Genomic DNA, 143,197 nt, shown 5'->3' with positions numbered 1-143,197 from the left:
AAAACTAAAAGCTGGTTCTTTGAGAAGATAACCAAAATTGATAAACCATCAGCCAGACTCATCAAGCAAAAGAGGGAGAGGACTCAAATCAATAAAATTAGAAAAGAAAAAGGAGAAGTTACAACAGACATCGCAGAAATATAAAGCATCCTAAGAGACTACTACAAGCAACTCTATGCCAATAAAATGGACAACCTGGAAGAAATGGAGAAATTTACTTGATCTAGAGACTGTCATACAGAGTGACATAAGTCAGAAAGAGAAAAACAAATATCTTATATTAACACATATATGTAGAACCTAGAAAAATGGTACAGATGAACTGGTTTGCAGGGCAGAAATTGAGACACAGATGTAGAGAATAAATGTATGGACACCAAGGGGGGAAAGTGGTGGGGGGATGATGGTGTGATAAATTAGGAGATTGGGATTGACATATATACACTAATATGTATAAAATGGATAACTAATAAGAACCTGCTGTATAAAAAATAAATAAAATAAAATTCAAAAAAAATAAAATAAGTAACTTCTGAAATATACTTTTGAATTGTAAAAACACTGAAGAATTTTGAAGACATGACAAAGAAAAAGAAATGACAAAAAACTCCTTCAAATGGCCTTTTCTGACTGCCCAATTTCACCTTGTTCTCTAGACACTCCTTCCCACTTCATCTTGATTCTCTGCCTGGCACTCACTTATCACAATCTGATGTTTCTATCATTTATTTGATTGTTTGCTTCTCCTGCCTAGAATACAAGTTGCTGAGAGCTGGTACTTGTCTACTGTGCTTACCACTAAGACTGCAGCACCTAAAAGACTATGACACATAGTAGGTCCTCAAACAACACTTATTAAATGATGATGGTTAAAAATCAGTTCTGTTTATCGTTACTTACATTCATACTAATCAAAAGACATATTCTTTTCTCTACATAACATTTATAATGGGTTTTGTGTATGTATTTTTAGCTTTCCATATTCTCATTTTCATGATTGCATAATAGTCCATCATGAGAAATACCAAAATTACCCATTTACCCTGTTGGTGAACTATCTCTACTTATTTGATTCTGACTATATACCTACCTACCTATCTACATATCTGTCTGTCTTTTCATTTATCAATTAAAATATGAACATTCAGTTTTATTCTTTCTATCCCTTTATTAAAGTTTACATTAGAAGTCAGTGAAATATACTGAATCTTCAGAATACACTTCAAAGGGATTCCAATAATTTATTTTCATGTGTGACAATTTTTTCTATATAGTTTTTAGTTAAGATATACAGTCCCCCTAAAAAGACAGGTGTGCCCTGTTCACTAAATTTCAAATAATTTTAATAAATTACCACTCTCTCTTTCACACCCTCCTCAATTCATTAAACACAAAATTGTGTCATCTTGATAAGTTCTTATTGCTAGTGAATAGAATAGCATTCTCATACACTAAATGAATTTCTTTTTATTTTCTGTTCATATTTGCTGCCCTCTAAAATATGATTTACCTTTGTTTACACTTTTACTAAATTAACAATATCAAATATTCAAAACACAGTAGAAATGCAAGACATACCAAACCACAAAACCCAGACAGAGTGGAAAAAAGTTGCTTTCCTTTCTTCCTTCCTTCCTCTCTCCCTTCTTTCCTTCCTTCATTTCTTTCTTTCTTTGCTTTTATTTTTTGGAGGGGGCACCTTTAGAGAAGGTGGATGCTATAATTTCTGAAGCAATGAAATAAAGTGAATCCCTTTGAACAGGTAATTTCATAAAGACAGTAGAGTTGGTGAAGACACAATGAAGTTAGATGAAGTCAGAGAAGATACAATGAGTTAAAGAGAATATGATTATAATATTATTGGAGAAAAACAAGAAGATGAACAGGCAATATTTAACAACAGTCTACAGCATTATGTAAGAGGAAGACACCAAATATGGGGAATAACCTTTCTGAGCCAAGCTACTTTCCATAATAGGAGGAATGAGAGTTGCTCTTTGTGTGATCATATGTGGATATCCAACCAAGCATAAAATTAGGGGCCCATAAGAGATTTACAGGCAATCCGAGGTTAAGATGGAAGCAAAAGGGGGACTTCCCTGGCGGTTCAGGGGTTAAGACTCCACGCTTCCACTGCAGGGGACACGGGTTCGATCCCTGGTCAAAAGGAGGTAAAATCAAAGACTAGATGAGATATCCAGAGGCAAATGACCCCACCCTGCATAGGTCTTGGTGCAAAGCAGTCCGAGTAATGAATCACTGAAGTCTATGTTTCCACCAACAGGGTGGAGAAGAGGACAAAGAACAAGGAGACAGCAATGGTAAGAAAGAGCAATGCTCTGCTCTGACCAACACTCCTCAGTATAAGGCATCTCCATGGGGAACCATGCCTACATATCAGAGGACTGAAACAAGAGGAAACTGATCGAAATTAATACAAGAAACACATTGGTTTACATAAGGGGAAGAGAAACTAAGTTTTGTTAAATATACACCATCTGACAGGCATTAGGGTAGAAGCATTATACCCAGTAAATTGTTTATTCTTCACCTCAACCTAGTTGAGGTGGGTGTGATTCCATTTTACAGATGAAAAAAAACAAAACAAAACGGAGTTTAAAGAAACATCACTTCCCAGAGTCACATGGCTAGTAAGAGGGGGGTGGGATCAAACTTCAGCCTAACCCCAAATTCCTCATCCTTTCTCCTATTGAATCTTTTAAGACTAAAAAGGAAAATCTCTGTCTTCCATCTAAAGATACACCATTTTATATCAATTCTATAATTCATTTTTTTTCACATTATAACATCTCTGAAATCTCATGGTGTCATAGGTTAAGTGGCAGCGTTCTTCTTCCTTAGTGTTATATAAAATAGTGGTGCATCCTACCAACAAAGATGTGACAGATTCAGTGAAATGCTTAGATATATGACTGGCTCTTGATAGAAGTTCTGGCAGAGATTATTTTTTTTTTTTTTTTGCGGTACGCAGACCTCTCACTGTTGTGGCCTCTCCCGTTGCGGAGCACAGGCTCCGGCTCCGGACGCGCAGGCTCAGCGGTCATGGCTCACGGGCCCAGCCGCTCCGCGGCATGTGGCGTCTTCCCGGAGCGGGGCACGAACCCGTGTCCCCTGCATCGGCAGGCGGACTCTCAACCACTGCGCCACCAGGGAAGCCCCAGAGATTTTTTTTAAAATAATAAAGTTTTTAGATTTGAATATTCACTCTTCGATGGACAGCAGGCATCTGGAATATAAAATTTCCAAGAGGTGGCTTCTTTGTTTAGCTTAAATAAATGATGGCTGTGTCTCAGAAATATTCTGCCTTCCAACACGACAAAAATCATTTTCTAAGGAAGCACTTTTGTTTTGCTTGTCTGAAAAAATATGAACATTATATGACATACTGTACCCACAAAAAGAATTTCTCATTAATAATGCAAAAGCTAAGGTGTGTTTGGGGGTGTCTTGTAAAATTAGAGAAGGATCATGGAGAAAAAAAACTCAGGGACCCCGAAAGATTAGGCCCATAATGCACCTCCTTCACCTCTTACTCCAGAAAGCAATAACTAGGGGAGAAGAGGAAGAGAACAGGATGTCCATCTGGTGATGGAGATTGGGGCAGGCCAGTCCTATGTTCCCCACTCCCCCACCTCTGCTTGCTAATGTTGGGATGGGATCAGGCTCCATTTCTCCCACTCACAACCCCCAGTGTGAATATAAAAGGTAACCAGCAAACATGACCAGGGTGCTCATCCTTTCTAATATGTGGGACCCAGATCTGGGGAAGAGTCAATGAGTGACCACGAAGACACCATTAATGGCCCATGTTTTAGTGGCCCACAGTATTGGCCAAAATTAAATTCTCATGCTGCTACTTTTTTTGAAAAATTTAAGTATAACTGACCTACAACATATATTAGTTCCAGGTGTACAACATAATAATTCAATATTTTTATACATTACAGAATGATCACACAATAAGTCTAGTTACCATCTGTCATTTTACAATGTTATTACAGTATTATTGACAATATTCCCCATGCTGTACATTTCATCCCCATGACTCATTTATTTCATAACTGGAAGTTTGTAACTCTTAATCTCTCTCACCTATTTTACTCATCCCCCCACCCAACTCCCCTCTGGCAACCACCTGTTTGTTCTCCATATCTATGATTCAATTTCTGTTTTGTTATGTTTGTTCATTTGTATTTTTAGATTCCACATATAAGCAAAATCATATGGTATTTGTCTTTCTCTGCTTGACTTATTTCACTTAGAATAATACCCTCTAGGTCCATCCATGTTGTCGCAAATGGCAAGATTTCATTCTGTTTTATGGCTAATATTCCACTGTGTATACATGCCACATCTTCTTTATCCATTCATCCATCAGTCAACACTTAGGTTCCTTCCATCTCTTGGCTACTGTAGCTAATGCTGCAATGAACATAGGGTGCACATATCTTTTCAAATTAGTGTTTTTGTTTTCTTTGGAAAAATATCCAGAAGTGGAATTGCTGGATCATATGGTAGTTCTACTTTTAATTTTTTGAGGAATCTACATACTGTTTTCCATACCGGCTGTACCAATTTACATCCCCATCAACAAAGCATGAAGATTCCCTTTTCTCCACATCTTTACTAACACTCATAACTTGTCTTCACATACTGTTTTCCATACTGGCTGTACCAATTTACATCCCCATCAACAAAGCATGAAGATTCCCTTTTGTCCACATCCTCACTAACACTCATAACTTGTCTTTTTGAGAACAGCCATTCTCAGAGGTCTGAGATATCTCGTTGTAGTTTTTATTTGTATTTCCTTGATGATTAGTGACATTAAGCACCTTTTCCTGTGTCTGTTGGCATTCTGTATGTCTTCTTTGGGAAAATGTCTCTTTAGGTCCTCGGCTCATTTTTTAATCGGGTTGTTTGTTTTCTGATGTTGAGTTGTAAGAGTTCTTTGTATATTTGGGGTATTAACCCCTTATCAGATACATTGTTTGCAAATATGTAGGCTGCCCATTTCGTAGGCTGCCTTTGTATTTTGTTGATAGTTTCCTTCACTGTGGAAAAGCTTTTTAGTCTGATGTAGTCCCATTTGTTTATTTTTTTTATTTTTTATTTTGATAACCAGTGTTGTTTTATTCATGACTCTTCTTTCTTCCACTTATTCAGTAAGTAAATTTAAGAAGGTGACCATTTCTTGGTAAGCCAAGAATCAAATTTCAGCTTCCGGGAAACACTTTTCCCTCATAATCGTGACCCTTCTACTTTAAAATCTTGTTCCAAGGATAGCTCTGTACAAACTTAATTCTCCAGTAAGAACAATAATGATTGCTAATACTTATTATATGCCAGGCTCTGTTCTAAGCTTATATATATATATACTCCTCAAAACAATCCTAAGACATAGATATTTGGGCTGTCCTCAGCCTGCAGGCTAGGAAGATGAGGCAAAGCCATATAACCCAAAGTTTCCCAGCTAGAAAGTGCTGGAACTGACAGTCAATCCTCGGCTGTCTGGTTCCAGAGTCTTTGCAATTATCCTTTAGTATAGACTGGCTATAGACCAAGACCAGACCCAGTATGTGTGATGATATGAGTCTCTCTAACAAAATGAAATGTAGTATTTTAGTAGGGACTATAGGTTAAACCACAAATACATTTATTCCTCAAAGAACAGTATGCCATCTTTTAAATTTTGAAGTTGTTATAATCAATTGTCTCTGCAGTTTGCTTGCTCTTAGTAAGCTAAGAAAAAATCCCAGAGCAGAGTGATTTACCAGCACCATCCTTAAGTTGCAAATCTACCCTTTATCACAGAGCAAAAATACACTTCAGATCAACTCAATAAAATAACTTTAAGGGTTCACAGAAGGAATACTCACATCTACTTGTCATGCATTCCAATGCCGCAAGGCCCCCTTTTCAATTTTCTAACTCCTATCCTGGTCTTTTTATAGCCTGAAAACAAGGAATCACCCAAGTGAGATACTCCTTCAGAACACGGTTAAAAATATATTAAACAGAGAGATATCCCAGATCCCTGTTCTAAATGTTAAAAATGTATTAGCATATAGAGAAACTATCTGTAGATGTATTCTATTAAGTTCCAATGAGTTTTTGCTTCCCCCTTTTTGATAATGTCTTCAATTTCTTCTGAGACCTTTCCTTTGCAGTCACTTGGTTCTATGGCGTTTAACTTCTTTTGATAGTCCAGTGGCAAACCATTCTCTTTTGCACCCAGGCAAATCACCTTTTTATACTGTGGTGATGGGGGAACACGCTCATAATCTGTCATTTGATAACTTCGACAGGTTACTTCTTTTCCTTCTTGAGTAGAAACGTTAACTGCTACTGGGACATACATTCCACTTTTAACCCCTTCTTGCTTATCTAGAGAACTTAAATTGCTTTTGTTCATTTTCCATACTACTCCCCATACGTCATCGCCAGGACTTTCAAAAATGGTGGCCGTACCTCCGTGCCAAGTTTCACTAGTTTTGCCTTGGGGATTGCCAAAGTCAAGCCTAAAATCCTGTGACAGAATAATCGTTTGCTTGATAGCTCTTTGCTGCATTCCAGTTATAAACCATCTGAACTTCTTTCCCACGTTTGGGGAATTCCCTGCCTTATGAGTTTGGGGGTAGACAGTGTTCAGAGCCTGACTCCCATTTTTGAAGTTTCAAATGCCAGAAGTTGGTTCTCCCAGCTTTTCTTGAAGTCAGGGCATGGGCACGTGGCCAAGACTTAGCCAATCAGGACACCCACCTAGGGCTCTGAATTAGAAACTAGTGACCCAGGGCAGCAAAAAGTCCACCTTGGTGGTGGCAACCATATTTGGGTTTCAGGAACTTGGAGGTGTAGTGACAGTAGCAGGCAGGGTCCAGAGCAGGTGATGCACAATGCAACGTCCATGTTTACCAAGCTTAGCGGCGATGCAACAGTGGCCTCCTGGGCTGGTTCTGTTGGTATGATACTGGCTGTTTTAGAGCTTCCCTTTTATGCCTGTTTGTTTTGTCAGCTTTGTGGTCCTACCTTCCTGGTCATTCTGTGAGCTCTTCAAACGGCCTTTCAACACAGTCTTTTCCTGCTTGAATCAGCCACTTCTGTTGCTTGCAACTAAGAACCCTGCAGGCGGGCTACGCTGCAGAACATGGCCGAGGGGTTTCGGAGGTGGATCCGCTCCGTCAGCAGGTTGCTGCCATAGGCGAAGTAGAGAAAACTCTCCCCTTCCTGGCTCCAGAAGTCCTCGCCGCCCAAGTTCGCCATGTCCCACCGGATGCCTGCACGGACCTGGGATCTGTAGCAGGAGAGTGAGGAGAGGACGAGGAGCATAGCGCGGTGGCCGACGATCCCAGTCCAGCCCATTTGTTTATTTTTGCTTTTATCTTTCTTGCCTGAGGAGACATACTCAAAAAAAATATTGATAAGACCATGTCAAAGAATATACTGCCTATCTTCTTCTAGGAGTGTTATGGTTTCAGATCTTACATTTAAGTCTTTAATCCATTTTGAGTTTATTTTTGAATGTGGTGTGAAAAGGTAATTTGATTCTTTTGCATGTAGCTGTACAGCTTCCCAACACCATTTACTGAAGGGGCAGTCTTTTCCCCATTGTATTATTTATTCTTGCCTCCCTTGTTGTAGATTAATTGACCATAAATGTGTGTGTTTATTTCTGAGCTCTCTATTCTGCTCCACTGATCTATCTGTCTGGCTTTGTGCCAGTACCATACTGCTTGGATTACTGTAGCTTTGAGGTATAGGTTGAAGTTAGGGAGCATGATACATCCTGCTTTGTTCTTTCTCAAGATCGTTTTGGCTATTCAGGGTATTTTGTGTATCCATACAAATTTTAGAATTATTTGTTCTAGCTCTGTGAAAAATGCCATTGGTATTTTGATAGGGATTCAGGGTGCTACTTTTATTTTTTTAATTTTTTTAAACATCTTTATTGGAGTATAATTGCTTTACAATGGTGTATTAGTTTCTGCTGTATAACAAAGTGAGTCAGCTATAGGTATACATATATTCCCGTGTCTCCTCCCTCTTGTGTCTCCGTCATACCCTCCCGATCCCACCCCTCTAGCCGGACACAAAGCACTGAGCTGATCTCCCTGTGGATGAGGCTGCTTCCCACTAGCTATCTGTTTTGCACAAGGTAGTGTATATATGTCCATGCCACTCTCTCACTTCGTCCCAGCTTACCCTTCCCTATCCCCATGTCCTCAAGTCCATTCTCTACTTCAGCATCTTTATTCCTGTCCTGCCTCTAGGTTCTTCAGAACTATTTTTTCTTTTAGATTCCATATGTAGGTGTTAGCATACAGTATTTGTTTTTCTCTTTCTGACTTACTTCACTCTGTATGACAGTCTCTAGGTCCATCCACCTCACTACAAATAACTCAATTTCGTTTCTTTTTATGACTGAGTAACATTCCATTCTATATATGTACCACATCTTCTTTACCTACTAATCTGTCGATGGACATCTAGGTTGCTTCCATGTCCTGGCTATTGTAAATAGTGATGCAGTGAACATTGGGGTACATGACTCTTCTTGAATTATGGTTTTCTCAGGGTATATGCCCAGTAGTGGGATTGCTGGATTGTATGGTAGTTTTATTTTTAGTTTTTTAAGGAACCTCCATACTGTTCTCCATAGTGGCTGTATCAATTTACATTCCCACCAACAGTGCAAGAGGGTTCCTTTTTCTCCACACCCTCTCCAGCAATTATTGTTTGTAGATTTTTTGATGATGGCCATTTTGACTGGTGTAAGGTGATACCTCATTGTAGTTTTGACTTGCATTTCTCTAATGATTAGTGATGTTGAGCATCCTTTCATGGGCTTCTTGGCCATCTGTATGTCTTCTTTGGAGAAATGTCTATTTAGGTCTTCTGCCCATTTTTGGATTGGGTTGTTTGTTTCTTTAATACTGAAGTGCATGAGCTGTTTATATATTTTGGAGATTAATCCTTTGTCCATTGATTCGTTTGCAAGTATTTTCTCCCATTCTGAGGGTTGTCTTTTCGTCTTGTTTATGGTTTCCTTTGCTGTGCAAAAGCTTTGAAGTTTCATTAGGTCCCATTTGTTTATTTTTGTTTTGATTTCCATTTCTCTAGGAGGTGGGTCAAAAAGGATTTTGCTGTTATTTATGTCATAGAGTGTTTTTCCTATGCTTTCCTCTAAGAGTTTTATAGTGTCTGGCCTTACATTTAGGTCTTTAATCCATTTTGAGCTTATTTTTGTGTATGGTGTTAGGAAGTTTTTAAATTTCATTCTTTTACTTGTAGCTGTCCAGCTTTCCCAGCACCACTTACTGAAGAGGCTCTCTTTTCTCCGTTTTATATTATTGCCTCCTTTATCAAAGATAAGGTGACCATATATGCGTGGGTTTATCTCTGGGCTTTCTATCCTGTTCCATTGATCTTTCTGTTTTTGTGCCAGTACCATATTGTCTTGATTACTGTAGCTTTGTAGTATAGTCTGAAGTCAGGGAGCCTGATTCCTCCAGCTCCATTTTTCTTTCTCAAGATTGCTTTGGCTACTCGGGGTCTTTTGTGTTTCCATACAAATTGTGAAAATTTTTGTTTTAGTTCTGTGAAAAATGCCATTGGTAGTTTGATACGGATTGCATTGAATCTGTAGATTGCTTTGGGTAGTAGAGTCATTTTCGCAATGTTGATTCTTCCAATCCAAGAACATGGTATATCTCTCCATCTACTTATATCACCTTTAATTTCTTTAATCAGTGTCTTACAATTTTCTGCATACAGGTCTTTTGTCTCCCTAGGTAGGTTTATTCCTAGGTATTTTATTCTTTTTGTTGCAATTGTAAATGGGAGTGTTTCCTTAATTTCTCTTTCAGATTTTTCATCTTTAGTGTATAGGACTGCAAGAAATTTCTGCGCATTAATTTTGTATCCTGCAACTTTACCAAATTCATTGATTAACTCTACTAGTTTTCTGGTGGCACTTTTAGGATTCTTTATGTATAGTATCATGTCATCTGCAAACTGTGACAGCTTTACTTCTCCTTTTCCAATTTGTATTCCTTTTATTACTTTTTCTTCTCTGACTGCTGTGGCTAGGACTTCCAAAACTATGTTGAATATTAGTGGTGAGAGTGGACATCCTTATCTTGTTCCTGATCTTAGAGGAAATGCTTTCAGTTTTTCACCATTGAGGATGATGTTTGCTGTGGGTTTGTCATATATGGCCTTTATTATGTTGCGGTAGGTTCCCTCTAGTCCACTTTCTAGAGAGTTTTTATTATAAATGGGTGTTGAATTTTGTCAAAAGCTTTTTCTGCATCTATTGAGATGATCATACGGTTTTTATTCTTCAATTTGTTAATATGGTGTATCACATTGATTGATATGCATATATTGAAGAATCCTTGCATCCCTGGGATAAATCCCACTTGATCATGGTGTATGATCCTTTTAATGTGTTGTTAGATTGTGTTTGCTAGTATTTTGTTGAGGATTTTTGCATCTATATTCATCAGTGATACTGGTCTGTAATTTTTTTTTTTGTAGTATCTTTGTCTGGTTTTGGTATCAGGGTGATGGTGGCCTCGAAGAATGAGTTTGGGAGTATTCTTTCCTCTGCAATTTTTTGGAAGAGTTTGAGAAGGATGGTGTTAGCTTTTCTCTAAATGCTTGATCGAATTCATCTGTGAAGTCATCTGGTCCTGGACTTCTGTTTGTTGGAAGATTTTTAATCACAGTTTCAATTTCATTACTTGTGATTGGTTTGTTCATATTTTCTATTTCTTCGTGGTTCAGTCTTGGAAGGTTATACCTTTCTAAGAATTTGTCCATTTCTTCCAGGTTGTCCATTTTAATGGCATAGAGTTGCTTGTAATAGTCTCTTAGGATGTTTTGTATTTCTGCGGTATCCACTGTAACTTCTCCTTTGTTTCTAATTTTATTGATTTGAGTCCTCTTCCTCTTTTTCTTGATGAGCCTAGCTAAAGGTTTATCAATGTTGTTTATCTTCTCAAAGAATCAGCTTTTAGTTTTATTGATCTCTGTTACTGTTTTCTTTGTTTCTATTTCATTTATTTCTGCTCTGATCTTTATGATTTCTATCCTTCTACTAACTTTGGATTTTGTTTGTTCTTTTTTCTCTAGTTCCTTTAGGTGTAAGGTAGATTTTTATTTGAGATTTTTCTTGTTTCTTGAGGTAGGATTGTATTGATATAAACTTCCCCCTTAGAACTGCTTTTGCTGCATCCCATAGGTATGGATCATCGTGTTTTGTCATTTGTCTCTAGGTTTTTTTGTCTTCCTCATTGACTGCTTCAGTGATCTCTTGGTAATTTACTATCATATTGTGTAGCCTCCATGTGTTTCTGTTTTTTACGTTTTTTTCCCTGTTATTTATTTGTAATTTATCTCATAGCATTGTGGTCAGAAAAGCTGCTTGATATGATTTCAATTTTCTTAAATTTACTGAGGCTTGATTTGTGACCCAAGATGTGATATATTCTGGAGACTGTTCCTTGTGCACTTGAGAAGAAAATGTAATCTGCTGTTTTCTGATGGAATGTCCTATAAATGTCAATTAAATCCATCTGATCTATTGTGTTTCCTTATTAATTTTCTGTCTGGAAGATCTCTCCATTGGTGTCAGTGAGGTGCTAAAGTCCCCCACTATTATTGTGTTACTGTCAAGTTCCTCTTTTATAGCTGTTAGCATTTGCCTTATGTATTGAGGTGTTCCTATGTTGGGTGCATATATAATTGTTATATCTTCTTCTTGGATTGCTCATGATCATTATACAGTGTCCTTCTTTTCTCTTGTAACATTATTTTAAGTCTATTTTATCTGATATGAGTATTCCTACTCCAGCTTTCTTTTGATTTCCATTTTCATGGAATATCTTTTTCCATCTGCTCACTTTCAGTCTGTATGTGTCCCTAGGTCTGAAGTGGGTCTCTTGTAGACAGCATATAGACGGGTCATGTTTTTGTATCCATCCAGCAAACCTGCGTCTTTTGGTTGGAGCATTTAATCCATTCACATTTCAGGTAATTATCAATATGTATATCCCTATTATCAGTTTCTTAATTCTTTTTGCTTAGTTTTTGTAGGTCCTTTTCTTCTCTTGTTTTTCCCACTTAGAGAAGTTCGTTTAGCATCTGCTGTAGAGCTGGTTTGGTGGTGCTGAATTCTCTTAGCTTTAGCTTGTCTGTAAAGCTATTGACTTCTCCGTCGAATCTGAATGAAATCCTTGCTGGTTAGAGTAATCTTGGTTGTAGTTTCTTCCCTTTCATCATTTAAAATATATTGTGACACCCCCTTCTGGCCTGTAGACTTTCTGCTGAGAAATCAGCTGTTAACCTTATGGGAGTTTACTTGAATGTTGTCATTTATTCCCTTGTTGCTTTTAATAATTTTTCTTTGTCTTTAATTTTTGTCAATTTGATTACTATGTGTCTCAGTGTGTTTCTCCTTGGGTTTTTCCTGCCTGGGACTCTCTGCGCTTCCTGGACTTGGGTGGCTATTTCCTTTCCCATGTTAGAGAAGTTTTTGACTATGATCTCTTCAAATATTTTCTTAGGTCCTTTCTCTCTCCCTTCTCCTTTGGGGACCCCAATAATGCGAATGTTGGTGCATTTAATGTTGTCCCAGAGGTCTCTTAGGCTGTCTTCATTTCTTTTCATTCTTTTTTCCTTATTCTGTTCTGTGGCAGTGAATTGTACCATTCTGTCTTCCAGGCCACTTATCCGTTCTTCTGCCTCAGTTATTCTGCTACTGATTCCTTCTAATGTATTTTTCATTTCCGTTATTGTATTGTTCATCTCTGTTTGTTCTTTAATTCTTCTAAGTGTTTGTTCTTTAATTCTTCTAGGTCTTTGTTAAACACTTCTTGCATCTTCTCAATCTTTGCCTCCATTCTTTTTCTGAGGTCCTGGATCATCTTCACTACCATTATTTTGAATTCTTTTTTTGGAAGGTTGTCTATCTCCACTTCATTTTGTTATTTTTCATGGGTTTAATCTTGTTCCTTCATCTGGTACATAGCCCTCTGCCTTTTCATTTTGTCTGTCTCTCTGTGAATGTGGTTTTCATTCCACAGGCTGCAGGACTGTAGCTCCTCTTGCTTCTGCTGTCTGCCCTCTGGTGGATGAGGCTATCTAAGAGGCTTGTGCAAGCTTCCTGATGGGAGGGACTGGTGGTGGGTAGAGCTGGCTGTTGTTCTGGTGGGCAGAGCTCAGTAAAACTTTAATCTGCTTGTTTGCTGATGGGTGGGGCTGAGTTCCCACCCTGTTGGTTGTTTGGCCTGAGGTGACCCAGCACCAGAGCCCACAGGCTCCTTGGTGGAGCTAATGGCAGACTCCGGGAGGGCTCACATTAAGGAGTACTTCCCAGAACTTCTGCTGCCAGCGTCCTTGTCCCCACAGTGAGCCACAGCCATCCCCTGCCTCTGCAGGAGACCCTCCAAAACTAGAAAATAGGTCTTGTTCGGTCTCCTATGGGGTCACTGCTCCTTCCCCCTGGGTCTTGATGTGCACACTACTTTGTGTGTGCCCTCCAAGAGTGGACTCTCTGTTTCCTCCAGTCCTGTTGAAGTCCTGCAATCAAATACCGCTAGCCTTCAAAGTTTGATTCTCTGGGAATTGCCCCTCCTATTGTTGGACCTCCATGTTGAGAAACCTGATGTGGGGCTGAGAACCTTCACTTCAGTGGGTGGACTTCTGTGGTATAAGTGTTCTCCAGTTTGTGAGTCAGCCACCCAGCGGTTATGGGATTTGATTTTATTGTGATTGCGCCCCTCCTACCGTCTCATGGCAACTTCTCCTTTGTTTTTGGATGTGGGATATCTTTTTTGGTGAGTTCCAGTGTCTTTCTGTAGGTGACTGTTCAGCAGTTAGTTGTGATTCTTGTTCTCTCGCAAGAGGGAGTGAGCATATGTCCTTCTACTCCACCATCTTGAATCAATTTCCTAGTTTTTAATAATTGTTATCTACATTATCATAATAATAATAGTCACTACTATTAAATATCCCTTTTTTAATTGGAAGTTCATTATCTACTGATAAAATGTCCATACTTTCTCTGCAGATCCTTCCAGTCACAGGTCATATAATTGCAATCCCAAACCCGCAGGTTACCACCATGGGTATAACTTTCTCTCAGCTAGTTGAGAGGATCACAAAAGGTGGGGAACATAATTTTCTAGAAAACTTACAGTTACTGGTAGCCCTTATTTCCAAATTCTAAACTCTGAATAATGAGGTCCATATTGGCTTAAGAAAGAAGCTTTCTCTTCCGTTATATAAATGAATCATTATATTTCAAAAATTAATGTTTAATTAGTAGCATTAGTCACTTTTTGTAAAACTCAGTTTTATGAACATGTTCCTAAACTAATAATGCAAAAGAGATTATAAGATTATACTACAGCTCCTGCCTTCTTACAAGCTATAGGGTGGATGAATAAATAAGAATCAAAATAATACATGGCACAATCACATCACTATTGGCGCCAACCACAGAGTTATAAGACCAGGAAGGAGAGATAACAATGCAGGAGTCTTATTAGTAAGATTCACTGCATGGAGGTGGGTCTGGAAGGTCACCAGAAGAGAGATCATTCGGGGCTTAAGAAAACACCATTCATAGAGTTTTCGGCGTATGTTTTCCTCTAAGAGTTTTAGAGTGTCTGGCCTTACATTTAGGTCTTTAATCCATTTTGAGTTTATTTTTGTGTATGGTGTTAGGCAGTGTTCTAATTTCATTCTTTTACATGTAGCTGTCCAGTTTTCCCAGCACCACTTATTGAAGAGGCTCTCTTTTCTCCATTGTATATTGTTGCCTCCTTTATCAAAAATAAGTTGACAAAATGTGCATGAGTTTATCTCTGGGCTTTCTATCCTGTTCTATTGATCTATATTTCTGTTTTTGTGCCATCACAGCAAGATCCTTTTTGACCCACCTCCTAGAGAAATGGAAATAAAAAACAAAAATAAACAAATGGGACCTAATGAAACTTCAAACCAAAGGAAATCATGAACAAGACAAAAAGACAACTCACAGAATGGGAGAAAATATTTGCAAATGAAGCGACTGACAAAGGATTAATCTCCAAAATATACATACAGCTCATGCAGCTCAGTATCAAAAAAACAAACAGCCCAATCCAAAAAGGGGCAGAAGACCTAAATAGACATTTCTCCAAAGAAGATATACAGATTGCCAACAAACACATGAAAGGACACTCAACTTCATTAATCATTAGAGAAATGCAAATCAAAACTACAATGAGGTATCACCTCACACCAATCAGAATGGCCATCATCAAAAAATCTACAAACAATAAATGCTGGAGAGGGTGTGGAGAAAAGGGAACCCCCTTGCACTGTTGGTGGGAATGTGAATTGATACAGCCACTATGGAGAACAGTATGGAGGTTCCTTAAAAAACTAAAAATAGAACTACCATACGACCCAGCAATCCCACTACTGGGCATATACCCTGAGAAAACCATAATTCAAAAAGAGTCATGTACCACAATGTTCATTGCAGTTCTATTTACAATAGCCTGGACATGGAAGCAACCTAAGTGTCCCTCGACAGATGAATGGATAAAGAAAATGTGGCACATATATACAATGGAATATTCCTCAGCCATAAAAAGAAACAAAATTGAGTTATTTGCAGTGAGGTGGATGGACCTAGAGTCTGTCATACAGAGGGAAGTTAGTCAGAAACAGAAAAACAAATGCTGTAGGCTAACACATATATATGGAATCTAAAAAAAAAAAGAAAAATGGTTCTGAAGAACCAAGGGGCAGGACAGGAATAAATATGCAGACGTAGAGAATGGGCCTGAGGACACGGGGAGGGAGAAGGGTAAGCTGGGACGAAGTGAAAGAGTGGCATGGACATATATACACTACCAAATGTAAAATAGATAGCTAGTGGGAAGCAGCCTCATAGTCCAGGGGGATCAGCTCTGTGCTTTGTGACCACCTAGAGGGGTGGATAGGGAGGGTGGGAGGGAGACACAAGAGGGAGGGGATATGGGGATATATGTATTCGTATAGCTGATTCACTTTGTTATAAAACAGAAACTAACACAACAATGTTAAGTAATTATACTCCAATAAAGATGTTAAATAAATTAATTAATTAAATTAAAAACAAAACAAAAAAAAACCACCATTCATTTTACCATTCTCTTTCTGCTGCCTGGATAACATGAATCACACCAATCATGAGTCACCATGATTCTGTGGTCTTTCTAAAACAAAGTTGAGTTAGTGTTTTCTAAGTTACCTTCAGCCTTTGAGCAGTATTATTGCCTGAAATTGTCACTTTCTAAAGGTCAAAGCATTAATAAATCTTCAGTATCTTTTTTGTCCATTTTACATAAGGGAAAAAAAACATGGAAGAGGAATCTGGATTCACCATAACTTGTTCAACATACATGTAATGAGCCTACCACGTCTGAGACACTACAGAACACAGGGTGGGGGTGGGGACAGACATCGGCCCTGCCCCAAGGATCTCTGCCCACAAGACATTTATTTGTATCTGTGAGACAGGACTGAAAATAAATAATTTGAATGTAACAGGACACTTCTGAAAAATGGAATAGCATGCAAAAATGTAATGTACAGCACAAGGAACACAGTCAATATTTTATAATAACTTTGTATGCATTGAAATCTATACAAATATCAAATTACTATGTTGTACACCTGAAACCAATATACTACTGTAAGTCAACTTATACTTCAATTAAAAAAAGAATTATAGGGCTTCCCTGGTGGCGCAGTGGTTGCGAGTCCGCCTGCCGATGCAGGGGACACGGGTTCGTGCCCCAGTCCGGGAGGATCCCACATGCCGCAGAGTGGCTAGGCCTGTGAGCCATGGCCGCTGAGCCTGCGCATCTGGAGCCTGTGCTCCGCAACGGGAGAGGCCACAACAGTGAGAGGCCCGCGTACCGCAAAAAAAAAAAAAGAATTATAGTAAATATTTGTTGACATGAAAAAGGTGTTCAAAAGACATTAAGCTAAACAACATGATCCTAACTGCGTGATTTTCAAAATCATATGTCTCTATGTGAAATACATATCAACATACAAACATTTAAAAATCTAAATAAAAATATTACCATTGAGTTGTGGCATTATGGATGCTTTTTTTTCTTTCTCTTGTTTTTTTACTATCTATATTTTCCAATTTTGTTTAGTTAACATATAGGGCATTAAAAGGCAATATGATTCTGCACTAATGAATATCAAAAAGTGCAAAGAGGTTGGAGAAAATGAGCACTTAAGGGTTTGGGGGTTTCAGAAAAGGTTTCCCAGTACAAAGGAGAGGAAAGTGTCAAAGCACAGCATGTTCCAAAGTTTACCAATCGGCCTCTGTAACCACTTAGCATAGAAGAGTCAATGGTAAAAGGACTTTGGAATTAAATAAAGATAGCAGACAGGTTGGTTTGAAACAAGGAAGTTAAAAAGTACTAATAATATCCAAGTAAGTATCTCAGACCACCTCAGAGCTTGGAAAACAGAAAAACAGAAAGCAGAGAGGTGCCAAAGGAACGGAGTGAGTCCACTGACACATCTTTACCTATTTCTTCACTCAAATCAATGGGCATCAATGGTGGGGCTGGTCTACCTGCGTGGGTTCTCTGCAGCGTTCCATTTTCCAGGCTGGAGAAATGGTGCCAACTCTTGACTCTCTGTTGGGCGAGTAGATAAGAAACCATAAGAGGGATGAAGCAGGAAAGAAATGAAACAAGGGAGGAAAGAAAACCAGGAGAGGAATGAAAGAGAATGGCAGTTGCTATAAAACAGGTAAAAGATACTTCAAGAATAAACAATCAAAAGTTAATGCTGGGCTTCCCTGCTGGCGCAGTGGTTGGGAGTCCGCCTGCCGATGCAGGGGACGCAGGTTCGTGCCCCGTCCCGGGAGGATCCCACATGCCGCGGAGCGGCTGGGCCCGTGAGCCATGGCCGCTGAGCCTGCGCGTCCGGAGCCTGTGCTCCGCAACGGGAGAGGCCACAACAGTGAGAGGCCCGCGTACCGCAAAAAAAAAAATCAAATGGGAATTGGAAAGTAAATGTATCCTCATCTTCCCGTCCTTCCCTTCTTTCAAACTGTAGGATGTATAGGATTCCAAAGTCAAATAAGTATCACTCATATTGGTTGTCATTGCCCATTAACTGCTCATTTGCTTTCCTTCATTTGCATAGATAATGGACATTTGACAAGATTTTCTTTAGTTTCCTTTCTGGGTAAATTTATCATTTTGCTATGTTTTGTAATACTTAGGACATAATGATGTCATCCAAGACAACAGCCTACCCCAGAATGTGTGAAATCAAACCTAATCCTTACCCACCAAGCTACTCTACGGCTCCTGGGTCTCAACGACCTCTGAGTTTCATCAGCCTAGGAAACCAAGCGCAGAGTGGTCAGCCTCCCTTCAGTACTCCAGGAACCTTCACCAACAGTCAGCAGGGTCCAGGAAATATACAAATGGTAAATTAAGCTAGAGGAGAAGCAGCTACAAACTTTAAAGAAGAAGCAAAGACACTAGGGGTAAGTCTACTTACTACTAGAATTTTTATTTTGCATTTGTAAGGTTTTATTGTGCTTATAAGCTATAGGAGGAGAGAAGTTTATGATCTCATGACATACGCCCAATCAGCTCGGTGCTTTGTGACTGCCTGGAGGGGTAGGATAGGGAAGGTGGGAGGGAGGGAGACACAGAGGGAAGGGATATGGGAACAGATGTATATGTATAACTGACTCACTTTGTTATAAAGCAGAAACTAATTAAAAAATGTAAAAAAAAAAAAGAAAGGTTGGAATGCTACCCTGGAAACAGTATCCCTTTTAGGTAGAAATAATTAGTCTGCATATAGATTTTACCCCCAAATTCATTTTCCTTTGGATTCAAGCAAAAATCTAATGGGTGACAAAGGATTCTTCGTAGCAGGATGATTCAGTAACACTGACATTCTGGAAATGCCACCACTTCTAGCTTGATCTCACTTTTGCAAAGGATATTTTGGGTACCCTCAGTCCTGTCTCTGATTAGTTTCAAGCCTGGTATTTGTATAGAGGCAGGCTCATATTGAGGGCTGCCTTAAAAACAGAAGGAACTACAAATGGGCTGTCTGGGGAAACTGGGTGTGAAAGAACTAGGGGCCATTCCATCTGCTCTCCCCTCACCCAGTGCCCATGGAGATGTTATGACTTAACTGCATGTCAATTCCATAAGGGGCACTTTGACCATTCCTAATCTAGTTTATAGAGGCACTGTAAATAAAATATGCCCTATATGTACATGAAGACTCCACTGGCATAGGTGGCATTATTAGTTCCTTTGCTGTGCTTTTGAAGAACCTCTTTCACGCCACTAACACAACTCCTCCAAATGGTACTGTCCCTCCCTGTGTGCAGCTCTAACTTCTCTGCTAGAGGCTTCCATAGATTATATTGAGTGCCCATTATATGCCAGAACTCTTCTAGCCATCACAGGAAAGTGAAACTGAGCATTGGCCCCCCTGCAGCAGGCAGATGTAAGCTGGGAGGTGGCCTCTCAGATCCTCCTCCTGCCAGAGAGAGGAAGTTCCCTGCTCCCATTGGGCCACTGGCGCAAACTAGCACACTGCACAGCTGGCCCCATACAGGTGCTGGGAATACGGCAGAGAACAAATCAGGCATAACCTCTGCCCTCATGGAGCTCAGAACCTAGTGGGAGAATCAGACTACACACATAATAAAGAATTAAGGTACACAGTGTGCTGGAAGTTGATAAAAGATATGGAAAGAATAAAGAAATATGGAAAGAATAAAGAAGTGTGAAAGGGATAAGGAGTTCCAGGCAGTGAGGGGGTAGCAGTTTCAAGCTGGTCAGGGCAGGCTTTCCTTAGAAGAGGACAACTGAGCAAAGACAGGAAGTGAGGAGTGAGCCTTGTGGGTGTCAGGCAAGAGGTTCCCAGTAAAGTCAGAAGGTCTTTCGAGGAAAATGTGGCATGTTTGAAGAACAGGGAGGAGGCAAATAAAGTAGAATTGAGGGCTTCCCTGGTGGCGCAGTAGTTGAGAGTCCGCCTGCCGATGCAGGGGACATGGGTTCGTGCCCCGGGCCGGGAGGATCCCACATGCCACGGAGTGGCTAGGCCCATGAGCCATGGCCGCTAAGCCTGCGCGTCCAGAGCCTGTGCTCCGCAATGGGAGAGGCCACAACAGTGAGAGGCCCGTGTACCGCAAAAAAAAAAAGAAAAAGTAGAATAGAATGGCAGACGGAGGGAGTAGTCAGAAAAAGGGCAGAGAGGCTGTGGAGCCAGATCCTGTGAGGCTGGGAGCACTGCAGGCTCTGGCTTTTAGTCTGAGTGGAGTGGGCGGCCACTGGAGCCATCTGACCAGTACCAAAGACGTGCTCAAGAGAAGTGCTTTAAAGTACCCTTGGGTTTTTTAAAAGCTCCAGTTGGCAGAAGCTACTTCCTCTCCCTGAAGACTGACCTTCTGTGCTGTTAGTAGCCTCCAGTCACCACAACGGTGCAGGGGCCTCAGGGGCGGTGGGGGCAGGGGCGTAGTATGTGAGTGGACCACCTGTTCCTACTGACTCAGAGCTTAAAACAGTTCTGTGGCCAAAAATCCAGAATGAACTAAATGACCAAATTACTAAGTCTGGCCAATATGCAATTTTGATCAGTAAATGGTACATCCAGGGTTCTACCAGGAGAAAGGAAGGCCAGTATTAACCCTGATCTAACTGCTCCTCATCAAGATGATGGCAAGGATGAGGGTGGGAAGCTTATAGCCAGATGCTTGAATTGCTGCTCTGGAGAAGAGCTAGTTAAAAATCAAATAATAATGTCTAATGCAGGACTTCTTCAACTGAGACCCACAACTGGCTAAAAGAAGCCCATGACACCTCTGAAGTTGTATGCAAACGTGTGGTATGTGTACGGATGGATATGGAAGAACAGTTTTTTAGGGGAGAAGACTCACAGCTTTTATCAGAGTCTCAACTTCATTATTCAAAAAATATTAATCTCTTAGCATTGTTTAGGAAGCTGTGGGTTTTTTTCTAATCCTGATTCAATTTAATTGCATTCGGTAGCTACTTGTTGAAGAAATAAACACAGCAATCACTGTATTTGAAGTATTCCTGGACAGATAAGATGTAAACTTTGGAAGAAACAATTAACTTCCAGTCCAATCTAGCAACAGTTATCTCTCATAAATCTGTTTATCAAGGATGAAGGAAAGTATACTAAGAGGTACTAAGATGTATCCACTGTCTGAGAATACATGATGGGCCAATAAGGAAATGTTTGCATATCTGAATTTGAAAAAGAACAATATAAATGAGTACAAAACTAAGAAAAAAGGTGTGTGATTTATATCATAAGGTACAACAGAATTTAAAAAAGAAAAATAAGATAGCTTAAATTCACTGGTACAATCAAGAAGAGTTCATGGAAGAAGTGAAGCTGAGCCTGAGGGGATAGTTAAGACATGGGCTCTGGAGTCAATTTGCTGCATTAAAGTCCCAGGTCTGGGGTTTCCCTGGTGGCGCAGTGGTTGAGAGTCCGCCTGCCGATGCAGGGGACAGAGGTCCGTGCCCCGGTCCGGGAAGATCCCACATGTCGCGGAGCGGCTAGGCCCGTGAGCCATGGCCACTGAGCCTGCATGTCCGGAGCCTGTACTCCGCAACGGGAGAGGCCACAACAGTGAGAGGACCGCATACCGCAAAAAAAAAAAAAAAATTCCCAGGTCTGCCCCTCAGTAATTGTGTGACCTTGGGCACTACTATGGTCTGAATGTTTCTGTCCCCCCTCCAAAATTCATATGTTGAAATCCTAACTCTCAAAGATGGTAGTATTAGGAGGCAGAACTTTGGGAGGTACTTATTAGGTCATGAGAGTGGAGCGCTCGTGAATGAGATTACTGCCTTATAAAAGAGACTCCTGAGAGATCCCTCGCCCTTTGCACCACGTGAAGACACAAAGGCACGGGCTGTGAGCAGGAAGAGGGCCCTCACCACAAGGTGACTGTGCTGGAATCTTTAACTTGGACTTCCCAGCCTCCAGAACTGTGCACAATAAAATTCTGTTGTTTATAAACCACACAGTCTGTGCTATCTTGTTACAGCAGCCTGAACAGACTAAGACAGATACCTAATTTCTTTAAGTCTCTCTGTCTCCATCCCGTTGTTTGGGAGGATTACATGTACAATAAGTGTTAAGTGCTTAGAAATTATCAAGCATATTGTTAATGCCTAATAAATTGCTTTTTCTTCATTGATGCTTTCCCCAGAACTCGGATTACCCAAGCAGAGAACCGGTCCACCTGCAAAACACAGTCATTGAAGTCACAGTTACAGCAATTTTTTCTAAGAGTCTTGGAGGCTCTCAGGGGATGCTCCTGCATGCCTATGCAGTAGTACTTTTTGAAGAATCCTTGGCTCACATGAACAAGCCTCCCCAAATACCTCAAATAAGGCTTTACTGAAAACTTCCCTAATGTGGGAAAGGAAAGAGTAAATCAAGTCCAGGAAGCACAGACAGTCCCAGACAGGATAAATCCAAGGAGAAACATGCCAAGCAAGACACATACTAATCAAAGTATCAAAAATTAAATACAAAGAAAAAATATTAAAAGCAGCAAGGGAAAAACAACAAATAACATACAAGGGAATCCCCATAAGGTTAACAGCTGATCTTTCAGCAGAAACTCTGCAAGCCAGAAGGGTGTGGCAGGACATATATAAAGTGATGAAAGGGAAAAAACTACAACCAAGGTTACCCTACACAGCAAGGATCTTATTCAGATTTGACAGAGAAATTAAAACCTTTACAGACAAGCAAAAACTAAGAGAATTCAGCACCACCAAACCAGCTCTACAACAAATTCTAAAGGAACTTCTCTAGGCAGAAAACACAAGTAAAAGACCTACAATAACAAACCCAAAATAATTAAGAAAATGGGCATAGGAACATACATATCGATAATTACTTTAAATGTAAATGCATTAAATGCTCCAACCAAAAGACACAGACTGGCTGAATGGATACAAAAACAAGACCTGTATATATGCTGTCTACAAGAGCCCACTTTAGACTTAGGGACACATACAGACTGAAAGTGAGGGGATGGAAAAAGATATTCCATGCAAATGGAAATCAAAAGAAAGCTGGAGTTAGCAATACTCATATCAGACAAAATAGACTTTAAAATAAAGATTATTACAAGAGACAAAGAAGGACACTACGTAATGATCAAGGGATCAATCCAAGAAGAAGATATAACAATTGTAAATATTTATGAACCCAACATAGGAGCACCTCAATACATAAGGCGAATGCTAACAGCCATATAAGGGGAAATCAACAGTAACACAATCATAGTAGGGGACTTTAACGCCCCACTTTCACCAAAGGACAGATCATCCAAAATGAAAATAAAAAAGAAAACAAAAGCTTTAAATGATACATTAAAAAAGATGGACTTAATTGACATTTATAGGACATTCCATCCAAAAACAACAGAATACACTTTCTTCTCAAGTGCTCATGGAACATCCTCCAAGATAGATCATATCTTGGCTCACAAATCAAGCCTTGGTAAATTTTTAAAAATTGAAATCATATCAAGTATCTTTTCCAACCACAACGCTATGAGACCAGATATCAATTACGGGAAAAAAATCTGTAAAAAATACAAACACATGGAGGCTAAACAATACATTGCTATGTAACCAAGAGATCACTGAGGAAATCAAAGAGGAAATCAAAAAATACCTAGAAACAAATGACAAAGAAAACCCAACAACCCAAAACCTATGGGATGCAGCAAAAGCAGTTCTAAGAGGGAAGTTTATAGCAATACAATCCTACCTCAAGAAACAAGAAACATCTCAAATAAACAACCTAAACTTACACTTAAAGCAATTAGAGGAAGAAGAACAACAACAAAAAAAAACAAAGTTAGCAGAAGGAAAGAAATCAAAAAGATCAGATCAGAAGTAAATGAAAAAGAAATGAAGGAAACAAAAGCAAAGATCAATAAAACTAAAAGAAAAAGAAATGAAGGAAACAATAGCAAAGATCAATCAAACTAAAAGCTGGTTCTTTGAGAAGATAAACAAAGGTGATAAACCATTAGCCAGACTCATCAAGAAAAGAGGGAGAAGACTCAAGTCAACGGACTTAGAAATGAAAAAAGGAGAAGTAACAACTGACACTGCAGAAATAAAAGGATCATGAGAGATTACTACAAGCAACTCTATGCCAATAAAATGGACAACCTCGAAGAAATGGACAAATTCTTAGAAAAGCACAACCTCCCGAGACTGAACCAGAAAGAAATAGAAAATATAAACAGACCAATCACAAGCACTGAAATTGAGACTGTGATTAAAAATCTTCCAACAAACAAAAGCCCAGGACCAGATGGCTTTACAGGCGAATTCTATCAAACATTTACAGAAAAGCTAACACCTGTCCTTCTCAAACTCTTCCAAGATATAGCAGAGGGAGGAACACTCCCAAACTCATTCTACGAAGCCACCATCACCATGATACCAAAACCAGACAAAGATGCCACAAAGAAAGAAAACTACAGGCCTATATCACTGATGAACATAGATGCAAAAATCCTCAACAAAATACTAGCAAACAGAATCCAACAGCACATTAAAAGGATCATACACCCTGATTAAGTGGGGTTTATCCCAGGAATGCTTGATTCTTCAACATACGCAAATCAATCAATGTGATAAACCATATTAACAAATTGAAGGAGAAAAACCATATGGTCATCTCAATAGATGCAGAGAAAGCTTGCGACAAAATTCAACACCCATTTATGATAAAAACCCTCCAGAAAGTAGGCATAGAGGGAACTTAGCTCAACATAATAAAGGCCATATATGACAAACCAACAGCCAACATCGTTCTCAACAGTGAAAAACTGAAACCATTTCCTCTAAGATCAGGAACAAGACAAGGTGGTCCACTCTCACCACTATGATTCAACATAGTTTTGGAAGTCCTAGCCACGGCAGTCAGAGAAGAAAAATAAATAAAGGAATCCAAATTGGAAAAGAAGAAGTAAAGCTGTCACTGTCTGCAGAAGACACAATACTATGCATAGAGAATCCTAAAGATGCCACCAGAAAACTACTAGAGCTAATCAATGAATTTGGTAAAGTAGCAGGTTACAAAATTAATGCACAGAAATCTCTTGCATTCCTATACACTAATGATGAAAAATCTGAAAGAGAAATTAAGGAAACACTCCCATTTACCACTGCAACAAAAAGAATAAAATACCCAGGAATAAACCTACCTAGGGAGACAAAAGGCCTGTATGCAGAAAACTATAAGACACTGATGAAGGAAATTAAGGATGATACAAACAGATGGAGAGATATACCATATTCTTGGATTGGAAGAATCAACATTGTGAAAATGACTATACTACCCAAAGCAATCTACAGATTCACTTCAATCCCTATCAAACTACCAATGGCATTTTTCACAGAACTAGAACAAAAAATTTCACAATTTGTATGGAAACACAAAAGACCCCGAAAAGCCAAAGCAATCTTGAGAAAGAAAAACGGAGCTGGAGGAATCAGGCTCCCTAACTTCAGACTATACTACAAAGCTACAGTAATCAAGACAGTATGGTACTGGCACAGAAACAGAAATATAGATCAATGGAACAGGATAGAAAGCCCAGAGATAAACTCATGCACATATGGTCACCTTATCTTTGGTAAAGGAGGCAAGAATATACAATAGAGAAAAGACAGCCTCTTCAATAAGTGGTGCTGGGAAAACTGGACAGCTACATGTAAAATAATGAAATTAGAACACTCCCTAATACCATACACAAAAATAAACTCAAAATGGATTAAAGACCTAAATGTAAGGCCAGACACTATAAAACTCTTAGAGGAAAACATAGGCAGAACACTCTTTGACATAAATCACAGCAAGATCTTTTTTGACCCACCTCCTAGAGTAATGGAAATAAAAACAAAAATAAACAAATGAGGCCTAATGAAACTTAAAACCTTTTGCACAGCAAAGGAAAACATAAACAAGATGAAAAGACAACCCTCAGAATGGGAGAAAATATTTTGCAAATGAAGCAACTGACAAAGGATTAATCTCCAAAATTTACAAGCAGCTCATGCAGCTCAATATCAAAAAAACAAACAACCCAATCCAAAAATGGGCAGAAGATCTAAATACACATTTCTTCAAAGAAGACATACAGATTGCCAACAAACACATGTAAGGATGCTCAACATCACTAATCATTAGAGAAATGCAAATCAAAACTACAATGAGGTATCACCTCACACTAGTCAGAATGGCCATCATCAAAAAATCTACAAACAATAAATGCTGGAGAGGTGGGAATGTAAATTGATACAGCCACTATGGAGAACACTATGGAGGTTCCTTAAAAAACTAAAAACAGAACTACCATACGACCCAGCAATCCCACTACTGGGCATATACCCTGAGAAAACCATAATTCAAAAAGAGTCATGTACCACAATGTTCATTGCAGTTCTATTTACAATAGCCTGGACATGGAAGCAACCTAAGTGTCCTTTGACAGATGAATGGATAAAGATATGTGGCACATATATACAATGGAATATTACTCGGCCATAAAAAGAAACGAAATTGAGTTATTTGTGGTGAGGTGGATGGACCTAGAGTCTGTCATACAGAGTGAAGTAATTCAGAAAGAGAAAAACAAATACTGTATGCTAACACATACATATGGAATCTAAAAAAAAAAGAAAAAGGTTTTGAAGAACCAAGGGGCAGGACAGGAATAAAGATGCACACGTAGATAATGGACTTGAGGACACGGGGAGGGGGAAGGGTAAGCTGGGACGAAGTGAGAGAGTGGCATGGACATATATACACTACCAAATGTAAAATAGATAGCTAGTGGGAAGCAGCCACATAGCACAGGGAGATCAGCTCGGTGCTTTGTGTCCACCTAGAGGGGTGGGATAGGGAGGGTGGGAGGGAGGGAGACGCAAGAGGGAGGAGATATGGGGATATATGTATATGTATAGCTGATTCACTTTGTTATGAAGCAGAAATTAACACACCATTGTAAAGCAATTATACTCCAATAAAGATGTGAAGAAAAAAAAGAAAAAAACAAGGCTTTACGCTGAGGCCCTGGCCCTAGCGTATGTCAAAATCTTAATGGCCCACCTCCTGTAGAGGTATAGCTAAATGACACCATGGATCTTGACAGAGTTGACAATAAATAAGGAGCAGCAGCAATGACAGTGATGTTTCAGTGGTGCCTGAAGATGAAGAAGCAATTTTTAAATGTCTGTTTTCTTTTGTCAGGCAATCCAGATCATGATTGGATTGATGCACATTGACTTTGGAATTATTTTGGGTTTAATGGCCTCTATAACCAAGTTTTGGGTTTTGCTTCCTTGTCTTTTATTGGTGGATATCCATTCTGGGGCGACCTCTCTGTGAGTAGCCTGCTGCAACAGATGTCCTTCTCAGTTTATCAAGTATAGCTGTCCCCAGTCTATGTACAACTCATCTTTTAATAAGCCCTGCATCTGATCAGCTGGAGAATTTAGATACTAGATATTAATATTAGATATTAATTAGATAGAGAGTTAAATAAAGAGCTTTTGTTCTCCATTTTAACTTGCAGCCTAAACTCACACCCTAAAGTTTACACTAATCAAGTAACCAGCAAACCAAAGTTTTATTTCCCTATTACATTTTAGATGGAAATGCATGTGCTGGGTGGACAGTGACAAAAAGAGGTGATTGGGAACATGATTAAAAATATGCAATTGATCGTGAGAAGAGACTGAGCACTGAGGTCAGAAGTCATCCGAACAAGGAAAACTTACAAGGGAATGAGGTCTTTTTATGCGAGAAACTAAGGAGAAAAAAGAAAAGGATGTCAAAAGGACATAGTAACCTCGAGAGTTACTCCAAAAAATTGAGAAGTACAAGAGGAATTTTTGAGAGGGAAATATAAATAGGTCAACCTTTCATCATATAAAGAGAAATATTTCCCAGGAAAAATCAAAGGACCCATCATTTCACAAATAAATGTGTTTATTTCTACAGTTCATTATTACTGGAGCACTCTCTATTTCGGCATCCAGGCAGTTTTCCCCTTGTCTGGTAAGTTAGAATGTTTCTACTTTTTAAACCCCTTTAAAGATTAATTTATTTGGGTAAGAAAATTGAGAAGGCAGATTCAGAAAATGAGAAGAGGAGCATTGTTTTCCCAGAAGTATCTGTGGGTTCCCTCCATGGTATGTATGCCTTCACATGGTCTACACAATTTGCCACTCAGAAATGGCAGAGGTTGGGCTTCCCTGGTGGCGCAGTGGTTAAGAATCCGCCTGCCAGTGCAGGGGACACGGGTTTGAGCCCTGGTCTGGGAAGATCCCACATGCCTCGGAGCAACTAAGCCCATGCGCCACAACTACTGAGCCTGCGCTCTAGAGCCTGTGCTCCGCAACAAGAGAAGCCACCTCAGTGAGAAGCCCGCGCACTGCAACGAAGAGTGGAAATTAGTAAAGATGGGGTTGTTTACTTCCAAGGCTCCCCGGTTCAGTGGGGTCACACTCCACCGGGGAAACTCCAAGCAGAAACAAAGAAGCCAGGGAACACCCTCTTGCCACTTCAGTTATCAAAGACTCTACTATGCATTTGCTACTTCTCAGTTCTGTCTTACCGTGTATTGTTATTTTTTCTTTGTGCATATCTCCTAGTCTTATTCAGATTTGACTTTTGTTTTATAGTTCTTTAGATCATCATGAAAAACACCTAGCTCAGTACCTAAGAAGAGTCCATAAATCACTGAGACAGGCCTTTCAATTCTCTCTGTCACAGCACTCCACCTTTTGCAATCTCCTGGTCCACTTTGGAAACAGGAGAAAGAAAATGGTTTGCCAAGAACTAGAGACAACTAGAACAGAAGTGGTTTCAAGATTATATTTAATCCAGCACAAGAGGGAAGAACAGGAAAATAGGAACACAGGGTCATGTTGCTCATACGTTCCCAGACTAGACTACACTAGACTAAAAATAAAATAAAATAAATCAGTCTAATCTTGACTACTCTTGTAATACAAAAACAAAATAAACTCTCCTTTCACTGCATGATTTAGAGATCCTTCCCTCTAACTATGCTTGTCCAAGCATAGAATCTGTCCATTTGGAGAAGAGAGCTAAAATTATACCTAAAGCGATTTTTCTAGGAGCCCTTTAGAGACCTTCAGAAGACTATCTAAGGCATGCTGAAGCAGTAGCACATTCCAAAGAACTCCTAACAAGTCAGCTGAGGACTTGGTTTCACAATTATTCTGCTGAATTTCAAAGTCTTCTTGTAGAAACTGGGGAACGTTTTATACTCTGCCCATTTACCCCTACCCTCAAAAGCCTAACAAGTTCCTCATTCTAAATCTATCTAGTCCTTAGAAAGACAAGGGTTTCATTAATTCCTAAATTTATCAGCACAGATTTTTTTGTGTATATACTTTTCCATCTATAAAATGCGATGCTATATAGTATTACCTCATAGAGTGGTTGTAAGAGTTCTACAAAATAACGCATTTACATGATTTAATACAGTGGCTGTCACAGAAAAAATGCTCATTATAAGTTTGTCATTTTATTGTTTTAAAAAGGGAATATAATTGTTATTTTGCATGAGGCTTAGACAAATATAATAGATGAGCTTCTGCTTCATATTACTTACATTTTTCTACAGATTTTAGAAATACCCTACATTTAGGTGGCATATAGAATAGTTTTCATGGTAACTATCCAGAAGGGCAGAGGAAAAAGATCATTTCAACTTCAAAATTTTTTTCAAGATTTCAAAGATTAAGGACCATTAGATTTAAATTAGGCTTCTTATTTCATTTAATTTCACTCATCTTACGTATGATTTATTTTTCCTGCCATCTCCATCAGATAAAAGGCAGCCTAGGAATGAACACTGTTAATTTTGTCTTTGCCTTCATTGGGGTGATTCTGTTGCTGGTGGATGTGAGCATTAATGGGCTGCCTAATCAAGACTACTGGGCAGTGTTAAGTATCCCATCACCTACCATGTGCCTCCTCTCTTTCCACTCACTTAGAGTGGATCTATATTTTATTTCTTATTACTGTACAGCAGCTCTAGTAGTAAATCTCTTTTTCTATTCCAGCCCTACTCCTGGTCATGTGATCTCTAGGACTAGAGAATAAAGTGGGAGAGTCACCTCTGTAGATGGACTACGGCAGAAAGGGCACCCCTTAGTGGTCCATATCATGGGTAGTCGCATAGGGAAGACTCCTAAAGGGTATACAGAAATACTGGGGAAAAAAGCTCCTGGAAATAAAAGAGTAACTGAACTTGCACACTGAATGAGAATAACCTACACTAGGAGAAAGAGATGCAAAATAAGTGAGATATAGATATCAATATTGATATTGATACATATTGAAATATATGTATCCTTGTTAAGGCATAAGGTATAGAAAAGGATTCTTTGAGGTTTTTAGGCAGAAAAATCAAATTACTTACAAGCAGGAAAAAAATCAGCTTGACTCAGTCTCTACTACAACAACATTCAGTGAGGGAAAATCATGGAGCAATATCTATACAGTTTTGATGAAAAGAAAATGTGACTCAAGAATAACAAGTCCAGGGACTTCCCTGGTGGTGCAGTGGTTAAGAATCCACCTGCCAATGCAGGGGATATGGGTTCAAGCCCTAGTCCGGGAAGATCCCACATGCCACAGAGCAACTAAGCCCTATGCGCCACAACTACTGAGCCTGCGCTCTAGAGCCTGCTAGCCACAACTACTGAGCCTGCGAGCCACAACTACTGAAGCCCGCACGCCTAGAGCCTGTGCTCCACAACAAGAGAAGCCACCGCAATGAGAAGCCCATGCACTGCAACGAAGAGTAGCCCCTACTTGCCACAGCTAGAGGAAGACCGCACACAGCAATAAAGACCCAACGCAGCCAAAAATAAATAAATAATTATTTTTTAATTTTAAAAATAAAAAAAGAATAACAAGTCCAATAAAATCCTTGTAAAGTATAAAAGCAACAAGAAGATACTTTCATTGAAACAACAATAACACACATGGGCACTGCTGCTAAAAAAAAAAACAATAGTAATATTCAACCATACACGAGGTAGATTAAATCAAGAATGTAGAAACGCAAGGAGAAGCTGTGTAAGGAGATTCGTGAAAAGCACAAAAACTGGAAGGTGAAGAGAGAAGATGAGAGGTAAAACAAGCATGCTAATCTCTCATTTTTCATAATAAACAATCATCTAATACTGCCTCAAACTGAAACTTGTAGGTTTAAAATGATGTCAACTTCTTCATGGATTTCATAAACTTGACTTCTTTTTGTTCTTTTAAAATCAGGTAATACTTTTATTTCAAAATAGGAAGTAAAAATGATTCCATTATTAAAAAATGGTGTTTCCCTCTATTGCTCTCTCATTCCCTCCCTTGCTTGTTTTCCTTTTTTCTTTTTCTTTTCTTTTTTTCTATTTTTTTGTCTGCCCTATGCAGCATGCCAGATCTTAGTTCCCCGGCCAGGAATCGAACCTGCACCCCCTGCAGTGGAAGCACAGAGTCCCAACCACTGGACCGCCAGGGAAGTCCCTGCATCCACTTTTCTATTTGCCTTTTGCCCGTACATAGAGTTCTAGAATAACAGGTCTCAGATGTTAATTTAGCTCATTTCTGGGCAGTGGCATTTGGAATGATTGGTTGTGTTCTATGTTACTTGATTTATTTTTTTATTTTAATGAGCAACTAAATTTTTATTAGAAAAAAAAGCCACTGCAAAGAGAAAAACTGTATTTCCTTTCTAATGTTTCTAAATAAAACAGTCTACTGGCAAAAAGGGAAGTCTTCTGGCATTTTAAAGAAATTCCAAAGTTAATTTACATTGCCCTGAAATAAGCACGTGATGACAGAGAAATGATCCCAGAGCTAGGTGAGTACAAGCAATAGTGCATTTGATGAATCAGAACTTTTTGAAGCCTGGGTGAAGCCCTCCTGATTTAGTCAACATTTCAGTGTGTTTATTCCTGATTTCGGCTTGCTGGGAAAGGAATTTCAGCCATGCTGATCATCTTCTCTCTTTAGGAGTTTTGCATAACTTGTGTCACAGCCCATTTTGCCAGCCAAGCAATCACCAACACCAATGGGGTGAGTTGGGCCTCTGCTCTGGAAAATAATCTGAGTATGTGCTGAAGAAGTACAGACTTCAGTGTCAGCTAAGTCCCACTGTGGGCTTTCCACAGTGCTCTTTGTCCTCTTCTCTGATGGGACCAGGGTGGGTACTGAACAGGATTAGAGTAACAATATTGTTTGCTTTATCCATTCTTTCCAGTCTGTCCTGGCTATTCCAACTGTGTATGCAAATAGTCCCTTGACAACAGGGTGGTCCTCAGTTCCTCCCAGAAATGATGGCCACCAAGCTCATACCACCTAATACCACTAGGTATTAAAAGAAAAAGGAGGATCATGCAATCTCATGGGGTAAAACTACCTGCAGAAACTTCCTAAGAAGCTGGCCTCTACTCTCCACGATGATCGCTGATCTTTAAAGACTGTGTTTCAGATTTGTTCTTAGTTTATCACCAATGATAACTGCGTGGATCTCCCTGCCACTGTTTCTTCCCACATGCCGCTACCACTCACTGGCAAAGGGGAAGGGTCAGAGGACCAGAAATGACTGCAACTCTCTTAAAGTTAGAAAATTTCCTGTTAATGTGACCCTTTCCTCAATAAAATGTTACTAGGCACATAAGCCTTTTTGGGTATTTTTTTTATTCATTTGGTTTGTTATTGGTTGTTAAGTAGGAGATCTGACAAAATACTGCAAAGCAGACATATAAAATTTCTTTGATGATGATTTACAGTGTGTCCAAGTAGAAATGTTATATCCTACCACAGAAGTTATATGCCTATTATTAATATGATGCTATTTAAAGCCCTTATGGTACTTTCATTCTGGAATATCTAAAAACGTATTCATTAATTCATTCATTTGCTCAAAAAAGGTATTACACTACTACTTTGTGACCAAACACTGTGCTATTCAATTACATAAAATTAAGATTTTACATACTTTTTATTTGGGGTAATATAAAATGGGATAAAGTGGGCTTTATTGAAATGCCACTGTACACATGTTTTTTTTTCAGGTACAAGTAACAAATGCTGGGTTTAAGTACAAAGACTTCACCCCAAAAATATAACTTAAACTGTATGAGAAAAACCAAAGTGAATCCTATATTTAGTCTCTTCATTCCTTAGAAGAATACAGGTTATTATTAGACCTCTAGGGTGTCTTCCAAGTCTAAACTCTAAGGTTAATAATTCATCATGAAATACATGGGTTCAAGAATTATCTTTCCACCCTTGTACACTGTTGGTAGGAATGTAAATTGGTGCAGCCACTGTGGAAAACAGTATAGAGGTTTCTCAAAAAACTAAAAATAGAACTACCATATGACCCAGAAATTCCATTCCTGGGTATATATCAAAAAAAAAACCCCAAAACACTAAATTGAAAAGATACATGCACCCCAATGTTCACAGCAGCATTATTTGCAATTGCCAAGACATGGAAACAACCTAAGTGTCCATCAACAGATGAATGGATAAAGAAGATGTGGTACATATATACAGTGGAATACTATTCATCCATAAAAAAGAACAATATTTTGCCATTTGCAGCAACATGGTTGGACTTGGAGGGTATTATGCTAAGTGAAATAAGTCAGTGAAAGATAAATACTGTATGATATCACTTATATGTGGAATCTAAAAAATATAACAAAACTAGTAAATGTAACAAAAAAAAAGCACACACAGATATAGAGAACAAACTAGTGGCTACCAGTGAGGGGAGGGGAGTGTGCAATATAGGGGTGAGGGAGTGAGAGGTATAAACTATTGGGTGTAAGATAGGACCAAGGATGTATTGTGCAACATGAAGAATATAGCCAACAATTTTGTAATAACTGTAAATGGAAAACGACCTTTAAAAATTGTATAAAAATTAAAACTTTAAAAAAATAATACTTAAGCCAGGAACCAAAAAAAAAAACAGAAAAGAAAAAAGAAAAGAATTACCTTTCCAAAATCCATAAATGTATCTTAGATACACACATATCATTGATTCACACCAGGCCTACACAACATTTCAGGAAGCTCTTTTTCCCAGAGCGTGTTTTGCATTTGTCACATCCCACTAAAGCTCAATCAGTCACAATTGTCCCCTTCTCCCATGGAGCTGGCCAAACCTATCCTGAATTTGGGTGATTGGGAGGGGGCGTGCAGGGAGTCCCTAGGCATCTGTGTGCAGCAGTGATTTGAATCAGGGGAAAGATCTGGAGGAAGCTGTGAGTTCAGGTATGTAAAGCTTGAGCTGAAAGACCAGGAAGTGAGGTCCAGTTCCCAGCCTGGCCTCTGTGATGGGTTTGATCCCCCTGGAGAAAGGCGTATTCTCCTCATCTGTGCACGGACTATGACCAGGTTCCTGCTCTGTAAGGAGGACTGAAGAAAATGCAAGGCTGTCTGAACACCCCCAGGGCTCGGAGCTTGAGGGGAGCTGGGAGATAGGAGCTGGGGTCAAGCGGCCTTCTCCCAGAGAAGCAGTTGCAAAGCCCGAGAAGGCTAAGATGCAGAAGGAAACTGGGTGCCCCACACACGTGGCAGAGGCTCAGCAGAGGCCTGCTGTGCTAGAGAACAATGTGAAAATTCTGGGGACTCCCAGAAATACTTCGGAAGTGGGGATGGGCAGAGAGCTGAGGTGTGCCTGGGCAGGTAGGGGTGCAAGCCAGGCAAGTGTGGCCATATCGCCAGTGATTCTTCATTCCCACAGGCTGAAGAGGTCTCAGACAGCAGCATTTCCCTAAAACTGGCTGTTTCTGCCTTTCTCCCTTTATTTCGTAATGAAAACAAACAAAGCCTTTCTCTCTCCAAACTATTCTCTACAATTTATCATGTAGAAATGTTGTTCCTCTCCTCAAGCCCACCTCTTCTCCATGCCTCAGTACCCTGACTTCACTCTAAAAATGGGTAGCTGTTTACTCAATTCTACCAACTCAGCAGTACTCAAGCCAGCTTCACTCAATCTCTCTCTCCACATGTGATCTTCACCCAGTTTAAGCCTCACTCACAATTTTATTTTATTTTTCACAACTCCTCTCACTCCCCCAAATATTTAGCAACACTTTAAAATATGGTACGGGGATTGCTCAAGATGGTGGAGTAAGAGGACATGGAGGTCGCCTCCCACTATAAACGCATCAAAAATACATCTACACGGGCTTCCCTGGTGGCGCAGTGGTTAAGAAACTGCCTGCCAATGCAGGGGACACGGGTTCGAGCCCTGGCCTCGGAAGATCCCACAAGCTGCGGAGCAACTAAGCCCGTGCACCACAACTACTGAGCCTGAGCTCTAGAGCCTGCAAGCCACAACTACTGAGCCCACATGCCACAACTACTGAAGCCCGCACGCCTAGAGCCCGTGCTCCGCAACAAGAGAAGCCACAACAATGAGAAGCCCGCGCAATGCAACGAAGAGTAGCCCCCGCTCACTGCAACTAAAGAAAGCCCTCGCACAGCAACGAAGACCCAACGCAGCCAAAAATAAATAAATAAATAAACTTATTTTAAAAAAATACATCTACACGTGAAAAGATGCTCAACATCACTAAGCATCAGGGATATACAAATCAAAACCCCGAGATCTTTTTGATCTGTCAGAATGGCTACGATCAAAAAGTCTACAAATAACAAATGTGGCTGAGGATGTGAAGAAAAGGGAACCCTTGTGCACTGTTGATGGGAATGTAAATTGGTGCAGACACTGTGGAAAACAGTATGGAGGTTTCTCAAAAAACTAAAAATAGAACTACCATATGAGCCAGCAATTCCACTCCCGGGTATATATCTAGAAAAAAACAAAAACACTAATTTGAAAAGATATATGCACCCCAGTGTTCACAGCAACATTATTTACTATTGCCAAGATATGGAAACAACCGAAGTGTCCATCAACAAATGGATGGATAAAGAAAACGTTGTATATATGCATACAATGGAATACTGCTCAGCCATAAAAAAGACGGAAATTTTACAATTTGCAGCAACATGGATAGACTTGGAGGGCATTATGTTACGTGAAATGTCAGACAAAGATAAATACTGTATGATATCACTTATATGTAGAATCTAAAGAAGACAACAAACTAGTGAATATAACAAAAAAGAAGCAGACTCTCAGATATAGAGAACAAGCTAGTGGTTACCAGTAGGGTGGGGAGGAGGGGTTATATAGAGGTAGAGGAATGGGAGGTACAAACTACTGGGTGTAAGACAGGCTCCAGGATGTACTGTACAACACAGGGAATACAGCCAATACTTTGTAATAACTGCAAATGGAAAGTAACCTTTAAAAATTGTATAGGGCTTCCCTGGTGGCGCAGTGGTTGAGAGTCCGCCTGCCGATGCAGGGGACACGGGTTCGTGCCCCGGTCCGGGAAGATCCCACATGCCGCAGAGCGGCTGGGCCCATGAGCCATGGCCGCTGAGCCTGCGCATCCAGAGCCTGTGCTCTGCAACGGGAGAGGCCACAACAGTGAGAGGCCTGCATACCGCAAAAAAAAAAAAAAAATTGTACAAAATTTTTTTTTAATTTTTTTGAAAATCTACATATGGAACAATCCTCACTGAAAACTAACTGGAAACTGGCGGAAAGACCCCTGTATAACCAAGCCTGTAAGACAGATACATATGTAATCAGGTAAAGGAAGAGAAGTGATCAGGTCAGGATCTGTGACCCCAGTAGGCAACTCAGAAGAAAAGGGAGATTACATGGGTGGACACCCACCCTGGGGAGTGAGGGTGTGAGCCACTTACTGGGCACCACAGCCCAGAGGTCTGACATGGGGAAGATGAGCCCCCTTGGCTGGTTGGAGAGCTTCTGGGACTAACAGAAAGGCTGTGGGAAGCCTGGACTCTGCTTGTGAGGAGCCCCAGAGCACTGGCTTGCCCCCGAGGACTGCCCTAGTGCATGTCCAGTGTCCCGCAACTGCCCACCCCCAAGCACCCAGCATGAGCCGAGTGAACTCTCCAGCCACTCTTACTCCACATGACAGCTCTGCACTGGACCTACGGCTGCCACAACCAAGGAGAGAGCTTGGTCAGGGACTCGGACCCGGGGCTGCACCTGAGCAGGGCGAGGGCAACAACTGCTGGCACCTGCAGAGGTGGCACATCGGAGGCAGCTGAGACCTCTGTCTGTGGCCGACCCTCCACAGCCCATACCCTGTCACGAGCAGAGAGCCTGCATGTCCCCCTCTTGCTTCAGCACTGCTCCACCGTGGGGCAAGGGTCCCAGTGCTGGGAGAGAGAAAGCACACACCTAAAGAGAACAGAGCCGACCCTGGGCTCAGAGCTTCTGCCCCAGCAACTAGGGATCTGACCCCCTCACAGGGCATTGTCAGCCACTGAGTAGAGGGGAGCCCCACCTCACACACGGCAACGGCTCTAGCCCCTCCATCTCCAGCATGCCAAGGCTAAATCAGGAAGAAACAGACAATTTGAACAGACCAATCACTAGGAATGAAAGTGTTTCTGTAATTTTAAAAACTCCCAGCAAACAAAAGTCTAGAGCCAGATGGCTTCAAAGGAGAATTCTACCAAACATATAAAAACGTGATAATAACTATCCGTCTTGAACTGTTCCAAAAAACTGAAGAGGATACAACACTCCCAAATTCATTTTCAAGGCCACCATTACCCTGATACCAAAAACAAAGACACTATAAAAAAAAATTACAGGTCAATATCTTTGATGAATATAGATTCGAAAATGCTCAACAAAATATTAGCAAACTGACTCCAACAATACATAAAAAAGGATCATACACCATGTTCAAGTGGGATGTATTCCAGGGACGCAAGGATGATGGTTCGATATTCGCAAATCAACCAACGTGATACAACACATTAACAAAAGGAAGGATTAAAAGCACCTGATCAGGGCTTCCCTGGTGGCGCAGTGGTTGAGAGTCCACCTGCCGATGCAGGGGACACGGGTTTGTGCCCCGGTCCGGGAAGATACCAAGTGCCGCGGAGCGGCTGGGCCCGTGAGCCATGGCCGCTGAGCCTGCACGTCTGGAGCGTGTGCTCCGCAGCGGGAGAGGCCACAACAGTGAGACGCCCGCGTACCGCAAGAAAAAAAAAAAAGAAGTACCCAGGAACTTGGACTGTCTCGCAGTTTGACTCGCTCGTCTCTTCTCACCTATGTTCATACTGAATACATGTGAATGAATATGTATTCATAGTCACTGAATAAATATTAATATATATTTGAACCCCCATCCAAGAAACTCATCAAATCCAAGATAATTTCCAGAGACTGTTGGCTAAATCTTAAATAAAAGGAAAAGATACTTCACTTGTCTCACAATCAATCAATCATGGCAGCAAGTTACAATAGGGCACCATCTCATCAGAACTGACTCTCATTTCTACTAAATCCATAGTCCTGAGGTTGAAGACACATTCAAGGGAGTTCTTCTTTCTTTAGCACACAGAATGCTTAATATTGTGAGAACCCTCTCTGCTCATAGACAGGTAACCCTCAGTGATATACTGACCAATACAAAACGTAAAAGTTTTAGGAGACCCTGGCACATTTTTTTCTTGAAATTGAGGAGGCTTTAGAGTCACAAGGTAAGGAAGCTAGCCATGGGGCTAAAGATAAAGTTATTGAGTTTTTAACTGATTTTCAGGCTATAAAATAATCATAAAAGATCTTGGCAGCTTTAAGACATACCTGTAATTGTGCTTTGGCAAAGGGTATTAGCGGCACTTAGGCAATTTCTTTATAAAAGAAAAGTCAGTTTCTCTTTCTGAATGTTTTGATCACTGGCTATCTTTCACTAAATATTTACATCCCAAACCTGACTTTTAACTTCCAAAATGCCAAGATAAATTTTCCTGGAATAAATTACAGTTCGCAACGTTCAGGAGCTGCAGGAACATGTGCTCTCCAGGTACTTTAATGCCGAAGTCATAATGGTTGCATAACAGGGTAATCTCTACTTTCAGCTAATTCAAGATTACATCGTTGGCTTGAGTTCGCTGTTTTCCCACCTTCCCAGATCTGCCTCTTTTCTATCTTCTAGCTGCTGCTACCCCTACTGCTTTACACATCTCTTCATAAACACTGTTTTAACTACTGTCCACATCCAATAGAAAGCTGATGCCACGGATAACCTGAAAGCTAAACTCACCTCAGCAGGTAGATCAAAAGGTCATTCCGGTGTCTTGCTATTTAAATAGTCTCTTCATTAACTTCCTTCTTTGACTACTTAACGTTTAAAAAGAGTCAGTAGGGGCTTCCCTGGTGGCACAGTGGTTGAGAGTCCGCCTGCCGATGCAGGGGACACGGGTTCGTGCCCCAGTCCGGGAAGATCCCAAATGCCGCAGAGCGGCTAGGCCCGTGAGCCATGGCCGGGAAGATCCCACATGCCGCGGAGCAGCTGGGCCCGTAAGCCATGGCCGCTGAGCCTGCGCGTCCGAGCCTGTGCTCCGCAACGGGAGAGACCACAACAGTGAGAGGCCCGCGTACCGCAAAAAAAAAAAAAGTCAATGACTCAGCTGCTTGCCTTTTTCAATATGTAAACCTTTTAGGGCTTCCCTGGTGGCGCAGTGGTTGAGAGTCTGCTTGCCGATGCAGGGGACACGGGTTCGTGCTCCGGTCCGGGAAGATCCCGCCCGTGAGCCATGGCCGCTGAGCCTGCACGTCCGGAGCCTGTGCTCCGCAAGGGGAGAGGCCACAACAGTGAGAGGCCCACGTACCGCAAAAAAAAAAAAAAAAAAAAAAAAAAAAAAAAAAATATGTAAACCTTCTAAAGTGCATTTGTGGCCAAATTTTTTCTTGAGAACGGTGAAGGACTGACTTTTCATCAGAGATCCTGGTCGCTCTGCAGCGGATATATATATAAGAAACGCGCCAGAAAGGCAAATACGAGAAACGGTGGTTTGGAGCAGCCATTCCTGGGGACACCCAGCGCTTGTCTGCTCGGCTCTGCGAACATGGCCCGCCAGACTCTAGTGAGTCTGCGCACGCACACTGCCCCTCCCCCAACACCCCGCTCCCTCCCAGGCGCGCAAGGATCACACGGCAGCTGTTCCCGTTGTAGGCCTACGCCTCCCGAGGAGCCTCAGGGCCGGCTGGGTCCTGGGTGCCTTGCGCTCTCCCTGATGACGGCTGGGCAGGGTCTCAGGACCTGGGCCTGAGGGCGCTGCCAGCAGAGATCCGCGTCCTCAGCCGGGCCTGGGCACTGGTAGGAGGACCCAGTCTGGACGAACGCTCAGGGGCAGCGCTATCGCTTTCGGTCGCCGCAAGGACCCCCCCTTAGCCAGGACCTGGACCTCGGAGGGCGAAAGGACCTTGAACAAATGAAATGAGGGGTAATGATGTCGCTTTGCTTTCGGGGTTTGTTAAGTGTTAAAAGCCCCGGCGAGGCATGGAGACCAAATTCAATGCCGCCCCACCCTCACCCGCCTTTTCTTGTCTCTTCCTTCCCTCCCTTTGCAGGGGCTGGACTCACCCACCCACCTGCCCGACCAGTCTTTTTGTTTTGTTTGTTTTAATTTTACTATAGTTGATTTACAATATTGTGTTGAGTTTCAGGTGTACAGTCTTATTGTTTTCCATTATAGGTTATTATAAGATATTGAATTTAGTTCCATGTGCTATAAAGTAAATCCTTGCTATTTATCTATTTTATGTCTAGTGGTGTGTATCTGTTAATCCCATACTCTTAATTTATCCCTCCCCCTCTCCTTTCCCCTTTGGTAACCAAGAGTTCGTTTCCTATGTCTGTGAGTCTGTTTCCGTTTTGTAAATAAGTTGATTTGTATTATTTTTTAGATTCCCCTTAGAAGTGATATCATATAATATTTGTCTTTGACTTACTTCATTTAGTGTGATAATCTCTAGGTCCATCCATGTTGCTGCAAATGCATTATTTCATTCTTTTTTTATGGCTGAGTAATATTCCATAGTGCATATATGTGTGTGTGTGTGTGTGTGTGTGTGTGTGTACACACACCACATCTTCTTTATCCATTCCTCTGTTGATGTACACTTAGGTTGTTTCCATGTCATGGCTATTGTGAATAGTGCTGCTATGAACATTGGGGTGCACGCATCTTTACGAATTAGAGTTTTCTCCAGATATATGCACAGGAATGGGATTGCTGGATCATATGGTAATTCTATTTTCAGTTTTTGAAGGAACCTCCAGACTGTTCTCCATAGTGGCTGCACCAATTTACATTCCCACCAACAGGGAACAGGGTTCCCTTTTCTCCACACCCTCTCCAGTATTTATTATTTGTAGATTTTTTGATGATGGCCATTCTGACTGGTATGAGGTAATATCTCATTGTAGCTTATTTCATAAAATCTGAGTCTCTTGGTTGCAGTGCAGGACTGGCCCTGGACACACAGAAATGAATTCCTAGACTTCTGGGAGCTCACACTGACTTGGAAGCCAGTCCTGAAAATCAAAAGTTAAGACTACACCCTGATAGGAAGTATGCACAGAATGTTAGGGGGTCAACGAGAGGAGTATCTAACAGACTTACAAGGCAGAGGAGGCTTCCCAAAGAAGGTTGTTGTGGCCCCTGTTAGGGCTGAAACTGAGGGAGTGGCCAGGATGAGGCTGATGAGATGGGCAGGGAGCAGTTCATGAAGGGCTTTATGGGCTGAAGAATTTGCACTTTATTCTGAAGACAATGAGTTGCACCCCTGCTGAAGATGCTAAAGATGGAGAAGTGGTTTCTAGACATGAGCTCTCTGTGATTGTTCCAGAATTTCTATGTAACGCAAGTTTAGGGGAGTGAGGATAGGCTTGAGAATAAGGGCTAGAGGCTTTCCTGCAGCTGCTTTTTGGTTAAGTGATGGGATCACCAGAAAATAAAAACAAATGAATGATTAATTTGTGTGTGTGTGTGTGTGTGGTACGCGGGCCTCTCACTGTTGCGGCCTCTCCCGCTAGGGAGCACAGGCTCCAGACGCGCAGGCTCAGCGGCCATGGCTCACAGGCCCAGCCGCTCCGCGGCACGTGGGATCCTCCCGGACCGGGGCACGAACCCGTGTCCCCTGCATCAGCAGGCAGACTCTCAACCACTGAGCCACCAGGGAAGCCCTAATTTTATTTTTATACTCTACTTTTGGTTTTTAACTGGGTTGTAGAGTAACCCAATGCAGAATTTTTTTTTAACTTCTAACCATCGTTTATTGCAGGAATATATTGTAGCATTTATTAGTTTCTTCCTACTGTCAATTAAATTGACGATTTTAAACACACACACACACTTTTTTTCTTAGTATTTTAATGAATACTTCATTTGAGGTAGTTTTGGTGGGAGCCTGATGGAGAATATAGTGATGCTAAATGTTCTACTTCCCAAGCACTCATGGTGCTTCCACCATAAACTATGAATGTGAAAAGACTTTTTCTATATACACAAAAGGGCTTACTATTTTTATTATTTTCCTCTTATCTGAAAAGTGACAAATAATAGCAATCTAGATATGAATTTTCTTCATTACTCTATATATGAATTCTGTAATTCTGTGTCTTTTAAACCTAACAGAGTGGTTAATCTTGGTTGCCTATTAACCCTGGTTGCCTTTCTTTGGTATTTCTCAAAGGTGATGTTTGAATATATAAAGATTACTAGTTATAATTCAGTTATTAACATATTGTGTTCTCTATTTGCTTTCACCAGCTCTTGTATTCTTACCTAGCTTTTTCTGTTTCTATACTTTATAGAATTAAGAAACATTCAGGAAATCAATTTTAGAAACCAAAGACTCATTAAAATAATCAAATCATGAGATTTTAAGGGTGTAGCGAATGACAGATCATTTAGTCGAACTCCTCTTTCGTTTCTGGAAGGTCCAAGGTTCAAGTTTTGAGATCATCCGTTAGATGATCACCTGGATGGCTAAATGGTGTAACTCATGTTATTGACCTAAGTATGCCATGTTAGAAGATGTTAAACAGTGTAATTTCAGATCCAAAAGTGGATAAAATCCCAGAAGGGGATACAGTTATTAGCCAAGTTTTTAATGTTCACGTAAGTAAGAAGGTGATTTAAACATCAGGGGAAAATGCAGGAATAGCAGGGGAAAAAAAAAAAAACAGGAAGAACCTTTAGGATTGTGGAAGCAACTTTGTTGTCTCATGGAGGAAAAAGTTCATCTTATAGAAAGAAGAACTAGGTAGCAAGTATGTGTCAGAAAAAAATCACAAGCCCATGATGAACTTAAGTGCAAGAATTTGGTTTTAAAAATGCAAACATAGCATTATGAGTTACACTGAATTGATTATGAACTGCAAATGAACTGTGAACAGCTTTACTGAAAATCCTCTAACACTATTCCTTAGATGTTCTTTATACTTCATCATCCAGAGACACTGTTCACTACTCAGAGAAAATATCTGTAATATACCAATATTTTTTAGTCTTAGAGGGAGGCTTTTCAGTTATGGAGACTGTTATTCAGAACAGGTGGATACAAATTGCCTCTAACAATTAAGCCGTGGAAAAGCGATTGCTTCAGAGTTTGGGGAGGTGGTTGCAAAACCGTAAGAAAAGAAATGAACTTAAGTACTTTCTTTTGAGCAAAGCATGCATATGTGTTTTGTACTGTTTTGTAGACGTTTGCTAATAAAAATATCGCCAAAGATTAGAGACATAATCATCTAGAGGCAATGCTGGTAGTATGGCTCTATGTGCGTATTGTTCAAAAGTCTCTACAGCAGATTCTCTTGTTTTAGGGGTAAGTAAGACTTCACTTTAACTAAATTCAGGATCATGCACTATTTCTATTTAATAAGGAATATCCTTGAATCTGGAGAGCGGCAGATTTGGTTAAGTCAAAAGGGTAAAAGTTTTTGGGTTTTTAAAAAAATATTGATAGCCTTCTACAAATTTGATCTCATTGCCCTTTATAAACAAATATGCGCTTAGATATGTGTACTGACTAAATCAATATACACAGAGTAATGGATAAATCAAAAAAGTAATAAAAGAAAAAAGATTTTTTTAACTGTGACAGAGATGTATCGCTGATCTTTTTAATTACTATATTGATGTCTATGCAGTAGAACTATTATTATTAATTTGTCTTTTCTATTAAAGTATAGACAGAGTTTATCTAGCTCTCTTAATAAACACCAAGGAATTTCAAAGATCACTTCTGAGGGAGAAAAAAATTTTTCCCACTGGATGTGAACTTCTCCTCTGAATTTGGCTACTGTCTAGACCAGTTGTCTAAGTCTCCTACCTGACTTGTTCAGCAGAGATTCTGAACCTCTTTCAAGTCACAGACTTCTTTGGGCATAGGAAGAAAGCTCTGAATCTTTTCCCCAGACTCATACATATCATAATCATTTATGTGTGTGGAAAGGGAAGCATATGACCTCCTAGAACCCATTCATTGGCTCTAGGTTTAGAATACTTTTTAAATGAGAAAAGTCATTTTGTCCTTCTCCAGATACTAGCAGCCTGGCTTTCTTGTAAGAGCCCTTTACAAGATTTGGCTACTTAGGTATTTCATAGTTTTATATAGAAAAGCTGCAGTCCATATAAATGTAGACACTATTTCTCAAGCCCACTCACTCCTTTTATAGTTAACAGAAAGTCATGTGGAATTAATGTTCTTGGTACTGATGTGCTTGTTCAAGAGGTATTTACTGGGTATCTGCTCTATGCTGGGCACCATGTTAGAGGCTGGTAACAACAGTGGGATAACTAAAGTCCGGGCTCTCAAGGATTTTGAGATCTAGTAAAGGATTTTCTCCCAGTCAGATCCAAAGAACCTTTGAAAATAATTTCATTCTTCCAAATTTGATTCAGAGGAAACCTTAAAATCTGAATCTAAATGCATAAGTTTGTTACCCCAAAAAAGTGGGTTTTCTATGAAAAAAAAATTCTCTAAAACATATCTTTAATATGAGCCAATTGCATTTATGTGTTTCATAGATTACTTGCTTTACAAAGAACTGGAACCATTAAAGTTAAAACATTAAATAGCTTCCTATTAAAGTTTATGAAAGTGAAGATAATGTATCCTCTGAAATATTTAAAGAGTAATTAAAAATGTGATTCATAGTTGAAATATCAGTTTACATATAAATTCAGAAATTTACTGGTACATATTTACTGGGATTATAATTGTCTTTTTACAAACTAAAGTTGAGTAATAATTCTCCCCTACCAATAGGAAGACCTTGTGCAAGTAAGTCTACTTTGGGTATTCTTTGTATCTCTGTGTTGACTCTACCTCACCTCAGCATGCTTGTGAAAAAGGATCCATACCAAATGTGTCTTGAAGGAAAAGAAGTAACCTCAGTATTCTCCTGTCACGTCATTACTTGTTAGGTAGGGAGGATAGCCAGTAGTAGAGTCAGATTGTCAACTTTTCTATGGGAGAATTCACCAGAATTACTATTGAACAGTCTGATGTTCCAAGTATGACTGATTCCTATTTGGTAAACCTCAGTACTTCCTAGTAAGGGCCCTCTTTTTGGACTAACCAATCCAGAAATTTCATAGTTAAGTGCATTTCTATTTTACTTCCATCTTTTGTAAAAATGTTGAATGTTTCTCATAGTCAGCACTTTTTGGAATTATGTTATAAATTACATGGTTTCGATACTAATAGCATTCTCTTCTCATAGGCTATCCAGATTATGATTGGCATCTTTAGCTTTTTCATGTGGTATCTCCTATTGATTTTGTATATAGGACAAATTAAAGGAGTCTTTGGGACATATGAACCTATAACTTACAAAACAGGATGTTCTTTATGGGGAATTATTGTAAGTAGAATATATTTATATTATTTAATCATTCAGTAAATAATATTCATGCCACTAGTGAAACACAGGGAACACTTTCTGAACAAAATTTTCAGGAGAGCTAAGTAACTAAATCCCATGTTGGTAATTTATTCAAAATCAGATTTCTTTTTTCAACAAGTATTTTTTAAGCACCTTTAATTTACCAGTACTGTTACAAAGATGTAGATATAGGAGTGAATACACAATGACAACCATAAGTTGGATTGTCCTTAGATATGTGAGACAGAATCTTAAGCATAATCTCCATTAGCATGGTTAATTTTCGTATTTAGGGTCTTTACCTTAGGTTCCTCACACAATGAATCTATACTCACAAATTTTCTAAATTTGTCATCACCTGCACTCTTCAGTGGTTTCTTACAGCCGTAAGGTAGTAGGAAATTCTGCAGAATCTGACATCCTGAAAGCCAAGTGAACAAAGAAATAGGGAAAGACCAACTATATTAAATTGTGTTATGTTGTCAAATAAGACAAGTGCTGAGAATCGACCATTGGATTTAACAATATGGAGGCCAGTAGTAAGCATGACAAATAGTTTCATCGGAAGGTGGGGTAAAAGCCTGATTGGAATTGGTTTAAAAAATAATGAGAGAGACCCAGCGGTCCAGTGGTTAAGACTCTGCCTTCCAATGCAGGAGGTGTGGTTTCGATCCCTGTTTGGGGAACTAAGATCCCACATGGCGTGGGGGAGGCCAAAAACTTAAAAAATGAAATAAAATTTAAAAATAAAAAATAATGAGTAGAATAATTTCATTAAATAAATTTAATGTTGAGCAAAAATATCAAGCACAAAATATTAAATACTTTAGGATTCAATTTGTTTAAAGATCAAAACCAACAGAATACCTATTGGAAGTCAAGATTGTGGTGACTTTTCAGAAGAAAGGATGGAAATTAAACAACATAATTCTAAATAATCCCTAGGTTAAAGAGGATGCCTCAAGGGGAATTTTTAAAGATATTTGGAACTACATGATAATGCAAATGCAACCTATCAAATTTATTGTAATACAGCTAGAACAGTGAAATTTATAGCATTTAATGTTTACATTATAAAATAGGAAACATCTTAAATCAATCTAACCTCTGAGCTCAAGAAACAAACAAACAAAAAAAAGTAAAATGAACCCAAAGCAAGCAGAAGGAGCAAAAAAATAAATGGAATTCAGAAAAATGAAAAAAAAAAACCCACCCCCCAAAAAAAACCTGATTCTTGAAAAGATTGATGAAATTGACAAAACTTTAGGAAGACTCACAAAGAGAAGAACACATTACTAACATAAGGTATGAAACGAGATATCACTATAGAGGTTGCAGACATCAAAAGGATGGTAAGGGAACACTACAAATGACTCTATATGCATAAATTTGACAACTTACTTGAAATGGACCAATTCCTTGAAAAGTGCAAGCTACCACAACTCACTAAAATGAAATAGATCATTTGAATATTTCTATAGCTATTTTTCAAATCTAATTTATAATTTAAAACTGCCTTCAAAAAATGTTCCAAGCCTATGTGGTTTCTATGGAATATTTTAAGAAAAATTGATGCCAATTCTACATAATCTCTTCCTGAAAATAGAAGAGGCAAAAACACTTCCCATCATCCTGATGGCAAAACAATAAAAAAGCAGTACAGGGCTTCCCTGGTGGCACAGTGGTTGAGAGTCCACCTGCTGATGCAGGGGACACGGGTTCGTGCCCCGGTCCGGGAAGATCCCACATGCCACGGAGCGGCTAGGCCCATGAGCCTTGGCCGCTGAGCCTGCGCGTCCAGAGCCTGTGCTCCGCAACAGGAGAGGCCACAACAGTGAGAGGCCCGCGTACCGCAAAAAAAAAAAAAAAAACAACAACAACAAAAAAAAAAACCACAGCCTTGGGTTGGCCAGATCTTAGACTAGTTTACCACCCTGATGACCTGGCTCCAGGTTTGTTTTCCCTGCACAAGGCAACAAGGACATCTGCCCCTTGGGGACAACACCTTGAACATAAACCAAGTCCCATCTGTGAAGAATGTGGTTACAGCCGGAAGGCTGAGGGTTGCTTTCAGCTGGTGGTATTGTAACTGTGGAAGTCTTTAGGGAGGGCAGGCGCCTGTCATGCCCCCAGTCCTCCCTTAAAGTCCCATGCTGGCTTCCTAGCAAGCCCCAAATCTGCCCTTTATACTCCTAACCTTACTGCCTTCTAGCTTGCCCAATGGCAGAGGAAGTAAGTTCCTTTGGGGAGTAGCTTCAAGAGGGCTAGCAAGGCCCCATCCTCCCCATTTATAACCCCACCCTATTCTCCCATGAGAACTGCATGACCCCCCTGGTAGGTAGAGAGGGCAGGGATCGTTAGTTTATATCCATTTGCCAGAGGAGAAGACTGGGTCTCGGAGAGGTTAGGAGAGATGATTACAGCCCCACAGCCGAGAAGTGTTGGAAGAAAGTCTTGATGGAGCCCAAGCCCCCTCAGTTCAGGGCTCTCATAACTGGACCAAGTTCTTACTGCCTCTGGGTTCATGCATCCGTCACCTGCCTCGCAGCATCAAGGGCTAGTTAGGACCCCTAGGCTGGGGCAGCAACTTGTCTAGGGTCACAGCAAGGTGAGTTAGGAGCAAGAATGGAGCAGAAGCTTAGGTCTCCTGTCTCCCAGCCCCAGGGCTCTGCTCACCCTGCGACCCTGCCCCTGCTTTTCCAAGATCACAGTCGCGAATAAGGAAGCATGAGGCCAGATGAACCATCAATGAGTTTGGGCGATGCCAATGGACCCAACAGGTACCAGACACAAAAATGAGACTTGTAGCATCCTGGCACAAAATTCAGGCTTTTAGAGAAAAAGAAGGTTTTAACCTATTCACAAGAAACGTTTGAGTATTGTGGTATTTACTATATTTGACATCTAACCATTGGGATAGTGAAAATGTTGTTGAGAGGAGGTAAACAGACTTGCACATCTTGGGAAACAAGGTGTGTAGAGCTTAAAGCCTGACTGAGAGCTACGCCTCTGAATGGACAGTGGTCTTTTTCAACACACTGCACAATTGCTCTTTTTCCTTTTTGTCTTTGTGGTTTATTGTATCTGGATCCCTCTCAGTGTGGGCTGACAAGGACCCCAGCCCCTGTATGGTGAGTTACAATTCCATCTTTGATCATCCCTGAACATTACAATGTGACTCTCTATGGGAAAGAGGCCTCCCCTATAGCCGAGTGGCCTGGCCATGGCCCGGAGTTCAGTGGTCTTCTGTACCTTGCTTCATTCAGTCCCCACAGATCTACAAAGTTCTATGATCCTCATTTTGCAGAGAAGGAAACTGAGACTCAAAGAGAGAAGCTTTTCTCTGAGCCACAGTCACAGAGCAGTGGACACAAAACAGGGTTCCCAGCCTCTGACCTGCAGCCCAGCACTCCGTCCACCACACTGGATCATCGTGCTTCCTTTTCTCTCTAAAAGCTCCAGTTCCCATGTCTACCCCATAGGCAGGGAAATACAAGGCACTGCTGGCCTGGGAGCAGCGCCCATGCTTGGGGCCAGGGAGGGTATAGGAGAGAAATCCATGGGCGGAAATCTATTCTCAGTCCACCAGGAGGAAAACCTGGAGACTGGGATCCAAAGAGCTGGCCTCAAGGCTGCCTACCTTCTTTGTCATCTTTACTCAAGACCTGCACCCCAAGCAGTCCCTAGTCTGCCACCCTGATTCAGAGCATGGCCAGGACAGTGAAGGAGGGGTGGGACACACGTCCATGTGCTGGGCAGTGTGTAGATGCTGACGTCCGTTCATGTAGGTAACAAATACACATCGAATACCTGCTATGTGCCAGGTGCTGTACCAGATGCTCAGGGTGTGCCCAGGGGTGAAAATCTAAGTATTTAACAACCAATACATCAACAGCACCAAGCAGTCCAGATGGACAAAGGCCCCAGTGCTGGAGCAGGGTTCTGGGGGCACAAGGTTCTGAGGCTTTAGTTGCTGGATAATGAGGAGGTGAGGGGGCCCAGGTGACAGATCTAAGCACAGGACGGATACGTCTGGGGTCTCACTGGGCTCAGGACAATCAGAATGAAAACATTTCAACATTACAATAACCAGTGCATGGTGCCACCGTTGCCTAGCACAGCTTCAGCCCAGGGGACAAAATGGAACAGAACCAACACAGCCCCTGCCCTCTTGGAGTTCACCATTGAGCCAGGAACCTTACAGTACAGCAACGCTTTATAGCTGTCTTCTTGTTGAATCCCCAAAACATAACTTATAAATGAGCAAACTGAGGCACAGAGAATATCTTACTCAGAGTCCCACCAAGTACAAAGCAAGCCTTGGGCTCCAGAGCCAGAGCCCCTGATGCTGTGCAATGGCAAATCATATGTCTGACATAGGACTTGTTTCCAGAAAATATAAAGAACTCCCTAAACGCAACAGTAAGAAAACAGACCATCCAATTACAAAATGGACAAAAGACTCGAACAGACACTTTAACAAAGAGGAGATAGGATTGCGAATAAACACGTGAAAAGTTGTTCAACATCATTAGTCATTAAGCTGTGATGAAACACCACTGCACACCTATTAGAATGGCCAAAATAAAAAATACTGATAATACCAAGTGCTGACGAGGTGGCAGAGCAACTGGAAGTCTCATGCATTGCTGGTGGGAATGGCACGGCCAGTCTAAAACACAGTTTGGTAGAGCATTATAAAGTTAAGTATATACTCACCATATGACTCGGCAGTCTCACTCCTGGGTATTTGTCCTGGAGAAAGTAAAACTTATTTTCCCACAAAAACCTATACACAGATGTTCATAGCAGCTTTATTTGTAATAACCAAAAACTGGAAATGAGGCAGATGTCCTTCACTGGATGAATACTGGGAAAACAAACTGTGCTACGTCCATATAATGGAATACTTCTCAGCAGTAAAAAGGAACAAGCTACCGATACACACAACAACTTGGATCCCAAGGGCATTATTATGAGTGAAAAAGCTGGTCCCAAAGGGCTACATACTGTATGAGTCCATTTACATGACATTCTTGAAGTGACAAAATTACAGAGATGGAGAACAGATCAGTGGTCGTCAGGGGTTAGAGTTGGCAGGATGCTGACTATTAAGGGGAAATATGAGGGAGTTTCTCTGTGGTGATGGGACACTTCTGTACCCTGATTGTGGTGGTGGTGACAAGAATCTACATAGGATAAAATTGCATAGAGCTGTATGCCCAAAAAATGGGGTTGAAAACTGGGGAAACTTAAATATTAAAAAGGAAACTGTCTTTTAATATTAAACACATTTTGAATTAGAAATATGAAAGCATGTTTTATTTTTCTCTTTCATGTGTTTTTTCTAGTACCCTAGAGTTAGAGTATTTCTTTATCTACTGAAAAACCCACAGGAAGCAATAACAACTCAGTTCCACGAGCACCTCTGATGTCCAGATTATAGTCTCTAAATATCATTTCCTACTAAAAGAAACAAGTTCCTTGGAGAACAGACTAAGTCTGGGAACCTGTGCCAGAGCAAAGAAACTGTCAGTGACCACAGGGGTCATATCAGAAGGACACAGGAGCCAGTTTGAAAGGGCTCCCACTGGCTTAAAAAGGAACAATTTGAACATCAAGAATAATAACAATAGGGCTTCCCTGGTGGCACAGTGGTTGAGGGTCTGCCTGCTGATGCAGGGGACACGGGTTCGTGCCCCAGTCCGGGAAGATCCCACATGGCCGCGGAGTGGCTGGGCCTGTGAGCCATGGCCGCTGAGCCTGCGCGTCTGGAGCCTGTGCTCCTCAACAGGAGAGGCCACAACAGTGAGAGGCCTGCGTACAGAAAAAAAAAAAAAAAGAATAATAACGATAGCCATAAAAATAACAATAATAATGCCTGTGGCAGGCTGAAGCATGAGCCCTCACAGGGATACTAAAAAAATATCTTTGATTAACTGTGGAGGCTGTTAGGGCACTCCCATTATTCTGAAAATGGTAAATGACAGGAAACAAACAAGCATTCCCAAAAGGAAAAACAAGGAATCGCTCAACTAGAGAGGGTGGCTGCCCACAGCAGCCAAATCATGAAGGGAGATAGGTCGGCAGCTGTGGGAAAGGAGTGGGTGAGGCTTAGTGATGGCCTTAGATTCTGGATGGTTCCATTTTTCCATTTTTCCTGCTGCTCCTGGTTCTTAAAAGGTCAGCACAGCTTGTTTGGTCCCTGGCCTATGGGGTTGCTGGTGTGAGAGAGGAAAAGGCCACCATAGGGGAATGGATTGCTTCATTCAGCTATCACCACAGGAGGACCACGTGACTACCGACCATGGACCCTCAGTGGCACTCCTCCAGAAGCATCTACTTTTGCTCACAAGTCCATGGGTTGTCTGGGCTGGTCTCCTGATCTGATCTGGGCTCACCCACGTGTTTGCGTTCAGCTCAGTGTCAGCCAGGTGGCCCTGCTGACCTTGGCCATGCTCTCTCACACCTCTGGGGCCTCAGCAGGCACAGCTGGGCTGGCTTGGCTCCACTCCGTGTGTCTCATCCTCCAGCAGGCTGGCCCGGACATGCTGCATGGCAGGTGTCGGTTTCCAAGAGAGAACAGAAGCAGGTGAGGCCTCCTGAGGCCTCCTGAAGCCTCAGGTCAGAACTGGCACCGACACTTCTGCTGCACACTGCTGGCAAAGGAAAGCCCCAAACAGCCAGATTCAAAGATCTGGGAAACTAGACTCCTGTTGTAGCTGCAAGAGGGGTGGATACAGGGAGGGATAGAGAACTAGGGCCATTTTTGCAATCCGCTGCCAGACTGTCCTATCCCTGGTTGAGCTGAGAGCTGGCCTGAACCATGCCTTTCTGGACCCTTTCCACGCCATCCTCCTGACTGTGCCCAGAGGCCACAGGGGCTGTTTTGATGAGAACTTGAATGCAGAAACTGATGCACAAATTCTCTGTGCCCACCCACTTGAATACCACTCTGTGGGCATACACACTCACACTCACACGCTGCCACACTCAGATACCCTCACACACATTTACCCCCCCACATACACACACCACAGTCACACACACACACATATGCATACGTGCTCACACACGCTCTCACACCTGCACTCATGCATGCCCACACGTTTACATGCACACATGTACACATGCTTTCACATGCTCACCTACACTCACACACATGTTCCCTCACTGACACACCTTCACACCCATGTCCACACCCTCACACACACACTCTCACACTCACACCTGCGCACACTCTCTCCTAAAATCACGCACTCTGCCCTCTGCCACTGGAAAGTGGGGGACGGACTCCCCGGCCCCTCTAATCCGATGTTGGACAAGTAGAGGTGGAAGAAAGTCAGGCAGCCTCCAGGCGACTCTCAGGGCTTCCCGTCTTCAGCAGCAGGAGGGTGGAGGCCGATGGGGACCCCAGGGGGGACTCTGTTCCCAGCTCTGACACAGTGGGGCCCCAGTAGGCCACTCGCTTCTCTGGGCCTCGGTTTCCCATTCTGTACACTGAGGGAAGGAGCTGATGTTCTCACGGGCCCTGGTCCCGGGAGCCCAGTGCTCCCAGCAGCAGCTTCCTGGGCCCCCTTGGTGGGTCGGGCCGGATGGGTGAGGCCTCAGAGCCGGGAGGGACTTGAGAACTTCCCAGAGGCGGCAGCTCACATGCAGAGGATCTCCAAGCCCCGCACGAATAGCAAGGCTTTCACAGGAATACGTGTGAACTCAGGAGGGGCAGTGGGAGAGCAGAGGCGGCAGGGAACGAGCGGTGGCGGGCGCAGCGGCAGTGGCAGCCCGGTGAGTACCCCCTGCCCTTCCAGGAGCGGCACCCAGGCCACCCAGTCCCTGGGTGTGACAGGGGACACAGGGCAGGGGCATGTCGGCCACCAGGCAAGGAGAGAGGAAGAGACCACTGGGCAGAAAAGGTGGGGACCCCGGGGGGCTTACCCCACCTGGCACTAAGGGGGCAGGACGGCTCCCAGGCCTCTGAATTCCTGGCCTCCCTCCGACGGGGACCCCCAGCTCAGTCCCCACAGACCCCATGGCCAGGTGATGGGGGTAAACGAGGGGTATCTGTCTTCCCTCCTCAAAGCCAGTCACTGAGAAGACTCAGGTATCCCCCAGAGACCCTGGGACCCTAACCATACTCCCAGGGAAATGGAATCTTCCTGTCACCTTCCCCCCTCCTCTTCCCTCCCCCACCCTCACCCAGGTGTAGAAGAAAGGTGATTCCAACCCAGATACAGGTGCCCTGCCATTTCCCTTCTCCAAGGGAAAGAGAAGGACTTGGCGGGGATTCTGAGCTGGGAAAGGGGTTTTGGGGCAAACATTCTCACCCCTCTTTTATGGATGAGGAAACAGAGGCCCAGTGAGGGGAAGGGGCTGTCCCCCGCTGAGGGCCTCAGTAGGGGGTGGGCAGTAGAGAGAGTGGAATCCTGCAGAGGGGCCAGGCAGTGGGTGTGGGCACAGGGGAGGGCTGTGCTCCTCCAACATGTGTGTTCATCTTATGGCATCATTTCCAGGACATTGGGGCAGGTCTGACCCGTCCTGAACGGGCTGGGATTGGAGGAGCCCGGACAGCCTCCTGCCAGCCCAATGCCACAGGGTCAGACTTAGATAGAAGGGGCAAATTCCTGCCCATTGACAAAGCGGTGGAACCAAGAGGCATGGGGGGAAGTAGATGGGGCATCCTTGGAAGCCTAGAGCACCTCACATCACAGCCACCCACTTGACAGATGGGGAAACTGAGACCCAGGGGGCTTAAGCAACATGCCCGGGGTCCTGCAGCTGATTGAGCAGGCAGAAGAGTAGGGTGGGCTCTTCCCAGGCTAACCCCGGGGCCTAAGATCTCAACCACTCAGCAAAGCTGCCCCCTCCCAGGTGTGCTCTTTGCCTTTTATCCGAGAGCCTTTCTCCCCCAGCTGGTAACACCTCCCCTGGCTGCTCCAACTGTGAATGAACAAAGCTGCATCCAGCACCTCGTGAATAAAGCTGATGTCCAGAGATGCTCACAGGTCCAGGCAGCTGAGGGGCGGCCTGTGGCAGGAATGGGCCCAGCCAAAGGCAGTGGGTCCATGAGTCAGTTCAGGATCAAGAGACCTCAGCTCAGGGAAGGGAGGCCAGTGGAGTCAGCATCCCAGGGCTCGCTAAGGCCACCTGGTGCAGCCTCTGTGTCCTGACAGTGTGGCCTCCAGATCAGAAGGGCCACGGGGAGTTTGGAAAGAGCAGGGGGTGGAGTGAGAGGACCTAGGTTTGCATCCCAGTTCCATCCCTTACCCTGATCGTGTGACCCTGGGCAGGTCAACTTGCTCATCCTCAAAACCATAGGTAATGAACCGTCTCTCCTGGATAGAGTGTGCTGAGCCACCATGTCTCTGCCTGCCCAGGAGGGTCCTGGAGAGAAGCTCCCAGAGAGACCACAGTTCGCCTCACCCCAAGTTCTATAGGAGCCGGGCTCAAGAGCTGGAAGGGATTTTAGGGACCCATTTTACAGATGGGGAAGCTAAGGCTCACGAAGGATAAGTCAGTGGCCTGAGACTATATACCTCACTAATGTCTCTGAGCTCAGTTTCTTTGTCAGCAAAATAGTAATGGCACCTACTTCATAAGGATGTTACCAGCAAGAGAAGCTAAAAGCATTGAATGCCCCCGCATGCCAGGCACTGTGCTGGACATGAGATGGGCACTATCTCTTTTAAAACTCACAGTGACTGTGTGAGGGTGAAATTGGGGCCATCTCCGCACGTCTCTGGCTGCTCTCAGGTGAGACAAATTTGGTCACTGGATGGTCCAATCTCCTGTTAGGTCACAAGGTGATTTAGGGCACCTGGGTCCTCAGCCCAGCAAACGGCAGGTAAGAAGAGGACTTGGACTTCCCTGGCGGTCCAGTGGTTAAAACTCCGCGCTTCCACTGCAGGGGCCACGGGTTCAGCCCCTGGTCGGGGAACTAAGATCCCGCATGCCTGCAGCGTGGCCAAAAAAAAAAAAACAACAGAGGAGGACTTGGGGGGGATGGGGGTGGTGGCACGGGGGCCTCCCCTCGCCTTCCCACAAGCTTTCCATCCTCCTCCCACGCTGGTTAACTGCAGGTTCTCCAGGGCCGGATGAAGGGAAGGAGGAGATGAAGGGGACAGGAAAACCAACCTGCTACTCTTGCAAGCTGCCTCCCCGGGACTGGCAGTGTTTGAGCCGATTTCTCTGCAGAGGTGTTTTATGGGGTCTGTGTACCTCCCCACAACAACTCCTCCCTCAACTCGGAACCTGGCAGGAGGTCCAAAACGCAGGCATGCGTACTAATCTCTCCAAGTCTCCTTAAAGCCAGCCCCTCCCTCTTGTCTCAAGGTGAACAGGGAGGCATCCCCCTCCCCTGAATTTAGACTCAGGTCACTTTAAATATTCTTTGCCAGAATCCAATTAGTCTGCACTCTCAGCTGTGTGGGGGAAGGTGTCAAAGTCACCTAGTAAGTTCACGGCCACCTGCTTTTGGCAAGTCCTACTGGTTCGTCTGTGGCACAGCTCACTCCAGTATCTGGACTCGGCTGAAGCTTTTATTTTAACATCTCTGACAATTATGTCCAGTTTCAAAGCCCATGGCCTGGGCCACTCAACCACACTGTAATTTCTGATCCTCAGTTTAGTGGTCTGCAAAATGGGCTGAATAACACTGACCTCATGGGACTGTGGTAAAGATCCATGGTTCCCATATGGATGAGGACTCTGCAAACTGCAGAAGGCTGTGCACATGAGGGGCCAGCACTACCGCAGCTCATGAAGCCGTTGATATCATGACTTGCTGATGTCCAGTTGTTTCTTGGGTCTCCGTCCCAGGCAGCCATTCCCCTGGTGGGTACCTGGTAAGCTCCTGGAGTCCTGGAACATGACTTTCCCTCTATTCCACCTGCCTGTCCCTGGCATACATGCATCAGGGTTTAGGGTGAGCTGGCTGATTCATTAGCAAGGAAAAAAGAGTCTCTTTCTAGGTGGCACATAGCTGGGGGCATGGCCAGGTGGCCTCTGGAACGCGACAGAAGGATGGTCCCTGGCCTGAGGGTGCAGAGGTGCTGGTGGCAGCTTCAGGGGGGGTGAGAAGAGAGCGGAGATTTCAAGTCTCAGGAGTTATGTGACACTTTCATTGCCACTTAACCCGCAACATCAGCTGAGAGCCTATTTCTGTAAGTGTTTTCTCTTCTTCTAAGAAGGGTGGGTGAGGTCTCAGCTTTAGCGAGTTTCTCACCGCCCACCTGGGAGAGGTGTCATTAATTACACTTGTGCTCACTGCTGAGGCCGATCCAGCCCCCTCGGAGAGCCCAGGGAGGGCTCAGGCGACCAGTCGTGGTGCTGGTTCTCAGGACCCCAGAGAGTGTTCACAGACACGTCCCAAATCGCCATGGGTCCGGGCACAGTTTTCACTTGTCCCTGGTGAAATGACAACTCAACAGACAAAGGAGCACCAAGTTAAATTTGTCCCACTTAAAGGTTTTGTCCTTTTATTCTAAAATTATGGCCTTCCTCCCTCTCTGGTGCTAAATGTCCTTTCCAAATGATGGTGAGAATGTGGGTGATTTCTTTAAATGAACTTATGTGAGGAAGTGGAGAGTTAGCAGACTCTTTCAGGCCCCGTTTGTTGGTAATTCACTGATCTGTGGACTCCGAGCATTTTAGAACCATTACTCCAAAGAATGAAGTACAAGGGCTGGTCCCCTCACTCTGACAAGGGCAGGATTCGAACCCAGGAGTGGATGCCTCCCATCAAGTCAGCACTCCTTCTAGCAGGAGGCGGGAGTCCGGACCTATCCCAATTCTTCAATACTGAGGTTCTGTGTGACCATGGGAGACACCCTCCCCCTCCCTGAGCCTCCATTTCCTCATCTCTAAGCACAACTAATAATCCACGCCTTCCCTCCCTTAGAGTGAGATGAGGACTTAAACATTCATTATTCACACCTCAAGAAGGAGGACCCGTGGGGCAGGAGAGGGGTCCCCCAGACCCTCCGTCACCCAGCATGTCACTCTCATCCAATGTGCTTGGACTGTCAGACCAGGGAATCTTTCACAGTATCCTCAGCAACTGTCTACTCTTCCCGGATACGTGTGGGGAAGGGGGAAATGGCCAATGGGTGGGGAAGGAAAAAAGATGGAAGACAAGAGAAAGAGAGAAGGGAAGGAACGTGGGGTGGGGAGGTGAGAACGGAGGACCCCTGTTTCAGGTCCACGCCCTCCCTGAAGACTCGGCTGAGCTCGCAATCAGGTGGAATCAGTTCCCGCCTCCACCCGCCCCTCTGTCCTAGCAGCAGCCCTGCTCTATGTTGCGAGAGTCTGAGGGCAGGACATCCCGTGTTAATCCATCTTCCTGCTCCCGGCATGAACTTGGTACTCGGTAAATGCTCAGTCATCGCCTGTTGGACTGAATTACAAACTTCTCTTGCTCCTCTCACCAGGTGCAAGGCTCCTTGAGGGCATGGAATCTGTGCCTGACCTCTAGTCACGGTCACACTCTAAAGGATGGCTTTTCTCAGGGTTGTGTGTGTTATTTCAATTCACACCAAGCCGTATGAGATTATCCCCCAGTATAATATCCCCACTTTACAGGTAAGGAAACTGAGGATGGGGTAGGTGGCCACCTTGCCCCACATGTCATGGTAAGCAGAGGGGCCAGGATTCAAATCCCAGCTTCTATCTGCAGAGCCGTGTGCTGAACCAATTAATGCCAATGAGAAGGATGCCTGTTTTTCATCTCGTGGTATAATCGGGCAGACTCATCCCTCTGCTGTCTCCTAGTAAATTCATCTCCTGACAGTTGGGTGGTTTTCCCCAAAGTGTTTGCTCAGGCCAGCCACAAATAAAGTTTCCATAATCCATGCGTGGCTTGGCTACATTAATGGTGATTGCTTGGGTGGCCAGAGAGAAAGGCTCCCACAGCAGGAAATCTTCCAGGGGGATTATTTACACAAACTCATTAGTTCTGGGCTGAGGGACAGGAAATGGTGGGTGAGCTCTAGTCCTGGGTAAGGAGGCACTCAGCTCTCACATTAGCTGTGTGTTCCTGAGCAAGTCACTTGCCCTCTCTGGGGAAAGGAGGCAGTTTAAATGCATGCTAAATGTCCTTTCCGTGTAATAATAGCAGAGATGAAGAATGTGGCTTCTGGGCTTCCCTGGTGGCGCAGTGGTTGCGAGTTCGCCTGCTGATGCCCGGGACACGGGTTCGTGCCCCGGTCCCGGAAGATCCCACATGCCGCGGAGCGGCTGGGCCCGTGAGCCATGGCCGCTGAGCCTGCGCGTCCGGAGCCTGCGCTCCGCAACGGGAGAGGCCACGACAGTGAGAGGCCTGCGTACCGCAAAAAAAAAAAAAAAAGAAGAATGTGGCTTCTAGGATCAGAAAGACTGAACTCAAGTCTTGGCCTTGCCTCACCTTGACCTCTGACATCCCTTCACTTCTCTGAGTGAAGCTTCCCTTCCTCATTAGGCAGAGATTTTGGTGCCATCCTCAGTGGGCTGCAGTGAGCAGGGGTAGGTAGGCAGGTTGTTCATAAACTGAAAATCTCTTATGCAGATGTGTAACCAATATTGTTATCATTGTTATCTCCAGAGCCTTTGGCTCCCAGGCTCTCTGAGCACGATGTCCGCAGCTCCCGCCAGCAATGGGGTGTTTGTCATCATCCCACCCGGCAATGCCAGCGGCCTCCGCCTGCCCCCAGCCATTCTGCCCACCTCCCTGTGCCAGCCTCCCGGGATCATGCAGTTCGAGGAGCCACCGCTGGGGGCGCAGACTCCACGGGCCACCCAGCCGCCCGACCTGCGGCCCGTGGGGACATTCCTGACAGGAATGCCCAAGGCTTTAGGGGTAAGAACAGCTCTCTGACCACCCAAGGCATAGATGCTGGGCAGGGAGGGAGTACTCATGCACCCTGGAGAGGGGGCAGGTAGTCAAAAGATACCTAGTGAGGACTTGAGGATGCAGTCATGCACCAGGCAGACAAGGACCCTTCTCATCAGAGAGTAAACCAATGAACAAATAACTGAGATCACTCCAAATAGGACAGTGGAGTCGAAAATGACCATGGAGGAGAGGCAACACTAGCAAAGGTGGACAGAGAGGTCTCTCTGGGGAGATGACATTGAAGCTAAGAATCTAGATGTTGGGCTGAAGCCAGCCAAGTGAGATCTGGGGACATGGGCTCATCAGGTAGAGGAAACAGCAAGTGCAAATGCCCTGAGGTGGCTTGTTCAAGGACAAAAGAGAAAGTGGACATGGCTGGAATGTAATGAGCAGAGGAAGAAGGGAGATGAGATGAAGCTGAAGTGGTAACCAGGGCCAGCTCATTGCTCCTGCAGGGCTGACAGTCCAAGATGCCTCTAAGGTCTTTTCCAATCTCAGATGGGCTTGAGATATTGATCTCTCGGAGGGAAACAAATATTACACAGTAGATAGATAGATAGATAGACAGGCAAACATATTCATCGATATATACATATAGGGTGTCTTCAGTTTGTCCTTTGGCCTCAGTTTGTCCAATGGAAGATGAAAACATGGCTTAAGTGGTGATGATGGTGGTGATCATGATGATGGTAATGATGATGGTGGTGATGATGGTGGTGATGATGGTGGTGGTGATGATGATGGTGATGATGGTGATGGTGGTGATGATGGTGATGGTGGTGGTGATGATGGTGGTGATGGTGGTGATGATGGTGATGGTGGTGGTGATGATGGTGGTGATGGTGGTGGTGATGATGGTGATGGTGGTGGTGATGGTGGTGGTGATGATGGTGGTGATGATGGTGGTGGTGATGATGATGGTGATGGTGATGGTGGTGGTGATGATGGTGATGATGGTGGTGATGATGGTGATGGTGGTGGTGATGGTGGTGGTGATGGTGGTGGTGATGGTGATGGTGATGATGATGGTGGTGATGATGGTGGTGGTGATGATGGTATTGGTGATGGTGGTGGTGATGATGGTGATGGTGGTGATGGTGATGGTGGTGGTGGTGATGGTGGTGGTGATGATGGTGGTGATGGTGATGGTGGTGGTGGTGATGGTGGTGGTGATGATGGTGGTGATGGTGGTAATGGTGATGGTGGTGGTGATGATGGTGGTGGTGGTGATGATGGTGGTGGTGGTGATGGTGGTGGTGATGATGGTGACGATGGTGATGATGGTGATGATGATGATGGTGGCAATGATGATGATGGTGGCGATGATGATGATGGTGGTGATGATGGTGGTGGTGATGATGGTGACGGTGATGATGATGGTGGTGGTGATGATGCTTGTGGTGGTGATGGTGATGGTGGTGGTGATGATGAGGACAATGACAACAGCTCTCATTTACCGAGTGCCCACGAGAGGTGCGTGCATGCACTGACCAAGGAATTTGCACGCATTCTCTCCTTAGAATCTCATCACCACTTGTGACACAGGGATCATAGTTCCCATTGGACAGATTAGGGAGCTGAGGCTGGTCAACACTAAGTCACTGGCCCAAGGCCACACAGCTGGTAAGTGGCATCCTGTACCCTAGGATGGCCTGACTGTAAAGTTCTACTTCCAACCCCACTGCTCTGAGCACTAGGAACTCAGGCTTGAACGTGCTGGAATTTAGGATTCTACAGTTAAGGCTGCAGCAAGCCCACTGGTGCAGGAAGGGACTAGAGGCAGTGGACAAAGATGGAGTATCCATTGCTGGAGGCCTGAAACCTCAGAGCAGACTCTGGGAAACAGTTACCTCCAAAGGACTTTGGTGAGACAAATGTAAACTGCTGAAAAACATAAAAAGTAGAAACTATAGATAGGTTTTAGGGAGTGTCACCCAGGGAGAACACTGGCTTTAGAGTTAGCTGGCCTTCCACTTCATAGCTGGGAGACCTCGGAGAAGTTACTGAATATCTCTGAACCTCAGTTTCCTCATCTCCAAAATTAGGATAATAATTTTAGGATATCTACCTCATCATATTAGGTTTAAATGAGATAATGTCTGTAAAACACCCAGCACATTGCTTAGTGTAGACAGGCATTTGCTAAGTGGCAGCAGGTGTCTTAGGAGTAACTGGAGTAGCAGTGGTGGTCCAGGGGCAGGGGAAGGACCCACTGAGAAGGAGAGCAGCACTGGCAGCCAGAACATAATGTCCCATAAGGAAGCTGCAAAGATGCAGGACATGCAACTGAGGAGAGAAAGAGAAGATTCAAGGGGTCTCCCTTTAAATATACAAATTCTTGACATTCGTGTTAGGGAGACTATTCCACGTGACCCCAAGAATACCACTCCACAGTCTGAACTGCCCATAAATGGACCACAGTGGTTTGAGAGGTAGTGAACACCTCGTCACTGAGGGCATCTGTTTAGAAGTCAGGAGCTGGAAAGGGCTCCTGGATTAGGAAGAGGTTGAAATCAGGGGCCTCCAGTGTCCCTTTCCACTCAGTTCTAGAATTCAGTTGTTAACCAAAAACATTTGGAAAGAAATGTGGCAGCAAGTACCAGAAGCCCACAGGTTCCCAGCCATGGGAAAACCATCCCGCTTCTGAGAATGGATCAGTGGGGCAGTGGTAAACCACCCCCTTTTAATTAATTAATTAATGTAAAACCCAAGTCCAGATTCCAGCTGGTAGGAGGCAGCTCCAGCACATGGCTGGGATGAATCAATAACAGACACTCAGATGAGAAAGTTGCCCAAGGAGATATTTGTGCAGGCTGCATGGGGGTGAGGAAGGAAAAGGTGAGGCATTCAGTACAGGGAATGCTGTACCTGCTGCTCAGTAAACCAGGGTTAGGAAAACCAGGTAGCAACACAGAGGATGCTTGAGATCCATGGGTCAGAGCAAAAAGCAAACCTGTGGAGACATGGTAACAGAAGGGTGGGTCCCGAAGGCTCTGGGCTACTGGTTTCCTTAAAACTGTCTTTTACGGTTGTTATAATGACGTCTCCTTAAAAGAACGGAATCTTGAGTTTATTTCCCAGTCGCCGACGGTTCGCTGCCAGAGCGCAGGGCCCTGCCACGCTCTCCTCCGCGGCCGGCAGGGGGCGGTGTGGAGCCCGCCCCGCCCGCCTGGCTGAGCCACCGCCCGCTCCCCGCAGACGGTCCAGATCCTCATCGGCCTCATCCACCTGGGCTTCGGCAGCGTGCTGCTCATGGTCCGCCGCGGCCACGTGGGGATGCTCTTCATCGAAGGCGGCGTCCCCTTCTGGGGAGGAGCCTGCGTGAGTGCCGGGGCCATCCAGGGAACTGTTCCCAGGCTCATTTCTCCCCCCGCCCCACCCCTCCACCACATCCTTCTAGACACAGCCACCCCTAGGTGGGGGCCTGAGCTTAACTCTAACTCCGAACTGCAAACCCTAATCATACCCTGACCCAGACCCCACTCCTGTTGTGTATGAAAAGTTCCCAGCAAAGAGCCTAGCACAGAGCAGGTTCGCAAAAAGCATGGGAGCCCCCCACCCCACCCCATTCCAGTTTTTCAAAACATTTGTCATCCTTCAGATCAAAAGGGAGTAGTATTAATTCACTGTCTGAATTGCACAATTTCAGGGTTCCTAAATAGTGGAAAGCTCATTCCAGCTGTTGCCTCTCAAACTAAATGTAAGATGGAATTCTTTGAGCTCTGGAAGGTCAATGTAATAACCTGAGTTCAGGAAGGTTCCACTCTGGGCTATGTTGGCTTTAAGCATCATCACAGGCAGTCCTCAAACTGGTATAAGCACTAATTAAAGGAACTACTGGGGGCGGGGGGTAAGACAAGGAACAACAACAAAAAAAGTGATGAAGGTTGAAGGGGATGAGGGCAGGGGCTAAGGACAATAACCACCTTGTTACCGTGGTTACAAGCCTCAACCCGAATCCAAACCCTGGGCTGCAGAAACCCATCAGCTCCTCTCCTGGGCCCCAGCCCACCATGAGCTCTGTTCCCTGGGAGTCCGACCAACTCTCTGACAAATAGCCTGGCCACCCACCCCTGCTGGAGAATCAGGGGAGGGCATGGTTATAATCCCCAAGACGAAGAGAGCACTTCAGCAATTACAAGGTCCCTGTCTGCACCTGAGCCTCCCAGTGCCCCCGGGGGAGAACAGATTTGGGGGCCAGGCCAAGTGGTCTGAATCCCAGCTCCACCGTGTGTTATCAGGGGTCCCCTAGGCAAGTCAGTCCATCTCAGCCTCAGCTTCCTCATCTAAAACTCGGGTCCATAGTTCTGGCCCCACCTACCCCATAGTTTGAGGGAATCAAGCACTAACACATGTGGGAGCCAATTACCAAGCCTTAATTCAGCAGCATCCATCCAGTTGCCAGAGCTAAAACATCCCAAGTCACCCTAGAGCCTTCTCTTTCCCCATTCCACATCCACTCCACCAGCAGGTCCTGTCAGCTCGCCCTCCAAGCAGAGCTTAAAACTGTCCACGTCTCCCCCCCTTCACCTGGACAGCTGTGGTGGCTCCTTGCTGGTCCTCTCTGTCTCCGTGTAATCCCAGGGCCTCCCCTACCCTTCTCCAGCCTCCTGCCGGCCTCTCCGAGTGATCTGTCCCCGTGGTCTCCCCAGCCTGCAGCTGAGCGCACACATGGAAGCTGCTGGGCCTTCTAAGCCTTAGGCCCACAACTGGCCCGGCAACACTCCGCTGCATCTCTCAGCTAAGCCAGTCGCAGGACCCGCCCAGGGTCATTGTTGGAGGCAAGTGCCGAGGGCATGGGCACCGTGACACAGGGTTCACTGAGAGCCATCCTTGGAGGGCAGCCTCCAAGCCAGCCCCGCCCACTCCCCACCCACCCCAAATCATCACAAGCCCTGTATCCTGTCATTTGCATCTCTGCTCAGAGAGGCCTTCCCTGACCACCCCACCTCAAGTAGCCCCCAGTGATTCCTTACAACTCCTGTCACTACCACCACACTGCTTGATCGTTTATTTGCTAAGTGTTTGTCTCCCCCAGTTAGAATAGAAGCCCCGTGAGGGCAGGGATCTTGTCTGTCTTACTCAACTCTGCTACCATCTTGGCACATCCCTGCTGCTCAGGAAATGTTTGATGAGTGAATGTTTAAAGGAACAATGCCTTCCTTACAAGGCTCTGATGATATGATGTCAATGAAAACATTCACCTTGCAAGCCATGGCCCTAGTTCCCTGGACAGGGGCCCCTAGCAACCAGGGGACACCCTCACAGAGAGATTCCAAGTGCCTGGCCAGGAGGCAGAGAAGGTGGAAGCCAGGAGGCTGCTGGCTTCTCCCTGATACCCACGATCTCGACAGCACCAGGCATGGTGTGCCCTGCCCAGTGTCCCGGCCAAAGCCTCACCGGGGTCCCCACTTCCCCACACAGTTCATCATCTCGGGGTCCCTCTCAGTAGCAGCCGAGAAGAACCACACCAGCTGCCTGGTAAGTCTGAACAGGGGACCCGGGGCAAGGGTGGGGCCACTGCCAGGCTCCACTCTGCTCTGCTTCCAAAGACGCTCACTCATCCAGCTCCTTCAGTGAGCATTTCCTGGGGGCCTGCTGGGGGCCAGGCGCGGGACAACACCCAGACAGCCAGACACAGACCCTGCTCTACCTACGGGAGAGGAGGAACCAAGATGCACTTTCAAAACACACTACGGGGCAGAAAGTGAGCATCCACAGATGAAGTGCTCATGGTCATCCAGAGAAAGGGAAGAGGCAAAAAGCCCTCCTGAAGTTGGGCCTTGGTGGGCAGGTAGGACTGAGAAATACTGAAGGAAAAGCATGAGGATGCAAGGAGAGGTCATGGGCAGGGTTGCCATGGAAACCATGTGTGGTTCTACTTGATCAGGGCAAAGGTCTGGGAAGAAAAGTGGAAAGAAATTAGATGGAGAGATGTGCTGGGTCCACATTGCCGACGGCTCCATGCCTTCTGTGGGCACCGGCGAGGGTGTGGGGGGCAATGGAGGCTTTGGACGTGAGGGTGTCGAGCATCGCACCAGAGTCAAGTCCCTGCCCTCGTGGAGCTTACATTCTGGTGTCTGGTAAGACACCCAAAAACCAGACTAACAAATAAGGTCATTACAGAGAGTGAAAAGTGCTGAACAAAGCACCCGGATAATGTGAGTGGTTCTACTCAGCTAGGACGGTCTGCAGTCCCTGAGCAGGTGTCGCTGAGCTCATTGCTCAGAGGGCAGCAGCCATGGAAGAGCCTGGGGAACAGTATCCCAGGCTGGGAGATGAGACGGGAAGAGCCTGGGCATCAGAGGACGGAGAAGGGGCCAGGACACCGGATTACAGCAAACAAGGGGCAGAGTAGGAGGGGCTGAGCTCAGAGGGAGGGGCAGGGAGTGACTCAGGGATGGGTGTGGAGCCTGGAGTTTAAGGGCAGTGGGAGGCCACTGAGGGTTGAAGCAGACGAATCGTTGCCCTATGTGCATTCCTGAGAGCTGCTGGGTGCTGGGTGGAGAATGGATTATAGCAGGACAGGAGTGGACACAGGGGACCCTCAGTATCAAACCCATGTCCCCCTAGGCTGTAAAGTCTGGCAGGGGGAGAGCTGACTTACTCTGCTCCGTGCTCACAGCACCTTGGACAGTGCCTCGCAGGCAGCAGATGCTCAATAGAAGTTTACCGGATTAATTAATCAATTAATTGACTTCCTGTGAGGCTGCTCTGGTCTCAATGACCTCCTCGCAAAAAGGAGTCAGAGTCTTTGAGCCTGAGCAGGTCCTGCAGTCCCCGGCCCACCCATGAGTGGTCCCCGCTTTAAGGCCAGGGCTGTTTAACCAGAAGTCTTCAGCTACTGGGTCAAAAGAGCATCGGGTTCTGGCAACATAGGGAGGGTGACCCCTGAGTGGTCGCCACCCAGGTATCCACTTGCCCCGAAGCCCTAGGCCTCCAGGTGAGGGCTTGGCCCACCGAACTCAGGCTCACAGCACCTGCCTCTCCCCTGCCTGGTGCCCCGCCAGGGTCTGCAGTGCCTCGCGCTGCCGGCCCCTGCCTGGGAACACGTGGAACTGACCCGAACACCTCTCCCAACCTCAGCGTCCACAGCAGAGGGTCTCCCCCCGGCCCTGTGCCTGCAGGGTGCTCGGCCTGGGGTGGAGGGGCACAGTATTGGGTGGGTAAGGAGCTTCTGCAAACCCCACCCAGGGAGGTGGTCGTGCCGTGCCCCTTTGCCAGCAGCTTCCAAGAAGACGATGGAAGGTAAGGGGCGGGGGTGGGGGTGGGGCAAGGGGGCAGCAGGGCCTTTGCTCCCGAAGTCCCGGGGAAGGATAGGAGGAAATAAGGGCAACAAGAGCGCAGGCGTGGGCATGAGCGTGAGGACAGTGCCCCCTGGCGGCGGGAGGCCTGGTACGGGAGGCTGGGGAAGGCAGAGGAGAGCTGTCGCCTCCCGTCCCATCTTCTGCTCCCGCCTCTCCCCTCTGCTCCTTTCCTCTGCAGGTGACGAGCAGCCTGGGGACCAACATTCTCAGCGCCATGGCGGCCTTTGCCGGGACGGCCATTCTGCTCATGGATTTTGGTGTCACTAACTGGGTGTGTTGTCTGACGCTCCCCAAGGAGTGGGAAAACTTGGAGAAGGATACAGCCACATCCAGGAGGGGGCAGGGGGAGAGGCTGCAGCCCCGGGAGGCTTGGGGCCCTGGGCCTCGCCAGGGCCTGCCAATCCCGAGATCCCATGAGTATATGGACCCCAAGACCCTACCCCAGGGATGGGCGTGGGGACAACGGAGAGGCAGCCCAGAGTGCAGGGGAGGGCTGCAGGGCAACTGGATACGGCTCCAGCTCTGCCATCGGCTGGCTGTGGGACCTTGGGCACCTTATTCTCGCTCGCTCTGGGCCCCCTTTCCTCCTCTATTCTAGAATTCTCGGCTTGCCTTGACGGTGGCTTTTGGTCCCCAGGACGTGGGCAGGGGCTACCTAGCCGTGCTTACCATCTTCACCATCCTGGAGTTTTTCATCGCGGTCATTGCCACCCACTTCGGGTGCCAAGCCACCCGCGCCCAAGCCCACGCGGTGAGTGCCTCACCCCTGCCTACCCCCACCCGGGGCCACTGCTCTGCGATGAGCTCGCCATTCCTACATCCGGGGACCCAAAGGAGTTTCAGCGGGAAAGTGGGACTGTTTTCCTCGTGGCCACAGGGAGGCGCCAGCACCAAGGGACCCGTTGCCCTGTGCGCCTGGACGCAGAGCCTTGGAAGGCAGGTGCAGGGGACGAGGGGGAGCCTCCAGAAGTTCACGGGCCATGAGGGAGACGTGGGCATCAGAAAGGGCAGTGTGACTCGGGTGGGAATTGACCTTAGTTTCCCCCAAACTGGAGGACAGTGCAGACAGAGAGGCGATGGAGGAGGGCCTTCGTGGCAAGGGAATCAGTTGGAGTAAAGTCCTCCTCCGCGGGACAGTGCGGGCCACAGCGTGGGGATGCCGCTTAGGAGGTGGATTTGTGCAAAATGGGACGTGAGGCTGTTGAAAGTCTGAGCAGAGGAGTATAAGCTCAGAGGGGAGGGGGAGTAGAGCGGGGCTCAAGGAAATCAATCCAGAGGGTTTGTCCAGTGCAGGGGGTGGCGGGGCGGAGAGGCGGGGCTGGAGGCAGGGAAGCCGCTAGAAGGCGGGTGCTATGGTATCCAGGCCTTGAACCAGTGCAGGGCTGGCCAGAGACAAAGAACACCAGAACCGTAGTTCGTAGAGAAATGAGACTTATGTCTGTTTTGTTCACTGCTTTACCCCCAACTCCCGGGTCATACTTGGCCCCAGTAAATATTTTTTGGAATATTAGGTGAACTTACGAGTGGGGTCATTTCAGACTTGGCGGCTTTCACTACTAGGGTGTGTTCTCAGAATGCCCACAAGAGGACACTATTGCAACAGCTCCAAGAAGGCGCCCGAGCCTCTAGGATTGCCTGGGTTTGTTTTCTTATTCTTTGCAGCCTGTGATTTTCCTGCCAAATGCCTTCAGCACAGACTTCAACATCCCCAGCCCCGCAGCCTCTCCGCCCCCGGCCTATGATAACGTGGCATATGTGCCCAGGGAGTCGTCCGAGTAGATGATCACTCTGGGGGTTGGAGTCCCGCCTCCCTTACCCTCCAGCCGCCACCCGCGCCGTCCCGAGCCATCCCGAGCCCAGCCTCTCCCCACCCCCACCTCGTTAATCTTGCGGCGGCCCTCGGCCCCAGGCCTCACATGGTGTGGCACCGAGTGGAGACCCTGGGGATGTCTGTCCCACACATTTCCCGCAGTGGTTTATTTCCTTAAAAAGCTAGCTGATGTCAAGGGTACGTGTCCTTCTGCCTTGCTGGGCGCCGTCACTATCAGGAAACACCCCCACGTGCTGCTCTGAATTTCCCTGGCCTCACAGGGAGACGGGTTCAAGGGTCGCCCTGGCCCTCAGGCCTTGGGACGGTCATTAAGCTCAGAGACCCCAGAATCCTCCAGTAAGGAGTACTGAGTCCAGCTGCAGAGGTCACACAGCTGGCAGTGGCTTGGCTTCGGGTCTCCAAGCCCTAGGACCGGCTCTGTCCTTTGTAATCTGCTGCTCCGTCTTTGGGCCTCAGTTTTCCTGCCTAGAAACTAAAGGTTGAACCAGATGACATTTAAGACCCTTCCAGCTCCCGTGCCTCTGGGAAACGTTTGGAGTCCCTATTGACTCAGCCCTGCCCACCCCCCAGGACTGCGGAGGTTGCAGGGGAGGGCTGAGTCCAGCCCACGGCATCCTGGGCAGCATCTACAGGTGCACAGCGGTGGTGGCCCCTACCCCTGGGGGGCTCAGGCCCTCCATGGGGCTTTCAGTGCTCCCACCCTCACCCCCTAGCCTGAGGAGAAGGCTGCCTCTGAAGGTACCATGAGTGGGGCTGGGTCTCTGGGCCCAGGGGGTTGATGGCAGAACTCATTTCCTTGCAGCCATGGGACTGAGGGCCCCAGCTTCTTTCTGGCTGTTGGTGGTCAGCTTCCCTAAGCCCCCAGAGGCTTCCTTCAGCTCCCAGCCCATGGTCTTTATAGCCAGCCAGGGAGAGAGTTTGCAGAGCAAGCCTGCTAGCAAGAGGCAGTCTCATGTGACAATGTGGTTACAGAAGTGACGTCTCATCACCTTTGATGAGAAGTGACATCTCATCTTTGCTTCTATAGGTTAGAAGCACATCACAGGTCTCACCCACACTGGGGGGCGGGGGGGAGAGTTCTTGGGCTTATTAGAATCTGTCCACCACAGTTACATTTTGCCCATTAAAATTTTGTGAATGTGAAAATACAATGTGTCTCATTCTCTCCCAGTTTAAAATGCCCTATCTTGATGCCCTAAACCCCTTCGGTCATGGGTTTACTTTTCTCCTCTCCTTTATAGTCTTACTTCCTCACCTCCCACTCACACCACTGAAATTGCTGTTGTCATGATCTCATTGTCACCAGAATCAATGGGCTTTTTAATATCCTTATTTTAATAATAATAACTCCATCCATCTCTTAAGTGTTGCCTACCCTGGACTCTTCTCTGGGTGATCTCATCTGCTGCTCTGGTCTCATCTCATGGTTTATTCAGCAGGTGTTTATTGACTGTGTGTCCAGGCTCTGAGGATGCCAGATGTCAACCAAATCTCTCCGCTCTCGTGGAGCTCAGGTTAGCTGTCTGTCCCCATCCTGACAATCCCCAAACCCCTGTCTTCCACCCAGGTCTCTTCTCTGAGCCAGCTTCAGCATCTACTTTCACGTTCTACTGACATGAAACACATACCACTTGTCAATCAATGTCACTACAGACTTGGCTGGTGCCCAAGCCAGAATCTGAGCATCATTCTTGGTTTTCCCTCTGCCTCAGCCCCAGGTATAGTCGTCCCCCACTGACTCTCTTTGCTCTAGCTTTCTCGACTCAGTCCACTCTCCCCACCCTCCTTCCCAGCACTTGTGAACCACCGTCATCTTTCACCTGCATCATGGCATCAGACTCCTGACCCCCTAACCTCTGTCCCCAGCTCCACGCTGGCCCAACCCATGTCTGGGCTAGATAACAGCCACAGAGATTTTTCTAAAGTACAAAAGCAACAGTGTCATCGCTCTGCCTAAAGTCACTTGGAGCTCTCCCCGCCCTCAGGCTAAAGTCCAGATGCTCTGGCAGAGTTGACAGAGCCCTGGAGATGTAGCCCACTCCCCTCTCCAGCCTCTGCTCTGCCCCGCTCCTCCTACACTCGACCTGGCTGCCATACTGAACCTCTGTGAGACCCCCTCTGCCTGGAATGCTATTCCCTGCCTGCTCCCCACTCTTATTTGTCTGACTTAGCTTCCAACCCTCCTTCAGACCTCGGTGTAGACACCACTTCCTCCAGGAAGCCTTACTGGCTCATCTTTCTCTGGCCCTTCCAGGTGAGGTGTCCTCTGCTGGGCTCTCAGCACACATGCATATCTGGGGTCCCACCCCCTCCCTCCAAACTATCGCCTGTCTCCCTGATCGTCTTCGCTATTGCGTTCTGCCAGTTTCCTATCGCTGCTGTAACCAATGACTACAAACTTAGTGGCTTAAAACAATACATTCAGGGAATTCCCTGGTGATCCAGTGGTTAGGGGTCCACACTTTTACTGCTGAGGGCCCCGGTTCAATCCCTGGTCAGGGAACGAGGATCCCACAAGCCATGTGGTGTGGCCAAAAAAAAAAAAAAAAAAAAGAAATACGTTTATTATCTTACAGCTCTGGAGGTCAGAAGTTGAAAATGAAAGTGTTGGCAGTTCTGAGTTTTGGGGGGAAGCTCTGGGGAAGAATCCATTTCCTCACCTTCTCTAGCTTCTAGAGACTGCCGCATTCCTCGGCTTCTAGCCCCTCCTCCATCTTCAAAGCTAGCAGCGTAGCCCCTGCCAATCTCTCTCGCTGACTCTGGTCCTCCTGCCTCCCTCTTATAAGGACCCTCGTGATTACGTGGGACCCGCCAGATAAGCCAGGATAATCTCTCCATCTCAAGTCCGTTAACTTAATCACAACTGCAAAGTCCTTTTACTGTGTCAGGTGACATAGTCATGGGTTCCAGGGATTGGGACATGGACATCTCCGGGGGCTGTTATTCTGCCACCAGAGTCTCCCAGTTCCTCAAAGGCACGGCAGTGTCTCCTTCAGTCCTGGCCCCCCAGCACATGGCACAGTGCCTTGCTGGTAGTAAGTGCTCATTGAGGGTTTTATGAATGAGTGGGTCAGTTAATGAACAAGGGCGTGGGGTGGTCTGCGTGTGTGTGCAGGTGTGTGTGTGTGTGTTGTATGTCGTACGTCACTAAAAGTGGTGAAGAAGAAGCCTCTAACCCAGAGAAAAACCACAGGTTCTGGAAAAACTTCAGAAGTAAGGTTGCAGGTGATGAATGAGTGCAAAGCAGCTAATGGCAGGTGGGGCCTGCACCGCAGGAGGTCCCAGGGCGAGTGTCTGGACACTGCGGGGGGGGGGGGGGGGGGGGCGGGGCGGGGTGCCATCAGGGGAAGTGGACCTTTTCCAGAGCTATGACTGCCTGGCCTCACCCCACACGGAAGGCCCGAGGGAAGGTGAGTGGCAGGTAAGTGAATGTGGAGGGTTGCTTTGCCGCCTGGTTGTGTGTGTGACACGGAGCCTGCGTGACCCCTGAGAGTGAGTGGTGACTTTAGTACTTGTCCACGGCTCCTGATACGTGCCAGGCACCGCTTTAAGCATCCCATACGTTCTCACTTAACCCTCTAGCGACTGCATAGGGAGTACTACCCCCATCTTGCAGAGGGGAAAACTGAGGCCCAGAGAGGTCAAATAAGTCACTTTAGGTCTCCCAGCTATGAAGGAGTAGAACTGAGGTTTCTACTCAGGCAGCCCAGGCCCAGAGTCAGCTCTGAAGTCGGCAAGTGCGGGCATGGGTGACTATCCAGGGTGGCCGCGGGGCTCTGCATCACTTTCCTGCCCCCAGCGGCATAGCAGCGCGGAGAGAGAAGCCAGAGGTGAAAAGGAAGAGGCCAGGGTGAGAGCTGAGGGTGGTCCAAGCCCACTCACACCTCCTTCACCAGAACCGCCTGGTTGAGGGTCTGCTCACTTCCCAGAACGCGGGCACCACGCTGGGAGCAGCCCAGGGACAGGTCGCCAGGCAAAGTGAGACGTGTCCCTGCCCCCAGCCGGATGCAACTTGCGGGCCGTGCCTGGATCCTGATTCAAGCAAATCAAAGGTCACACGACGCTGATGAGACAATTAGAGAAATGTGAACACTGAGTAGATATTTGATATCTAGTAAGTAGCAAAAACTGGAAGAAGAAGAGGTTTTCCTGACTCCCAGTGTTGAATTTTCCTCAACAAGGGAGCCATCTAACCCCAGCACAGAGCTCGGTGTGGCTGCAGGGCTATTGCATCGCCCAGAAATAGGCCCCATGGAGCAGCAGGTCTTCACTGTTTTAAATTTTCAGTTGTGACATGTGGTCACCTTTTTTTTAAAGGGTCCTTATCTTTTAGAGATAAATACTAAAATGTTTACAAATAAAACAGTTGGAAGTCCAAGCTTTGCTTACTGATGAGGAGAAAGAGTGGCAAGAGATAAACAAGATGGACAGAGAGCTGACAATTGTCCCTGGGGAATAGTATGTGGGAGTTGACAGGGCCATTCTCTCTACGTTTGTGAATTTTTGAAATTTTCCAGAATTAAAAAGTCTTTTAAAAGGCTCAAACTCGGGCTTCCCTGGTGGCGCAGTGGTTGAGAGTCCGCCTGCCGATGCAGGGGACACGGGTTCATGCCCCGGTCCGGGAAGATCCCACATGCCGCGGAGCGGCTGGGTCCGTGAGCCTGCGCGTCCGGAGCCTGTGCTCCGCAACGGGAGAAGCCACAACAGTGACAGGTCCGCGTACCATAAAAAAAAAAAAAGGCTCAACCTCTGACTCTATGAAGATCACAATCATCTTCATTCCATGCAGCTGGGCCATGAAGCAGGAGGTGTGGCCAGGAGGGAAAATATCCAAAGTCTAATGTTGTAAAGATGTTCTGATCTTCTGGTGCTGCCTCTGTGGGGTGAAGCGGATCCAGAGGATACAGGGCAGCTGGACTCTCAGAGCGGAGGTCCCGGGCCAGGTGAGTGGACCCCATGGCAGAAACAAGGAGGGAGTGTCTTCCATCAGGTTATCTAGAAGCAGAGCCTGAGACAAGGATTTTGGACAACTGACTTATGAGGGAGCCCTCTCAGGAGAAGAGCAGGGGAAGCAGGACAGGGGCAAAGGAAGCAAGCCAAGGACAGCTGTGGTTTCAGCTGACTGCTGGCTTCAGCCAGATCCCACTGGCGGGTGATTCAGAAGCACAGATTGGGTCCCACAGTGTGGCAAGGGGTCAGCCTTTACTACCCCATGCCAGCCAGTCATTGGCTGCAGGGTTGGGGGAGGAAGTGTCATTTAAACTTTAAATTTAAAGGAAGCAGCTGTGAGCCCCTAGCAGCCAACAATTATGGCAGCTGAAAATGGGTGCCCCTGCTCCCAGCAAAGAATATCTGGGAATTGGGGGGAACCAGCAGCATCTATCCCAGGGAGGCATTTGCTACCCAGACCCCCATCCTGCTGCCAGTCACTGACTATTGATACTGGGAGAGGCCTCGGCATTTCCATTTCAATCCCAGAAACTCACATACAGAGACAGTGTTGAGGACACAGAGCCCCAGAGAGGGGAAGGGACTTGCCCAGGACCACTCAAGGCCAGGGCTAGAATCCGGGCCTCCTGACTCCATCCCAGGGTAGAGGCCTTCATTTCCTGCAGGGTCCCTGGCAGGTGAACCCCTCTGCACCAGCACCCTGTTCTGATGCCTTGGGGGAAGGCTGGCTTTGGCACATTTGCGGCCGATTTCTAACTGGCATCCACTGAACCCCGATCCTCTACGGGTGGCCCTTGGCCCCGCCATCCCCCCGTCACATGGTGTGACTCGATACCTCTCAACCCTGCCTTTCTCTGCTTGACACGCAGACACACACACGTAGACACATACACACACACACATACACACATCCACAGAAGCTCGCCCTGTCCTCTAGGCCTCCACAGTACAGTCCCATTCGGGTCACAGGTTTTCTCTGCCTGCTTGACCACAAACTCCCATGGACAGATCTTACTCACCGCTGCCTGGGTCCCTGTGGTGTTGAGCTCAGGACTCCGTAGATAAATCTCCAACCACTAGTTCAATATCCATGGTCCTGTCCTTCCCTTCCCACACCCCTCCCCACCTTCTTCCAGAGCCCAGAGCTCTTATGCCCTCTCCCCACCCCGGGATCACCTCTCCCGATGATGAGACCAGGATGTATCGGGTCTTACCCGACAAAGTGGAGCCAGGTGGCAGGATTCTAGGCACGCAGCAGGCTGGAGGTGATGCTGGCCAGCATTTAGTGAACGTTTGCTAGGTGCCAGGCCCTGCATGTTACAGGTGTTATCCTGCTTAATCCTCACGACCCCGGCCCACCCGCACCCCCAGGATTGGCACCAGCACTCCTTACGTGACAGGTGAGGAGGCTGAGGTGTTGAGATGGAATCAACCTGCCCAAGGTCAAAGCTCGGGGAAGCAGAGCCAGGATCTGGCCCGGGCTTGTTCACGTCCAGTGCTCAGGATCTTGTCCACTCTGCAGGGGAGCTGGAGGGTCCTGCCCGCTCTGTCCCTGCCTGCCCCACCCTCCAGGAGCCCAAACGAACAAAGGCTCGTTCCTGGCTGGTCCCTGGGGGGCCAGGCTGCCTGGACCTGTGGGTCCTGAGCTGGCTGAGGGGACTGGGGAGGGGTCGAGCCTAAAAATGTTCCTCCCACGGCCCACAGCCATCTCCTGCCCCAACCAGCCCTGTGCCAGGTTCTGGAGGTGCAGCAGGCAGGACAAAGGGGCATAGCTTCCTGAGGACCCAGGGTCCACGCCCTTCTCGGAGAGCAGGATGTCACCTTTACAGACAAGAGACTTTTCCCTCTGCTTATCTCGGTCTGCCCTCTGCACTTCCGTCCCCTCCTCCTGCTGTATAAAGTTCCTCCTGTCCCGTGAGAGGATTATTGAGAATTGGAAGTGACCTTAGAGACCACAGTCCAATCCCCGCCGTGATATGCATCCGAGAAAACCAAAAGGAGGGCAAAGAAGGCCAGGAAAAGAACAGAATTTACAGTTTATAAGTTTAAGGCCACTTTGCCCAAAAATATTCCCCACAGAGTACCACGTGTGTAGAATCACTGGACTATGAGAAAAAATGGTTAATTTATCATGGCCAATTAAGTTTGGGAAATGCCCTTAATATTATACTAAAGTGTTCCACTGCAGGAATTCTCAGACCCTTTAATATGCTAAAGAGGGGAAAGAATAGATATCCAGGGTTTCTCAAACTTATTTGATCATGCAGCCCTTTTGCTACTGATCTATCCGGACCAGTGTTCCATGGAACATACTTTGAGAAAGATTACTCCAGCTTCCTGAATCCAACTCCTGACTGACTATTTGACCCACTCGCAGCACCACAAGTCTGGAAAGCGAATGCCAAGTAGAGGCACGCTTCCAGTGACTGGACGCTCACTATCTCCCTGGGCAACCTGTTCCATCCAAGACAGCTCTGCCAAGAGGTCTGCATTCTTCTATGCTTCCCAGTGGAACTGAGGTGCAGGTGCAGGGGAGAAGTCTGGTTACAGCCAGTGGCTGATTGATACTGGCCTTTGCCACCAACTGCATCCCTTAGTCCAGCTCACTGTGTCAGAGAGGCTCTGAAGAGCTGGGAATTGAGACAGGGATGGATTCCCACGCAGATCTGGGCCAGGTCCCAGAAAAGGGAGCCATGCAGCCATGCGTCTCTGAGCTCTGCTTCTGGAGCCCAGGAAGGAGAGAGGCCCAGCCTCCTCAACCATCCCCACTAAATCAGGGGTTGTCACTACAGGCCAGTGGAGATACTGATCACATGTCCCAGCAGCCTGGGCACAGAGCACTGTTGTCGGACCACACACGGTCCCAATCCCAGGGACTTCTCTGCTGTGTGATTTTGGCCAAAGCACTTGACCTCTCTGAGCCTCTGTTTCCTCTTCTATGGAATAGAGCCAACTTCCTGGGGATTGAGGGAGGTCAGTGTACAAGAATACCTCCCCACACAGTGCCTACACAGAGCCGGTGCTCACCAACCCTGGGGCCCCGTCCGGCCCTTTGGCTCTGAAGGGACTTGCCGTCTGGGATTTAGTCACCCGGGCTACTTGTCCCCCCCAGCCTCCCTAGGCTCTTTTCCTCTCCCCCCACCACTACCTCCGTGGCAGAAAAACTGCAAAATGTGGATATTCACAAAGGACCTCCTGAATTCACAGCTGGAATGAAAATCAAGAAGAATGTGCTCCCCGCCCCCGCCTTTCTTTTTATTAGAAAGAGTAAAAACAGCCCAATTCCTTTAAAGGATTTGCTCATTAGCCCTGTCCCCATGGAGAACCATCACCAACCATGATCCCCACAGCCAGCACCCCCAATCCCCTCCCAGACACCCCCCAACTCCATTCTCCTGAGAAAAACTTCAGTTTTTCTCACCAAATCACCAGGCAGCTCCCAGGCCCTGAAGTGCCCTGACATCAACATACAACATAGTCACCCAGCCCCTCAGCAAATGGAGCTTTCAGCCTCCTGCAACCTTTTCCCCCAGCCCATTTCTCATGCCTGTTAAATCATCCAGAACATTCATTTTCATTCATTAAGGCAACAGTGCATAAAAGAATGAAGCCCACAAGCTCTGGAGCCAGTCTGCCGGACTTTGAGTCCCAGCCCAGTCATTTACTGGCTGTGTGACCTTGGGCAAGTGGCTTAACCTATCTGAGCCCCACCTGCAAAATGGGAGCGAGGACATCCCATAGGGCTGGGATGAGGATACAATCAGATAATGCATGTAAAATGCTCATCCTTGTGCCTGGAACAGAGAAAGCACTTGTAAATGTTGACTTGTTGTCATTGTTAAATATTGGCTTCCTGGTTCAGTGCTGGCTCCTTGTAAGTTCTCAGCAGAAGTTTCCTTCCCTTGTCTTCCCTAATGCCCTAAACCCAAGAGCCACCACCATCGCCCTAGGTGGTAGGACAGTTATTGGATTCCCACCTGCCTTCTTTCGGATCATCCTGGGCCAGTGGATGGGGACTGGTTACAAAGCTCCCACCACCTTCCCGGCTTCCTGCAGCCCTGGGCTCTCGCCAAACTGCAGGCGGCCAGTTTGGGTGCAGTCTGTCTTGCAATGGTTGGAAAGTTTGTCTGGTCCTCGTTTTTTTTTGTTTTGTTTTTGTTTTTTTGCGGTACGCGGGCCTCTCACTGTTGTGGCCTCTCCCGTTGTGGAGCACAGACTCCGGACGCGCAGGCTCAGCGGTCATGGCTCACGGGCCCAGCCGCTCCGCGGCATGTGGATCTTCCCGGACCGGGGCACGAACCAGTGTCCCCTGCATCAGCAGGCGGACTCTCAACCACTGCGCCACCAGGGAAGCCCCTGGTCCTCGTTTTTCTGCCCCGGAAGGAGCTGTATCCCTGAAGCCCCTGACAGAGGCTGTGAGTCAGTTTCTTGCCATCCCCAGACTCAGCTCATTCCAGGTCAAATCAAGTCAGGGGCTGCTGCACAGGGCAGCCGCTGTTCTGGAAGGTCCTGGCCCCGAGGATAGTCACTGAGTCTCGCCCAGGCACAAGCCAGAGAAATGAGACCGTCCTGTCCCAGCCTTTTTCTTTGGCCCCCAGCCAAGGTCCTCGGCTGGAGTCACGGCAGCAGAAGCCGATAGAGCAGCCACAGTTACTCCCAGGTCTGGAGCTGGAGGATCCACGCCAAAGCAGGCCTCCAGCCCAACCCAGCCTAGCCTGTCAAATCTACCCCAGAAGGTGACCTGGCTTGACCTCCTGCCTCCAGAATGGCACCAGAAGAGAAGCCCAGGAAGAGGAGCCGCGTTCTCAAGGAGCTGGGGGTGTGTGTCCATTTCCTAGGGTGCTGGGGGAGGGGGAGGGGGCCGAGGGGGATGAGACAGACTCCAGCTTCCCTGCTTAACACTCACCCTAAGATTTAAAAAGCCCCTGAGGGGTGGGAGGGGCTGTCTACACCTACACCGACACTAGCTCAGTGCGGGCCCATAAGAAGTCCTCAGCAGAAGAAATTTCCTCTCCTTGGCTTCTGTTCCCCAGCCCCCAGCCCCCAGAGGCACTGCCATGGCCACAGGTGGTAGATCAAGTGCATGATTCCCACCTGCCTTCCGAGACGTGGTCCTTCCTTGCAGACCCACCAGGATCCCTTAGAAGGTGGGGAGTGGTCTCTGTTCAGCCAGCCAGTCCAAGACCCCAACGACCTCCTTTAGGGCCACGTCCCCTGACGGCAGCTCTCTGCCCCCTGCCCAGGCCTGCCATGTCGTCATCGCTCTGCTGTACTTGTCCCTTGGGGGTTACCTGGTTGCTGCCGTCCAGAGCCTTCACCTGGTGGTGCTGAAGTCTTGGTATCCATTCTGGGGAGCTGCCTCTGTGAGTAGATGCCAAAACGTGGGCCAGCTGGGGAACAGGCAGACCCCGGGGGACCTGGCATTCGGCACTGGATGCAGCGTGGGGCGGAGTGCGCGAATAGGAGGGGAGCAGCCTCAGCCCCCTTCTCCAGCCTCCTAGCTCTGCCTCTGCTCTCTCAGTCACACGGGAAGCAGCTCCTTCCCAGGGGCCCCTGCAGGCCTGCAGGCCAGAAGGCCTGCAGCCCCGGGCTCTCAGCACCCTCCCCTAACTGACCAGTGCACCCAGCACAGAGTGAGCGTGAGCTGGAGCAGCCACACCTTTCTCAGGCTTCCTCAGGTGCCTTTGGATCCAGCCACACATCCCTGGTGCCTGAAGTCTCTGTCGGGGTTGGTCTGCAGGGCACAAGGGTGTAAGACACAACTCCTGTCCCCCCAAGGCCATTGGCCAGGGTGGGAGATGAAAGTGAGACCAGTGGCCGCATCTCTCCTGGAGGCTCCCCAGGGCATCCTCCTCCACCCCGAGTCTCGACGGAGTCCCGCTCACACACCAACTCCCAGCTCCTCGGCGCCCTCTCAGGCAGGCACCCTGACCCTCTGCTGCCACTTCAGTCCTCTGTCCCCATGGCCCCCACCCCAAGCTTTCAGCGCACAGTAGGGAACCACCGTCTCCGCGTGGGTGCCTATCCATCCCCGTATTCCCAGTGACCGGCACATAGTAGGTGCTCAGCACACATATGAAAGAATAATTGCAGAAAAACTCCAGAGACCCTCCAGGTGCTAACAGCCAAGAGCGAATATCCTCCAAACTGCAGGATCCAGGAAAGGAGCCAGGGTCAGGGTGGAGAGCATAGTGCAGCTGACACCAGAGGGATGGTTTGGGCTGGTAAACGGGGGAAGCGGGAGGGAGCCGGGAGGGCATTCTGAGTGCAGGATGCAGCTGAAGCCCAGGAGTGGCCTGTGCGCACAGGGAAGACCAGCCTGGCTGGAGAGGGGCCTGGGATGGGCCGTGAGCCCCCTTTGTCAGAGGGATGATGCTCTCTACCCAACCAGCCCCCAGAGGCTGGTTTTTTTAGAGAATAGCGGGAAGGGAATTTGTGGGTTTCAAGGCACCCCAGCCTCTCTCTTACGACTGTTTCAAATCTGGCCCACAGTTCTTCATTTCAGGGATCTTGGCGATAACAATGGAGACGTTTCAGAAAAATTATCTGGTAAGTCGGAGAGCAGAGGGTGTTCAAGCAGAAAAGTCCCCGTCCTGGGGGTCTGCCCTCTCACCCCTACTCCCCACCTTCCTCCCCACCTGCCGCCCTTCCCCCACCCCAGCTCTGGCCACTGTCCTGTCAGGCCTGGAGGCGTCATCCAGCCTGTTCACACAGCAGCCCCACCTCCCTCGGCTCCCCTGTGCCCTGGGCTTGCCTCCCATGTCAGCAAGTCTATGAGGCCCGCAAGCCGGCCGCAGCTGGGTGTCCATCAACTTCTCATCTCTAAGCGCCAGCCAGACACAACTCTTCCTTGCTTGCACTGAGCTGGCTCCTGCCCGAGCACCTTGCCCTTTCCCCGCTGTGCATTCTCTCCCGGCTTTGACTTCCTCCTGATCATTCTTCAAGGCTTGGCTTACATGCCTCCTCCTCCAGGCAGTCTTCCCTGACTGCCTTGGCTGATTTCTGTGTCCACACAGCTCCTGACTCTCTCTCCCATGCACTAAGCTTGGGCAGCAGATGTCTGAGCATCTCTCTATCCCAGGGTGGCCCAGGGAGGCACAGAGTCGGCACCCACACAAGCCCGGGTGGATGGAGGTGGATGGGGGATGGAAGGACCGTTCCACCAATCCTGTGTCATGGCCTCAGCCCACCTCCATCCCCCAAGCCCAGGTCCACATTCATGCCCCACGGCTTGGGCTGGGCTGTGGCTGGCCCTTGCTCTCTCAGGGGGTGTAGAGATCAGAAGGGTATTGTGCCATTTACCCAGAGCAGAGGCAGGAGATGCTTGACAAAAACCTGCCTCTTCTTCCTGGGCTGGGCCCCTTTCAAAACCATAAGCCTCCCTACTTCCTACCCCTGAGCGTAGGGAGCCTCTTATTGCAGAGAAATCCATTCTAGTGTAAGGGGTTGGAGGTGCCTTATGTCTATGCTCTTCCCCTGTTACAGGGCTTTGCACTTGGCAAGAACTCCCGGAATAATGCTTAAATAACCCAAGAGGATGAGGAACAGAGGCATTTCAGGGGCCATGGGTGGTGGGGAAGGAGGCAGATGTGAGTGAGTCTTCACTCAGGGCTGCTCCCACCCTTTCCTGTGGGTGGGGAAGGAGCTGGGTGTGGGGCCATTTGGGTGCCTCATCAGTTGGCATATCTGATGCCAGGAAGATTGGGGGCAGCTTTGAGAGGGAGATGGCAGTGGGAGCATCCTTCTTCGTTACAAAGTTTATAGATCCAGAGGCAGCCCTTGGGTTCTCCTGATCCCATCCCATAGAAGGTGAGGTCCGGTCCGGACCACCGGCCTCCTCGGTGGTCAGCTAGCTCAGAAAGCCGTGTTTGTACGAGGAGCCTCAGGCCCAGGGACAGGCGGCATTTTTCTGAGGTCAAAGAGTGAGCTACTGGTTGGCCTGGGTGGAGGACCTAGATCCCGTCTACAACCTTTGGACAGTGATTGTTACTTTTCTTTTTTTTGCTCATAGAAGGTGTGCCTGATAGCAAACACCATCAGCTTCTTCTGTGTGCTGGCTGGCCTCTTTGTCATTGCCAAGGATCTCTTTCTGGAGAGTCCATTTGACTTCCCCATCTGGAAACCGTACCCCAATGACACTGTGAGTGCCTGGGCCCCAGGGGTCCTCTGACTCCCAGGAAGGCACTGCCTTGGGCTTGGCCCAGAGGAAGATTCCAGCTCTCAGAAAACCTCTTCTGGAGCCCGGCACAGGCGGCGGGGCCCTTGGTGGATCTGTTCCCAGCCCATCCCCCCACCCTGAGGCGTGGTGCCGAGGGGATGATAGCCTTCAGCATCAGGAAGCCAGACAGGACCTCGAGTCACTGAGTCCAACTTTAATAGATGAGGAAACTGAGCCCAAAGAAGGGGAGGGGCCTGTCGGAGGTCAAGTAGCAAGTTGGCAGCAAATTCAGGACCAGAGTCTAGGACGGCTGATTCCCTGTTCAAGGCTCTTTAAATATTGTAGCCCCAGTGATCCCATTCTCTGTGAGCCTCACAGCAGACTTGCAGAGCTGGCCGAGTTCACTTTGTTACCCCCATTTTATGGGAGTGAACACTGAGGTCCAGAGAAGCTAAACTAGTGGACCAAGGCCACACAGCACGGCAGGGCTGCAGCGAGGACTCAGCTGGGTCTAGACTCCAAGCCCAGTGCTCTTTTTGCAACTGCCACCCCTGAAGCTGGTGGACCAGCCATTCCATGTGGATGTCTGCGGGCCTCAGGGTCAGGTTCCAAGCGTTCTGACCATGGTGGTTCACGGTTCCTTATAGCTGCCCTCCACCATGCACATGCAGGTGTGGGCACACACACACGGACACGTGTGCACAGACACACACATGCACACACTTCCCCACCAAGTGCTCATGGCCCTGTGAGACACCCCAGCTGCATGGTGGTCCTCAGCCTAGCACTTCCCCTCCCCCGCTGTAAGAGATGTTCCCCCTCCCTGAACATAGGTATCCCCATCTAAGTGGGGTTGGATGAGATGATGCTTAAGACCACCTGCCATTCTACCAGGGACCTACAAGATTCTCCAGTCCTCAAACACTACTCACCGAGGACCTGTGGGTGCCAGGCACTGGGCAGAGAGCAATGACTGAGACAGACCCCATCCCAGCCCCACAGAACCTCGCCCTGCCTCCGGGGCACACCTGGGAGCTGAAGCCCCACTGTCCTTGCTGGCAGGTCTAACCCCTGCCAGTGCCCATGTGATGGGTGCAGATACCCAGTGAGGCCTTACCTGCCTCTCCCTCCCCTGTCTCCCTCCCAGGTCCACATCCAGAGGCTGGAGTTGGCCCTGCTCTGTCTCACCTGCCTGGAGTTCTTCCTGCCGGGGCTCATGGCCATCATGGCCTATAGGGATACCCACCTGTCTGCAGAGGTGAGAGTCTTCAGAAGATGGGAAACACAGAGGGTGTAGCCACAGAGGGTGCAGGCAAAGGGGATGTTGCCAAGCCCTTACTAATTGGGACCACATACAGAGGCAACCCACAGTCCAGTAGGGGAGACAATGCATGGTAGCAGGGAGGATGCCATTCGACATGAAAGAGGTGAGGCCACCAAGGAGAAAACACCATGGGCGCTCAGAACAACAGGCCACTGTGCTCCCAGCTCTCAAGCCCCTGGAAATCTTACGGGGGAGATCCGTGGAGATGGGCGGGATCCGGACCCACAGGTAGGATGAGAGAAGGGACCCACAGCAGAAGGAACAGCAGGTGCAATGGCTCAGAGACGGGCCAGGGAAGGCTGGAGGAGCTGCAGCATGCTGTGGACTGTGGCTGTGGTGGGAATCAGCAGGGGGGATCACAGGGACTGAGCACTTTGGGGGTACCAAGTATCCTCTCTGTTAAGCACATTAGAGAAACATGACTTATTTAACTGAAGCTTCTCAACCACCCTTTGTGGTAGGTACTGACCCCACCCCATTCTACAGATAAGTAAACTGAGGCTTAGAGTGGTCACATCACTTCCCAAGGTCAAACAGCCATGAGAAAAACGAGGACTCAGACCAAGGCACGTCCCACCCATAGCCAAGCCCTCGTGTGCTCATGAGGATGGCAGAATGGCAGGCTGAGGCCAGATAGATTTAGAAATAAAAGAATAGATGCCCTCAGGATCACTTGCCCCACCCCAGAAGTTCTTTCCTAGGCTCATTTCTTTAAAGGAAAAAAGTTCATACTATAATCTTAACTTTCAAACACTGTAAAAAAGAAAAATGTTCTAAAGTCCCCATAATTCTGCAACTTTAATAACACTTCAATTGTTTTCATGTTAGCATCCTTGATGTACTGAGTTTTCACATAACGCCGATAGATATGACTTTGCACTTGAGTTTTACTTAACACCAAACAAATAAGTTGTCCTAGTCCCTGCCTGGCTGTCTGGCAGGAAGTCTTCTTGTTAAGATGGCAGAGAGCTGGAAGGGGCTTTGAGTCACTGAGGTCAACCCCATTTTTAAGGTCAGGGAGACTGAGGCCCCGCCACCTAGTGGCAGGAATTAACAGTAACTGTTCCCACTTCCTGGCATGTGCCGTGTGCAGAGCATCGTGCTGAATGCTGCAGGCGGCTGTATCAGTCTCCTATCACTGCTGTAACAAATTAACACAACTTTGGCAGGGGAAAATGACACAGCTGTATTATCTTACAGTTCTGAGGTTAGCAGTTTGCAGTGGGTCTCCCTGGGCTAAAATCAAGCTGTGTGGGCCGGGCTGCCTTCGTTTCTGGAAGCTCTGGTAGAGAGTCTGTCTCCTCACCTTTTCCAGCTTCTAGAGGGCGCAGACATTCCCTGGCCTGTGGCCCTTCCTCCATTGTCAAAACCAGCAGCCCAGCATCCTCTGATATCTCCCTTCTGTCTCCATTCTACTCTGTTAAGGACTCTTGGGGTTCCATTGTTCCCACCCAGGGAATCCAAGACGATCTCCCCATCTCACCCTTCATCTGATGAGCAACATGCATTCCCCTTTGCCATGTAACCTAACATGGTCACAGGTTCGGGGGAAAGACACAGATGTCTTTGGGGGCCACACCTCCTTGAACCTCACAGCCACCCTCAGAGGCAGGTTCTGCTTTCCCGTTTCTAAGAGGAAGCATGAGGCTCAGAAGGGTTAAGTGACCCCCTACAACCACACAACCAGTAAGTGGCCAAGTCCCCAAGGCCTCTGAACCCTCCTGCATCTGGGAGCCAGTGCCAGAGACAGGCTCTGCCGCTCCCTGTCACCGATCAGGGACGAGGAAAAGGCAGCATTAGACCTGTCCCCAGAATGAATTCTAGCCTGGAGGGACCTTAGTGTATCAGCTGGCCCAGCCCCACCGGGGAAGCCAACAGCGTGAGTGATGTGCCGGGTCACCAGCACACAGGTAGCAGGCCAGGAACAAGGGCCAGGTCCACTGCCTCCAACCTGGTCTCTCCCTTCTCAGGATCACGGATGGGGAGAGAGTCATACCCTAGCTTCCTGGAAGTCCCTCCATCTCTCAAGCCTCAGTTTCTCCACCTTTATGGGGAATTGAGACTCCAACAAGTCAGCCAGAAGGAAGGGCTTTGTCGATGGCCACTCGCTCCACATATATGAGCAGTGGGGATGGTGGCTTCTCTTTTGCAGAAGGATGACCTGTCCCTTATTCCTGACACACCACTGGAGTTCAGGGGGCCGCCGATGACGCCTCCACCATCCTATGAGGATGTGACTCGAGGCAATGTGCAGGGCAAACAAGAGCAAAGGTAAAGAGGCCCTGGGCTCCCCGCACCATCAGAATTCACCCCCTGCGCCTATCTCCCTGGAAGATATGGACTGATTCCGAGGGATGGTTACCAAAAAGGGCCAAATGGTGCCATTGCTAGAAATGTCTGCCCCATGCTGGTGGCCAAGGTATGGGGCCAGCCCAGCCCCTCAGGCCCAGGAGGGATCTCCAGGCCCACAGGCCCCATAACACCTCAGCTGGACTGAGCACAGCTGGATCCTGCCTTCCCACCCAGCCAGCCCTGGGAGCAGACCCCTGGGCCGGAAGCCTCCTGCACCCCTTCCACCCTCCCTGTCCACTTCCCCCAGTCAGTAGGGCACACAGCGGGCCTGTCCATGTGGAGCTGTGAGTGGAGCCAGAGAAGTTCCCTCAAAGCCCAGGAAGGCACCATCTTCCCTTGACCCAACCTACCCAGAGGTCTCTGGGAGAACTTGTGCATCTGAATCCCTGGATTTGGGGTGAGGGCAGCAGGGGTGTTGAGTCAGGCAGAAACTCTGACCAGCTCTTCCCTCCAAACCGTCTATGTGTCTCCCTGCCTACCCCCCAGCCCCGGCAGACCTCAGTGTCTCCATCTGTACAACGAGGGGGCGAGTGGATTAAGTGATCCAGGTGAAAAGCTCTGACATCAGAGTCAAGTTCAGGATCCCAGCTGTGACATCCGAGGTTGCCAGTGAAGCTTCAGCCTCAGAATTCCACACCTACTTGGGCTGAATGAATATGGGAGAGAGACCCACCTTCCTCATTTCCTGAATTACAGTCATCCGAGGACAGTCTTCTGCTAGACTGGAAGACTATTGGGGGTTTTCCCAGCTTTTATCCCTGGCACTTGATAAATCTATTGGAATTAAAATGACGTTTGCTTACTTTGTCTTCCTCTTGGTGTGTGTCTGAGGAGGACCCTGAAGGAAGGAATGGCCATATGGCTGGGGTTTGGCTTGGACCCCTCTCCCTAACTGGGATGGGCAGAGGGTAGACAGCAGGAATTGACTCAGCACCCACAGTGGGCCAGGCATGAAGATGTCACTCCCTTTACACAGATAAGAAAGCTGAGCAGCAGAAAGGTGAAATTGCTGGTCAAAAACATCTCCAATATTTAGTGGAATCCCAGTGTAGCTCTTACACAGAACAATCACTGGTTAACTCGAGTGAGACCTTGAGTCTTGCTGAACACTTGTGTCTCAGTCAAATCAAGCTGCTATAACAAAAATATCATAGACTGAGTGGCTTAAACTGCAAACATTTATTTCTCAGAGTTCTGGATGCTGGGAAGTTCAAGATCAAGGCACCGGCAAATCCAGTGTCTAATAAGAGCCCTCCTCCTGGTCTATGACTGTCTGCTCGCTGTGTCCTCATATAGCAGAAGGAGCAAGGAAGCTCTCTGGGGTCTCTTTCATAAGGACACTATCCCATTCATGAGGGCTCAGCCTTCATGATCTAAGCACTCCCAAAGGTCCTACCTCCTGATACCATCAAACTGGGGATTAGGATTCAACATATGAATTTGGGGGGAAAAATTCAGTTTATGGCACTTGGATTCCATGGAAATATCGGCAGAGTCCAGGCAGGACCTCAGAAATATTAGACATGGAAGTTACATATAGTTGGACAATGGGTACTTTTTATTCAGTGTCAATAACTATTATAGTAGAAATGTATACTTGATCCCAACCATGAGATTAAAAATGTTAGAATTGGAAGCAGCCTTGGGGCTCATGATCTGGTCCAACGTCTCCATATTACAGATGAGGAAATTGAGGCCCAAGCGGGGAAGGGTCTTGCCAGAGTCACACAGCAAATCACTACCTTTAGTAGAAGAAGCCAGGTCTCCTCCCTCTCCAAACAGTGCTCCTTCTACTGCCTCGGGCCAACCCCTATGGAACTTGGGAGATGTTCCGGTCTTGTCAGCCAGCTCTAACCCTTGGCCTCTATCACCACAAAAGCACCACCTGCCAACTCTTCCTGATGGTTACTGTGTCCACTGTCATGGAGTTAAGGTGAAGCACACATGACCTTCGAGTGGTGTTGGCAATGGGCTTGGGGAGACAGTGAACCTGGGGCCCTTGATGCCTTCAGCTGGCAGAGGAGTTGAGATGCCAGCCTGACCATCACCTGTCAAGGGCCAGGCATGGCCCTGGACAGACATGAGGCTGGCAAACGACTGGCAGACACCCATTTATAAAAGGAAACACAGGCTTTTATAGGGGACGCAGCCACTGCTGCAGAGGGCAGGTGGGTGTCTGGGAAGAGAGGCCATTTGAGACAGGTCTACAGGAACCCAAGAGGTGAGTACAGTTTCAAGCCTCAGGAGGGCCCTGATTCCTGCTGCTGGTTTGCATCTGGCAGGAAAGGAGATGCTAACCTGTATGCAGCCCCCTCCCCATTCTAGGAACTATGCCAGGCCCTCTGCATGTAGCAGCCCATTTATTCCCACAAGATCCCCTGGGATGGATAGTTCACCCCCATTTTTTTTTTCTTTTTTTTTGCGGTACGCGGGCCTCTCACTGTTGTGGCCTCTCCCATTGCGGAGCACAGGCTCCGGACGCGCAGGCTCAGCGGCCACGGCTCACGGGCCCAGCCGCTCCGCGACATGTGGGATCCTCCCGGACCGGGGCACGAACCCGTGTCCCCTGCATCGGCAGGTGGACTCTCAACCACTGTGCCACCAGGGAAGCCCCCTCCTGGTATTTTGAGCTAAATAATTCGATGCTCAGGGAGTGCTTGGCACCCTTGGAGCCTGGCACCTTGGGGGCAACCAGCATTACTAATGAATAATATCTCATGAAGGAGGACTAGACCAGATGCCCAAGATGGTCCTAAGCCGAGGTTTCTGGGGTTCTGCAAACCCATGGTGCCCCACTGGGGATGCAGTGGCCTGGGTCTACCCCTCGTTGGCTGGGTGAGCTTGGCCAGGCATCCATTCTCCCCAGGCCCCTGTTTCCTTCGCTGCCAAGTGAGGAGGTGGATGGGGAGTTTGTCTAATATCCCTTTTGGCAGGGATGTCTGGACAAAGATCTGCTCAGCCATTTAAATCCTTGGGAGACAGAGCCCCTCCCGGGACCACTGGGGTTTTAACTCACCCCATCCCCACCCCACAGGCCCTGTAGGTGATTGTTGGCTTGCTGCATGTCAGCTGTGGAGCTCTCCTGGCTGCTGTCCCGAACTCTGTGGAATTTCCCACCACTTACTGGTACCCACTGGCCGGCGGCGTGCTTGTGAGTACCCTGAGGACCATGCCAAGTGAAGGCTTTCCATGGAGCTGAGGAGGCGTACAGGGACCTGGGGACCCTGCTCCCTTCCTGGGTCCTCGGGGGAGAGTTTGAAATGTCTGTGCAGTGGGGGTGAAGCTATTCTGAGCTCCAGGGGAAGAGCTCGGTTCTCTCCACCTTGCTCACCCAAGGGATGGAGCTGGGCTGTTGGGTGGTCAGCTGGGGGCTGCAGCTGCCTCATTGCACATGGGGTGGGAGCAGAGGGTGGTGAAAAAGGGCCCCTGCCCCGATAGGGTTAGCCCAAGGAAGAAGAAAGGTCAGGATGTGGTAGCAGGGAGAGATGCAAGTCAAGAAATATACCCCCTGCAGTGGAACAAACCCCGCCAAGACTTAGAGTCAAAAAATTGATTTCTAAACCCAAATCTATCACCTACCAGCCCCATGATTTGGGCAGGTTGTTTCCCTTGTTTCTCCATCTTCAAACTAAGAGACTGGTCCCTCACTCCTCAAAGCATGGTCATGCACCCATGATGCATGGGCATCACCTGGGAGCTTGTTAGAAATGCAGAATCTCAGCCCCACCCCAGACAGACTAATCCGTCAGCATTTAACAAGCACCCCAGGCTCCTTGTATGCTCATAAAGTTTGAGAAGGACCAGGTACCTAGGAGTCTTTAGTGGCCACCTTCTAGAATTCTGGCCCACCAAGCTCTGTAGAGCCCAGCGGGAGGCCTCATGCCCTTCTCTGTTGCCGTAAGCCCCTTTCCTCCCTGCTACGTGGCCATGTCGTGATGAGCCGTAGATGCCCACCCTCAGGGTCAGTCCCTCCAGATGGTAAACTTTACAGCACAAGGGAGGCAGAGCCACCCCTGGGCTCTCAGACCATAAATCCTGCCTCTCTCTGTAGTTCTTCATTGCAGGAGAAGCCGCCCTGATGACCACAGCAAACTGCATGATTTCTGGGGTGAGTTTCTCACCCATGGCCTCTGCCTCCTGGAAAACCTCATAGGACAGTGGATCCTCGCGGGAGCCTTTGTGCAGGATGGTGGAAAGAGTGAGTGGAGGGCCTTTGCCCTCAACCCTGCCTACCTGGGCCTGAACTCCTCACTACCCTCCCCCCTGCCCCCCGTGGGAGCCTCCTGCTCCCATGGGGGTTGAGAAACATCCTAGTCCTCCATACCTTCAGTCCAGCCCAGACCTCACCACGGCCACCAAGTTGCCCCAGTGGGATAGGGTAAATGCAGACACATACAAGGTTAACCTTGCTGGGGGCATCCTGGATCAGAAGGAGCTTCAGAGGAGATCAATCCTGTTCCCTGAGCAACACAAGCCAGAGTCATGATTTTGGATGTAGGGACCTGGGATGGTGTATTCATTTCCAAGGGCTGCTGGAACACATTAGCACAACCTGGGGGGGCTTAAAACAACAGAAGCTCATAGTCTCGCAATTCTGGAGGCCAGAAACCCCAAATCAAGGTGTTGGCAGGATTGCGCTCTCTCTGAAGGCTCTGTGGGCGAGTCCTTCCTTGCCTCTCCTGTACTCCAGGGGCTCGCTAGCAATCCTCAGCATTCCCTGGCTTGTAGCCACATCACTTCCACCTTTGTCTCTGGCCACATGGCGTTCCTCCCGTGTCTCTTCCTTTCTGATGAGGACACTAGTCCTATTGGATTAAGGACCCACCCTAATCCGCTGTGACCTCACACCTGATTACATCTGCAAAGACCTTATTTCCAAATGGGTCCTATTCACAGGTACCGGGGGTAGGACTTCAACATATCTTTTGGGAAACACAATTCAACCCACAACAGATAGCAAAGAGCTTTTATATTGATGCCAACTCTGGTGGGTTGTGAGGATTGATTAGTGCTGTCTTCATGGGCACAGAAGGAAGAAGAGGCCATAGGCGTCCTGCCTGTGCCCCCAGCCATAGAGCTGTCGTCTGGCTGCTCAGGCTGACTTGGCTTCCATTGGCGGCAGCAGCTCTTGGAGTCCATGGCCCCATGGGATGCAGCAGTCGGAGCAGAGGTGTCTTTCTCACCTCCAGTCATTGGTTCCTAGTCCCCCAGAGCAGGTCTGCGGTTCTTCTCGGATCAGCCCTGCCTTTGTCACATCCAGTTCCATAGATCACTACCCCGCCCCCTGATACACACACATAACAGCATGGGGAGAGGGGTCTGCACTTGGTGTCTTGAAAACATGCCCCAACACTGCTGCTTTGTTATCAATAAAAGACTGACGTTTGGCTTGGGTCACATCTGTCTGGATGTAGTGACTAAAGGTGATTATCTTTTCTGTGTGTACGTGTCTGGGGACCCTGAGCATATCACATCCACATGTGTAGATAGAAAAGAGGGCAGGAGTATCCACTTATTCCTCAATTAACGACTCAAATTTGTTCCTGAAGACCCTGCTACTAAGCAAAAAGCCATGAAATAAAAATATTTTCATGGGGCTTCCCTGGTGGCACAGTGGTTGAGAATCTGCCTGCTAATGCAGGGGACATGGGTTCGAGCCCTGGTCTGGGAGGATCCCACATGCCGCGGAGCAACTAGGCCCGTGAGCCACAACTACTGAGCCTGCACGTGTGGAGCCTGTGCTCCGCAACAAGAGAGGCCGCGATAGTGAGAGGCCCGCACACCGCGATGAAGAGTGGCCCCCGCTTGCCACAACTAGAGAAAGCCCTCGCACAGAAATGAAGACCCAACACAGCAAAAATAAATAAATTAATTAATAAACTCCTACCCTCAACATCTTTAAAAAAAAAACAAAGGAAACAGGCAACTATAAAAAAAATATTTTCATGAACACAAGTGGGATAATTATGATCCATTCCATCCCCACCCAGGCAACTCTCAGAAAAACGTCCAATGAAGACAAGTGTGTAGGTCATAAGCAATCTGAAGGTAAATACACTTATAAAACTGTTTCATCTTCCCCCCTAAGGAAGGAAAGAGTTGTAAACGGATGGTGGGTAGAGGAGGGGTGTCAGGAAGTCCTCCCTCAGGAGATTCATCTCCATCATCTTTACTGATTTTCCAAATTTGGGGGGCTCGGGGAGAGACTTCAAGCTACCCTAAAGGTTATAGCACAGAGAGAAGACTTTAAAGCAAAAAAAGGCTAAACAGTCAAGCTATTGGAAACACATGAAGTCATACATGTGCCCACAGGTAAGGAAACTTTAGAATTTTCTTGGAAGAACATTTCCCTCTAGACTGACATGCCTGAGTCTCCTCTGAAATGTGAGGGAGCTGAGCTAGGTGGCCTCAAACGGTCCTTCCAACGCTGGCGGTGCATTCATTCATTCATTTATTCACTCAACAAACATAACCCAAGTGAGTGCCAGGACCCCAAAAGTCTGGCTCAAGGAGCACGGAGGAATAGGGAAGGCCTTTAATGCAGGTTTTCTTAAGGATGTGACCCAGGATTCCACCCAGCCTGCCATACAGAAAGCATCCCAGAGTTTTTCTGGGGACATTTTCCCCTCTCCCCAGTTTTTCACCCTCGCTGCAGCCACCAAAATCCTTACTCATGCACTCAGCTCTCACCCCACTGGGGCTGTCTGTGTCTATTCCTTGTCCCCATCTGTATTAGGGTTCTTCAGAGAAACAGGTCCAACAGAATGTGGTGTGTGTGTGTGTGTGTGTGTGTGTGTGTGTAGAAAGAGAGACTGAGTTTATTTTAAGGAATTGGTTCGTGTGGTGTGGAAGCCTGGGGAGTCTAAAATCTGATGGGTTTGGCCCATCACAAAAAAGACCCTATGGAGGTGGGCTGGTGCTAGGGAGGAGAAGTTTTTCTTCCTACTTAAGGGTATTATCTACTTAAATACTTACTTAATTATCTACATAACGGTATTAGGGTAAAAGGAACACTAATTTCCTTTCCACCAGCTGTGTGAGGATTTACAGATAGAAACCCAAGTTAACCGGGAGGCTGATCTCTGATGACCCCCTTTGAAGTTTCAGTGTTCCTCTGAGTCAGCTGGGGAAGTTGCCCACCTGGCCAGTCTCTCAATCCCCCCCTGGACCTGCCTCCTCCAGGAAGTCCTCCTAGGCATTCCCTCACCCTCAGAAGCCTCAGCAGGTAAAACCCTACAGGTTTACCACTGGGCCTAGCTTGCCTTGCTGGGCTGGCGGTCTCACAGACTTCAGTCTTACCTCTCCAGCTGGACTCAACATAACTTGAGGACAGCATCCCCACCTCACACTTATGTGTGGTTCCCCTGACACTCAGCACACACCAGGCAACAAAGATCATCTGAATCGATTCTTGTTGGATGATTGATCCTAAACCACTTTAGAGAGTGTCCAGGAACAAATTCCTTGAACAAACTGCTTAGCGCAGACCTGAAATCCAACTGCTCATCACACATTTAATGATTATTTTTTTCCTTTATTTCAAGAGGAGGTTGGGACTCTTAACTATGAATTATTAATTCCTAACTCTTTTGACTATTCCATATTATTCTCACCTCTTCTCTATTCTCTACTATGATTCACAAGAAATTCCCACTACAATGTGAGCTTGCCATTATCCAAAAAATAATTTTCTATTATGATAATAACTAGAACCTGGTAATGTTAACTAAATTCTCTTGAGAAATCATTATCAAAAAGTGTGCTCACCTGATGTTTCATCTGCATTCACTCATTCATTCAAAAATTACTTATGGAGCAACTGCTAAGTACCAAGTACTAGTCTGGGCTCTAAGAATGTAGTAACATACAGGGCTTCTCTGGTGGCGCAGTGGTTAAGAATCCGACTGCCAGTGCAGGGGACATGGGTTCGAGCCCTGGTCCAGGAAGATCCCACATGCCATGGAGCAAGTAAGTCCATGAGCCACAACTACTGAAGCTCGCACACCTAGAGCCCGTGCTCCACAACAAGAGAAGCCACCGCAATGCAACGCCTGCGCACTGCAACAAAGAATAGCCCCCGCTCACCACAACTATGGAAAGCCCGCGCACAGCAATGAAGACCCAATGCAGCCAAAAATAAAGAAAGAAAGAAAGAAAGAAAGAATGTAGTAACATACAAAACAGAAAAAAAAAATCCTGTCCATGGGGAACTGACATTCTAGTCAGTGGGAAATAAACAATAGAAAAGTAAACAAGTAAACAAGTAAAATGTGTTAATATACTGAGACTAAAGAACAAGGAATCTGCTTCTGCCATCAATCTGCCTCTAATAAAGTCATGGGGCTACAACTGGGTGTCGTCCTTGCCAATCACACCTGCCTCAGGAGAAGGTGCAAAAGAGGCCACAACACATACCCTGAGAAAACCATAATTCAAAAAGAGTCATGCACCAAAATGTTCATAGCAGCCCTATTTACAATAGCCCGGAGATGGAAACAACCTAAGTGTCCATCATCAGATGAATGGATAAAAAAGATGTGGCACATATATACAATGGAATATTACTCAGCCATAAAAAGAAATGAAATTGAGCTATTTGTAATGAGGTGGATGGACTTAGAGTCTGTCATACAGAGTGAAGTAAGTCAGAAAGAGAAAGACAAATACTGTATGCTGACAGATATATATGGAATTTAAGAAAAAAAATGTCATGAAGAACATAGGGGTAAGACAGGAGTAAAGACACAGACCTACTAGAGAATGGACTTGAGGATATGGGGAGGGGGAAGGGTAAGCTGTGACAAAGCGAAAGAGAGGCATGGACATATATACACTACCAAACGTAAGGTAGATAGATAGTGGGAAGCAGCCGCATAGCACAGGGAGATCAGCTCGGTGCTTTTTGACCGCCTGGAGGGGTGGGATAGGGAGGGTGGGAGGGAGACGCAAGAGGGAGGGGATATGGGGGCATATGTATATGTATAACTGATTCATTTTGTTGTGGAGCAGAAACTGACACACCATTGTTAAGCAGTTATACTCCAATAAAGATGTAAAAAAAAAAAAAAAAAGAGGCCACAAGATTTTCTCCCTTGAGATAGACTCCTGATTATGAGAAAATATCTCCTGGTTCCAGTTACTATTGCTGTGTAAGAAACACCCCAAAACTTAGTGGTGTAAAACCACCATTTCATTATGTTCACAGATTCTGTGGCACAGAACTTGGACATGGCATAGTGGAGAGAGGTTGTCTCTGCTCCATGATTTCTGGGACCTCTCCTAAGAAGACTCAAAATTGGCAGTGACCTGACAGGTGGAAGCTAGAATCATCTGGAAGTAGCTTTGCTCATGCCTGTCAGACGATGGGGGTTGTCAGCTGGGTCACCAGTTGGGCTGTCAGCTGGAACACCTTTACTGGACTCTCTGTGTGGTCTCTCCATGTGGGATGATTTGGACTTCCTCACTGCATGGCAATTAAGCTCCAAGAGTGAGCACTCCATAATAGCCAGGCAGAACCACATGGCATTCTTATGATCTAGGCTCAGAAGTCACAGAGCAACAGTTCTCCCATACTCTTTTGGCCAAGGCAATACTACTCAAGGGAAACGGTGTCAAGGTGACACTGGAAGAAGAACACATGGATGGGAGATACCATTGCAGCCAACTTTTTTTTAAAAATATTTATTTATTTATTTGGCTGCACCGGGTCTTAGTTGTGGCTCGAGGGATCTTTGTTGCCACGTGCAGAATCCTTTAGTTGTGGCATGTGGGATCTAGTTCCCTGACAAGGGATCAAACCCGGGCCGCCTGCCTTGGGAGCGTGGAGTCTTAACTGCTGGACTACAAGGGAAGTCCCACAGCCAGCTTTTAAAAAGGTAATCTCCCACACCTTCTGTGTCTGATTTCAAAGAACAAAAATGTGGAATATCTAGATCTACCCACAGTCATCTCACAGGCAGAGAACTAAAACAACTCAAGCAGAGAGTGATAATATCTGAGTGTTGTGTAATATGTTATTTTGAAGAGAAAATAAAAGAGCAGCAGAATAACCAAATAAGCAAAGTTATAATCAATAACTTTGATTGATAAGCCCTGCTCTGTGTGGAAGGCATACAATTTCTTAACAACATGAAATTTCTGCCTCGGGACTTACTTTTAAAGAATCGAAAATTAGGCCTAGGCTAAAGAAAGGATTTCTTTTTTATTTAGGTCAAGTGCCTAAAACACAGAGGCAGAGTGGTGTAGGTGAAAGGTATACCTGCTTTGGAGGCAGAGTCGTGGATTTGAATTCTCTCTCTGCCTGTCTCCAACTGCCCGTCCCTGAACACTTTCCTTCACCTCTAAAAACCAGGGCAGTAGGATTAATTTCCTCATAAGGTTGCCTGAGATTAAATGAGATAATACCTGCAAACGCCCTCCATGCTTGGTAGCCACTGTGGACAGAATCTCTATCATTTAAACTGCCAGTGGAATTGGTATATTTTTGTGTTTTTCTAATCCACAGCAATAAAATGTCTTCTCATCAAATTTGCTATAATTTTTATGTCCTTAAAATTTACCATAAACACTATGCTTTTAAATCTGTAAGCATATGAAGGGGTCTTTAGGGGGAAATGATCTGTTCGTTTCTATAACGATCCTTCGGTAGAGCAAGCCTTAGGGTGTGAAGCCCAGAAGGATGAGCCTGGCTGATCCACTGGGCTCCAGGAGCATGAGGTGTTTTCTTTTCTTTTTTTTTTTGCGGTACGCGGGCCTCTCACTGTTGTGGCCTCTCCCGCCGCGGAGCACAGGCTCCAGACGCGCAGGCTCAGCGGCCATGGCTCACGGGTCCAGCCGCCCCGCGGCACGAACCCGCGTCCCCTGCATCGGCAGGCGGACTCCCAACCACTGCGCCACCAGGGAAGCCCGGAGCCTGAGGTTTTGGACGCAGTGTGAGAGGAATGGAGAAGCAAGACTATTGACGAAAGGGAAACCTCAACTTACGAGCTCAGTCTGATACAGGGCTGGTTTTTGTTCACTGGTAGAGTGTACAGAGCGGGGAGAGAGAGCAGAGATTCCCTTGCCAAAGGGCCAGCAGATTCCCATCCTCAAATCAGGGGCCTAGTTGGTCTGTGCTTCAGAAAAGGGGCCTCATAATTTGCGCCTTGGTCACCAAGGCAAGGTCTCCAGGGGTTGCCATGGCGACGAGGCTGCCATATTGGATGGAGGAGACCACCCTCCTTGGAGCAGATATGGCACCGAGGAGGGGCCAGAGCTGCAGAGGAACCAGATGTTAGAGGAAGTGAGAGGAGAGGGGTAAGTGAACAGCGAGGAAGGGAGGGGAAGTGAGTCACCGTGAAACTCTGCAGTTATCCTGGTCTCAGGAACTGAGTCCTGTGTGTGGGGGCGTGTGGGGAGGTGTGTCTGTCTGTCTGTCAAGCTCACCTTCCATCCATAAGAATGAAGCCCCCAGCTGCCACCCACGGACACGTGTCCAGGGTCTGTATCTCTGCCATCGAAATCCAGCCCCATGAAACTGAGATGTTTCACAGCCAGGGCATGGTGGCCAGATTTTGAGTTGAGAAGTCCTGAGTTCAGGCCCTGCCACTTAACATTAATGTGACTTTCAGCAAGACACGTAACCTCTCTGTGATGCTATTTCCTCACCTGTGAAATAGGGATGATGATTCTTGCTCAGCTTTCTTCAAAGGGTAGTTCTGAGATTCAAGTGTTTAACACAAGTGCCCCAAGACGACGTTAGTGCCATCGAGGCAGAGACCACAACTGCTCTGTTCCCTGCTCTCTACTCCTAGTGCCTCTCAGAGTAAATAGTCAATCAATATTTGGTGAATGAGGGCTTCCCTGGTGGCGCAGTGGTTGGGAGTCCGCCTGCCGATGCAGGGGACACGGGTTCATGCCCCGGTCCGGGAAGATCCCACATGCCGCGGAGCGGATGGGCCCGTGAGCCATGGCCGCTGAACCTGCGCGTCCGGAGCCTGTGCTCCGCAACGGGAGAGGCCACAACAGTGAGAGGCCCGCGTACTGCAAAAAAAAAAAAAAAAAAAAAATTTGGTGAATGAGCAAATGGTAGGATGATGGGGAGCTCAGCCCCAGCCCCGTCCACGAAGGTGAAACAGGAAATCTCTCCCTCCCTCCAGCTCCTGTAAGTGTGGTCCACGTACCAACAGCAGCATCACCCGGGAGCTTGTAGAAATGCGGAATCCCAGGCCCACCCCAGACCTACTGAATCATCATGTCTGGAGTTTGGGTCCAGAAGTCTGGCTTTTAACACATCTTCTATGTGATTCTGATGCCCACCCAAGTTTTTTTTTTTTTTTTTTTTTTTTTTTTGCGGTACGCGGGCCTCTCACTGTTGTGGCCTCTCCCGTTGTGGAGCACAGGCTCCGGACGCGCAGGCTCAGCAGCCATGGCTCACGGGCCCAGCCGCTCCGTGGCATGTGGGATCCTCCCGGACCGGGGCACGAACCCGTGTCCCCCGCATCGGCAGGCGGACTCTCAACCACTGCGCCACCAGGGAAGCCCCCAAGTTTTTTTTTTGTTGTTTTTTTTTTACATCTTTATTGGAGTATAATTGCTTTACAATGGTGTGTTATTTTCTGCTTTATAACAAAGTGAATCAGTTGTACATAGACATATGTTCCCATCTCTCTTCCCTCTTGCATCTCCCTCCCTCCCACCCTCCCTATCCCACCCCTCCAGGCGGTCACAAAGCACTGCCCACCCAAGTTTGAGAAGCATTGCTATTGGACACATTGGGGTGAGGGTGAGATGCGGCATGAGTTGCCATGCCCCCCTTCTTGGGGTATCTTCCTCCCACCTGGCACAGGTGTTTATTCCCCAGCCCACCCCTGCGCTCCCTTCCTTGGCCTGCCCAGGGCAGGGGACCAGACTGTGGAAGCTGGCGAGGGCCCGGGGTTGTGGGAAGGCAGAGGGAGGTCTTGTCGCACCGGCAGTAGCACATCCACCCCTTCCTGTTTCAGCAAAACCTGCAGATGCTGTAAGGGGATCAGGAGATAAGAGTTGCGGGTTCACGAGAGCTTTGCAAAGGGGTCCCTTCCCAGTCAAGTCAGCTCCTCTGCACGCTGGCAACGCCCAGGGGTCCCAGGTGCCACTCCTGCCCGCCCTTCCCCCTGGCCCCTCTGCTGAGGTCTCTGCCCCCTCCTCTTGAGGATCTGAAACTCCTTTCGAGCTGCTGGGAATGCGCAGAAAAGATGAACCTCCAAGATAAGAACCCGTGATAAGAACAGACACGATAACCTCGCTCTTGTTGCAGGTTCTCAGGAAAGCCTGATTCACGGTGTCCAGAGCAGCTGTTCACACGCCCACAGGAGGAGGGGGCAGCAAAGACTGAAGGAGAAGCACTGGGTCTCCAGAGAGGTCAAAGCAAAATGTAGCACGGCCAAGTGACACATCCCGCACTTGTCTAGAAAAGCCAACAGCTCACGTCCAGGATCCCGGGATCCGCAGCTGGAACCAGACAGTGTTTCAATTGGCAGCTCACTGTTGAGAAGAGAGGGTGGGTGCCTGGCCATACTGAGAGGGACCATGGAACAGGGAGGTGACAAATCCACTCGGCTCTCTGTGGGACAATCAATCCTGGGTGCCTGCAGGAGCTCTGGACACCACAGTCTGAAGGCTGTAGAGAACCAGTGTCTTCCCCAGAGACTGACCGCTGTGGGAGAGACAGCTGGAGGAGCAGATGTTCAGCCAGGATAAAAGACAATTCCGGGGAAGCTACAGGAAAACTGTCTTCGAATACTTGAGAACCCCGAGTGGAACAGAAAGCAGCCTGGACCCATGTGACCCAGCGACGGGCAGGCAGGGGCAGCTCAAGTGCAGGGATGCCTCCACCTCATCGGGGCCCTGCTCTCACTCCAGCCACACTCAGCGATGTCCCAGTCGCCAGATCCACCCTCCCAGACCGAGGAAGTCCTTACACATCCTCAGCCCCTGTCTCCTAGTCCTGAGCACAATGCACGTGCGAGTGAGCGCTTGGGTTTAGAGTCAGGAAGCCCCGAATTCCAGCCCTGACCTTGCACCTTGCACCCTCTCCTTGGGTCACCCTGTGCCAGATCACAGCCTGTCCCAGCCTTGGATTTCCTTGTTGGTAAACCGCGGATGTTCCTCCCTGCCCGTTCACTTATACAGCAAACACTCATCCAGCACGTGCTGCAATCACCCTCCTGCACCGACGTCCCAGGGGATTAATGAGCCCGCAGGGGAGGCCCGGCACTGAGCAAGTGCTCAAGGAGTGCGTCTGGTGACTGCCAGGACCCATTCCCTAGCCATCTCTGATCTTGGTGCTGAGCAGAGGATACAGAGATACAGGTCCCTGATATGTCAAACCCTCTCAACCACAGCACCTATGGCTGGATGGAGGCTCAGTGGCTCTGAGAAGAACACCCGATCTGTATCTTCCGTCATCTGTGGGCACACAGGTTCCTTCAGTCAGCAGATCTCAGGTTACATAAACAAGCCCGGTATTGCTGATTCCGCACATTCCGCTCCGCGCGTGCGCACACAGAGCCTCGGCAGGCCCCTAAGGCGACCTGGCACCGAGCATCTCCCAGTACGCAGACCAAGATCAGTGTGAGGAACGAGTGAGGGAGGCCCACGGGAGGGACAGTTGCAAGGTAACTAAGCTTGTCAGCACCGGAAATGTAGTCCTTGCTCGTCGATGTAGAGCTGTGTGACTTTAGGCAAACAGCTTAGCTTTTCTGTGCCTTGGTTTTCTTACACGGATAACAGAGAGATTTACTCTTTTTTTTTCCAACAAAATCTTCAATAAGCTTTAATACGGAGCTTGATACAGTGTTAGTGATATACTTTTCCTGACACAGATATCTTCTGATTCCATTTTCTATTTCTACTTTTATTTACCTTCTGACCCTCTACTGTGCTGTCAGGAAAATGAGAATGTTTGCTTACTGAATGAGTCAGTTTGAAATGAGTTTTTACCTTCGTATTTTGGGAAAGTCACAGCAAACCAGGCCATTCCAAAACTACTTTTCATCTAAAATTTTACAAATTCAGATCAATATTTCAGCCTAAAAGATGCAGCTAACAAATAGCGAAGCTCCTATTACAATCTAAACTGAATATAATCCCTCCACCTCCACCACTCTTCAGTATACTCTGTATAATTACCCAGTATCTAAGGCAATGGACGTTATAGCTGGATACATCAACTTCACACATCATCTTAGACATTTCCAAAAATTAAATACTAACAGATGCCTGACCCGGGAAAAATATTTAATCAGTGAGAAAGACTGTTAACCTCATATCTAAAGAGTATCATGTAAAACTGTGGAAATAGCAAGAGAGAAGATGGAGTATGCTTCTTGGTTACAGGTTTTATGTTGGAGAAAGGAGTCGTACAGCAATAGGCGAAGAAATGAGATCCTTTCAATCAGGGTTGTCTATCCCTTACCTTAAACTAGATGCTGGGCACGAACAAGCACATATCAGAGCAGACAGTAACCTCTTTCATCTCCAGAACCACCCTCCGCTCCCCGCATCCCCCAAGAAACAGACCACTGTTGTCCATTTCATAGGGGATTTGAAGAAACTCAAAGACTCACTGTGTCTTTGAGGTCAGGCAGTCAGTGAACAGCTACTCCTCTGTATATCCCTGAAAAGTTCCCTACCAGTGAATACCTCTTTTCTATATACCAGAATTCTCGACCTTACTCAATTATTTTCCTATATATAAAGAGGCATCATTTTTCAAGGTCTCACACAAATGCAATCTCCTGAAGCACCCAAGAAAGGCCTTCCCTAATATGAAATAAAGCCATTATATAGTGTGGCAGCCAACAATGGATTCCAGGACAGTCCATACAGATGTCACGACAGAATGAATGTCTTAGGATTTCACCTTCAGAAGGGCTCCCTGGTTCGTTTTCTCTTTAGTTTCTTAAGAAGGGCGACCAGCGACGTGAGGAAATCAGCAGCCCTCCATGTGAGCAGATTCCACTTCCAGGCAGAAAGCGGTAACTGCTCCAACCCCGACCACTCGGACAGCTCCTCGCTCTGGGCCGCGCAGCCGCAGCTTCAGCACTCCCGCCCTGCTCTGTCTGATCTCCCCTCACCGCACACCCCTCTCAGGCTGCCAAGCGCCGCACCAGATTTACTCTTAAGTGTTGTGGCTCTGCAGTCAGAAGCCCACATGTGGATCCCACCTCCACCATTTCTCTGCTGTGTGACCTTTACAAGTGTCCCAGCCTCTCTGTGCCTCAGTTTTCTTTATCTGTGAAATGGGAGTAATAACAACAGCACCTGCCTCACAGGGTGGTTGTGAGGATTAAGTGGGTTTGTACATATAGAGCACTTGAAAGAATGCCTGGTCCAATAATTACTTGTCCCAGTGTTTTTGGCTGGGCTCCTCCACAGCTGACTCTGAGACAAGGATTTAAATGCAAATAGTCTATTCAGAAAATGACACCAGCAAGGGGACTTCCCTGGCGATCCAGTGGTTAAGACTCTTCACTCCCAATGCAGGGGGCATGGGTTCCATTGCCTGGTCGGGGAACTAAGATCCCACATGCCACACGGCGCCACTGAAAAAGAAAGAAAGAAAATGACCCCAGCAAGCACCTATAAGGGAGTGGGAAGCTGAGACAGGAACAGGGGAGAAGCCAAAAGAAGGTGCATGAATGACCAGGTTGCCTTCGTAGAAACTGGGGCTCAATCCTGCTGGGGCCTCTGGGAGACTGTAGAAGACCCACGCCCTTCAGCATCCTTTCCCCCGAAGGCAGGAGGCTGGGATGCCTGCAGTAGAAAGACAAAGAGCATATGAGAACAGAGTTCCAACAGCAACTGTCACACAAGTGTCACACACTTTTCTGAAAAATTCAGGAGTGTCCCCTGGGCCCCTGCACACCATTTATAATGACAATGACAAACTGAGCCTGGGTGGAAGGGATGGTTCTGGGCCAGAGATCGCTTGATGCCTCCACTGACTAGGGGTCTCCTCACCAGATCTGAAGGATGTCTGTAAAGCATCCCCTGCTCTTACATCACCTGGCAGGGACCTGAGATCACCCTCTGAAGTATTTTAAGTGGAACCAGGGTACGATCCAATTGGCATTCGAGAATGATCCCTCCAGCTGAGGACAGGTGCTCAGGAAGCCAGGAGAGCTGAGGGGACCCAGGGTAGGGCAGGGCAGTGAGGTGGTGTGCCGTCTCCACAGCCCTCGTAATGCATGCCAGGTGTGGATGTGAGTGGCAGGCCATTTAGGCATCCAGGCTGGGGCAGGGGATTTAAGGAACTGAGAACTAGGGGGTTGGAAGAGCTGGCTAAGGAGGGGTCTGAGCTGCTTCTGCAGCGGGGAGCTGCACTGCTGGGCTGGGGCACTGAGACAAAGCCTCACTGCAAGGATTTCCTTGGTCCAGGAGCAAGGGGCCCAAGGCCGCTGAGCCTGCAGATGGAGTCTCTGAGAGCGGCCAGAAAGGCAGGGACTGACACAGGATTACAGCACAAGGGTGCAACTAATTCTGACAACCTCTAAGGATAGTGAAGAAGCTGTGCCATCGCCTTACCCTTGGGGAGGTGATTTCAACAGGCTAAATTAATCGGGGTGCATTTTGGATGCCGTGTGGCACCAGCCAAGGGGTGAGAGGTGTTAAGGAATCCTCCAGGAAACTTGCCTGGGTTTTCCTCCTCCTCACCTCCTCTAGATCAGCAGTCAAGACACCCTGGGGCCCATCTGATACGCTGATACTCTCACTCCTGCTCCTGTGTCCTGTCGGCAGTGGCTCAGCAGGTGGGGCTGTGCTCAGCGCTGAAGCTGAGTTAGCAGTAAAGAAGTGAGTTAGCAGCAAAGTTTCCATCCAGTCTTGCCTACAGGCTCCCTGGATCTTTTTCCAATCCTCTTCTCTCCCGAAAATGGGACCCCTTCTACCTTTTGCCGCCTGCACACTCTCTTTCCCCCCGGGAGACTGGGCTCGCAGGCAAGGTGAATACGGATCTCAAGCTGGGACTCATTCTTCAATTACAGGTAAATGAGCCAAAGCGCTTTGCGCATGCGCCTAGTAAACCCAACGCCCGCTCTCCCCGGACTTCTCCCCGCGCCTCTTCGCCCATCACCAACATGGCCTCCGAGGCAACAAGCCCCTCCTGCCCGGCGCAGACGTAGCGGGGTTATAACGTCATAGGACGGCGCCGGTAGTCCGAGAGACTGCACGTGAGCTCGCGTGTAGAAACTCTGCCCGGGCCATGGATACGCCGCTGAGGCGCAGCCGGCGGCTGGAAGGACTAAAGCCTGAATCCCCCGAGAACCCCACCTCAGTTCTGCGGGCGAGACGGGCCCTTGTGGAGTTCGAGTCGAGCCCAGAAGAAAGGAGGGAGCCCGGGTCTCCTCGGAGTGTGCGGCCACCTGGCCTGGAGTCTCCCAGACATCAGCCGGAGACAAGCCCGGGATCACCCAGTCTACGGGAGGGGGCAGGCTTGGGGTCCCCCCGAAGGCAGCCAGAGCCGGGCCCAGGGTCGCCCCAGCGTCAGCGAGACCCAGGCCTGGAGTCGCCCCAAAGACGGCCGGAATCGAGTCCTGAATTCTCCCGACTTCAGCCAAAGCCAAGTGGGGAGTCACCAAAGTTTTCCCAGGACCGAGAAGCGGATTCGGAGTTGCCCAAGAGTAAGGAGGAGCCGACCCCGGGGTCCCCCCGACATCAGTTGCAGCCGAGCCCAGGGTCACTAGAGCCTTACCCCGGTCAGCAAGCGCCGGGTCCCGAGCCCTCTGAGCCACTGCAGGAGCTGACACCCCAGTCGCCCGGCTCCCCACGGGATCAGCATGAGCCGAGCAAGCCACCGCCGGCCGGGCAGCCGGAGAGAGACGGCCTCGGGCCAAAGAAGCGAGAAGGTTCTTCAGCCCAGGCCCCAGCGTCCAAGAAACCGAAGAAGGAGGAGGTTCCTAAAATCCCGAAGGGGAAGCCCAAGTCTGGGCGGGTGTGGAAGGACCGCTCAAAGAAGAGGTGAAGTGGGGGACAGCTGGGCAGGGGTGGGGTTCTGTGTGGTGCTGGAGCCTGGGTGCAGCCAGGAGATAGCCCGTAGGTTGGAGAGATCTCACATCACTGGGGGAGTCACACAAAGAGGTAATTATAACCAGAATGTGGTGAAGTGCACTGGGGTCTCAGGGAGGGGTGCCCTTAAAGGACCCCTGGATAGCACCTCATCTGTGTTCGTTCAACACGCATTTATCCTTGTCTCTGACCTCTCTAGTAAGGGGGCAGAAGCAAGTAAACCAGCAGTGAGGTCTTCATCCACCATTATCTGTTACATTATCTGTATCTATTTGCCTTTTTGATAAAAGGCACTACCAAGCGCTGAGTATATAGGACGCTGCTAAGCACTCTGGTACGGATTGGCCAGGGGAAGGGCCTTTCAGACAGGGAGCAGCATGCTTCTTGGCATTTAGTCAGCTCATCAGCTCTATGAAGCAGCAGGCGTTAGGATTATCCTCATTTTACATGTGAGGACACTGAGGCTCAGGGAGGCTAAATGTGTGGTAGAGGCAGGACCTGAACACAGATCTGATTCCAAAGTCTGCGTGAAAGCCCTTTACCCGTGCTCTGTAGAACCGCCTTGCATTGAATTGCAACCTTCTTTTTTTTTTTTTTTAACTTTTATTTTATATTGGAGCATGGTTGATTAACAAGGTTGTGTTAGTTTCAGGTGCAGAGTGATTCAGTTATGCATATACATGTATCTATTCTTTTTCAAATTCTTTTCCCATTTAGGTTGTTACATACTATTGAGCAGAGTTCCCTGTGCTTTACAGTAGGTCCTTGTTGGTTATCTGTTTTAAATATAGCAGTGTGTACAAGTCCATCCCAAACTCCCTAACTATCCCTTCTAAAGGGTAGGCGTGAGGTCTTGTCTTTCTGTGCTGCGGGCAGTAAGTGCTCAATTAAATGTTTGTTGAGTGAAGGGACAAAGAGACGCAACTGAAGAAGGAAATGTTTAGGCTGCCAGGAAGGAGAGGTGGGGTCCAGTTCATGTTTTAGCTACTGGGAACCACTGGGCAGACAGGAATTCGTGGCTGTGAGGGCCCATAGGTGAAGGCAGTGATTTTACGGAAGAAGCGGACATTTACTAAGGGATGACTGTGCATCAAGCTTTGTGCTAGGCCTTTTGCAGATGTCATTTTGCTGAACCCCTAAACCCCAAGGCGGTGGGCATTATTCCCCTCCCCCAAGCCCCTCCCCCCTTAGAGAAGAAACTGAAACTTAGGGAGTGATTTCCTACAAGTCACCAATCAGAGACTTTGAAGATGGAGCGACTGTTGGACTTGGAGAAGTGGGTGGTGGCGCTGCCCCTCCACCTCGGTCCCAGCAGGTCCCAGAGAATGGTGGGGCCACTGATGGCCAGGTGGGACCAGATGAAGAGGTTGGTTCCGGTGGGAAGAGGATGGTGATCAAGTTGAGTGTGGGAGCCTGGAGTCCTGGTACTCGGGAGGTGGACGGCGGGGAGAGGAGCTCACTGAGCATGAGGAGGCTGCTCCGACACACAGGCCAGGAGAAGAGAGGGTCAGCAGAGGATACCAAGAAGCAAGGGAAAGGGTGTTTTGTCCCAGCTTCCTGCCCGAGCTGAAATGCTTCCCAGCTTCCTGTTGTTTGCCTGGAGCTGCGCTCCAGACTTCTTCCTCTCCTCTGCCATCTCTGCCATCACTAAGAGTCTCCCACACTGACCTCCCCTCTGTGTGCCCCCTGTAGATGATGCTCCCTCCCAGCTCAGGGCCTTTGCACATGCTGTTCCTTCTGTTGAAAGGCTCCTCCCCTGGCCATTCCTTGCTCATCTTCCAGGGCTCCACTTAAACATCACCCGCTGGGAAAAGCCCTCTTTGTCCAACCCAACCAGGGTTAAGTCCTCAAGCTATATGCTGTCATTGTACCTTATATCTTTTGTAACACCCCCATTTGCACAAATGCTTGTTTACTTGTGTGATTCTTGTCGGCTGCCAGCTTCCCCTCTAGACCAGAGGCTCCAGGAGAGCGAGGATTTACCTACAATGGCTAGATTCTCCCCAGAGTCCAGCACATGGTAGGCACTGAGTCAAACAAGTAGATGAATGAGAACAGAAGGTAGTTCATTCATTCAACCAGTTTATATTTCATTGAGCTAGGATCTGGGGGTAAACGTGGCTATAAACAAAACATTCTAGTTGTGAGAAATGGGTAACCACCACGTAATGTATACATATATCAGTAATTAGGGCAATATAGGAAAATAACAAAGCAAGAGGTGCAGGGTGTTGTCACAGTGATTAGAGATGGCTTCACTGCCACAGGGATGTGAGCAGAGGCCTGAGTGAACATACTGGGAAAGAGTATCCAGGCAAGGGGAACAGAAAGTCCAGAGGCAGGCGTGTGCTCTTGTGTTTGAGAAACAGTCCAGAGGCCTCGTCACTGGGCGCAAGGGGAGAGGTAGGAGGTGAGTGAGATCAGAGTGGTCACAGGGCCAGGTCACGTGGGCCCACGTGGGCCCTTGCAGGGACCTGAGTGAGCGTGAGAGCCATGGGAGGTGTTGAGCAAAAGAGTGACGCGATCTGACCTCTGCAAGGACCGGTCTGGCCTGTGGAGAACAGACCTTTAGGAGGGCAGAGGGGAGACCAGGGAGACCAGTAAGGAAGCTGCTGCAGTAGAATTAAAGCACCTTCAGAAGCGGCGCCAGGCCTGTGGATAAGGGCCAGAGGGGCTGTTGAATGGATGTTTGGGACCTTTGAGAAAGCAGCTTCAGCAGTTGGTGAGTGAGCCCCGAGAAGGCAGGGGCAGCACCTGCTGCACGAGGTGTCCCAGCAAAGGGGGGATGCGGGGGGAGGGAGCCGAGGCTGGGAAGCACACGCCCACTCACCCACCCCGCCCCACCCCCTGTGCCCAGGCCTAATGCCACCTTCTGCCCAGTCCTCCCCGGGTGCACCGTCTCCCTTCTCTGAAGGGTGGATTCACTGAGCACCTACTGTGTGCAGAGCACTGTGCTCAACGCTTCTCCTGTGGCGGGGAGCCTTGAATCCGCCCACCACCCTTTGTGATGGGAACGGTTCTTGTCTCCACGTAAGGGGAGGGGGACAAGAAGCAGTGGGGTGTGTGCTGGGGGCAGGCAGGCAGAACTGGGGAGGGGGTGGGTAGGCAGAACCAGACAGGACGGACAGGCCTGGGGTCAGGGTCCAGGCTGTATGTGCAGACTCCTGTGGAGCAAGAAAGGGGAAGGATGAACCAGAAGAGCCGTATTGACCTTTCCCAGGGGCGGGAGTGGGCTCTGCCCGGTGCCCACTGCAGCCCACTGCTGTGACCGCATGGGGCATGGTAGAGTGGACGTGGGTAAACAGGAGCTCTTTTGAAAGTCAAGAAATTATTGAGGGAGGCGGAAAGGCCACTACGAGAGGAACTGCTGAGGGGGAAAGAAGGCCCGTGGGACACCCGAACAGGCTTCAAATCGTTCAAGGAGAAAGCTTACGGAAAAGGGGCGGCACGGCTGTGTGAACCCCAAGCCCCCGTCACCAGTCTCAGCAGCCCTCAGCCTTTTCCTGGTCTAGTGTCCTCTTGCTCCTTGACGTTTTTCCATCTTCCCGGAATGTTTTACAGCACATCCTAGATTTATCATCCCACCCCTAGATCCTGGCAGTGTGCGAACTTCTTACAGAGGTGATCTCGCTTCTGTGACCGTGTCACTATCACTCTTTAGAAAATCAAGACTTCCCTGATGTTCCCTAGCACCCACTCCATTTTCACATTTCCCCTGCTGGGACAGAGGTTCTGAAGCACTGCAGGGGACCGTGACCATTTGCGCCCCAGTAGGGAGTGAGCCCCCTCTGCAGAGGCGTCCACGCCCAGCCCTCTGCGCTCGGCCGGAGCAGCGGAGCTTGGTGGTGGAGGCCGTGCGGCCCGGACTCTGGTCACAGACTGCTGCTCAGGAGCAAGGTGACCTTGGGCAATTACTTAACCTCTCTGAGTCTTTGTTTGCTCCTCTATACTGGAGGGAACGGGAGTTCCCACCTCAGGCACATAACCAGGGCTTAAGAAATGGCAGTGGGCGTGATCAGGGCCCTTTCCTGCTCCAAGTTTCTACAGACCCGGAGGGTCGACTGCCGGGCAAGCAGGCAGGTAGGGAAGAAGGCCCAAAGGGAGGGCACCGGGGCATCCCGCGGACTCCAAGAGCACCCAGTCTGCCCCATGTAGGTTCTCCCAGATGGTTCAGGACAAGCCCCTGCGCACATCCTGGCAGCAGAAGATGAAGGACCGGCAGGAGAGAAAGCAGGCCAAGGACTTTGCCCGGCACCTGCAGGAGGAGAAGGAGCGGCGCCGGCAGGTGAGGGGGCGGCCAGGCAGGGGTGGGAGGGGCTTTGGGCAAGAGCCGTTCTCCAGGCTTCAGTGGTTGAGAGTCCGCCAGCCGATGCAGGGGACACGGGTTCGTGCCCTGGTCCGGGAAGATCCCACATGCCACGGAGCGGCTGGCCCCGTGAGCCGTGGTGCGCCCGGAGCCTGTGCTCCGCAACGGGAGAGGCCACAACAGTGAGAGACCCGCGTACCGCAACAAAAAAAAAAAAAGAAAAAGAAAAAAGCCGTTCTCCAGCCTGGGGGCCCTGGGGAAGGGTGGGAAAGGCATACACATTGGAGGCCTCATCCGGATGTTGCTGGCATTCCCCAAGACACAGCTGCTACACATCAGCGAAGTGGGCGGCCTGCGCGTTCCTCCAGCTCTCCCTCACGCTCATCCCAGGGCCACAGGTGCCCTGTTAGAGGTTCATGCCCAACCTCTCTAACCTCCAGGAAGCCCCAGCAGGCAGACAGGGAGGTGGTGGTGTAGATCCACCAGGAGCGGACTTCTTAGTGGGACGTCACTCGCCTCGTGGTCCCCGGGCCACCGGAGGAGTCAAACGCCGCGCCCCCAGCCTGCAGCCCCTGCCTGGCCATGAGGGGAGGGGGTGGGTCAGCCACTTGGTCATGTGTCCCCTGCTTTGAGTTGCCCCAGCTCAGCCTATGGCCGAGGCCCTGCAGACTGTGTGGCCGCCGCCTCGTGCTGAGGCCTTATCTAGCTTCCTATGTGGCCCTGGCTCCCTCTTGGGCAAGAGAGAACCTTCTTGTCACCGTCCCCTTAGAGGTGCCCCGCCCAGCCCCCAGTCCAGACCTTCCCCTGCGCCTCAGGGAGCTCAAGTGTCACTTCTCCTTTCTCCCCTCGGGCCCAAGCCACCCCTTCTACCCTGTGTTGCCAAAGCCGGGGGAGGCCCCTGACCATGCACAGCCTTGGGGCCACCGTCCCTGCCCTGTCCCCCCAGGGACAGCAGTCAGCCTAGCCGTTCCCAAGGAAGACTCCGTCTACATTCATCTTCTGAGTGTTCCCAGTGGGCCAGTACTATTCCAAGCCCTGTATGTGTGTTCATTCATGTAGTCCTGAAAACAATCTTATGTAATCATCTTCACTTTAAAGATGGGAGGCTGAGACACAGAGCTTAAATCACTTGGCCAAGGTCACACATTTAGGAAGTAGCAGAGTCAGGGTTCAAACCGGACCAGATGGCTCCGGAGCCTCTTCTCTGCAGCCTCCTCCCTTCCCAGCCCTGCGCCAGGGTGAACCTCAGGAGGCCAGCCCTTGCATTCTAGGGGCTCGTGGGCTTCAGGGGGAGACGGGGGGCTCAGAGGACGGGAATGAGGGCAAGGGCCAGCCACCCCGTCTCCCCGGGCAGTTGATGAGCGGTGCGGTAAGAGGAGCCACTGTCTGCATGGGCCTGAGTTTCCAAGTGGGGTGCCACCTGTGTCTTACCCCACCCCGCCCCCTCCAACCCCAGTGTCCTCAGCCGCCTGACCAGGCGCCCCCCTTCTCAGGTGAAGTCAGGAACTTCCCACCAGAGTGGGCCTCTGGGTGCTGGTCCCAGGGGCACAGGGATGGTTCCTTGCTGCCTCTCCACCCCCCAGCACCAGGAACAACCCAGAGCCGGGAGAAGTGGGCCTTTTGCCCTCCTCCCTGGGAATTCTGTCAGCTCTCACTGCCTGGGAGACCAGGGCCGCCTCGGCTCCCAGACCCAATCGCCTTCCCCTGTGTGTCCAGGAGAAGAAGCAGCGCCGCGCCGAGAACCTGAAACGCCGCCTGGAGAACGAGCGGAAGGCGGAGATTGTCCAAGTGGTGAGCGTTGCCCTGCTTGCGGGACGGGACACGGCCAGGCTGAATGTCGTGTTCCAGACACCCCAGCACCCCTGCTTCACGGCCCCCGCTCATGCCGCAGTCCCAGGCCCCCGTGGTGGCCTCCCTTTCCCTGGGGAGCAGGGCGGAGACCCCAGCCATGCTAATGCCCTCCCTTCAACCCCCCCCAGATCCGAAACCCCACCAAGCTCAAGCGGGCGAAGAAGCAGCAGCTGCGCTCCATTGAGAAGCGCGACACGCTGGCCCAGCTGCAGAAGCAGCCGCCACAGCGGCCAGCAGCCAAGATCTGAGCTCAGGATGGCCAAGGCCTTCTGTGGCCAAGCACCGTGTCACACATGGCAGCCCTCGGACCACTGGCCACACGCCTCTGCTGACCCAGCACTCCAACTCCATGGCGCCAAAACAGTGGCTCCACCCGAGACGGGGCTCTGAGCCTTCAAAAGGACTCACAGGCAGGTCTTTGTGGCACAGAGACCCAGAGGTAGCCTGGGACCTGGCAGAGACTGGAGGGGGGAGGAGGGTCAGCTCGCTCCTCCCCTCTCCCCTCCCCCTTCTCCCCTCCCCTCCCCCCTCCTCTCCGAGTGCCTTCAAACCACGAAGAGTAATTTCTGGTTCCCCGGTGAGCTGGTGACTGGCGGGTGACTCCCCAAAATATGTGTGTTCTGTCTGAGTCCTGGGTCTAACCCAGGCCAGGAGGCCGCAAGTCAGGAATCCACCTCCCCCCCACACACACACCCCTCCTCCAAAGGCTGCTTTGGCTCCCTCTGCATCCCACTGACCCTGTCACCCAGCAGACTGAATCCAGCTCTGCCCCACTTTTCAACACTTAAGGTTAAAATGGGGAGGTTGCAGGGGGCAGGGTCTCTCTAGCTCCCCCTTTCCTGTACCAGACTCTGCAGAAGCCCCAGAGACCTGATTAACTCATGCCATCCAGTCTACAGCAGAAATATTTATTGAATGCCTGCTGTGTACAGGCACGGTTCTAGGTACCAGGGAATACAGACAAAAGTCCCTGCCCTCAAGGGTCTTTCATTCTGATGGAGAAAACATAATAAACAAGTAAAATGTACTGTGTGTCAGTTGGCGCCAAGTGCTGGGTGAAGCAGGGAGCAGGTAGGAGGGAGCATGGGTGAGGTCGAGATGGGATGTCCGTTCAGCCAGCTGTCTGTCGACTGCTCCGTTTGCCAAGCGCTTGCTGTGGGCCGGGCCCTGCCTGGCACTGAAAATGAACGGTGGGAGCCCAGCTGCGGGTGGTGGCACAGGGAACACTGGACCAAGATCCCAGGAGAGTTTCTCCCCTGGCTCTTCCACTGACGTTCCATCCACCAAACGTGTACCGCACCAACTCTGCACCAGGCCCTGGGCTGCTGAGCTAAACAGACATGGTAGAGTGGAGATGCTATGGTAAGTTACCCCTCACACCTACAAATTGGGGGTCAGAGCTGCAGCCCCGTGCATTCGGGAGGGAGGGGGGTGCTGCACAGATCTAAGGATTACCAGCATTGCTCAGAGGGCGTCCCAGGGAACTGTAAGCTGGCACATGTGTCAGATGAGCTAGGAAGTATCACCGGCTGTGGTCACGGAGGTTGTGGGGCTCATCCAAACACTAAAGACCTTCAATAAGGATGTCCATTGCACTTTGATTAGCCCAGGTTTCCCAAACTTTCGACCATAGCACCCCTTGATTTTTCCACTTCGGGCAATGCTGGGTCGGACAGGTAGAGATGGGGGCTCCCATGCAGCTGCTATCTGAAGGACCTTGGGTATGTGGGGGGTGCCCTTTCACGTACTAAATAGTAATTGAACAGGTAATGCCTAATGGTTGGTATGCAGTCCCTGCACCTTGGGCAGGTTACCTAACCTCCCTGCACCTCAGTTTGCACATGGTAAAAAGTGGGGCTAATAGAACCTGCCCCTGGAGATTGTGGGATAAAGCGTGTAGTTCAGTAAAGCGCAACTAAAGGACCAAAGCGAGAAGGTTAGACTGGAACAGTGCTTCCCAAACTTTTCCTCTCTCGCTTTCTACTCCAAAACTACATCACTGGTTTAATGTAAAAATCCACCCCACCCATCATCTGCTAAAAACAGCTCCATGGAGACGCGTCCTGTGTACCTTGGGGCATCCACTACCCTAGTTTGAGATGTCTTAGGGTTTTAACCTCACATTACTCCGAGCGTGGTCCCATCGCCTCCTGGGAGCTTGTTAGAAATGCAGATTGTCAGCACACCCGCCCGGCGGCCCGTTCAAGCCGACAGGATCCCTAGGTGACTCCCGCATAAGAAAGTTTGAGAAGCACGGCTTTAGCTCACTTCGTTTCTGAAAAGGATACACTGAGTCACGTGGGGCGCTTTAACGTGCAGATTCCTCAGCCTCCGACTAAACGTCCGGGCCCTGGGGAAGCTGCTGCGCGCGGTCGCTCCCTGCCCTTGCCTCCCGGGGGCTGGGGGAGAATGGTCCGAGCCTGGCGACCCCCGGCCCGTGGCTCCTACGCCGAGGTGGTGCGCAGCGCCCGGTTCAGGGGGCCCCGCTCGTCCTCGGATCGGGCCCGGTCCCTCTGCGGGGGCGCCGCGCGGCCACCCCGCAGCCAGCCGAGCAGGCCTGCGAGCGGGGACAGGCGGCGGCCGCCCAGCGAGAAGGAGGAGGCAGAGGTGTTGGTGGAGGAGGCGCGGCGGCGGCGGCGGCTGCTGCCCCCGCCTCCCAGCTCGCTGTCGTCCACCAGCACGCTCTCCAGCACGCTCCGCAGTGAGCGCCTCAGCTTGTGCAGCACGTCGGGGCAGGTGAACACGTAGAGCAGCGGATTGACCACGCTGTTGATGAAGGCCAGGCTGCTGACGAACGGCAGCCCGCGCCACACGAGCGGCCGCAGCGCCGGGTCCGCGTGCGCGCGCGCCTCCAGCACGCTGAACACGTGGTAGGGCCCCCAGCAGAGCGCGAAGGCCGCCACCACTGCCGCCACCAGGCGCACGAAGCGGCCGGGCCGCCGGCGGCCGCGGTGGCGCAGTTGCACGCTCACGGCCACGTGGCTCGCGGCGATGATGGCCAGCGGCACCGCGAAGGCCAGCAGGAACTTGCTGACGGCCAGGCCCATCTGGCGCGAGTTGCACGTGGCATCGCGGTCGGGCCCGGGGTTCAGGAGCAGCACGTTGTAGTAGCACATGATACGCCCGTCCACCCGCGGGATGGTGTCCCGGAAGATGAAGTAGGGCACGGTGTTGAGCACGGCCAGGGCCCAGAGCGCCAGGCATACCCTGTGGGCCACGGCCACCGTGCGGTGGTTCTGCGCCCACACGGGCCACAGCACCTGCACACAGCGGTCCAGACTGATGGCGCTGAGCAGGAAGCCGCTGGCGAACATGTTGAGGAAGAAGATGGAGGAGTGCAGCTTGCAGAAGGTGGTGCCCAGCTCCCACGAGTGGCCCACGGCCAGGAAGTAGGTGAAGAAAGGCAGGGAGGCAGTGGCCAGCAGGTCAGACAGTGCCAGGTGCAGCACCCAGGTGGTGACCACGGTCTGGCGCATGCAGCAGCCCACCACGAAGAGGATGAGTCCGTTCTCCACCAGGCCCAGCAGCGAGGCCAGCCCGTGCAGCAGCACGGACGCGTGGTCAATGTAGCGGATGCTGGAGTTGCTGTGGCTTTGGAGGCGGCTCATCTGCTCCAGGAGGGGACACAGGGGTTTCATCGTGACGTTGGCCGACATCGCGGGCTCTGCGGCGGAGAGGAAGAGGCACTGTGGTGGGCAGTGCCAGGCAACGGGCGACCCTGGCCAGGAGATGGGACTCTGACCCGTGACAGTTATAGGTGAGGCCCCTGGGGATCAATGAAGTTGAGCAAGGGCAGTAAGGTGGGGGGATGACATCCCAGCCCCACCACCTGCTCACTGTGCAACCTTGGGCATCACACTGAACCTTGCTGAGCCTGTTTGCTCCTCCGTAACACGGATGGCAGTCATAACAGGATCTAGGTCATAGGGTTGTTGGTTGTTGAAGTAAATGAGTTAATAATAGATATAAGCATTTCAAGCAAGAGTACGCATGCAGTAAGCACTGCATCAATGGCGTTGTGATTATCATTAAGCAGATGGCCTAAGATCACTTGGAGAAATAGGAACCAAGGTCAGGCCATGAAGGGCTCCTTTTCCCAATCCCCAGAGCACTGGGGTGTGAGCGAGGCCCCCCTGAAGGGTTCAGCTGGGCTGGAGGATGGGAATGGAAGGCGGAGTCCGTGCATTTAAGGGATGACCCACCCACGCACCCACCCACGGCACCCCCAGACCTTGCCTCTCTGCAGATCGTCCTGTGGCCCTTTGCTCCCAGAGTGGTGGCTGGTTGGGTGTGTTGACTGCAAACAGTGGAGCCAGCCCCTCCTTTGGTAGTTTAAGAGGAAGTAAGATAAGAGCAGGGAGAGAGCTGTGCAGAAGGAACTACCAGATTTGGGCTCCGGAGGCCCAGTAGGGCCAGAAGACCTCTCCCCTGTTCAGGGGCAGCCACAGGAGCTCAGCCAGCCCCAGGAAACCCAGCCCTGTTCATACTCATTCAACAGCTATTTATTGAGTGACTACTCAGCTAAGCACTGGAGAAGCCAGCCCCTGGCCAGATGTGCAGACCCACAGTCTTATCAAGAACCTGAGGCCAGAACTTGCCTGGTGGCACAGTGGTTAAGAATTCTGCCTGCCAATGCAGGGGACACGGGTTCGAGCCCTGGTCTGGGAAGATCCCACACACCGCGGAGCAACTAAACCTGTGCGCCACAACTACTGAGCCTGCGCTCTGGAGCCTGTGCTCCGCAACAAGAGAAGCCACCGCAATGTGAAGTCTGTGCACCGCAACGATGAGTAGCCCCAGCTCGCCGCAACTAGAGAAAGCCCGCGTGCAACAACGAAGACCGAACGCGGCCCAAAATAAATAAATAAATTTATTTTTTTTTTTAAAACAAGAACCTGAGACCATCTGATGTGGAGCCAGTGGAGATCAGTGAAGGCAGAGGAGGTCAGGGTGGGAGGCTGCATGCAGGCGGTGGAGACCGACAGATAGCACGGGTTGGGAACTCAGATTGTCCTGGGCCCCCCGTGACATGCCAGGGACTGTGGTAGATCCTTTACATAGGTACTGTCTTGCTCACAGCTCTAGAAGAAAAGTGCCGATACTTCTCTCCATCCCGTTTTGCAGATGAGGAAACTGAAACTCAAGTGTTTAAATCACTTACCCAAAGCTTCCCGAGCAACCCAGGCATGTGGAGGAACGACAGTTTAGCAATCAGCCTGTTCTCTGTGCTTTACCTCTGCTCTAAGCACAAGATGACGGAGAAAGAAGAGAAGGAAAGTTGGGGCGGGGGGAGGTGTTCTTCAGTATTCATCTTTCCACGGGAGGCACTGTTGGCCAGGATGAGAAAATCCACACCCTTCTCCAGGGACCACGGTCCTTCGTAGGGTGAGGGTGCCGGATATCAAACTAGAATTTCCTTGGCAGGTGAGCCGCTGGGAGCTGGGGACACGCAGGTTGGGGGAGTGGAGCTGTTGTCCCTGTGCTCCCTGAAAATGCTCCCATTTCCCAAGCTCTACAGTCTGCAGAGCGATTACATTTCACAATGACCCTGTGAGACCGCATTTTTTAGAAGAGGAAACAAAGGTTCAGAGAAGCACAGCAACTGGCCCAGCGTCCCTCAGCTGCAGTGGAAGGGAGAGAACTCCACTCCCAGCAAACACACAAGAGCCATCCCCTCTCTGTGCTGAAACATTCCCTTTAGCCCCATTGAAGTCCCATGGGGATGCTCAGACAGCACATCCTGCTGTGCCCTGGGGACGGAGTATGCTGCCCGCATACCCAGCTGGGAGGTAAGCCACTTCCCCTTGCCAGCCCCCACTTGGCCGTCTGTGACCAGAGCGACAGTGTCACCTGCCAGGCTGAGTGAGGTGTCCTCATTCACAAAGCACCCAGTATGGGCTTCCTGGCTGACAGAGTCTGGCCCCCAGCCTCCCAGGGTTCTCAGGGAGCCCATCAGTGAAGGTCCTGTTTTGACAGAGGGCTGGGGGCAGAGAACACCAGCTTTTGGTGTCAGAGACCTGGCTTTGAATCCCAGCTCCTCGGGCTTCCTGGCTGGGTGCACTTGGGTCAGTTACCTTAAGACTGCTCGTGTAACCCTCCCCCCAGATCGCTCCTGAGTCTGGAAAGAGAAGCCTTAATGGTTGACCACTGTGCCTGGCATCTGGTTATTCCCTGGGAAAATGTAGTCCTTTCCTCCTCGGAGCGACAAGTCCCCTCCAGTCTTTGGTAAACTCAACCCTCTGCCATCCTAGCTGGTAACAGCCCTCTCCCCTGATAAAACTGTGCCTTCTCTCCCGGGTCCAGAGAGGGCACTGAGGCTGCCCAGCCCCGGGGCCACCGTCTCCTTACCTGGGCACAGAGGGGGCAGAGGATTCCAGCCCCAGAGGCAGGCAGCTTCTGGAGGCAGCTAGACACGAGGCAGCGGGCAGGCAGAGGCAGGGGAGGGAGGCTGAGGGAGGAAATAGATGTCAGCCCCAGGGTGTGTGTGTGTGTATTTAGGGGTGGGGTGGGGGGAGGCGGGGACAGCTAGAGAGTGAGTTGTCACACTGGTGTTCAAGTAACATCCATCTCCATTGATGGGGACTGGACGTAACTGCCGCAGCCCAGCTCATCCTATCTCCCTTTACAAAGGAGATTTTGCAAAAGCCCGAGGTCAAGTACAAGGGCACATGGGGACATAAGTGTAAGCCAGAAAGTGTGAGCCCGAGTGTGCATGGGGGGTGCTTTTGAGAGCGACAGGTGTGTAGGAGAAGTGAGGAGGAGGGCGTCCTGTCCGTCTGTCCACTGTCCTGGACTGCCCTCCCCTGACCCCATCACCCTCAGGAAAGAAACCGGTGCAGCTCCTCCCATGTGCCTGGGCAGCATGGGGGTGCCCGTCTGTGAGGGGCCCTAGGGGCTCTATGGCCAGGAAGGTAGGGCGGGGCCATGGTAAGAACACAGGCCTGGCTGTCCATGCTGCCCGCAGGCCCAGCTGGGAGGTAAGCCACTTCCCCTTGCCGGCTCCCACTTGGCGGTCTGTGACCAGAGTGACAGTGTCACCTCCCAGGCTGAGTGAGATGTCCTCATTCACAAAGCACCCAGCACACGGTAGGTGCTCATAAAAATCAGGTTTCTTCCCTCCTGGGGAAAAATGGGTATAGGCTGCAGGGCAAAGGCAATACAGCTTTTATTTTAAATGGGCTGGGAATTCCCTGGCGGTCCAGTGGTTAGAACTCCACCATCTCACTGCCAAGGGCCCAGGTTTGATCCCTGGTCAGAGAACTAAAAATCCCACAAGCCATGTGGTGCAGCCAATAATAATAATAATAATAATAATAATAATAATAAAAATAAAATGGGCTGGGCTCAGAGCCCATGGATGAGATGATTGAACTGTATACATCTGCACTGACCTGTTCCCTAAGTCTTCACTCTTGTTCGCTGACCAAGCTTCCCGGGACCTTTCCTCCAACCTTAGCATCCCAGCAACCAAGAAATACTCAAAACATGTTAAGAACTCAGTACCCCCAAATCAGGGACAGGGGACCCCCATAGGATTGACTCTACAAAACTCTTCCATTTTGGTACAGACTTAATACAGGGCCTGGCACCGGATAAATTTGCTGACAGACTGCAATCCTGAGTGAAGAATGTGATGGGGAAACTATTGCTCACTGTCATCCAAAACGGAGGATCAGTAAGAGCCTTGTTTAAACAAATCAGTAGCACTAGGGTAATGTCCCCTTTCCTCTTAGTGACAGAGGGTCTCCGTCTTCTAAAGACAAGTGCCTACAGCCCTCCCTAGGTGGGTGTTTCCATTCCACTCGGGGGAAAGTACCTTCATCCCCATCCACCCCCCTCCACACCCAACCTGCTGAGCCATAGACATCCTCTAAGGCGGTGCAGGCAGCGGAGTGTGGCAGGTGACCTTGGGCAAGTAACTTCACAGCAATAAAATATGAATTTTTTAAAGGTGCTCCTTCTGCACGGTCCCTGCCCCAAAGTGGTGCACAGACTGCTCTTTGGGCCTAGAAAGAATCCCCGCTTGGGAATTCCCTGGCAGTACAGTGGTTAAGACTCCATGTTCCCAATGCGGGGGGCATGGGTTTGATCCCTGGTCCGGGAACAAAGATCCCGCATGCCACATGGTACGGCCAGAAAAAAAAAAAAAAAGAATCCCTCCTTTCCTCCTATAACATACCTTAGCTCTAGGGCATCAGGCTTGGGGTGGGGCCCAGCCCTCCTCCTGGCTCTCAGCCCTCCCTCAGCCCCTCCAGCAGGTACCCTTGAGCGGTGAACACTCTGCACAAGCCCTGATGGCGGCCCTGCTCACCTGAAACGCTCACGCCTCTGCCCCCTTCCCCCAGCCCTCGTTTCCAATCCTGTAATCACTGTGGTGACTGTCTCCCAACCATCCCCGAGGACACTTTATGAAAAGTTACTAAAACAAACGCAGAAAGTACTCCAGATGAGGAGGCAGGGATGTTTGTTCCTGTAGGGCCCTTGGCTGCACTCCCACGGTGTAAACCTGCCTCCCACACAAGTCCCTCAGGCTCCACATGGAGGTGGCCTGGGCGGGAAGGAGTTGGAGTTGGGGGAGGGGCGGGCACGGGGAGGAGGTGCCTCTTCCCTGGATGTCAGGCCTCTCGAGCACTGGGCTTCTGCACCAGACACTTGAGAGAAAAAGTCTCGTGAGCCGTGGGGACTCTGAGCCGGGGCTCCCTGGCTGAAAGCAGAGGACAGGCGCCTCCGGGAGAAGATGCCATCAGAGAACCCTGCGGAGCCCTTCGCAGTGTCGGGCCGGTGCTGTAGGCAGGAGGACACCCAGGCTGCCAGATGGGCCCGTGTGGCGCTCAGAGTCCGGAGGAGAGTGACGTGATCAGGGCCTTGGCAAATAGACCAGCCAGTCCCACTTTGAATGTGCCTCAGAACCTACTGGAGGGCTCGTGACGTCCAGACTGCTGGGTCCCCCACCCCTAGTGCGTGCGATCCAGCGGGTTTGGGGGTGCAGCCTGGGCATCTGCATTCCTAGCAAGTTCCCCAGAGCATGCTGATGCTGCTGGTTTGGCTGGGATGGAGAACTCGGGTTCCTTGTGTCTGGTGCACTCGGAGCAGGGAGCGGCAGCTGGGTCCTGGTGGCACTGGGAGGGGGGGAGGGCGGGCTGTCCAGTGACTCCCCCAGGACCTGGAGAAAGATGCAGCCACCCCCAGAGCACAGGCCATAGTCCCTGAAGCACAGCCTTCTCCATGGCTTGCAACTTGATGTCAGAGCCTGAAAGAGCCAAAGTCAGGTCTGTCTCCCCATCAACCACACGTACTGCCCTGGAGTAGACGAACCAGAGCGTCACAGAGCTCTGCGGGGGTTCTGCTGCCTGTGGGAACTGTCCAGGCTCTCAAAGCAGCCTTCAAGTCCTCTCGGGATCCAGCACACAGCCCACCAGTCCCTGTCCCCTTCCCCTCTGCTCACCTCCGTGCCTTTGCATGCGCTGCTGCTGCTGCCTGGAATGCCTCTTCCCCTCCCCCACTCATCTTGCAAGACCCCTTTCTTTTTTTTTTTTTTTTTTAACATCTTTATTGGAGTAGGATTGCTTTACAATGGTGTGTTAGTTTCTGCTTTATAACAAAGTGAATCAGCTATACATATACATATGTCCCCATATCTCCTCCCTCTTGCGTCTCCCTCCCACCCTCCCTATCCCACCCCTCTAGCTGGTCACAAAGCACCAAGCTGATCTCCCTGTGCTACGCGGCTGCTTCCCACTAGCTTTCTATTTTACATTTGTTAGTGTATATATGTCCATGCCACTCTCACTTCGTCCCAGCTTACCCTTCCCCCTCCCTGTGTCCTCAAGTGCATTCTCTACAGCAAGACCCCTTTCTGTGATCATCAGTGTCTCTGGGCTCCCAAGAGAATGATCGTGGCATCAAGTGTGTTTAAAGAACAGTCAAGAGAATGGGCCAGCTACCCCCCAGCCATGGGGCCAAGCCCAGAAGGGCTTTCTCCCTCCCGCCCTGCCTTAGGAAGCAGGTTTTCAGGTTCCTTTCTGGCCTCTTTAAAGAGTCAATAAAACAGGAAGTGAGATGTGAGATGCACAGCAGGAAGCAGGTGAGGCATGCCCTGGAACCCTCCAGCCTCCCATACTTGCGAGGCCCTGGAGTGGGCCACACACAGCAGTGGGGCAGGACCCCACATGACACCTTGTGGGAGGCCCGGGTGGAGCACCCGAACGCCACCGGCACCCACAGGTGGAGGTTTAGCTCCTCACGTGGCCAACAAGCCCCTCAGTGATCTGGCCCGGCCTGTGCCTCCACCTTCATCTCTGCTTTTTCCCTAATCACATCCTATCATCCGTCAGCACTTATCCCTGCATCCCCACACCCTGTACATACCAGACTGTCTCTGTCCCCTTGTGCTGTTGGCTCCCTGCTCTAGAAAACCATTTCCTCCCTTGGCCTCTCTGTGAACTCTTATTCATCCTTCAAAACGCTGATCAGAGGTTACCTCCTCTGCGAAGACTTTGCTGAGCCTTTCAGACCCTACCTCCCACATCCTTGCCTCACCTCATATCCTGCACCTCTGCCCTCCAGGGTAACTTTCACACAACTGCTACCCCGCCCTCATCACGAGCAACTAGAGGACAGAGACAGCTCCTATTTTATCTCCTCATCACCAAAGCCAAGCAGAAGGCCTGACGTGTGGGAGGGCTCTCAGTGAAGCTTTGCTGCACAGAATGAATCTCTAGTATTGGAGATCAGGCCCGAAAAGAACCCCCAGTTCCTCACGGCGACCAATCTGGATCCACTGGTACTCATGGCCTGATGCAATTCTCCCAGACTCTGTTTTCACCTGTGGTGGGTACAACCCTGGGGACTAGTACCTTTCTGTTATTATTAACTAATAACTTTTCTCAGACCCACGTGTATGCCAGTTAATCCTCACCAAAAAGTATAGACATATATATTTTTTATAGGCATTATATATATATGCTGCACCCAGATAATCCAGGATGATCTCATTTTGAGGTCCTTAACTCAATTACATCTGCAAAGCCCCTTTTTCCAAACAAGCTTTACATTCACAGTTTCTGGGGGTTAGGATGTGTCCATATGTTTTGAGGGGCCGCTACTCCACCTATTTCAAATAGTAACAGCTACATTTACCAGGTGCTTCCTATGTGCCAGGCACCAGGCTAAGCCCTTCATGTGTATTAAGCTAGTTTGATTCTCACAAAAGCACCCTGTGAGCCTGAGGTAGGGACTGTTATCCTGCTCACTCCCAGAGAAGAAAACAGAGAGGTTGAGTGGCCCAGCCAAGGCCACACAGCCAGTGGGCAGAAGAGCTGGAACTCAGAAGCAGGTGCTCCAGGGACTTCCCTGGCAGTCCAGTGGTTAGGACTCCATGCTTCCACTGCAGGGGGCATGGGTTTGATACCTGGTCAGGGAACTAAGATCCCGCATGCCACGTGGTGCAGCCTAAACAAATAAATAAATAAGTAAAAAATAAATAAACCAGGGAAAAAAAAAAAAAAGGAAGAAGAAGGTGCTCCAGCACCAGAACCCAGCGCTTCCCAGATGACTGGACTCTCTGAGGTTCATTGTCATCAGCTCTGCGGGATAAGTAGGGCTGACTTTCTGCTGCTAAACATGCTCCACAAGCTTCGGGAAGCATCTCTGCAGCCGACAGGATCCACAGGTGTTACCGAGTCCAAGTTCGTACTGTTCGCCACAGGACAGGCCAGTAAACTGAGAGACCGACTGTTGGGGCAAGGCCTAGTGACTTTATTCAGAAAGCCAGGAGACCAAGAAGAGGGTGGACTTGTGTCCCAAAGGATCATCTTGCCTGAGTTAGAACTCAGGCTTCTTTTATACTAAAAGGTTGGGGGGTGGGGGGGCGGGTAAAGTCAAACACTTCCTGGTTCCAGCCAGACTCCAGAGGGGATGTGTTAATTTCTCCTTTCCTACAGCCATTCACAGGTAGGCTTGGTCAGGATGTTTCCTGTGAGCTAAACAAAGAGATTTTAGCTCAACACTCATTACCTGGGTGGCAGGGTTCCCAGAGATGGGCCATTAGGTATAATTTAAGCTTATAGGCAAAATCCCTTTAGTGATTAACTTGTAGCAAAAGCAATAGAATATAAAGGTTAAAGTAAAAGAAACAGATCCAATATGGAGTCAGGTTTGTTCGTCCCCATGACACAGGGACCATGGCTAGGGCTTCCCTTGGGTCTGTCTGCAAGCCCCTAGGGTGAGGTGACCTACTTCCTGCTGGTTCCCATACATGCTTTGGTCCCTATGATTTTGTGTGGGGTTTTTTCCCCATGACACCAGCTGGGCGGCCTACAATTCAATCCTGACACTATCTCCATGGAGACATAACATCAGGTCCCACAGGTTAAGGACTTATTCCTATAAGACTGTCCCCTCCCCCTACTCAGACACCAATCACAAGTCCAGGTGTCACCTCTTCTTCTGATCTGAACTGGCTATCAATCTGAGGTTCCAACGACCCCCTGCTTGGGTTTGATGAATTTGTTAGAACAGCTCACAGATCTCAGAGAAACGTTTTTCAGGAACAGCCGAATGGAAGAGGTGCACAGGGTAAGGTGTATGGGAGGGGCGCAGAGCCTCTGTGCTCTCTGGGTGCTACTCTCCCCATATCTCCACATGTTCACCAATGTGGAAGCTCTGAACCCCGTCCTTTGAGGGTTTTATGGCGGCTTCGCTACATAGACATGATTGATTGAATCACTGGCTGTTGGTGATTGACCTCAATCTCCAGCCCCTTCCAAGAGGTGGGGAAGGGGGGATGTGTTCTAGTCCTCTAATCATGTGGTTGGTTCCCTTGGCAGCAAGCCCCCATCCCTAGGTACCTTCCTAAAGGAACCTCAACAACATAACAAAAGACACCTTTGTTTTGCTCTCCTCCCAGGAAATTCCAAGGGGGTTTAGGAGCTCTGCCAGGATGGGGACAAAGACCAAATATATATTTCTTATCATAAATCACAGTATCCCAGTCCCCGTCAGCCTTGTCTTTCCAGCCTAGAAAGGCCCCTTCCTCCACTGGCACCCTCCCTCCAACCCTGGCTTTTATTAGCAGAACAGATGGGGTGAGGACTTCCCTGGTGGTCCAGTGGTTAAGACTCCGCACTTCCACTGCAGGGGGCGCGGGTTTGATCCGTGATCCCTGGTCAAGGAATTTCCACTGCCTTGTGGTGCGACCAAAAATAAAAGAAACAAAAAACAAAAAACAGATGGGGTGGAGAACTGACACGGAATTCTCAGCACCTCAGTGACTTTGACCCTATATTTTTTTTAATATTTATTTCGTTGCACTAGGTTTTAGTTGCAGCAGGCAGGCTCCTTAGTTGTGGCATGTAAACTCTTAGTTGCAGCATGCATGTGGGGTCTATTTCCCTGACCAGGGAACAAACCTGGGCCCCCTGCATTGGGAGCGTGGAGTCTTAACCACTGTGCCACAAGGGCAGTCCCTTGACCTTATTTTTAATCCCACTTTACAGATTCAGAAGCTCAAGTCCAATTTTCAAAAATAAAAAGGACTAAGTTTAAAAAGGTGAGAAAGAGATAAACAAACTGAGGTTTAGAAAGAGGCCAAGAGGGAAGCCAAGGTTCCAAGTCAAGTCACCCTGCTCTGACCCTCTCTCCTCAACCATAAAAAATAATGGTGGTTTTCATCACTATCACGTTCAAATGATTACCACATGCAGATTGTTCTCAGTGCTTTACATGGGTTATTTATTTAATCCTCAGAGCAACCCTACAAGTTATAATAGTAACCTCATCTGTATAATAGTAACCCCATTATACAGATGAGGAAATGGAGTCACCAAGCCAGTAGATGACTTTTCCAAGGTCTCTAGTGGGTGAGAATTGGAGCTTAAGGCTTGAGGCAGGAGATAAATGGGCCCCAGGCTGAGCAGCCGGAGTCTGTCGTCTGCGGACAGATACTCCAAGATGAGGAGCAAAAGAAGAGCTGAGCCATGCCCAGAAAAGAGATAAAAGACCAAATATTCCTCATTCTTGAAGGCAAGGAGTCCTTCCCAACTATACATGTGCAGAAAGGCTCCTCAGAGGTCAAAAGGGAGGGGGTATCATCTCATAGTAAGTGATGTCAACCTACCCATAGCCCTCTTCGCTAGAATCCATCTTGGCTAAGAGATGCATGTGCACACATGAGAGGACTCTGAGATAAACCAAATACGGCCTCAGAACCAGGCAAAGCGAGATGATTGGCCAAAGGAAACCGGGAAGGAATGCCCCATATAAGTGATTCAAACTATCACAAGGGCATGACTCTCTCTCTCTCTCAGCCCGCCCGTGTGTCTATCCACACGTAACCCTTTTCCTCCTAATAAACACTTTACTTGTTTCACTACTTTCCATCTCTATATGGAAATTCGTCTCTACACAGCTGATGGGCCAGGGCTTTGTAACTGGCCACTTGTCCCTTGTGGTCTAGTGACTAGGATTCAGTGCTCTCACTGCCGTGACCTGACTTCAATCCCTGGCTGGGAACTGAAACCCTGCTTCAAGCCGCTGCAGGCTGAGGCCACCCAGCATCAGGCAGATTAGCTCTGGTGCCCATGAGTCTTTGCAAGAATGTAGAGTCATGACCGAGGGCTCAGGGCTCTCTCTCTCCAGGACAGCTCAGCACCACTTTTCTCAAAGGCATCTTTCTGCCCTTGGCCATGAGGAAGCTCCCCTGCTCTTACTCTGCCTTTCCAGGGACTTGGGAGAGATGCCTTCCTCACGAGTAAGGTCCGTGATCCGTTAGAAAACACCTCTCTGAGTATTATCTAATTCCATGCCTATTTTACAGATGGGGAAGGTCCCTTGGCTCCTGAGAGGTGAACGCAGGATAGAATCCAGGTCTCTCAACTCCTCTGTCTTGTGCTCTCCCTGGCATCTAAAACCCCCCATCAGGGAAAGCTCTCTGTTACAATAGAAAGCAAAGCAATGTATTGACAGAAAGAATGATGCATTGGAGAGCCAGCACACCAGTGGGTGAATGTTTGCTGAGAGGCGGGATAATTAAGTAGTCTCAAAATATCTCCCCATAATATACTTTCTATTTACAAAGAGAAACACAGTAGCTGTAGAGTGGAGAAACCTGGCCAACCCCATCTCACCCAGTGATCAAAGATCTATCAGCAGTAATAGGACAAGCCAGTACGATGAGCCTCCGGTTTGAATGCAATTAGAAGGACACAACATCACCTCTGGGGTGTTGCTGCCTGTTATGGGTTGAACTGTGCCTCCATTCATATATTGAAGCCCTAATCCCCAGTACCTCAGAATGTGACTGTATTTGGCGATGGGGTCTTTAAGAAGTGACGAAGTTAAAATGGGGCTATTAGGGTGGGTCCTAATCCAATCAGACTGGTGTCCTTAGAAGGAGAAGAATTTTGGACCCATAAAGAGACACCAGGGGTGTATGTGCACGTGTGTGGGCTTAGCAAGAAGGCAGTCACCTGCAAGTCAAGGGGAGAAACCTCAGAAGAAGCCAGACTTCCTGATACCGTGATCTTGGACTTCCAGCTTCCAGAACTGTGAGAAAATACATTTCTATTGTTTCAGCCACCAAGTCTATGGTGTTTTGTTATGGTGGCCCTAGCAACCCATACATCACCAAAAATGCATAAACTGCGTCTAAGCAGGGAGAAACACGAGACAAACCCAAATGAGGGCCATGCTGCCAAATAACTGGCCTGTACTCCTCAAAAATATTCACGCTATGAAAGACACAGACAGAGGGATTGTCCCAGATTGGAGGAGGCCCAAGGAACATGACCCTGACCTTGGACTGGACCTGGTCTGGGAAAAAAACTTTCTCCTTTGCTGTAAAAGCATGAGGACAATAGGCGAATTGAATAAGGTTCATAGATTAGACAGTTGTGTCATACCAATGTCGATTTCCTGATTTTGATCTTTTGACTGTGGTTGCTTGTTTTTTAAGAAATGCACACAGCACTGTTCAGAGTCAGTCACGTCTGCAACCAGCTCTCTCACGCTATATGGAAGAAATTGCATGTGTGTGTGCGTGCGCACACGTGTGTGCGTGTACATACAATCAGAGAGAAGGTGAGCGCTGAAACAAATGTAAAACAAAGTTAACAGTTAACTTTTGAGGAATCTGGGTGAAGCATATACGGAGCTTCTTTTCAGTAAGTCCGGAAGTATTTCAAAATAAACAGTTGAAAACCTCCCATTGTCCCGCAGGAAGAAGTCACCTCACCAGCCCCTGCCCCCCTCCAGCCACATCTCCTCCCCTTCCCAGCCCAGATTAAGTCCAATGTTTCCCCCCCTCTCTATCCCCTGCCCTCCCTCACAAATTCCCTCCGCTTCGGCACAATACCCACCCCCACGGCACCCCCTGTGTCTACTGGCGCCTCTGCTTCTGCTCAGGCAGCCTTCCCTCCAGAAACTGCCCTCCCTCTGGGTTCGCAGGCTCTACCTGCTCTGCTCTCAGGCCCCTTAACCCACGGAGCTTCCCCCACCTCGGCGCTAATCACAGTAAAAGTTGATCACCACCAAGTGTTCAGTCATTATCACAAATGACTTATCACCCCCGGTATTTGTCTCTTTCAGTCTCCCGTCACCCTGCGAGGTAAGCAATATCAACCCCAATCCACAAGCGGGAAACCAAAGCTCAGAAAAATGATGTGTCCCAGGTCACAGCCAGAAAGTGACCAGGGGGCTGGACTGGAACCAGACTCTAACTGCCAAGCCACATGCTCTCCCCGCTGCTATGAATTATAATGACCTGTGGGGACTAACACTCGCTGAGCTGGGCTCCTCCAGACCCTGCGCTAAGGCTTCCAGGAGATGAGGACGGGGACAGCCCCTCCCTCGGAGGACGACCACTAATGAGCTAATACAAGCAAGGCCTTGGGACCCTGCCGGGCGCGTGGGCAGCGCCCCTGTCTGTGAACCAGGCTTGTTGTTGTTAATAGACTTTATTTCTTAGAACTGTCCCAGATTTACAGAAAACCTGAGAAGACAGCACAGAGAGTTCCCATATACCCCACACAGCTCCCCCTGTAATTAACATCTCACATTCGGATGGGACATTTATTACAATTAATGAACCAATGTTGACACATTGTTATAACTAAAGTCCATTTCCTTAGCTTTTACCTAAGGTCTTTTTCTGTTTTAGGATCCCAGCCAGGAGGCCACGTTATTTAATTGTCTGCTCCCGTTGTTTGTTATGGTAACAGCCAAGGTGGTATTAATGGCCTTAATCCCCCAGGAGACCTCTAGGAGGTACTTCTGAGTGGGGAGCCTTCTCAGCAGAGTCCAACGGCCTCTGGCTTCACCCTTCAGCCTCCGTGACTCCTTCCCTCATCCTTCTCTCCCCTCCCCCCATTCCAGATGAATTTGGGAACCCATCTGGGGTGAACAGCTCCTTCATCCGCTATCACGGGTGACCGCCGAGCCCCAGGGGCCCGCGGTCTTTTCTGCCAATTACAAAGACTGCCATGTGCTGCAGAAGGTAGGGATCTCACTGCTCTGGGGGAGACCCCACGGCTGGGAAGCAGCTTGCCCTAACACAGTGTCAGGCTAGAGAGGCCCCTCAGGGACCAGGGACACATCGGAACCCAAGACCACTCAGTGGGCTGGTGGGTGAGGAAGACTTAAGTCCTGGGCACCGATCCCTCCTCTGCCTGGATGCTGCTGCCCTGTCGCCCTCTCTCCTGTAGGATGGGCGCTCCCACCTGAGGGTGTTCACGGAAGCTGTGCTGCCCAATGGTCACTCTGATCTGTCCCAAACCTGATCACACCTGGACTCCAGACTCCCACCTGGCACCACCCACCACATTCTCACTTCCTGCCCCTTATCCGCATCCCCTCCGCCCTACCCCACAGGACAGCTCAGCCCATTTAACCCCTTCCTCACTGTCCCTGGACCCACCCACCCCACCCTAGCTCGACCCCAGCGGGGCACCTTGGAACACGGTGGGGAGCCGCTGACAAGCCAGCTTACGGAGGTACGGAGGAGTCCTCCGTGCGCGCACTCTGTAGGGAGCCTTCCTGAGGATCGGGTGGCCTGACAGCCCTTTTCTGGGCTCCATGAGGCCACTGCCCTCCATTTCCCTGGAGGTCTGCAGCCCCCGTGGCTCCTTCTCATGTCCTCACCACTCTTGTCCCCAGCCCTAGGTACCCTCTGACTCAGGAACAGTGCCAGGTGACCTCCAGGCACATCCCCCGCAGAGTGAGAAGAAGTTCAAAGGAAGCCCGTCAGCTGGCTGCTGTCATGACAACACCAGAGAGGGTCCCTGTTACTATGGCAACACAGGTGCCACTTTCCAAACCAAGCAAGGCCCTGGTCCCCCGAATGCTGAAGGAATAGGAGGGCTTCCTCCCCCACCTCACCCACCAGTGATGAAACTGCTCCACGCCCCGTTCCCAGGAGAGCCTGGCCCCCAGGATGGACCGCAGAAGAGATCTTTAGATGTGGTGACCACCTGCCCCAGCCTGAGAACAGTTAATCTATCTTTACATGTACCCCTACCCGTAGATCTAGAACGTTCCAGCTTGAATGATAAATGGTGACCCTACCTTTAGGGTGTAGTTCACCTGTCTGTTGCCTGCGTGAGAAAGTCTGGTCTGTGAAGGCTTTGCTGGAGTTACCACTGCAAGAAAGGGCAGTGAGAGAAGCCAGGTCTCCCCTCCGAGGCCAGCCCTCAAATGCTGACGGTCACCCAGGGCCTCCCCGCACCGTGTCTATGATGGACCCTGAACCCCAAGGTCCTGACCCTCCTCTTTGATCTGCCTTCGTCCCAGCGACTGTCCAGTGCTTCAGAAACAGTCTCTTCGTCCTGGTGGTGTCCCAAGAAACAGCCTTGGTGTGCAGGACCCTGATCAATGTCCACCTGGTCTGCACCGCCCCCCAGCTGCTCCCCAACCAGGAGGCGGGGTCCTCCGTGGTCTCCACGGCTGGCCCTCTCACCTGCTGTGACACCACAGTCCAGGTAGAGTGGGGGCCACACTGGTGCCCATGACCACCCCCTGGGAGGGCCTCGCCCAGCTGTCTCTTCCTACAGGTGGACAGCATCCAGCAGAACCAGCTGGTGTCCAACATCGGCATCTAGATGGGGCCACACGGTTCCATCATATGGGACGGCACCTTCCTCGAACAGGCTGGGCCGCGGGCTTGGGTGTGAAGGGAGCACAGGTGAGCTTAGCACAGGCTTTGGAGCCATCTGGGTTCATGTCCAAGCTCTGCTATCACCCACTGTGTGAACTCGGATGAGCTACTTACCTCTTCCCAGCACCACCCGCCCCCCAGGCCGGGGCAACGCCCCTCAACCAGAGCTGATGTGAGCATTAGACCCGGCCTGCCCACGCCTGGCAGGCAGAAGCCACAGCAGGGCCTGAGAGGGCTGGAGTCCTCGAGAGCCCTCACCTTTATCCCTCCAGGAACTAAGCTGAGAAACGAAGCATCAAGAAGCTGAAAAGTCCCCTTCCAGGCCCCAGGAGGAAGCCAAGGCTGTGCCTGGCTGTTGCCACCTCCTGATCTCAGAGGTTGCAAAGCCGCAGATGAGGCAGAAGAGAGCTGGGGCTGAAGCTCTGAGGGTACGGGGTGGGGTGGGGGAGGAGCTGAGGGAGAACCCCTCACTGAAAGGGGCCACCGGCACCTGCTGACTCAGGTGGCAAAACGAGCCAGAAACCCAGGGTGCCAGGGGGTAACCCCTGAGGACATCTGAGCTTGTCACACCTGTCTCTGAACCCCAGGGGCCAGGCACCAACCTCAGCCTGAACTAATATGGTAACCACGGGGTGTAGGAATTCTGTGCTTGGCACTGAGTGGGTTTCCAGATGTCTTTTTTTCCCACCCTCTTGCCATGAGGGCTGGGGCAGGCTGCTGGCGTCAGGGTTCAAATGTCTTTTCCTTCAAAATGCTATGTATTCCCAGGGGGACCGGGGGACAAATCTGTCATGCTTTGGACATCAGGATTTAAAAGCTACGGGAGCTAGCCAGAATTCATCACAGAAGGGAAGCGTAAGGGGAAACAGCTGGAGGCCATCAGGACTGAGCTGGAGGGCCCCGCAGAGGAAAGACCTTCCGGGCGGGGTGGAATCACTCGTGTGTACTGACACCTTTGTGCCAGGCCCTGGTCTCCATTGGTAGGACGTCCTCCCCAAGGGCACCGGCCCAGGCCCGAACCCAGGGCTCTGCCACAAGTAGGAGTGAAGGTCGAGCGCTCCGGAGCTGGGGTAGGGTGGGTCAGCTCTTTTTGCAGGACATCTCCGGGTGCCGGCATGCTCCTCCCCCAACCGGGTGTGTGCAGTGCCACGCAGGCCAGCCAGGCACACGGGACCCAGTGGCAGACCAGCCACAACTGCAAGGACAATGATGACCCCGGCGGGCTATCTCGTGACCTCGCTTGATCCTTAAGCACAGCCTCTGGAGAGAGGGGGTCAGCGCCACTGTACAAATGGAGAAACTGAGGCTTAGGTTAAACGGCCAGTAAATGCTGATAAGATTCAAACCCGGGTCTGTGAGATGACAGAGCTTTCAGAACAGGGTGGGCATCTGTCAGCCCCATGGGGGCTCCATTCCCTCCATCTAGAAGATGGCCTGGCACAGCAGGCTCAAACTGTCCCGAGAAGACAAGACGTGGTGGGCAGAGGATGGGGCAACGATGCACATCACCCAGGTGATTGCAGGTGGCATCCATCCGCCCCGCTGGACCAAGTCTCGTATGTCGCATCCACATAGTACAGTAATCTAGATGCGCTGATTCTGTGTCTTCTCTCCTCCATTCTCTCCAACTTGGACTTCAGGCTTCACATCCACTGTGTCTTCAATGCCAGTGACTTCCTGCCCCTCCAGGCGTCCCTCTTTCCTCCCCCATCCAGCCACTGTGACCCAGTTCAGCCCCCTGCGGCTCCAGCTGCAGATCGACAAGGGAAAAGGGTACGGGTCCCTGTGCTTTCTCTACCCACCCCCACTTCCCAGACATACAACCGACTGAAGTTCATGAGCCCCTCTCCCTGCAGACAAGGCTTTCAGCTCCTACCACAGGGAGGGGGACCACCCTATTGTGGGGCTGCTTCAAGAGTCTGACCCCATGGAGGTCTGGCTCCTGCAGAGGACAGGCCCCATTCTGGTCCTGGTGCTGCATCAGCACTGGGCCGCTCCCAGTGCCCCCCCTTCCAGTGTCCTCAGTGGCCCATCCAGTCAGGTGAGTGGCGGTGGTGCTGGAGCTGCCCCTCCCCTCCCCCTCCTTGACTTCTCTCCTCCCCAGGTGTCCTTTCGGTGACAGCTCAGGACCCGAATGATGGCCTTTGAAGGGTAGCTCTGCCCTTCCACTCTCACTACCAGTGCTTCACCCTTGCCACCTTCACCCACCCTCCTGGACACTGGCTCCTGGAGGGCCCGCAGGGGACCACTCAGAAGCACATGTTCCTCCTGCCTGCTCCCCATCTGCTAAGCGGGGATGAGCTGGTCACTGAATCCCTCCAGCCACCTGCGAGCTAATGCGGACAAAGTTCCCCAGACGGGACTTGGTCTTCCTGAGTGCTGTGGAGGGCAGTGAGCCCCGACCTGCAAACCACTCCAGAAGGAGGAAGGAAAATGCCGGATCGTGAAGGCAATCAACCCTAACCTGAGCCGGGCATGGTGTTCCAGAGTGGCCTCACTTCTGACTCTAGAAATGATGTGTTCAGCATAATTCTGCTTTGAATTTTATTTTAATTAAGTAGTTTATTTTTGGCCGCGTTGGCTCTTCGTTGCTGCTTGTGGGCTTCTCACTGTGGTGGCTTCTCTTGTTGCGGAGCTCAGGCTCTAGTCACGTGGCTTCAGTAGTTGTGGCATGCAGGCTCAGCAGTTGTGGCTCGCGGGCTCTAGAGCGCAGGCTCAGTAATTGTGGCTCATTGGCTTAGTTGCTCCACGGCATGTGGGATCTTCCCGGACCAGGGCTCAAACCCATATCCCCTGCACTGGCAGGCGGATTCTTAACCACTGAGCTACCAGGGAAGTCCCTCTGCTTTGAATTTTTATAACTCAACTTCTGCAGAAGGTAAATATGGATACATTTAGTGTATATTTAGGTTTTTCTACATAATCTATAAATGGCACCATAGGCCACATACTATTCTTTTAACTTTTGTTCTACTGAACAATATAAATCTTTCACCTTAATAAAAACAGATCTCTCTCTATATATTTTTTTTCTTTTTTTTTTTTTTTTTTTGCGGTACGCGGGCCTTCCACTGCTGTGGCCTCTCCCGCTGCGGAGCACAGGCTCCGGACGCGCAGGCTCAGCGGCCATGGCTCACAGGCCTAGCTGCTCCGTGGCATGTGGGATCTTCCCGCACCGGGGCACGAACCCGTGTCCCCTGCATCGGCAGGTGGACTCTCAACCACTGCGCCACCAGGGAAGCCCCTCTCTCTATTTTTTTTAAAAACTATTTCCCAGTCTTTTTTTTTTTTTTTTTTTTTCTGGCTGTGTTGGGTCTTCGTTTCTGTGCGAGGGCTTTCTCTAGTTGTGGCAAGCGGGGGCCACTCTTCATCATGGTGCGCAGGCCTCTCACTATCGTGGCTTCTCTTGTTGCGGAGCACAGGCTCCAGACGCGCAGGCTCAGTAGTTGTGGCTCACGGGCCTAGTTGCTCTGCGGCATGTGGGATCCTCCCAGACCAGGGCTCAAACCAGTGTCCCCTGCATTGGCAGGCAGATTCTCAACCACTGCGCCACCAGGGAAGCCCTCTATATATTTTAAATAGTTGCATGACATTCCATCAGACGTAGACAGATGTCACTGGTTAGCACCTGGGAGGGTAGCTGAATAACCAGCTCAGCTGCGTGCCTCTTCCTGAGCCAAAAGACCCTCGCCTGGTGGACGAAGGGGTACCTGTTGGTTATGCTGCTGGGTGCCGGTTCAGGTCAGTTCCTCCTGCTTCTACTCCTTTTTTTTTTCTTTTTTTTTAATTAATTAATTTATTTTGGCTGTGCCAGGTCTTAGTTGCGGCACACAGGATCTTCATTGCGGCATGCATGCAGGATCTAGTTCCCCGACCAGGGATCAAACCCAGCCCCCCTGCATTGGGAGCGTGGAGTCTTACCCACTGGACCACCAGGGAAGTCCCTGCTTCTACACCTTTTGGGAGCTGCCCGTGGCTTTGTGTTTCTGGAAGCCACGGTAACCGCCCCCCCACCCTGCCCCCAGTCACGGGTCATTGAGGGCCAGGAAGAGAGGGCACTAGACATCTGCTGCCCAGTTAACACCACGTCCTCGGAATCCACTCTCCCCATCTGTTGGGTGGCAAAGGGAGCAAGTCGGCCCTCCCCGGGGGGACTCTGAAGGCCGGGGCCAGGGCTCTACGCGGCACAGCGGTTCCCTCCCGCAGGGTCCACTACTGCAGACGTGAGCCATCCAGAATGAGGGAGGCAGATTCCAAATTGGGAAGCAGCACCTATGGCTCTGTACCTCGTGAGACTGGGGCTGGTCGGCATGCCCAGATCTCTTCCCTCCTGCCTGGCCGGCAGCAGTGTGCACCTCGGCTGGGTTCCAGACCCCGTGTCCCTGCCTCAGTGCTCTAAGCCAGCCCCGTGCCTTGACCTTATTCTCATCCCACCAGGTTTACTTCCTCTGCGGCACCTCTGCCTGCTGCCTCAGGCCTGAAGACTTACTCGACTACATGTAGGTCTGGGGCTGCAGGTGAGTCCAGGGTGGAGGACAAAATAGGGGGGTTCTTTGTTCTTTCATGTCTGCAGGCCTGTTCCTGGCTTCTGAGCCACGCGGGGAGCAGGACGGCAGTGCGCCTCAGGTCACCACAATGACATTGCCAGGCCCAGGGCATGGCGAGCTCTCCCGGGCCACTGGGCTTTGAGGATTCCTACAGGTGGGAGTCTACGCTGGGGCCTGCAGGTATGAGGCTGTGGGCAGGCCCCTCAGGCCTTGGCCCTCCAGGGTGTGCTGACAAAATGGGGAAGCTCTGGCTATAGTGAGGGCAGGAGATGGTGTAACTGAATTCATTGGGGAACTAAGCTAAGCTAGCCATGGTCCACCTCATCTGCAAAAGGGCAGCTTCAGCCCTGCCCAGTGTGATTACCAAGGGCTGGGGTTTGGGGAGAGAGTTGGAGGGGCCCTTGCCCAGCCCTGCCATCCTTCAGATCCCTGTTTTTCTGGCAGGCTCCACCATGAGCTGCAACCTAAGACCTCTCCTCTGGGTAATTCTTTTGCTGTTGGCTGTTGCCCTGGTCCGAGGGGTTGGCGTCTTTGTGGACCTGAGCCAGGCCAAGCCCAGAAGCTCCTGGAAGGCAACAGAAGGTGAACAGGCTGAATAGACCCTTGTTTCAAGCCTAGTGAAAGCAGGTGTGGAAAAGCTACTTGTGGTGACTAGACAGAATCATTCTCATCTTAGACACTTGCTCTTCAGAGTCAGCTCTGTCCTTCCAGAATTGCGGCCTCTATTATTGGGTAGAGTCCAATGCCTCCCAGGACTGAATTTAGGAGACTTTGCCTCTCCGCAAGGAAAGGCAGCATTCCAGGCAGAGAAAGCAGGACAAGAGAAGGTAGGGGGAGGTCAGCTCATGGCAGACTCAAAGAACAGCAACAGGGCTTCCCTGGTGGCGCAGTGGTTGAGAATCCACCTGCCGATGCAGGGGACATGGGTTCGTGCCCCGGTCCGGGAGGATCCCACATGCCGCGGAGCGGCTGGGCCCGTGAGCCACAGCCGCTGAGCCTGCGCGTCTGGAGCCTGTGCTCCGCAACGGGAGAGGCCACAACAGTGAGAGGCCCGCGTACTGCAAAAAAAAAAAAAAAAAAAAAGAACAGCAATAGCTGGGAATCGGGAACCTGGCAGGGCTAATGGCCTGTGAAGGCTTGTCACCTTCTCACAGACACACGAGTTCTGACTGGGCATCCTCGAAGCATGCCACTTGGTTGCCATCATGGATGAGGGAATCCAGAGCTCCCGGGGCCAAAGAACTAAACTTGACTTGAACAAGCTCCGCCCAGGCCCCCTCTGAGCCTCCCAGACTCCCAGAGAGGATGCTGGCTACTCCTCCCCTCACCAGCCCCCCTTCCCACTCCCTTGGCCCCTGGGACTGGTCCACACAGGGATGGTTGGCACAGGCTGAATGGCAGCCTGTTGGCCCTGATGCTGCCTGATGCCACAGTGGGCACGGCTGCCAGACAGGTCAGTACCAGTGCTGGCCTGTGCTGCTGACCGTCTGCTCGAGTATGACATGGGCCTTCACCTCTGACTTGTCGGTCTGGAAAGGTCTTTGCTGCCATGTAGAGCTTCTAGGGTGGGAAAGGTAACCCAACCTAGGTGGAGTGGGTTGGGTTCAGCCTCTGGCCGCTGGAGAATCTGGTGCGGAAGTCAAACTTGGTTTCAGACACCTCTCTGGCCTTTGGTAGGGCGTGAGTTAGAGAGGTGGCGTAAAGGGAACCACAGTGCTTGAGTCAGGCCCGTGGCCTTGACACCATGCAGGCACTCTCCAGCCCTGGCCAGCTCCATCTTTTCTGTTTTCAGGATACTGGTCGAATACAAGCCAGGCTGTTTGAGTTATAACCCTGGCTCTGCCTCTTACTAGCTGTGTGATATTGAGTTCTTGAACTCTTCTGGGCCTCAGTTTCCTCATCTGTAAAATGGGAATAATACCTATCCCCATAGGGGTGTCAGATAAAATGAATTAATAGATAAGAATCCTTAGAATAGTATAGAACAGCCAACATTTACTGAGTACTATTAACTACCAGAATTTCTCCTCCTCCTGCCCCAAAACTAATGCTTACCTAAATTTTTTTTTTCTTCCCCATATGAGGACAAGCTTATAGCTCAAGAGGAGGAGGGGCTAGGGGAAGCAGCTGCCATAGGCTTTTCTAGCAGAATAGAGCACTTAGGCAGGAAGATCCAGACACTTGCTATGGAAGTTAGTTAAGGAACTCCCCTTAGCTGGGACTGTTTCCCCATCTGTGACTCGGGATGACTTGTTCTTTCCAACCTCCTGGCTTGTGCAGGGCCTATGGGATATACTTTTCAGGGTTAGTGTGAAATAAGTGAGGATTCTCAGCTTGGATGTTATTTGGAGGAGCCAGGCTGACAGGCTCTGAGGGGTCAGGGATTCAGTTCCATCCAGGGCCAGCTCTTCTTACCGTTGCCTTCATTGCACAAGTTCATTGTGAGCGTTTAAACAGCACGGAAGGGTGGTTCTGGGAATGGCATCGATGCTGTGTTTAAACCAAGCATGGGTCTATAGATGCCAACTGGAATCACGTTACGTAACCAACTTTTCCCTTTAACTTTTTTTTTCATGCAAAGGTAGACATCTTGGGTCATTACCTATTACTTTTAACAGCTGCATTCTCCTTCGTTTCATGGTTGAACTGTATATTTGATCTCCTTTTTTAAAAATAATTTTTTTAATTAAAAACGATTTTTAAAAAAATTTTGACCGGGCCACATAGTTTGCAGGATCTTAGTTCCCTGAGCAGGCATTGAACCTGGGCCATGGCAGTGAAAGCAGTGAATCCTAACCACTAGACCACCAGGGAACTTCCTGATCTTCGAATACAATTATGTAAGCGTGTAATTGTTCGTATACCATTTTCTCAGAAGAAATTCTTAGAACTGCTGGGTTGAAAGCTACACCCCTCTTGACTGTAGGGCTCTGGGAGCGTATGGGTGCCTGTTCCCCACACTCTTGCCCCCACAGATCAGTAGCGTTCTACAGCTTTGCCTATCTGAGCATCATTAGGTAAACAGCATTTCTGATTTAACATGGACCTCTCTGATTAGACACCAAGCATCTTTATAGCTGCTTATATCTTATAAATCGCCTCTTTGTGTTTCTTATCTATTCTCCTGAGTTTGTTTCCTTGTCTGTAAAGAGCTTTCACAAGTCAAGGGGTGGATATCTTCATCTTTCAAGTTTCCCACTGATTTGGCCATTGGTTTTTCTTCATGGGGTCCTTCCATCTTGCTGTTTGAAAGGATTATGTAATGATGATTTTTTTTCCGTCCTATTTTTATCTTTAAATGTAGCAAAGACCTTCCCTACCTTATATGCTCATAAAAGTATCCATTAACTTTTTGTAATACTCTTATGACACTGCAGGTGTTTTTCTACTGCTGTTGCGTGTATACAGGCTCATGATTTTGATAGGTAACTTCGGCAAACGCTATTTCCATTGTACACAGATTTCTGTCAACACTTCCGTGTCAAAGGGTCCTGTTTACAGAAACAAATGTACAAAGTATGTGAACAATGAAGGTCCTTGCAGTGCTAAGTTCCCTGTGCTTTCCCTGGAGGGAAGCAATCTAAGTTTTGACTTTCCTGATACCAAAATCCAGTCCAAATTTGCCCAATTTAACTTCTTCCCTCACCTGAAACCATCTCCTGGTATAAGAAGGCACCTGAGCCTTGAGAAACAGTTGAGTCAGACTTGATGGGGATGATTAACAAACCACTTTTTTTTTTTTTTTTTTTTTTTTGCAGTACGTGGGCCTCTCACTGTTGTGGCCTCTCCCGTTGCGGAGCACAGGCTCTGGACGCGCAGGCTCAGCGGCCATGGCTCACGGGCCCAGCCGCTCCGCGGCATGTGGGATCTTCCCGGACCGGGGCACGAACCCGTGTCCCCTGCATTGGCAGGCGGACTCTCAACTACTGCGCCACCAGGGAAGCCCCAACAAACCACTTTTGCTGACTTGTGGCAGGAAGCAGAGCTGCTCGGTGCCTGTCAGGTTTTCTCTCTTCCTGCCTTTTGGGGAGAGGGCCAGGGGCCGTGACTGCAGCTAGGTGATACCCAAGGGGGATCCCCTCCCTCTCCATCTACCCCTGGCTCCCTCATCTTTACACTGAGATCATGGCGCTTTGCCTTAAATAAAAAGGAGAATACTTCACAGCCTGTTTCTTCAAGTTAAGCAAAATTCAACTCTATAAAGTGTGACTCCATGCCCAGACGTTTCTGTAAGGGTGTTTTACATAAAAGTGCCACTCTGGGGCTTCCCTCGTGGCTCAGTGGTTAACAATCCGCCTGCCAGTGCAGGGGACCCGGGTTCGAGCCCTGGTCCAGGAAGATCCCACATGCCGCGGAGCAACTAAGCCCGTGCGCCACAACTACAGAGCCTGTGCTCTAGAGCCCGTGAGCCACAACTATTGAGCCCACGCGCCACAACTACTGAAGCCCGTGCGCTTAGAGCCCGTGATGTACAAGAGAGGCCACCACAATGAGAAGCCTGCACATCACAACGAAGAGTAGCCCCCGCTCGCGGCAACTAGAGAAAGCCTGTGCGCAGCAACGAAGACCCAACGCAGCCAAAAATAAATATAAATAAAATAAAAAAAAAAAAAAAAAAGTACCACTCTGTTCCAGCAGTGGGAAGACCAGATACCCAGGTCAACTTTCAGAAGCGAATAACTAAAATCCCAGATTATTTATGTGTGTGTTTTTAAAAACATGTTTAAATCATTGCTGAGCTAATATTAAAAAAAAAAAAAAGGCATGCACAAAGGCCAAAAATAAAGTAAAAACAAAAACTCTGGGAAGTGAGCCCAGCTTCTATTCTGGGATTTCTGCAGAAGCCTGGAGGTCTTGACATTCTGCTTTGATGAGCACAGGGAACTGCAGATCAGCCCAGAGGCTGCCAGAGTTGGGGAGCCTAGTGCAGGCCTCTATCCAAGCTGGGACTCAGGGGGCTTCATCTTCAGGCCAGAGTGAAGGAGAAACAAACCACTGCACGGAAGCGGGCAGCAAGGGATCTTGCCTATCTTGACTATGGTGCTGGATGGATGGATGGATGAAAAAAAGAAATCTCCCCTGAGAATTAAGAGTACAATTCCCTTTTTTCTGGTCCAGATTCTTAGTCTACGGCAGGGATGAGGACTCTTGAAAGTTCAGTTTGGAGAAAACCTCAAGGGCTGAATTTAATTTAAAGTGATCCCAGGGTGAGAATTAAAGTAGTCTGGGCTCAAGCAGAAGCAAATGCAAACCTTGACTGAAAAAAAAAAAACATGATTTCAGCCAAAGTCTCAAAGAATTCTCAAAGTCACAGATAAAATGAGCATTTCACAAACCCAAAATCACAAGACACCATGAAAAAGAGTGAAAAGACAAGGCTCCAACTGGGAAGATAGTTGCAACACAATAAGGGATTACTATCCAAAACATATATGCATTTTTAAATTGCCACAAATCAAAAGGAAAAAGACAACCCAAATAGGAACATGGGCAAAGGCACAAACAGCGCTTTCACAAAAGATAAACTCAAATGGCCTGTAAGTGGATAAAAAGATGCTCAACCTTATTAGTAATCATGGATGTGAAAATAAACTTCAAGATACTATAATATACCCCCCAGATGAGCAAAAATGTAAAAATCAGAAAATATTAAGGGTTGGCAAGGGTATGGAGACAGGTACACTCATCCATTGCTAATCAGAGTGTAAACTGGTACAACCATGTTGAAAAATAATTTGTCATTAGAAAACAGACTTGTGGTTGCCAAGAGGGAGGGAGGGTGGGGAAGGGATGGACTGGGAGTGTGGGATTAGCAGATGCAAGCTATTATATACAGGATGGATACACAACAAGGTCCTACTGTACAGCACAGGGAGCTCTACTCAATATCCTATAATAAACCATAATGGAAAAGAATATGAAAAAGAATATATATGTATAACTGAATTACTTTGCTGTACAGCAGAAATTAACACATTGTAAATCAATACTTGAATAAAATAAATTTTAAAAAGTTTGTCATTACCTATAGTATGATCTATATAATAAATCCTCTCCTAGGTTAATATCCTAGGAAAAACCCTTGTACCAGAATGTTCACAGAAACACTGTTTATAATCGCAAAAAAACTGGAAACCCATATATCCATTACCATCAATAGGACATATAAGTGCAGTGCAGGGTATTTCTATAATGGGATTCTACAGTGAATGAGAAGTAAGGGTTAACCTCTCCAAGTTTATCCCTTGCAGGCTGGCCTCCCAGAAAAGGAGGCCTCTTATAAGGCTCCATGGAATCCAGCCACTGCCAAGTGCCTAAGGCGCTAATCAATTACAAAGCTTGGACCCCAGCCCCTTAATTATGTCAGAGGAGGGGCTGGTGCTTCTCCAACCATGAATGCAATGCAGTGAGTCCTGCTGCCCACTAGCCACATCAAACAGCCGCAACGGCATCCTTTGGACCCTAGATCCAGGATCACGTCAAGGGAAAGAGCTGGTACAAACCCCCGGCCACCCACCCACCACAAAACATGGAGCTGGCAGATGAGGGCCTGAAGCAAGTTTCTGCGACATCTTACCGTTACTGTCTCTCTTCCCCTGAGGACAACAGAGGAGAAGCTGTGCTTCCCAATCGGGCAGCTCAAAGGCACCTTAGCCCGATGGTGGGAATCGTCCCCGGGAGCGCCCTGCCCAGGATGAATGCACCATTTGGGACCTGCACATCTGTACGGCTGCCCCACCCCCCACCCCCGTCTCTGGTGAATGCTGTTCCAGCAACCTGGGGGGAGTTCTGTTTGGCCATTTGCCTTTGTTGGCACGATAGTGAAGAACTACAGCTATGTGTATCAATACAGGTAAGTCTTAGGAACAATGTTTAGCAAATGAAGTCAAAGAAACCAAATTGAATGATTTCATTTATACAAAGTTCAAAGATAAGAAAAAAAAGGAAGAAAAATATATAGTGGGCTTCCCTGGTGGTGCAGGGGTTGAGAGTCCACCTGCCAATGCAGGGGACACGGGTTCGTGCCCCAGTCCGGGAAGATCCCACATGCTGCGGGGCGGCTGGGCCCGTGACCCATGGCCACTGAGCCTGCGTGTCAGAGCCTGTGCTCCACAAAGGGAGAGGCCACAACAGTGAGAGGCCCACGTACCTCAAAAAAAAAAAAAAAGAAAAGAAAAAAAAGAAAAGAAAAATATTTAGTGACAAAATTATAAAAGCAAGGAATAATCAACCCTTATTTCAGGGTAGCAGTTTCCTCTGCGGGGGGAGAAAGAGGGATGCATTCGTGGAAGGGCACACAGAGGGCCCCCAGTGCTGTCTTTCCTAAGCCGAGTGGTGGATACAAGGGTGTTTATTATCCTTTAAACTGAAAAGATATGTTTTAGACACTTTTGAATGAATGTATCAAAATAGAAAACAAAAAAACTTCTAAAATGTTGGTTAAAGACCTGTTCCAAATTCTGAAAAACTTCAGATGAGATCTTAGACTTCACGCTGCTGGTTTGAAACCAGCCACCTCCCAACCTGCCTTACGACAATCTGCTGGGCGTTATTCCACCATTCCTGCCCTCCACCCTCCACACTGGCTGTCTTCCCCTTCTGGCTCTCTCCTCCCTCCTCACTTCAGCAAGGCAGTGGGGCTGCCAGAGCCTCTCCTTCCACCAGCCACCCCTACCCTGGGTCCACCTAGTGAATTTTTACTTCTCTAAAATGTGCCTATGTCACCTCTCCCCAGATTTACCTTTCATTAACAGCTGCACCCCATCCTCTGCATTGGCACCTCTATGAGAACTCTACAGCCCCACGGTTGTATCACCTGTGTGCTCCCACCTCCCTGCCTAATCACGTTCCACTTTGTGTTATCAGAGCCTTATAAACGTATGATTTATGAAGGAAGAAGGCCATGTCAGGCCTCACCTTTATAACACAGGTGTGGAGGGTCAAGGGCCACCAGGACCCCAGCAGGGTCAGTGGATGCCAGTGCAGACAGGAGCAGGGAGAAAGCAGCCAGCTATGGAGTGCTTCCCAAGCTCTCTGCACACAACAGCCCTGTGCAGTAGGCACCATTAACTCAGTTTTACAGGTGCAGAAGCTGAGACACAAACACCAAAGTCATAGAGAGCTGCAGCTCTGGGATTCAAACCTGGCTTCTGACTCCAGAGCCCACACCTAACCATAGCACTACATCCTGGAACACCGTGGAGCTGCCCGCTCCTGTCTCAGCGGATGATGGAGCAGTCAGCTGTCTCTGTAGCCAGACAGCTTAAAATCCCAGCTCTACTACTTATGGTTTCCAGCCTGTGGAATGGGGAAAACAGGGCCCAGCTGTGGTGCTGACAGCTCGGTCCTGGGGCCAGTGTTACTGGGGAGACTAGTGTAACTACAGTGCCCCCAGGTGGCCACCTTGGTCAGTGCTCCAAGGCCGAGCAAGCTTCAACAGAGGACAGACAAGGGTGGGTTTGGGGACTGGGTCCTCAGGCATGAACGATCCAGGAATGGATCGTCAAAGGAGTCAAGCTCATGT

The 143,197-nt window shown here is 48.8% G+C and overlaps 5 protein-coding genes and 1 pseudogene across 6 annotated transcripts; 4 read left to right on the top strand and 2 right to left on the bottom strand.

The window, feature by feature from the left end:
* Positions 1-6,097: 6,097 nt before the first annotated feature.
* LOC307055503 (gamma-glutamylcyclotransferase-like) lies at positions 6,098-7,338 on the bottom strand (annotated as a pseudogene). The gene is made up of 2 exons: positions 7,136-7,338; positions 6,098-6,542 (listed from the first exon to the last, which is right to left on the bottom strand). The product of its transcript is annotated as a gamma-glutamylcyclotransferase-like (transcript).
* Positions 7,339-18,358: 11,020 nt separating this feature from the next.
* Positions 18,359-40,508, top strand: LOC307055502 (membrane-spanning 4-domains subfamily A member 12-like; the record flags this gene model as incomplete). The annotated part of the gene is given in 9 exon segments (XM_079707741.1): positions 18,359-18,535; positions 18,539-18,589; positions 27,403-27,460; positions 27,463-27,536; positions 28,156-28,212; positions 30,016-30,136; positions 32,159-32,199; positions 32,203-32,265; positions 40,290-40,508. Coding segments are annotated over 9 exon segments (861 nt in total).
* Positions 40,509-53,725: 13,217 nt separating this feature from the next.
* Positions 53,726-68,963, top strand: MS4A15 (membrane spanning 4-domains A15; the record flags this gene model as incomplete). The annotated part of the gene is made up of 7 exons (XM_079707678.1): positions 53,726-53,798; positions 59,587-59,841; positions 63,076-63,198; positions 65,302-65,358; positions 67,363-67,455; positions 67,822-67,935; positions 68,847-68,963. Exons 2-7 carry the CDS (start codon positions 59,617-59,619, stop codon positions 68,961-68,963), a joined length of 729 nt encoding a protein of 242 aa, XP_079563804.1. The 5' UTR covers positions 53,726-53,798; positions 59,587-59,616.
* Positions 68,964-104,019: 35,056 nt separating this feature from the next.
* On the top strand, positions 104,020-111,451 carry CCDC86 (coiled-coil domain containing 86; the record flags this gene model as incomplete). The annotated part of the gene is made up of 4 exons (XM_079708759.1): positions 104,020-104,774; positions 108,978-109,107; positions 110,845-110,919; positions 111,108-111,451. The coding sequence occupies 4 exons, from the start codon at positions 104,020-104,022 to the stop codon at positions 111,225-111,227; spliced, it is 1,080 nt and encodes a 359-aa protein (XP_079564885.1). The 3' UTR covers positions 111,228-111,451.
* Positions 111,452-113,423: 1,972 nt separating this feature from the next.
* On the bottom strand, positions 113,424-114,635 carry PTGDR2 (prostaglandin D2 receptor 2; the record flags this gene model as incomplete). The annotated part of the gene is made up of 1 exon (XM_079707537.1): positions 113,424-114,635. The coding sequence occupies one exon, from the start codon at positions 114,633-114,635 to the stop codon at positions 113,424-113,426; it is 1,212 nt and encodes a 403-aa protein (XP_079563663.1).
* An 11,514-nt stretch (positions 114,636-126,149) lies between these two features.
* Positions 126,150-135,494, top strand: ZP1 (zona pellucida glycoprotein 1; the record flags this gene model as incomplete). Its single annotated transcript, XM_079707740.1, is given in 22 exon segments — positions 126,150-126,160; positions 127,564-127,582; positions 128,381-128,470; positions 128,679-128,728; positions 128,730-128,819; positions 129,130-129,218; positions 129,221-129,274; positions 129,763-129,950; positions 131,111-131,163; positions 131,767-131,835; positions 131,837-131,905; positions 131,996-132,129; positions 132,132-132,171; positions 132,231-132,247; positions 132,250-132,278; positions 132,281-132,331; positions 132,333-132,387; positions 134,602-134,643; positions 134,735-134,779; positions 134,782-134,853; positions 135,013-135,222; positions 135,225-135,494. Coding segments are annotated over 22 exon segments (1,512 nt in total). The 3' UTR covers positions 135,260-135,494.
* Positions 135,495-143,197: the final 7,703 nt, after the last annotated feature.

Source organism: Hyperoodon ampullatus (genome assembly GCF_949752795.1).
Source record: "Hyperoodon ampullatus genome assembly, chromosome: 7".
Classification (NCBI taxonomy): domain Eukaryota; kingdom Metazoa; phylum Chordata; class Mammalia; order Artiodactyla; family Ziphiidae; genus Hyperoodon; species Hyperoodon ampullatus.
This window is presented reverse-complemented; position numbering and strand designations above follow the sequence as displayed.